This window comes from Melospiza melodia, chromosome 17 (genome assembly GCF_035770615.1).
Source record: "Melospiza melodia melodia isolate bMelMel2 chromosome 17, bMelMel2.pri, whole genome shotgun sequence".
NCBI lineage: Eukaryota > Metazoa > Chordata > Aves > Passeriformes > Passerellidae > Melospiza > Melospiza melodia.
The window spans coordinates 16,828,679-16,972,857 of record NC_086210.1 but is presented as its reverse complement, the minus strand read 5'-3'; the positions used below and the strand labels follow the sequence as shown (position 1 = coordinate 16,972,857).

The following is a 144,179-nucleotide window of genomic DNA, read 5'->3' as shown; positions in this document are numbered from 1 at the left end:
AGGGAATCACTCAGCATGCGTGCATGTTCCTGCTTAGGAGCTGGACGTGTTGCCTGGCAGGAGAAAATGACAGGGAGACAGTCTGCAGCTGCTCCAGGTCCTGCACAGACACATCCCCTGTGGGCACCCCCTGCTCCACGCTCTATCCATTGCCAAGATCAAGAGATGAATGCCCTGCTTAGCTGGGGCTGTGCATTAGTTCTGGCAGCACCACTCTCCCCTTCCCGTCGTGCTGGGTCAGGAGAGGAGCAGGAGGCTCTCGTGGCACTGGCAGCTGTGTCCCTGCTGCCAAAGGCTGGGCTGAAGTGCACCCTGATCCCCAGCATCTCAACTGCCCGGGCACATGCCATGGGGCAGGCCAGGCTCCCCTGCTTCACTGGGGCTCTGGGGGGCCCGGCAGTGTTTCCTGGATGTGCCCCAGTGCCACAGCTCACCTGGGACACTTGGATTCAGGGCAGCACTGAGGGCAAAGTTCCTCACTCAGGCACACTTGCTTGGGTGCTGAGATCCACATGGCAATGTCCCTGGGCTCCCCCTCAGCATGCTCAAGGGCATCAAGGAGCTCTCGTGCCCCTCTTGGCCTTTCAGGCTCTGCACCTGTAGCCCATGCTTGCAGCAGATGATTCAGGTGACAGGAGACTGGCACATGTGACAACACAAACAAAACACCAGGTCTACCCCAGCTGCCGGAGCGAGGTAGACCTGGTGTCCCCGCCAGCACCCGCCACCAGGCGGCAAGGCCGACAACAGCCACCCTGGAGCCGGGGTAGACCTAGTGTCCCCTGCAGCTAGGGTAGGACTGGTGTTTTGTGAGGAGGTTCAGCCCATCATCTTGACAGCAGAAGCCAGAGCACAGAAGGGCAGTATTGTTTCTTCTCTATAAAATTCTTTCTCTGGCCTGCCAAGGATCATTCAGCAGGTCAGACAGAGGCAGTCTGGCTGCCCTCAGGGTGGTGTTATGTTTTTATACTAAAGACTGCGTGTACAATACTTTCAATTACTTTCCAAGACCTATCACCCATGTTAGACTGTGAGCTTCTACTCTAAACCAATCCAAAAGTGCCACCATAACAGCAGAAGTTGGAGGCCAAGAAGAAGAAGGAGGAGGAAGATTGGACACACCCAGATTCCTCCACCTTGCTTCTCCATCCCCCATTCTGAAAACCCCAAAAATCTATTTTTTCACCCCATTGACAAATTATTATTTTACTTAGAATTTCGTAGCTTTCAGATCCTCATAGAAGGTTGGTTTTTTTTTTTTTTCATGGGTCATAACCAAAGTCACAGTGTCTTGAGCTCTGTGCCACAGTCTCTGAGCCCCCCGGGCAGGGCCTGGAGCCCTCCAGGGCAGCCAGGGGAATTTCCTGGGTTCTGACACTTACCAGGAACTCTTTGTGGTGATTTGCATCCCTTGTCAATAACCCAAAGGAAAATAATTTAAATGATGCCTTCACTTACGCCAGGGATCTTTCCTCGAGTCCCTAAAGGTCTAAAGTTAAGGTTCCCCCTGAAAATTCCTCCGTGCTGGCAGGAGATCTGTGGATTCATTGAAGCTCTAGGCTGATCTTCTGGATGGCTCTCCAGTTTACTGCCACAAAATCTCTTTTTGTGACTTGGCCTTGCACTGACTGCCGCCATAGACCTGATGCAAGACAGAATCATCCACGGCAATGACCCCACAGGGATGGTCAGAGTCTGGACACAGAGCCCAAAACCCTTTCTCCAACTGTCTCCAGGCAGCAGCATGTTCCCAGCCATGAGGCTGAAGTGATGACAATGAAAGACAGAGCAAGTACTGTCACAGGCACCTTTGCAGAAAAATCCTTTCCTTAGTATAGTTTTAATATAAATATTTTATATTAATATAACATAAACATATTAAAACTATATTAAAAGAATAAAATAAATATAAATAATAAATAATATAAATAATATATAGATAATATAATAAATATATAATATTAAATAATATAAAAATATAAAAATTATATAATACATATATTTAAATAATATAAGTATATTATATTAATATAATACAGGTATATTATATTAAAACTATACTAAAAGAATGGAAGAAAGGATTTCATCAGAAGGCTAGCTAAGAATAAAAAAGGAATAGAAGGATAACAAAAGCTTGTGTCTCGGACAGAGAGTCTAAGCCTGCTGGCTGTTATTGGCCATTAATTAGAAACAACCACATATATCATAAAATAATAAATCAAGCCTTCTGAAACAGGGAGTCAGATCCTCATCTCTTCCCTCATCCGCAGACCCCTGTGAACACCGTCACAGGGTTCTACCTCCTTCCTTCAGGTGATGCACAGAGCCCTCTTCTGTGTCTGGGAGCCAGTCCAGAACCTTTCCCAGTCCCACATGCAATCCCAGCAATTCGTGTCCAGGTGGTATTTACAGAACCACTGCCCATTGCACGAGGGCAGTGTTTTGGAAAACTAAAAGCCAAGGACCAAGACCACAAGTTAATAAAAGAAGTCGTTAGTACAGTTCAAGATAAGCGTCTTTAGCTTTCAGTTGCATACAAGCACAGTTATGGATGAAAGCAACAGCAGCTCTGATCATATAGGAAAGGGGTGAAAGTAATTTTCCCACTGAAATTCAGAAAGTTGTCTAAGATAATGCAGTTGATTTTGAAAAGAAGTTTCAACCCCAGTAGACTATAGTAAATTTCACCTCTGATCCTGATTCTAACGTAGCCATTGTCTTTGTGCTTACCATACATAATGCCACTGTTTACGTTATCCACTCCATCATTGCATTAAGATTAAATCATGAAAAATCAGCGCTCTACCCTTCAGAACATAGAGCGTGTGAAACCCTGGAATATTTCCACTCTGCCCCAGCAGATCTCTCCCAAAGCTGTTGCTCCGTTTCCTCCATGCACGCACAGCCCAGCTCGTGCTGGCAGAGGAAAGGTGACAACAGCCCAGAGCTGCAGGGAACCAACGCCATGTGCTGGCAGGGTCTGTCCCTACATGCTGTGGCCCCAGGCTGCAGCTCAGTCCCTGTGGCCTTGGGCATTTTCCTCCTCCCTGCTTTCACTTCTCCCTGATTTCCACTCTAAAGCAGAGGGCAGCAGCTGAGCATGTGGGGACATGGATAGGCTGGAGGGGAAAATCTCTCCTTGCTGATTCTGAAACCAGGAACTGCATCAAAGATGTGGGGTGAGATTTGGGGGAAACAGGGCTGGGACTTCATGCCTCACTCAGTCCTGACCCCAAGGGATCTGCTGGGCGGGCTTTATCCTCCCAGAATGGAAGCAAGGGCTCACTTTGTGCTTTTTGCCCCCACCAGGCTCCAGCATCACCCACACTGCACTAAACAGGGTGAGTTGAGGCACAGCCTTGGTGCCAAAGCAGAGAGCAGGGCCCTGGGGACAGGATGTGCCTGTCAGGGTCTGTGTTGGTGACTTGGGCTGGGGAGTCCCACAGGGCCCCCAAAACTCCCATCAAAGCCTTTGCAGATATAAACATTTAATAGATATTTTTTCATCAAACCATTTTGTAATTTATTCTCTCAGGATCTTTTGCAAATTTATTAGCTATAAAAATGTTACATACTGAAATTTGAAATTTAAAATTTTGGGTGTCTTCAAGCGGGAAAGAATTCCTCGAGCCCAGGTCCTTCTTCTCTCCCTCATCCTTGAAGGCAGTCAAAGAACAGCATTTTCTTGGTCCATTCTAAGAGGAAAGGCCCTGTGTCATTAGTGGAACAAGACTTAACCTCAGGGGAGGAAAATTCATCTTTCTGAAGGTCAATCTGTCTCTACAGGCAAGCTGACCAAAAAGTCCTTTGCCTTTTGTCAGAATGGGCAGAACTTCCTTGGGAGCAGCTTTTATGTCCCAGTCACGTGGAACACCTTTGATGCTGAGGTGATAACTGGATATGGTCAAGTTCCTCTTCTCTCCCTTGTTGTAGAAGGGAGTGAAAGAGCAGCAACTTCTTGGTCCTTTTTAAGAGGAAAGCTCTGTGTCATTAGAGGGACAAGACCTCAGCTCAAGGCAGAAAAAAATGATTGTCCCAGTGACACCAGGAAGGACAGTGGAGGCAAATGTCACAGGTTCTGTGAGGATGATAAACCTCTTTAGTTCATTCAATGATTTCCCTAATGAAACAAAATGTTGTTGTATTTCTTGATTTCCAATTTGTTCCTTAGATCCAGGGAAAGCTGCAACAGAATGTGGTTTCCCAAACACCAACTCATACAGGCTCACTTTCAGACTAGTTTGAGGTTGTGTTTTAATTTGTAACAATGCTAATAGTAACACCTGTGGCCATTTCCTGACAGTTTCCTGACATATTTTAGCAAATTGGCTCTTTAAATTTGATTCATTCACTCAAATTTTTTGTTAGACTGAGGTCTCAACAGAGATACAAATTGGGATATAAATCCCAATTAATACCCAACTGTTTACTCAGCTTTCAGATATAAAGCTGAGTACCCTGTAAGATGGCATCCCTAAAGGCACCCCAAACCTGGGCATGATTTCTTTGAGAGGTATCTTGGTTACTTCCCCAGCCTTGCTGGTGTGGCAGGGGAAAGCTGCCAGATCAGAATCTGGCAGATATCAGAAAAGATATCCACTAATACCAGGAGATGCCTGTATCCTTGCTGGCGTGGTAGCTCAAAAATCAATTTACCAGTAACCTCTGGGAGTGTTTTCTCTTTTAGCGATATCTGAAGGTGGCCTTTTTAAGTTAAAAGCATTATTTTCAAGACATATTAGGCATTTTTCTGTAACAGACTTGACAATTTTTGTCATAAGAGCGCTGGGTGTTTGAGTCCACAGACTACTCGCCATATCACCAAAATTCTAGTGGGTTTGCTGGTGTTTCAGCTTGAGAATTTGCAACACCAGTTGTGGTGGGACTCTGGCTGGATTGTTGGGAGTTACCAGCCATTCTGCTCTTTATTCTGGGCTTTTAGATAAGCAGCTAATTTTAAATCTGCTTGACTCTATCCAGGGCTATGTTCTGGGAGAGAAATGGCTTTCTCAGGTATTAACAGCAGGTTGTGCAACCTCTTGAGCAGCTTTATCTGCACATCTGTTCCCTGCATGAATTTGGGAATCCCCTGTTGGTGTTGTTCTTTGTAGAGTAGTGCAGCCACTTCTCTGGGCAGCTGAATAGCATGTAGGAGGAACAATATTTATTTTTTAATATTTAATTGGAAATCCAACTACACACCCGTAATCCCAGTGCTATTAATCAATTTTGGAAATTTTCTCCACAAAAGTGGCTCCAGATGAAGCTGTGGCCAGGTTTCAGTTGCAAATGGAGAATGTGGTTTTTTTGTTTTTCTTCTTTCCTCCATCCAAGTCAAGATGGAGGCAGCCTATGCTACAAGACAGCAGAACAATGATTTTTCTTTAAATATGATCTTGGCCTGGTACAACAATTCCTGATACTGTTAGCGTTCAGGAACACATAATCACAGAATGATTATATGCAGGTGCTTTTATTAAAGACCTCTGGGTGTCAGGGGACAAAAACCCAAATCTGACTCTGACATGCCTTGGGACAAAATGTGGTTTATATTCTATCATTATATAACTTACATATCAGTTATTAAACTTACATTGTTCTATTGTGTACATTGATATAATCCAGGCATGGATTCCTCGTGGATCCCTCAAACGTATAACATAGTTTCTCATGGTTCTTTAAACAATAATTACATCGAGTCACACCTAACAATTATATAATTTATCATACACTGACTACACAGGTGCAGTTTGACATCATCTAGCAAATACAAGGTCTAACATTTCCCAGGGCCTACCTTTAACATTTTCCCAGGGCCTACCAAGCCTAACTCCCTTTCGAGCTCCCTGAATTTTGTGATTTTAAAATCTTTTACTATCAATACCTCCCGGGGACCACCTCTAGTATTTCCTAGGGAACTCAAACCCCTGATAGTTCTTGGGGACTTGAACTCCAGACAGGGGAAACTCTGACTCCCCAAGGTCAGGAACTCAAACTTCTTCCTGATAACCTAACCCAGGGACTCAACCCCCCCTTAGCTCTTGGAGTCTCTGCTGGTCAGAGTGACCCCAAGATAGGTTAGAAAGTCTCTTTTCCCAGCCTGGTGGTCAAAGAAGGAGTCAGAGCTCTTCAGTTCTTATTCTTAAGGTTGTTTATTGTTTCTTATCCATAAAATTCTTTCTCCTGGCCTGCCGCAGTCTGCTCAGAAAGACATAAGCACACTGACACCCTCAGTGTGGTGTTATCTTTTATACTAAAAACTACATGTACAGTATTTACCATAACTTCCCAATACCTATAACCTATGTTAGACAATGAGTTTCTACTCTAAACCAATCTAAAATTGCCAACATCACCCAGAAGATGGAGGCCAGGAAGAAGAGGAAAAAAGGACAAGGCACGCCCAAATTCCTCCATCTTGGGACCGTGAGCCCCATCTTAAAAACCTCAGAAATCTATTTTTCACCCTGTGATGAATTCATTATCATTCTACTTAAAATTTCTTGACTTGTAATTCTTCCTATAAAGGTTGGTAATTTTTTCCACGGGTCAAGATCAAAGACATGGGGGTCTTGAGCTCTGTGCCAAGGTCTCTGAGCCTTGGGGATTTGCATCCCTTGTCAATAACCAGAAGAAAAATAATTTAAATGATGCCTTCATTTACACCAGGGATCTTGCCTCGAGTCCCTGAAGGTCTAAAGTTGAGGTTCTCCGTGAAAATTCCTGAGTGCTGGCTGGAGATCTGTGGATTCATTGAAGCTCTAGGCTGATCTTCTGGCTGGCTCTCCTATTTACTGCCACAAAATCTCCAAAATGTTGGAACAAGACTCCTTAACACTGATTTGGTTTAAAAAGGCATAATTTATTCAGGCCTGAGCTCACACAAAGGATACTCCTAACCATTCATGCACACATGATTTTGCAAATAAGCAATGTACATATTACAACTTAGCCATTACCATAAAGCCCAGATTCAGTCCTTGTTTTGCCTATTCCTACGTTCTTGAGCCAGATGTCTTCTTCTTCTCTTCCAACTGTTCTTGCTGGGAAAGCAGTTTTTGTGTGCCTTGTTTCTCAGTTCACAGGCACAGTAAAAACTAAATTAATTCCTTTGCTGTCACATAGCATGGAAGCCTCTCTCCAGCTTCCTTCCCAGAGCACTCGTGCTCCTGCAGAACCACCCTGATAATGGACCTCAGTTTGTTGGACATGGCGGCTGTCACCTTGGCGTGGCCAACACTCACCTGGACGGGCTCCTGGCAGGTGTCCAGGGTGATGTAGCAGCACACAGTGCTCCCGGTGGTGGTGAAGGACGTCCTCATCTGGGACAGGTGGCTGTAGGTGTCCTCCAAGCTGCCCAGGTGAGCTTTGAGCAGGGACAGCTCCAGGCCCAGCTCCATGGCAAAGGGGTTTTAGTCCAGGGGGTTGGAGAAGAAGATGGCCATGGTGAAGGTGGTGGCCTCATAGACCAGGACTGCACAACAGCTCCGGAACAGGGGGCTGGAGAACTGGCAGGTGTCAGAGGAGCCTGGGGGCACAGAGGGGCTGGGGGGGACGGAGCTGTGCCCACTGTAGAACTAGGTCCTGGGGAGGAGAAACGGGGCTGTGTCATCAGGGGAGCATGGTGAGACCACCAGTGCCACAGACATTTTTTAATGAAAAACCCTTTCTTTAGGATTTTTCCTCTTGAGAAGCTGAGAGGCCTCAGGAACAAAATATAAGCAACGATTATCTGCAGCTGTGGAATGCAAAAGGTGGATCTGTGATTGGTCTCTTGTGGTTGGTACTAATTAATGGCCAGTCACAGTCAGCTGGCTCGGACTCTCTTTCCAAGACAGAAGCTTTTGTTACCATTCCTTTCTTTTTCTATTCTTAGCTAGCCTTCTGATGAAATCTTTTCTTTTATTCTTTTAGTATAGTTTTAATATAACATATATCATGAAATAATAAATCAAGCCTTCTGAAACATGGAGTCAGATCCTCATCTCTTTCCTCATCCTGAGACACCTGTAAACACGGTCACACACCAGGAGATCATCGCGGAGCAAGTGGCGGGTGGTGGAACCAGCAGGAGGCAGTCTCACCAGCACTGGGAGCACTGGGAGGTCATGGGGGCATGACTGGGAGGTGATGGGAGGACTGGGAGGTGATGGGAGCACTGGTGGGAGGCACTGAGAGCACTGGGAGGTGCTGGGGGCAATGCTGGGAGGTGATGGGAGCACTGGGAGGTGATGGGGGCATTGCTGGGAGGTGCTGGGGGCACTGGGCGGTGCTGGGAGCACTGGGAAGTGCTGGGGGCATTGCTGGGAGGTGCTGGGGGCACTGCTGGGAGGTGCTGGGGGCACTGCTGGGAGGTGCTGGGAGCACTGCTGGGAGGTGCTGGGAGCACTGGGGGTCAAGTAGGAGATGGACCAAGCCCTAGGATATGCTCCCGTTGTGGGTTGATGACTCCACACTCTGGTGGTGTTTGCAGGGGTCTCAGGATGAGGGAAGAGATGAGAATCTTGACTTTATGTTTCAGAAGGCTGATTTATTATTTTATGATATATATTATATTAAAAGAAAATTATATATTAAGAGTTCCTAAAAGAATAGAAGAAAAGATTTAATCAGAAAGCTAGCAAAGAATAGGATAGAATGATAATAAAATCTTGTGACTGATTAGAGAGTCTGAGACAGCTGATTAGCTATTAATTAAAAACAACTACATGAGGCAAATCAAAGATACACTTGTTGCATTCTACAGCAGCAAATAATTATTTTATTATATATATTATATTAAAAGAAAATGATATATGAAAACTTACTAAAAGCATAAAAGAAAAGATTTCATCAGAAAGCTAGCAAAGAATAGAAAATGATAGAATGATAATAAAATCTTGTGACTGACTAGAGAATCCAAGATAGCTGGACTGTGATTAGCTATTAATTAAAAACAAGGACATGAGACCAAAGATGGACTTGTTGCATTCTACAGCAGCAAATTTATTATTTTATTATATACATTATATTAAAAGAAAATGATATATTAAGAGTTACTAAAAGAAAAAAAGAAAATGTTTCATCAGAAAGCTAGCGAAGCATAGAATAGAATTATAAAATCTTGTGACGAGAGAGTCTGAGACAGCTGGACTGTGATTAGTTATTAAATAAAAACAACTACCTGGGACCAATGAAAGATGCACTTGTTGCATTCTACAGCAGTAAATAATTATTGTTTACATTTTGTTTTTGAAGTCTCTCAACTTCTCAAGAGAAAAAGTCTTAATGAAAAGATTTTTCATAAAATATGTCTGCGACACCACCCTGTCCTGGTTTGGAACGGGAGGAAAATTCAGGGAAGTGATGCAAAGCTCTTTGTGTAACTGACGGGCTGCTAAACCACTGAGAAGCTGGGCACAACTCTGTGAAACACACATGTTAAAAACCAAAAACCCCAAAACTCTCTCTTTCCTTTCCAATCAACAAAAAAGCAGCAAGCCCCAACCTCAACCCCCTTCTCAGCCAAACCAAGCCAAACAGCGTCACTGTGATATTTTATGGAAAGTCCCCTCACTGGGATTTCTTCTCCTGGGAAGCTGGGAAGCTTCAGCTTCTCCCTGTTTTGCTGCTTTGGAATGTGATTTGGAGAATTGTTTACCCAGCCTGTGAATTGGTTTTAATTAATGACCAATCCCAGTCCAGCTGTGTCGGGACTCTGGTCAGTCACGGGTTTTATTATTCATTCTTTTCCAGCCTTCTGATGTATCCTTTCTCTTTCTTCAGTATAGTTTTAGTATATCATTCATTTTAATATAATATTGAGGGAACCCAGGAAATTCCTCTGGCTGCCCTGGAGGGCTCCAGCCCCTGCCTGGGGGGCTCAGAGCCCAAGACCCCTGTGTCTTTGACTTAGCCTTTGGAAAAAACAATTACCAACCTTTATAGGAAGAATTAGAAGACAAGAAAGTTTAGGTAGAATAATAGTTAGTTTGTCACTGAGTAAAAAATAGTTTTTTGAGATTTTTAGAATGGGAGCTTGAAGTCCCAAGATAGAATACTTTAAGCCCCTTCCTTCCTTCCTTCCTTCCTTCCTTCCTTCCTTCCTTCCTTCCTTCCTTCCTTCCTTCCTTCCTTCCTTCCTTCCTTCCTTCCTTCCTTCCTTCCTTCCTTCCTTCCTTCCTTCCTTCCTTCCTTCCTTCCTTCCTTCCTTCCTTCCTTCCTTCCTTCCTTCCTTCCTTCCTTCCTTCCTTCCTTCCTTCCTCCCTTCCTCCCTTCCTCCCTTCCTCCCCTCCCTCCCCTCCCTTCCCTTCCCTTCTTCTTCCATTTTTTAAGTGATGCTAGCATTTTAAGATTAGTTTAGAGGAAAAACTGACTGTCTAACATAGATGATAAGTATTGAGAAGTTCTTGTAAAGAGTGTACACATAGTTTTTAGTAGAAAAAGATAAAACCACCCCAAGGACAGGCAGTGTGCCTCAACCCAACCTGCCAGACAGACCTCAGCGAGTCAAAAAAAGAATTTTATAGATTAAAAAAAAACAATAAAGAACCTTAAGAACAAGAATAGAAGAGTTCTTACTCCTTCTTCAACTGCTGAGCTGGGAAAAGAGACTTTCTAAAACATCTCGGGGGCACTGTGACCAGCAGAGATTCTGAGATAATAGAATGTCATAAAATAATAAATCAGCCTTGTGAGAACTTGGAGTCAAATTCAGCATAATGTTAACCCTTCCAGTGCCTCAATCTTCCCTCAAATAGGAAAAAAACCTCCAAAATACCAACATGTAAAAGAACAGCAAAAAGATATCAAAGTCGGTGTAGAAAAAGTTAAGTCCCAAATAACAAAGAAAAATAAATGCCTTATTTCTTAGAGCTGAAATCCTCTTATAAGCTATAAAGAGAAGATTCTTTTTCCTTATAGTACATAAAACTATAAAGAGATAAAAGTGATCAAATTGATATCAAACAAAAGCCTCCATACTAAATAAACAAATGCTAGAATAGCTGTAATCCCATAAAAAGTTAAACAGGAAAAAAGAGCAGACCTTTGCTTCCAAAGAAAAGAAAATCTCTATTCCCAAAAATAAATATAGACAGTAAAGAGAACTTTTGCCTTTAAACAACTCATCTTTAAAACAATACCCCATAAATCAACATAACCCATCAACAAGCTACAAAAAATGCTTATAACAATAGGAAAAATTTCATCATAGCAACATTCCCCAAAGAACTGCTGCTCGTACCAAAATAAGAACCACAAAAAACCTGTTTCCTTTCCTCTTATGAAAAAGTCTCCACAACCTTAACAAAAAATACTACTTTCCCTCAATAAACTGAAGAAAAACTACTTTAAAAGTCATAAACTAACTAAAAATCTTAAATATAATTTTTTACATTATCAGTGAGGAAGAAAAGTTGTGAGAAGAGGAAAAGTGTTCTAAAAGATTTGTTTTCATTCTTTCTTACTACTTTTTTGCTTTTAATTACCTCTAATAAAATTTTCTTTATACCCTCCTAAAGTTTTAAACCTGCCTTACATTTCTCCTAATCCTACTTCACAACAAAAAGTAAGTGTATCAGTAATCAGCTGACACCAAACCTACCACATTCTTGAGTACATCAGCCAAAAATCTTCAAATTAGAAAAATCTTTAGTTAGCAAACCTAAACCACAACACAACACCCAATTTCAAACTAAAACCACCCCACACACCCTGCACCCCAGGGGCTCTCCTGCACCTTCCCCTCACCTGGGGTTCTCCAGGGTGACATTCCGGGTGCTGTTGGATATCTGGATCTCCACGGTCCTCTCCAGGAAATTCCACATCTTGGCACGCAATTGGCTGCTCCAGGGGGACAGAATCTACTCCTCCAGTCTGGGCTTTCCTCAGCTCTGGGATTTTCTCCCTGGAGACAGAATTTTCTCAGCTCTGGAGTCTCCTTGAATCCATGATCTTCTCATTCCAAGGTCCCCTCCTCAGCTCCAGAGTTTCTTTGTTTCAGAATCTTCTTCTTGGATCCAGGATCTTTTCCTCAGCTCTGGGGTGTCTCCTTGGATTCAGAATCTTCTCAGCTCTGGAATCTTGTTCCTGTCTCTGGAAATTTCCTGGATCCGCAATCTCTTCAGATCCGGAATCCCCTCAGATTCGGTGTCTCTTTGGATCCAGGGTCTCCTCAGCACTAAAATCTTCTCAGCTCTGGGGTTTCCTCAGTCCCGGGCCCTCCTCAGCTCTGGGGTCTCCTTGGATTCAGAATCTTCTCAGCTCTGGAATCTTGTTCCTGTCTCTGGAAATTTCTTCGATCCACAATCTCTTTGCATCTGGAATTTTCTCAGATTAGGTGTCTCTTTGGCTCCAGGGTCTCCTCAGCACTGAAATCTTCTCCTCGGATCTGGGGTCTCCTTAGATTCAGAATCTTCTCAGCTCTGGAATCTTGTTCTTGTCTCTGGAAATTTATTGGATCTGGAATCCTCTCAGATTGGGTGTCTCTTTGGCTCCAGGGTCTCCTCAGCACTGAAATCTTCTCCTCAGCTGTGGTGTTTCCTCAGTCCCGGGCTTTCCTCAGCACTCCTTGGATCCAGAATCTCCACCTTGGTCTCCTTGGATCCAGGGAGACCCTGGATCCTGCATCTCCACCCCAGCCCCCAAATTTCCCTGTGGTCTCCCCCTCTGAGCACCTTCTGGGTCTCCACTGGTGCTGGGAATGTCCCGGGGCAGGCAAATCCCTCCCCTGGCCAGAAAAATCCTAAATTACAACTTCCTGGTGGTTAAACAGAACCAACTTCCTGGTGGTGAATCCGGGGCAAAATCCCCCAGGGCCTGGCACCTTTAGCTGGGGTAATTGGTTTAACTGGCTGAATTGTCTAATTGATTTCTCTAATTTATGTAATTTAATCCAGTCTATCTAACTCAGCTGGTTTAAATGTGTCACTGACATCTTTTCATAAAAATCCTTTCTTTAGGATTTTTCTCCCTTCTGAGAAGCTGTGGCGTCAGCAACAAAATGTAAACAATGGTTATCTGCTGCTGTGGAATGCAACAGGTGGATCCGTGATTGGTCTCATGTGGATGTTTGGATTTACTGACCACTCACAGCAGAGCTGGGTCTGTCTCTGCTGAGACACAGATCTTTGTTATTCATTCCTTTTCTATTCTTAGCTTAGCTAGCATTCTGAGAACTTTCTCTCTATTTCTTTTTAGTATAGTTATAATGTAATATATATCATAAAAGAATAAATCAAGCCTTCTGAACATGAGGTCAACATTCTCGTCTCTCTCTTCACCCTGAAAAACCCTTGCAAGCCCTGTAACAAATCTGCCATTCCTGACAAGTCTGGCTGGCCTTGGCTACTGAGGCTCTCATCTGCTTTCCAAACCTTGGAGCTCTGTGCTCTCCTTCCTATGGAAAAGAACTGTCCTTCTAATCCAGTTGCCCATGGCCACAATTGGGATTTCACTTCCAGCATTCCCTGTTGTGACAGACTGGAGGAGATTGTTGGCTCGAAACATTTTGTCTGTGGGGGAGGAAGGAGCAGGTCCAGCCTTGCCCTGCCCTGTAAGCCCAGCCTTGCCCTGCCCTGTGACCCCAATCCCCCCAGAGCCTCTATCCCAGCCCAGCAGTGGCTGCCAGTCCCTGGCACAGCACAGGCAATGCTCCACAGCCACCTCTGCAGCCCCAGCCCAGCTCCTGAGGGACCAAATGAGCCCAAGTCCCACCTGGGGGAAGGGCCCAGGAAGACCAAGGGGTATTTAAGGCTGACCACAAGGCAAGCACACATCTTGACCCTACCTCCTCTTGGAATTTCTATCTGAACACTGCTGGAATCCAGGAGCTGGTAGCTGTGTGTGTGCTTCTCTGTATTTTTTAAGCCAACAAACCCAAGAGAAGGCACAGTTCCATCAAATGCAAAAGTCATCCCTCTGCTGGATATTAAATCCACTTTCCACAGCAGACAGCCTCAGAGCAATGGAAAACACCTTCTGTGCCCAGCACAGATCCCAAGGTCCCCCCAAACCCTCCCTGCCCCAATTCTGCCCAGCTTTACTCTTTGCACACACGAGTCACATGCTGAAGTCAGGAGCTCCCTCCATGCCCAGAGGGAGGAAAAGAGAGAAAGGGGATGAAGAGCTCTCCTGTGCAGAGCCAAGGTCCAAGTGTTCTGGGATGTCCCAAAACCATATGTCCACCATCCCCCAGAGATTTCCGTACAGTAACAGTTTTAGACAAAGACAAAAGGCAATTCTGTGAGATATAAAAACAATTAAGATGTTGACTAATATGATATTTATTTGAGCTTCAGAAAGATTGGGCAATTCCCTGAAGCTCAAAGCATGAAACCAGTCAGCTGAAGGGCACTTGAATGATCAGAAAGCATTGGGAGGAGTGTTAAGGGTTTTTTGCAGGACAATGGACATATGCAACATGTGCACAATCCAGCCTTCATAGAAACTGAGTAAGGTCACTATGCCCTCGAAGGACATCAAAGAAGAAGAACATGCTCAGCAGCAGATGGTTCTGGATGCAAAGGCACACAAGAAAACTGCAGCGAGATGCATGAAGAAGAAAGACTAACTAAAATTAACTGAAATGTCCAAATGCATGCGTAAAAAGGATTTAACCAATCATGTATTAGCTTGAGGTGTGAACAATAGAGAACAGTATAAAAGTGGCTTGCTTTTTGTAATAAATTGGCTTCACTTGATCATATTGATCATGGCGTGATGTTCCATTAATGATCCTCCGCACCTAGGGACCAGAAATGCATGCAAGCCTCCACCCTAAGAGACATTATGAATTCAAAAAACATGACCATTAACTGCTTTATACCAACACAGAGTAATGGCAACCAAAATGCACTCAGACCCGGGTTTTTTCGACTCTCTCTCAAACCCCACATGTTGGGTACCAAATTTTGTCCTGGTTTAGGGCAAATTTGGGAGAAAACCTCCAAAGGGGCCCCTCCAAAAGCAAACCCAAACAGTCCCTCCCCCCAACTGGGTCAGGAAGGATTCCCTGGAGAGAAGTGGAAAGAACCTGTTTATTTAACAGGCAAAGCACCCCCAGCACACAAAATGAACAATACCAGGTGACACCACTCTTTCACCACTCTGAAAAACACGACAAATTCAGAAAGTCTCTCTTGGGGGTGGTCGCTCTGTTATCAGTCCCTCCGGTGCTGGGGCAGCTGCTGCAGCCACAAGGTGCAAACTCTCGGTGTTCCCAGGTCCCCGTCCGGAGCAGATTTGAGTGGTTCCAAAAAAGGGAAAGGAGAAACAGTCCGGGGAAAAATTCGGACTGCTTAGCTAAACTAAATAATGAGCAGAAGCAAAAAGCAGAAGCAAGAGCAAAGCAAAAAGCCAAACAAAAAGGAAAAGCAGCATCATTTACTGCCCTGTTTGTCCCACCAGCCGTGGGGAAGCAGCTGATAACAAAACCAAAACAAAACTTCACTCTTCAGAGCCAGCCTTGAAGGCACAGAACATAATATCCAGCATAAACAGAACAGACAGCTGGGGATTCAAGCGTCCTAATGTCACCCTAGGACAGCACAGTTATTCCAAACTGCCCCCCAGCAGCCCCCTCCTCACCCATGCCATCTGCTGGGCTGTGCCAGCTTCAGGAGATCCCTCCAGGGCCTGCATTATCTCTGTGAAAAATGCATATTGTATGACTGGCTTTTCACAAATATTAACATGAATATTATATGTGTTGTGTTAGAAAGTTATGTTGTACTAATTTTCTTACGTAGTGTCTTAAATCTAGTTTTATGGTATAACATAATGTTAAAATAGAAACCATGTTATGTGAGATACATTTTTAAAGAGAGAACTCGCTGCGAGATGGCAGCCAAAGGACACCTAAATCTTTCAGAGAAAGAGAATTTATTGCTCCCTTATCAGAACAAACGAAATTCTTCCTGCCTGCTCAGCCATGAAGGCGCTGTCAGGATTCAGAGGGAGAAGCTGACACTGACCAGACAGAATCCTGTGTTTGAATGGAATTTATGCATCATGTATGAGGTGTATGAATATGCAACAGGTTATTGTTTTTAAGGGTTAATCCTCTGTTAACCTGTGTCCTTTTTTGGGCTTATTTTGCCCAGAAAAAGGTACTTGGACATCCATAACTCTTTGTTCTTATTGTCTCGTATTGTCCTAAAACTTAATTGTCCAAATTTTTATTACCCTAATTATATTACTCTTTTTATAACAATTTAATTACTATTAAACTTTGAGAATTTTAAAAACAAGTGATTGGTGTTTTTCACACAGTGCCCAACACACAATATCCCACGTACCGATGTTTCTTGGGGAGCCATTTACAACACGGGGGGGTTACAGGACGTGAAAAACACCAATGACTTGTTTTTTAAAATTTTAAAAGTAATAAAATGGTTATAAAAATAGCAATATAATTAGAGTAATAATAATTTGGGTAATTTGGATTAATATTTGCGAAAAGCCAATCATAAAATACGCATTTTTCCCTCGGGAGGACTGGGCTCCCCCAGTTATTCCCTGCACAGGCGGGACCCCCCCTTCCCCTCAGAGCTCTCCCGCGCTGAGGGGCCGCTGCCGCTTCCCGCCCTTCGCGCCCGCCCCCAGCGGCCGCCGGGAGCTGGGGCCGCCCCGCCCGCCCTTTTATCGGAGCCATGGAGAAGGAAAACCGCTTTAAATTGTTCATGCCGCCGCGCCTGAGCGCTGGGCAGGTGTCTGCGGGTAGATCCCAGGTGAGCGCTCGGCCGCGGGGCCGCTGAGGGCGGCCCATACCACACCCCCCCCCCCGCCGCCCCCTCGGGCTGTGCTGCTCTGGAGGCCGCGGCTGAGAAGGGGACGGGGGAAAGCGCAAGGGCCCTTCCCTGGGGACACGGGGACAGTGCTGGGCCCGGGGAGTGCCCTGGCACAGCCCCGAGCTGGAGCACATACACACTTGCCCCTTGCCCCGGGCTGGAGCACACACACACCTGCCCCTTGCCCTGGCACAGCCCCGAGCTGGAGCACACACACACCTGCCCCTTGCCCCGGGCTGGAGCACACACACACCTGCCCCTTGCCCCGGGCTGGAGCACACACACACCTGCCCCTTGCCCTGGCACAGCCCCGAGCTGGAGCACACACACACCTGCCCCTTGCCCCGGGCTGGAGCACACACACACCTGCCCCTTGCCCTGGCACAGCCCCGAGCTGGAGCACATACACACTTGCCCCTTGCCCCGGGCTGGAGCACACACACACCTGCCCCTTGCCCTGGCACAGCCCCGAGCTGGAGCACACACACACCTGCCCCTTGCCCCAGCAGAGCTGGAGCACACACACACCTGCCCCTTGCCTCGGGCTGGAGCACACACACACCTGCCCCTTGCCCTGGCACAGCCCCGAGCTGGAGCACACACACACCTGCCCCTTGCCCCAGCAGAGCTGGAGCACACACACACCTGCCCCTGCGTGGGCCGGGACGGCTCCTGCACTGGACTAATTTCTGTGCATATGCCTAGAGTGGCGTATGCACAGACATCTTCGGTTTGAATTTCAAAGACTTTTGTTGTTGTTTTCTGTCAGAACTGAAGGGAATCATCTTCTCGAGCATCCGCTCTGTGCTGTAAGTCCGTGTTTGATGTGGGTAATTCAGCCCCGAGGGCGAGCAGGGTTCTATCGCCAGCCGGGGTCTGTGTACAAATCACCAATGGGATGGAACTGCTGAGGAACTGCCTTGAGCTGTTTTATTTTCCAGCATCAGTCTCATTACATGGTTATGACAATGGGAAGATGCCAGCAGCTCACATCCCAGGCAGCAGACAAGGAACTTAATGTTACGACTTACTTTAAAAGTTTTTTGACCAATCACATAAAGCAAAAGCAGATTGATAGTAGTTCTAACCAACCACTATAAGCACACGTACCTTTGGTTAAAACAATGCTTGCTTATTTTGAATAAAATACCTGCTTGTAAGCCCTAAAACACAATGCACAGAGCTCTATTATAAAGCTTAGAACTTCCTAATATCTCGCTAGATAAACTTTTCTGTAACTTAGGGTGTTATTAGTTATTCTAGCCAAGCGTTAATACACAGACCATTGTTCTATTTGTCCTTACTTTTCTACTTTTTACGTAATTTTTCTGCTGACCAATCTCATGGCTGCTGCCTGGCTCTAATCACAGTTCTGCTGTCTCTGAGGCTGCCTTTTGCAGCTTTCCCAAACCCCTCTGATTTTATGGATTCCCACAGCTCCACTCAGATGCTCGCACTGGTGTTGGTGTCTTGGTCTCAAGATCAGGTGTGCAGTGAAAATGTTCTGTCCCCACACTGAATTATGGGAATTCAACAAGTTATTTTTTCATGTTGAAGCTCCTTATGAAATATGTTGAGATTCAAATGGGATATTCTGAGAGCAGATGAGTTAGCTGTTTACAGGATGAACTTCTGTGACTTCAAAACCTTGTAAAAGGCTATTTTCATGCTGAAACATAATCAGATATGGTTTAAAAGTGCCCTTGGAAGTAAAGCAAAAAAGAAATATCAACTACTGGTCTTCAAAAAAGTAATTTGTCTCCTTGAGTCCTTTGCTATGCAGCTGTGCCCACACAGGCATGAGCTGCTGAGTTCCCTGCATTGAAAGCTCCCCTTTGGCCACAGTCTGTAAATCAAACTGCAGGACACCAACAGTTTGATCAACCACTGGGAAGTAAGAAGTGAGTTTCAAAGCCATTACCAATACCTTGGGCTTTGAAAATTGTAGGCAGCTGTTTTATTAATGACAAATTCTATTTTCACATCAACTGTAGGGATTTTTTTCCTGGATTTTATAATTATTTCTTTGCAAATCTACCCATAAGAAACTAATTTTTAAATTTGTGCAGGGTTTTAAGAGATGCGCAGATGATGACTTTAAGCTGCCATTGGATGTGTCGAGCCGTGGCGAAATCACTGATTCAGGTACGATTGGAATATTTGCTATGCACCTTCTTTAGATTTTTATATATTGTCAAGTTTTAGTTTTCATGAGCAGTCTCACAGTTTCCTACCTGTAACTGTTAAGTACAGTTTCACTGTTACTTTTTTTAGAAATACATTGATCAAAATCTCTTCATGTTTCAGATACACTTCCACAAGTTTCAAGTGAAACTTTGCTCTGAAATAGATGAAGAGGTCAGATAAGTATCAACTCTGCACATCTCATTCCTTGGGGTCTTTTGAATTTGTTCCCAAACAGTGCCTAAAGCATTATTCAGTAGATATTTCAGGGCTAAAGGAAGTAGTCAAAAGGGAATAATGTTTTCTGTCTCCTGTTTAAAGCTGAATCACTTCCAGAAGATGTTTGGGATTTAGTGAACATGCTTGGAAACAAATCTTTAAAAATTAGGGTGATTGCAATATTGTTGTTGTTTTTTCTTTATTTTAAGTGCCTGTGTAGTCTAAGAGCTTTAATTAGAATAAGATTTAAACACCTAAGTATCCTTGTGGAACTGCTTCTGAATATTCTGTTGAGGGGAGAAGGGTTGAAGTCAGAGTATTCTTTGGAAAACTGAAGTAGATTATCCCAATTGCCTTGTCTGGCTTTATTTTTTCTGTAAAACAATGAATTCAGTGGTTTCCTCAAGCACTGGATTCTTTTCACAGTGTCTTTACCAGCAGATCTCTGCTTTAGCACAACTCAGTACAGCTAATTTTTTTTGCAATAGCTTCTGCACTTTGCAGCTACAAAACACTGTTTGCTACCACAAAATAAAACACATTTCTTGTGCTCTCCCTGCTGATTTTCATATCCCTGACAACTTTTGAGACTTTTTTAATCCTAAGCTATTAAAGTATGATCAGGACTGTAACAAAACTGTGCTGAAGCCAGAACAAGGATGGTGTTTGGGGCTGTTGTAAGTGAACCAAAGGGCCCTTGGGGCTTGTGTGTTGCTCTCCCTGCCTTGACCACTGGCCCAGCACTACTTGTAGGGCACTTTCAAGGTGTCCTAAGGGCACAAGGGTGGTGCTTTTCCTTCCTGCTCTGTGTGTGAGCAGAGAACTGTTGGGACACTTGGATATTTATAAATCCCTGGGTCCAGATGGGATCCACGTCAGGGTGATGAGGGAGCTGGCAGATGAGCTTGCCAAGCCTCTCTCCATCATGTATCAGGAGTTGTGGCTCACTGTGAGGTTCCAGATGATTGGACACTGGCCAGTGTGACACCCATGTACAAAAAAGGTAGGAAGGAGGATCCTGGTAATTCCAGGCCAGTCAGCCTGGCCTCAGTAGCAGGTGAGATAATGGAGCAGTTCACACTGAGTGCTATCACACAGCACTCCCAGCATTGCCAGGCTATCAGACCCAGCCAGCAGGGCTTTACCAAGGGTGGGTCATGGCTGACCAACCTGGGCTCCTTCTGTGAGCAGGTGACCGCCTGGTGCATGCAGGAAAGGCTGTGGGTGTTGTGTGTCTGGGCTCCAGCAAGGCCTTTGGCACTCTCTCCCACAGCACACTCCTGGAGAAGCTGCAGCCACAGCTGGGACAGGAGCACTCTGTGCTGGGCTCAGAACTGGCTGCATGGCCAGGCCAGAGAGTGGTGGTGAATGGTGCCGCATCCAGCTGGCAGCCAGGCAACAGTGCTGTCCCTCAGGGCTGTACTGGGACCAGTTCTGTTTCATATTTTTATAGACGACATGGATGAGGGCATCGAGTCCTTCATCAGTAAATTTGCAGAGGACACTAAGCTGGGAGCTTGTGTTGATCTATTGGAAGGAAGGAGGGCTCTGCAGAGAGACTTAGATCAGTGGGATGGATGGGCAGAGTCCAGCAGCATGAAGTTTAATCAGTCCAAGTGCTGAGTTCCATATTTGGGCCACAAAAATCCCCTACAACGTTCCAAGCTGGGGACAGTGTGGCTGGACAGTGCTCAGGCAGAAAGGGCCCTGGGGGTGCTGGTGACAGCCGGTTGAACATGAGCCAGCAGTGTGCCCTGGTGACCAAGAAGGCCAATGGCATCCTGGCCTGGATCAGGAATGGTGTGGCCAGCAGGAGCAGGGAGCTCATTCTGCCCCTGTACTGGGCACTGCCGAGGCTGCACCTTGAGTGCTGTGTCCAGCTCTGGGCCCTCAGCTTAGGAAGGACGTTGAGATGCTGGAGCACATCCAGAGGAGGGCAGCAAGGCTGGTGAGGGGTTTGGAACACAAGCCCTGTGAGGAATGTTTGAAGGAGCTGGGGCTGTTTAGCCTGGAGAAGAGGAGGCTCAGGTGGGGTCGGTCTCTTCCACAGGACAGCACTGACAGAACCAGAGGACACAGTCTCAAGCTACATCAGGGGAGGGATAGGTTGGATATTAGGAAAAAAAATTTCACCAAAAGAATAATAAAGCACTGGAATGCTCTTCCCAGGGAGGTGGTAGAATCACCATCTCTGGATGTGTTTAAAAAAAGACTGGACATGGCACTAGGTGCTATAGTTGAGGTGTTAGGGCATAGGTTGGACTCGATGATCTGAGAGGTCTCTTCCAGCCTCATTGTTCTGTGATTCTGTGATTCTGTGATTCTGTGTGTGTTCATGGCAATATCACAGGTACTCCTGGGCAAAGTCTCTGAAGCTGCCTTTACTTAACTCAGCAGTGTCTGTCAGAAGGAGAGAACAGAAATGGGGTGAAGAACCTGCTAGAAGGAATTTTGGCTTCACTGATAATTCTGGCAAAACTTTTATTGATTTTGGTGGACTGCAGTTATCCATGTCTTTAAGCCCATCTATTTGGTGATGTCTGAAGGGGGTTTGGGATATTTCATTGTATTTGTTTCTCCTATGTGCTCTGTATTGGCTTTTGATACATACACAGAGGATGCAGAAAGATTTAAACTTGGGCTCCTGATCATATCTAAGGTTATATCACCATCTGTGGAAAAAATGTTACTCTTGTGATGTTTCTAAGAGATAAATATGTTAACTACAACAGTCTTAATTAGATAGTATTTGAGATTAAATTGTGGAACCTGTTTTAATAGAATCCAGAAACAATGAATGAATTGTTCTCAAAACTCTACAAAGAGGCTGAGAAGATCAAGCAGTGGAAACTGACCATGGAATCAGAACTAAACCAGAAAGAAAGAAAACTCCAAGAGAATAGAATGATTATTGAAGCACAGAATAAAGCCATTCAAGAACTGCAGGCCAGTATTGTATAGTGTACATTGAATAGATGAAGTTCAGTGCTTCCTGATTCAGTCTGACACTATTATTGATACAGTTAAATATTAAAGACTGTTGCAGTTTGGTTTGTGTCTTGAGAAAATGATTATTTTGAGAAGTTGCAGGCAACTGTCCTGTGTGAGGGTGGGTATAAAGAATATACCTGTAAGTGTCTCATTTGCTGGTAAATTATTGTTCATTAATTATTGCATCTTTCATGCAAAAGATGACTCAGCATGTAATACCAGATAAAACAGACTTCTGTCTACTGATGCCCCAAATTACTTTTTCATGAGGAATTTGAGAAGTCAAAGTGCATTTCTAATAGATTTTTCAATAACAGTGTCTTTTTGCATTTGTACCCTATGAAATCAGTTTGAAAATGAAAAACTTCATTGGAAACTGGAAGATGAGATATGTGAAAATAAAGATCTCTTGAAAGAGTAAGTAATAGAACCAAGGATATATTTTTGTGGTGGAAATAATCAGTTTCCATGTGGGCAGTTTTATGTAGCTGTTAAATTTTGAAGGTCATTTCCATTGTTGCTCCTTAGGTACACAAAGCACTGTGCACTCCTGTGCAAACATGATATTTTTCCCTCCCTTAGAGCTGCTGCTTTGAGGCATCTGTGTAATCTGCTCAAGGAAACCTTCACTCGCTTCACAGAGAAGACCAGCAAATGTAAATGCTTTTTTAGTTTTTATTTATCAGAGTAAAAGTGCTTATAGCTTGCTCTAAATTCACAAACAGAAGAAAGAAGAAGAAATTTCTTGTGCTGTTCAGAGAAGTTCTCCAGCTGAGATCGACTGGATGTGGCTCTCAGAATGAGAAGTGAATTTTAAGTGGCTCACAAAATTGGAAGTGAAGCCCCAGGTCTAACAGACTTGTGGTTTGTAATGCTGAATGCAGAGGGCTTTTGAAGGCTGTGAGATTGTTTGCTGCAAGGTTGCCAGCCTGGGAGCTCTTTGGGTGCCCAAACAGTGCTCCAGGTTTGAGGCAGTGCCCACAGCCCCGACTGGCACTGGAGCCACTGTAGGGCAGGGCAGGGCTCCCCAAGGCTGCCCAGCCCATTGAAGCTTTGCAGTCCCAGCCACACTCTGGGAATATATTCAGACATGAGAAGTGACACTTCATGCCTGTTTTTAGGCAGTAGAATCTACTCTGAATTCCCAGCACTCTGGAACAAATTTCCAGAGCTGACATTTCCTGTTTTCAGCCATCACACATTTGTGGGGAAAAAGGGTCTGAACCCCAAGGTGTAATGAGTAACTGGAATTCTTCTCATTAAATTGAACAAGCCAAGACAGCTAGATAACTTAATGAAGTTTAAAGCCTTGAGGTTTTAAAATATGTTCTTGATTGGAAATCCTACTTTATACGCAATTTAGAATCGTTATTATAATAATTATAATTTTACTAACTTGATCCTGGATACTTAAGTGTCTGTTTCTTTTTAGCCTTAATTCTAGAAACACTTGTATATAGTTGTACTGGTTTTTTTTGATAGCTGTTTCTTTTACTGTTCTCTTTTTAATTGTTTTCTTAGGAAAAATAGTATCAATTACAAAAGTGAAAGGAAAGAAGGAAAATATTGACATGGAGTGTTGCAATTTTATAATGACAGCTCTGTGGTTATAGGTATCTGCTGATAGAAAGAAATTCAGTGCTAAACCCTAAATTACAGTTTATAAATACTAACAGGTTTGATACAATATTATTCAACAGCATTGATACTATAATAATTAATATGCTCCCATAAACTGATCAAGAATTACACTTGTCACAGAAAAAAATATCTTAGGAAGGAAATTTAAAAGCTGAGCTTGCTTAAAGTTTCAATGAAATACACATTTTCCCTAGATTCTGTAACTTTTGCACAATGTTTCATAATGACTTATTTAATAAGAATGGAGCTGATAATTCCTTTTTTAATTCATTATGCTGATTAAATACAATGACTTGGACAGCTGGCATTCTTGTTCAAAAGAAAAACTTTCTCATATGTTCTTGCTTTGATAGATGAACAGGAAAAGGAAGCAACAATATAATTGTATGAGGAACTTCACAGCAACATAGAAGTAAGTTACCAAGCTCGATGAAAGGAATGTGAGTTATGTGAGCTGAGCTGAGTTCCATGTTTATGTTGGGATACTGTTTGTATCCATCCTGTGTGGGTATCATGTCATGTGTGATGCAGGAAGTTGGGTTTTCAATCCCTTTTCAAGAATTATTTTTGTGTTCTATCAAACACATTCAATGGAGAAGGTGCAGCAGTGTGTGGGATGTAGATCCCTGTGATCTGGGTGATGGTGTGCTTAGTGCTGGGTCACTGCCATAGCTTCTGGCTTCTCTTTGGGCTCTGTTTCACCTCCCTGCTGGTTCCTCAGAATGGCTGAGGTGGGCAGCAGCCCCTGGAGAAGTTCCAGGGTTTCCAGTATTGAACTTCAAATATTAAATTTTGTTTTTAGAGAATGACAGTGGCATTTGAAGAGCTTCGTGTGCAAGCAGAGAACAACAGATTGGAAATGAGTTTCAAATGTGAGAATTCTGTTTATTGAGTTTATGCAGCTGGCTCAGTTGCTCAGTTTAGTACTTCATAGCTTGTGTTACACATGCAGTGTCAGAGCAACAGGATGTGAAGTGCTGGAACGGTGAGCAGCTCACACTGAGACACTGGGACCCTTCTTTAATTCATGCTGCCTTTGGTCACTGCCTGGCCCTTTCTGTTGCTGTTCCACTGGGCCAAATCTGGAACTTTATTTTTCAAACAGTCACTCAAAATTGAAGTTTTGTCTGTGAAGTACAGTCTAGAGATCAATACTTATTTCCCATAGTTTGTTTAATTAAATGATAATGCACTAGTGTATAGCTACAGAAACTTTAGCTAAATGCTCTCTCTCTGTATGTATAGCCTGCGATGTTCCTGTTTCATTTTCACATGCTCTTTTCTGTTTGTATTTTGATTATAAAATCAAACATTGCCTCAACAATTACTCTTGGGAAACAAATGGTACAGCTGTACAATTCCAAGCAATCTTAAACTGGAAGTTGTATTGAACTTGGAGTATATTTCAGCTAGAATGTTAACTATGGATGTTACTGTATCTCCAAAGTAAAAGAAGAAGCAGAAAAAGTGGACATGTTTGAAAAAGAATGCAAACTGGAAGTCAGTCAAAAGGAAAAGCAGGTTTGCTCATTTTACATCCAATATGTAGAGCTTTATTTGGGACTAAAGGGGCAATGCAAGAGCCAAGAAGTCTTTCTGGGTTTAGTGATGTTTCAATACCTTTAGTCTACTGGAATTCATGGTTTGATTTTGAATTGAGAACTTTTTGTTTAGAGTAATGTGACTTGATCAATATTTAGCTAAGATTATATCTAGCAAATATTTTCTATCTGTCTGTCTATCTATATCTATCTATCTATCTATCTATCTATCTATCTATCTATCTATCTATCTATCTATCTATCTATCTAATTAACTTGAATGACAGCAAAATGTCTGCTTATCATACCTGGGTACAAATGAAAATTAATATCTGTCCCTTTTCCAGACTTCATGATGATATTTCTTGCATTTTTCTAGATTTCAGCTCTTACCATACAGAGAGATGAAAAAGATGATGTCATAAAAGACATAAGGCTCAGCTGCAGATGTCACAAAATAAGATTGCTGACTTAATGGAAGCAAAATGTAAGAATTCTGCCTACTGTGTTTAAATGTAATTGTTTATAGAATTTAAATGTAATTGTTTATGATTGTTTATTTATTATATGTAATTGTTTATAGAAGCACAGGAAACAGGGCCCTGATAGTCTTATTCTGTTGCTGGTTGGCAGCAGAATTTTGGGCCCTTGAAGGCCTTATTTTTGTTTGGAACAGGAGCTGCTCATGTGGGAGCAGGACTGGCAGGACAGTTTTTAGGGTGAGTCAAGCAGTGAGAGCTTTTGAAAATTGCAAGGGGAAAATGTGTTGCTTCAGTTTTGCAAATTTAGTCAGGCAGATGTCACTGAGGAAACTTACTTTTCAGAACTTGACTTTCAGTATTTTTAAGCCATCTGTATTCAAATTTTATGTATTATTTTGTAGTATTTGATGTCAGTACTGTTGGTCTTTGTTAAATTCTTTAAATGTATGTACTTTTCCATTTTTGTCAGCATTTTTTAGTAAATATTCTATTTTTAAAATATAAACATCTTTTTTTGTTTAGTACATAAGGAAGAAATGTTAAAGGAATCCCAGGGCAGTAACGAACATTTGAGGGCAGAGCTGGAAGAGGCTAAAATTTCATTGCAAAAGGCAGAGGTACCCCTTGCTTATAGTTTTACAGTAGAAATAGACTAGATGAGTATTTGCATAAATAATTATGGATACTTTAGACATGAAACAGCTGTAGCTGTTTGTTGCAAAACATGTTTAGAAATGATATCATGTCTTGAAGGTTACTCAAAAGAACTTGGAAACTGAATTCCATACTACAGTGAAAACATTAATTCAGGTTACTGGAGAAAAGGAAGAGCAGGAGGAAGAATGTAAAAAACTGAAGGCTTTGCTTGCAGCCCTGACAGAGGAGTTTGAGACTTCTGTTGCCAATTTGAAAAGCTTGCTGCAAGAAGAGCAAAATAGGTAAATTAAAGAGTTTAAATTCCAAGAGTGATCTTACAGGTTGCAGTCTATGACAAAACCAAGAATAATTGGAAATGAAGCTGAAATTTGGAGGGTTTTTTCCGACAGTAGTCTAAATGCAGAGTATTTAATGTATTTTTTTTTTTGTTTGTGATAGTTGATGCTGTATAAAAAGTAAATATATGCCCCCTCCAACTTTCATAATTCTGTCTTTAAGAAATACAGATTTCTGTAGGTATATATTTGTTTACTTTTATGTCTGCTGTTCTGAGGTTGTAAAAGTGAAATTTGATATGTGTTGCAGGCAGATATCTCATCTGCCTGTTGAAAGGTAAATGTTCTTAAAGTGCTTGTGGTAAGACTTTGTCTTATTGCCCTGTAAGTTTCAAATGCAGTGCTTTGTACTCCATATTTGGGATTTTTAATTTACCATTTTCTTAGATTAAAGAAATGTGAAGATAATTCAAAGCTGCTTACCTTGGAGCTCCAGAATAAATCTGCTGAACTGGGTAAGGCTTGTACAAAGGCAGAAAATGAGCTAGGCAGTAATAAAAATGTTTTCTGCTGTTGTCTGGAAATGGACTGACTGTCTCTAGCAGTTGGAGAAATGATTTTACAGTACCTGTACCTGTCAGGAATGCCTGGATTTATTTTTACTCAGCTGAACCCTTTTCTTTGGGGCTCATTGGTGCTGGCAGCAGCCACAGGGCAGTGCTGTGCACAGCTCCAATAGTCAGACCATTCATGCATGAATTCCTCTGGAGGTAATTTTGGTTTGCAGCTCAGAGCAGCAGCACTGCAGGTGCCAGGAGTGACTTCTGCAGCAGAGATAAAACCCTCCCATGGAGGTTTCTGTGACCCTCCCCATGCTGGAAGTGGAATGATGCTGGCAGGGTTTGTCTTTAAATATCATCAATTTGACATCCTGTGGTTTCTAGGGATGTGCTCCTTAGTCCCCAGAGTAAGAGCTCTGCCTTGCTGTTGAGAACTTGCAAAAAATACCAGAATTGTGGATGTGCACATAGAAACCATCTGGAAGTTAGTAACAACTGGTTTCCCTTCTCAGCATATCCATCTGATACCTTCAGCAGTTCAGATTTTTTTTCTGGAACAATGCAGGTGCATCAATACTTGGAGAATACTCTGGTCTTGGAGTCCATGGTTTATTTGAAGTTATAATTGTGGACAACATAATAGGCTCTAAATTTTATTTAAGATGAATATTTAGTTTCTCTTCAGATATAGATTTGCGAATGTCTGAATCATTTTTTCAAGTCTACATTTAGATTAAGTCATAAATTAGCTTTTCAGTTTCTTAACTTAATCCAACAAGTTTTGAGAACTGGGTATTGCAAAAGGGGAAATGTTTTATACTGCCTGCTAAATATGAAAAATTATTCCTGTTCCATTAATTTTACATTCCATGTGCTGTAGAAGAGATGCCTAAAATAAAATGTGATAAAGAGTCGCAACTTGAAGAGCTGTCAGAAACTCTGGTAAATATTCATTTTATTAATCTCATGGCATTTGCTCTTCATATGAATTTCCTCTTGCTTTGTATCTTAAATGCCATAAATAAACTCCACCTAGTCAACCTTAACATTTCTACTAAACTTTCTCACACACAATTTCAGTGTTTTCTTTGAAGAACTTCTTTATTGCCTCTGTTTTTTCTTGTCTCCTGTGCTTTTGGTTTTTCTTGTCTCCCATGTTTTGGTTTTCCTTCTCAAGGTTTTTGGTTATTTCCTTCTTTGTTCATGCCCATTCAAATGCCATTCCCTCTGGATATAAATGCCACTCCCTCTGTGAACCCTGCTGTGCTGTGACACAGGCCCATTTTCTGTCACAGAAATCTAAGGTATATGAAATACACTCTTAACAGAGGTTTATTTTCATTATGATTTTATATTTACAAGCCTAACAAGAATCCATATCAACTAAAGTTAAGAGAGTGTGAAATCAGGTGTGCATTTTACTGTGTCTGCTTGTTGTTATAGTCTGTGCATTGAGTGTTCTGAACTGAGTTTCACTCATTTTCTAAAATGGGCAAATTGGAGGACTTTTACTGAAGAAGAATCTTGAGGCTACTGTAGAAAAATATGCAGAGAGAGAAAAATGTGGAGAGAGAAATGAAAATGCTCTCCAAATGAGAGAGGTCTGAAGCAAGGCGATAGTAACACGTTTTTAGAAATAGTGAAGTTACATACCATGACTTGGGTACAAGTTTATACATAAGAAACAGCACCCAGAGCAGGGTCCCACCCTAATTTTGCAGCCCAGGTAATGAAACTCACAGCAGAGGACAGACATGAACAGCACTGGTGTCGCAGTTCACCATCTCACACCACTTCCAGATCCCAGCAGAGATTGGAAAGATCCAATCTGGATAATCCATGACATGGATGTTGTTTGGTTCTTCTGAAAGCCTTGTGCTCTTAGCTCATGTCTGATAACCTCCAGCAGTTGGAGTTTGCACATGGATACTCAGAACTCTTCCTTTTCATTTTGCAGAAAGAATTCCATGGTTTGAAAGCACAGCTGACAAGTACAGCTGAGAAGGAACAAGAATGTTTAAAGCAGCTTGTGACTCTGAAAACAGATCTTGAACAAGAGGGATATGACCATTTTGAAAATATAATATTGAATTAGTTTTGGTGTAATATAGAAGTTGCTTTAATCCACAGTGAAATGAACTATGATTGTTTTCTAATGAAAGTTTTGAACCATATATGTGACATTAATTATATACTTACATTTCTAAATTCCACTTTCTCTATTTGTATGTATTCTATGGCATATGTAGTTGTTCCATATCTCTCTGACTTATTTAACAAGAAGAGAAAGTTTCTGAATTCATTCTTAATCTTGCTTTGAACTACATCACCTTCACTAACCATTATATTTATATAAAAGTTGACTCTGATTCTCTTTCCTTCTTCTGTCACCTTTTTACATCTCTCTGACTCTGCTGCAAAGCTTATATTTGTAGATAAAGGCCTGGACTTCTTTCAGCATGGAATAACACTTGATAATGGGTATGTTTAATTTAAAAGGAAATTTCAAAATGCATCTTCTTATTCCTCTTGGCCATTTGTTTGAAATTAGGTTAAAGAATGAACAGCTAACAGTGTATCTCAGTAAGCTTTCACTAGAGAAAGAACAAACAGCACAAGAGAAAAATGCTGTGACTGCAGAACTCCAGAAGCTGCAAGAACAACAAGAGGCAAGTTGTAAACTTCCAGCTTTCTTCAAAGGACAATACTCAATTTGACAAATTACTCAGTTTTACAAATTAGACGATGAGCTGCAACATGATTTGGGTCTGTAGAGTACCTGAGCTATTTTTTGTGTTTGAGTTGGAAAGGAAGAGTATTTACACTTCTGAACAAGGCAGGTCAGTGTGCTTTGGATGTCTTTGAGTTAAGAAGTCACTTTGAATTTTATTTCTTTGCTGACATATGGGTCTTTATTTAGGATAGTAAGAAAAAAGAAGAAAACACAAAGCAGTTAGTTGAAATCCTAGAAGAGGCAAATAGCCAGCTAAGGCAAGCAAAAACAAATATTAATAACTTATATTGTTAAAGGAAGTAGAAGTATACTCAAATAGTTGTGTTCAAATGCTGCTTTCTGGGATTTTTTTATTAATGTTTTTGTAGATTACATAGCTAAACAGAAACTATTCAGAATTGCTGTCGGCCAAATAGAAATTTTCTCAGATTAGAAATACCAATTGCTGCAGGAACAATGTTTGCCATCATTTTGTATTCCATAGTAGGAGCTGTCTTGTTTTGCATTAGACATCTCAGGTGTGAAGGAAATTCAAATGGAAGCTGAAGGTTATGGATGAAATGTGACAAGGCAAAACTGGATCAGAGTTACTCTCTGTATCTCCAGTTCAATAGACAGGCAGCTCCCATGTTTCACAGCTGCATTGCAATAGTCCAGGTCAGGATGTATTTTCCTTGGGTTCCTGGAACATCTTTTCCTACTTAAAAGAAGTATGGACAGTTCACATATTGACTTACTGGGCATGTGGCTGCATTTTAAGAACATTTTCATTGAGCAGCTTATGAAGTTCCCATCAACATTAGCAGCTCTTTTTAGAAAATAAAATATGGGTTTGTTAGAAGTACTGAAAATAAGTTAAAGACATTAAGTAAATATTTACTAATGCTTGGTAATTTGGCACTTAGAAATGAACTGGAGTCTTTGAAGGAGAAAATGGCAAAGACGGGTGAAGAGATGAAAAGTACACTGGATGAAAGAGAAGAAAATGTATGTCATGTGTCATGAAAATATCTTACAGAACCTGTAGGACAGCATTCAATGTAAAATCTTTGTTGGGGTTTTTTCTGCAAGTCTCTGCCTGGGGGATGTGATCTCTGCCAGAGGTTTCTTCTTTCCCAGCTGCTGCCAGCTGTGCCATGGTGTGTCCACATGTGAGCCCTGGTATTTCAAAAGACAAGCACAGTCACTGGGATGTTCACTCTAAAAGAGTGAAACATCTTAAAGATTTGTTTGTTTTCAGACAAACAGAGAACCTGCTTTTCTGTTTTTTCATATGCCCACTCAGTGATGAATGGGCTCTGGATTAGCTTTTTATATGTAGTGTGAGTTTTAGCTTAAATAGATTCAAACATTTTTACTTTCTTTCTATTGGTTCAAAGCAACCTGGGGTTTTTAGCTTTAGAATGGATTTCAAAATTTCATTGTAAAAGTCAAAGATTTACAATTGCAATTTCAGGTTAAGAGTATTGAAAATGAAATTTCAAGAAAGGAAAACCCATTGAAGATTCTAGAAAATAACTGGGAAAATTCATTTTTTCATGGATGTAGGGAACTTCATACAAATGCATTTTTTAAATTGTGAAGATCCTTGTTTTTTGGGGTTTTTTTTCTTCTTCCTTCTTAACTCTATAACCACTAAGGAACTGGTTCACTGCTATAAATTAACATCTTGTGGTACTTTATGGCTAAAACTCTGATTATTCTAAGATGTCAGCTGGTGTTTCAGTCCCATTGGAACAAACCAGACTGGTGCAAGTGCAGGTTTGAGAACATTTTCAGGAATTGCTCACATAGGGAGTAATTTGTAGAACTTACTAATTCATGTCTGAAATACCTCTTTCAGATGAATAATTTAAAGAAACAGGTGGAAAATAAAACCAAATGCATTGAAGAGTTGCAGCAGGAGGTGTGTAGAGATTTTAATTTCACAAATACATAAACACATCATACTTTGGGTTGCCTTTTCAGCAGGTTTGTGTCTGCTGTGATGTCTTTAGATACACCTATGTAATTTAAAAATTCTCCTTTCTTATCCTAACCCTGAGCAAATTAGGGAGTCATCTTAGGGATCACTTGATTTGTTAAATGAGCCTTAATTTGAAAAAAACAATTGCAAAGATAATATCTGTAATAAACATCTACTCTTTTTCATTTAGTGCATAGTGTTACTTATGTACTTGTATGAGTATCTCAGTTACCACTAGGATAAAAAAATTCTGCACTGGCACAAACTGTAGTAACTTCACTGTAAAAATAAATAACTGGTATTTTTGGTCATGACATCTTCACACCTTCTGCCAGCAGCATCTTACTTTTAATTCCCATTCTGCACCTCCTTTGTTATTCCCTGCTGCTGCTCAGGAGGAGCCTTTCTTAAGGTCATGAAGAAACAGTAATTATCACAGAAATTAGCTGAACATTCATTTGTTTTAAGAATTATTCTGGAACCTGAGCTGCACAACAGAGAGTTATTTGCCTGATGAAAGCTGGAATTTCTTGATGCAGTTAAACCATTACATAATTCTATTAACTTATTAAGGTACAGTGTTTGTTTTGTTTTATTTCAACAGAATAAGGTGCTGAAAAAGAAAATGACTGCAGAAAGCAAGAAAAGCAATACTTATGAAGGGAATGTAGGTTTAAATAACATCATGTAGAAGATGAGGTGAGTGTTTTTAACTTCCAGTGTAAATAATGATAATACTTGTTAAATACATTCTGAACTGGTTTTTGGATCTGGAATACAGACTTTGCAGGAATGAGCTCATAGTTTTTAGAAGATGCTTCCATTTGTAATCATTGGGTGCTGACTATTGGACATTTAAGAGATGGATTCACATTGCAATTATTGATGTTTCAAATCTGTTCCTTTTTTTTCTTTTGTTGATAGCGGACTGAACAGGGCTCAGCAACCTCATTGTAACAGAAAAGCATTTAAAAGAAATATATATATATATAAATATATTACTCTTTTTAGGCTGTTCTTTAAATGTGTTCTGCAGTGGCAATCCCTCTGATGGGAATATTGTGTCCAGCTTTGGGTACTGCACTTGAAGAAAAGTGGACTTTTTTGAGGATATTCATATGATAAACTTAAAAGGGAAAAACTGTAATCAAAATGCACTGCTGGGAGGAAAATGTACCATAAAACCTGTGAAAATCTGATACAGATTTACAAGACAGAGAATACAATCTCCATCTGTATTTGGTTTTTTTCCAAGGCATTCACAGCATTTAGGGTGACTGCTTAGGGCAGTCTTCCCCACTCTGCTGTTGTCATTGTTCCTTTGAGTATTTTCTAACTCACTTCAGGCAAAAGTTCAACTCTTTATTAAAAAAAAAGCTGAACTTTAAATAGGAAACACTTGAATCATATACCTGAAAAGTAACAGTGTTTGTGCTCAAAAATAAGATGTAAGAAAAAATCATTAACATAGTAATTCCTAAACAAATAACAGCAGCAATTCCGCTTTCTCCAAAGGTGAATAAATTGCAGTTAGAGATGGAAAATATGAACAAGCAACATAAGGAAGAAGTTGACATCTATCAAAAAGACATAGAAACAAGAAAAGTAAATGAAAATAAACTTCGTGAAGAGGTGAGAGGTGTTAATTTTTATGCAATTTATTTTTTTAATTTAAAATGTTTTTATGAAGCTTTATTGGCAGGATCCTTGCTCATATTTCAGTCTTATCAACATAATTGGAACTTGTTGTGAATCCTTGTGAGCAAAGCTTTAGTACATTAGATGCTGAAGTTGAAGTATTTGAATGTGTCTTTGAAAATAAGAACTCCATTAAAACTTCTTTCTTTCAAGATGTAGTTCAAAGAAATTCCACCTTTGGTATAAAGTCAGCACAGTTAAATTAGATTGTAACTTCTCCCACATTAGGATTTTTCTGCCCACACTTTTTTTATGGCAATGCTAAGAAATGTTAGGGCAGAGTGCTTGAAATGGCATTTTGGTTTGCAGTGAGCTTGCCTGCCATGGCTGTACCTTTGATCTTGCCCATTTTAACAATCTGCAGAAAAGATGAGGGATTTGAAAGGATCTTAAAAGCAAATGAAGCCCAAGTGGGACTGCAAACTTTGCACCCACAGGGGGAAGAAGAAATTAAGCTTTAAAAGAACTGTATTGTTATGTTGATGAATGAAATGCAATTTATTACTGACAGGTAGAAAAGATGAGGTTGCTTTGTGATGAAACTGCAATGATACAGAGAGAAACTGATGCCAGATGTCAGCACAAGATAACTGAGACGATGGCACTGATGGAAAAGCACAAGGTCAGAGATTTTCCTGCTTGCTGTGGTTTGCAATGTGTGATACCATGTCAATACCATGTTTATAACTTGTGACACCACTTTAATGACCTTTCAAAAGCAGAAACAGGCCTGAGTCTGGGAAAAGGAAGCTGAACATATGCTGGACTTTGCATCATCTAAAATCACATTCATTTGAAGATTATGAACACATTCCTATGGGCAGATAAATTCCATTCATCTAAACTTCTGGGATTTTTAGATTTTTTTCAGTTCAGGCTTCCTTTGATACCATGTGAATGCAATATTTTTCAGTATCAGTTTGGTTCTTTCTCTGAGATTACTTAGTGACTGTCAGCAGTTTAGCCTGACACATTTTAGTTTACCTTTCTATTCCTCTATTTTGCAACATCTTTAGCAGATACATTAATAAAGATTGCCCAGCTGGCTCTTAGTGCTGAGCACATATTGCTGCACAGAAATAAAGCACTCTCTGCCAGTCCACAAAATAATACTTGAATTGAGCATTTCCTGTTTTACAGTTTCTGCAGAAGCATCAATGAACCTTTTCTTTATGAATCTTAAGAGCCTGGTTTGAAAATTGATGTGTTAAGACTGGATAACTCTATAATTGTAACATTTAGTCACATGTTTTAAGTTTGTTGTTAGTTTGGTTTTTTTACCACAGAATTAATATGATAAAATGGTTGAAGAAAAAGATGCAGAGTTAAAAGTATATGAAATGAAACAGCAAAAGCAGTTCTCATCAGAATGAGCCCTGGTAAGGAGCACTTTCCAATGGTCAGTAATTCAGTGAAGGGGCTGATGTCCTTGTGTAGGGGTTTTATACTGGCTAATTGCAGGCACACAAAAAAAACATTCACTCATTTTTCTCTGCTGTAGTTGAGCAGAGGAGGGGAAAGAAAAATTCGAGTTGAGATAAAGATTAGGAGAAAAACACTTTGAGGGTAAAGCAGATTCAAACTTAAATAGTATAAAAAATTTATTACTAATAGAATTAAAAGTGAGTAATGAGAATTAAAATAGTATAAAAATTTTATTACTAATAGAATTGAAAGTGAGTAATGAGAATTAAAATAAACCTTTAAAACACCTTTTTTTCCCAATCCCTCCCTCTTGCCCACCCACAGCACAGAGAGACAAAAGATGTGATCTTCAGTCAGTTTGTGACTTCTCAAAATCTTTTTTCAGTTTGCTTAGAGAGTTCCTTTTCCTGCTGTGCTCTGGGGTCTTTCCCACCAGAGACCGTTCTCTGGGAACTTTTCCAGTGTGGTTTGAATTTTTACCAGTAGCAGTCCCACCCAACCTGCTGCAACAGATCTTATTCTGGGCACTAAAAACTCAAAATGTTTCTAAAAGTAAATTGGAGTAGCAGAGTGCTTGTGTCTGCTCTTCCAGATAGTGTGTCATGTTCTGATTCCCCACTTTGAATAGGAAACTTTTGTTTTAAATATTTCGATTGTGCCCCCTCACCCCTCTTCTCCCAAGGGTTTTAAGGTATTACCTTGAACACTTCTGATCAAGTACCTGTTTCTTAAAGTGCTTCAGTCTTTGTTAAACAAGCTAAAGCAAAGCTTCAAGTATAGGGCTGAAAAGCAAATAGAATTATCTTGTGTATCTAATGAGTGTCCCTGTTAATTACTGTCTCACCTGGGACTGTTTTCCTTTTTCTGGGCTGTGCATAGTTAACCCTGTCCTTTATTTAATTGTTTTTTAGGAAAATGAGCTGTCATGTTTGAAAAGGGAACTGTCCTCCCTTAAGGAACAACTGAGAGCAGAAATGGAAGAAAAGGTGGAGTTTTTATTCCCTGAGCAGTGGGGGTGAGAGGTGTGGCCTGGGCTTGTGCTGTGGGAGGAGTTGGGTAAGAAATGAAACTGAACAGGAAAACAGTGACTTTGGAATGCTGGGGTTGTGCTAAATCTGGTCATCTATTTGTGTGAACTTTGTAACAGTCTGTGATTATAGACTGTGCTCTGTAATTACACCAAGAAGATTTTTAACAACTGAATTCAAATCAATATTTACTTGCTGTCACAAAACTCTTTTGTAGGAGAATCTTGTAAAAGAGCACTCTGGCAGTATGATTCCTGAAAGTGAAAAGAAGCACAAGGTAACTTTAACTTTTTAATTGCTTTTAGAATTTGGTAGCGTTATATGTGTAGAATCAATTGAAGTGCCATGAGAATTTATTTGCATTCAACAAAAGACATTGGAATGCTTTTGACTTAAAATTTTAAATTATAGAAAGTAAAAATTTATGTTCCTGGGATTCCTAAACCTTGTTTAGATCTATACAGTGAATCTATTCATGTAAAAAATAGAAGGTCTCCAAATTATATTCCTAACATTAAAAAAAATAAAAATAATAATTAAAAATGCCTCCTTCAGTACAGGAAGCTTCTTGGGCAGTCCAACACTGATATTTTATAACTCCTAACCGTGAATATTTCTTGTTGCATTTTTCTGCCTGTATTTCTTACTTCTCTGTAGATGATTTTTTCCCTCCCTGGGATAAGAAGGGATTTTAAAGGGTCACACCATTCCATGGAGATATTAGCCAGCAGTTTCTGGAAAGGCTCCCAGTGTGTAATTTTTCTTGCTCAGTTGTTGATTTTTTTCTGTCTCTAGAATTGTTTTACTTAGTCTTAAAAGTGTCCATTTGTAAAGGCACTTTTCCTCTATGGAAGAGAAAAAAGCTGATATAGCTGTAAAAATGGTCAAAGTATCAAAGTAGTCCTGACTGCAGAGCTCACCCTTCTTCCCTGCCAGGAGTTCACTTGTGGTTTTCATATTGGAACAATGGAATCCAGCACCATTTTGATGTTATCTGTCTAAAAAAGGACTGCACTGGACCATTCAATGCTTCTCAGTTTCACTTCTAGTGAAAAGACTATTTTAAATAACACCAATCTTGATGTAGCTATCAATCTTTCTCTGAAAGCCTTTTCCTGTAGTTTTGTTTGTTCCCATTTTCTTTGATGTTTGATAGAGTCCAATGCAGTGGCTACAGTTCAGAATAGCCTGAATTTCTGCAGATAAGCATGGAGAACTTAAATACAATGTACCATGAAACTCAGCTCTTCCATAGCTTACCCTTCATTCTCCTCATTTGGCAACAAAAATAATATAAAATATTATATTTCCACCCCTACCCACTTTGTTTGGGTTTTTGCTCCATGTTTGGATGGAAAGATCAGAGTTCCACCATTTCTGTCAGGTGAATTCTTGGACACTCAGACTGTAAACTGGGTCCTGAGTTTGGCTTTAGATTCCACATTTAGCCCATAAAATATAATCTAGAAATAGAAACATTTTCTTTCCCAGACATGTGTTATAAAGACTCCTCCAGTGGATAAAATGCAGAGTGGAAGAAGCACAAACCTGCCTGCAGGGCAGAGCAGCAGGAAAAAGCAGAAAGTGCTTGTGCAGCTGACACTCAGTCAGACAGCTCTGAGCACACTGACCTCCTGGTAAGAGCCAGAGAACAAATCATGTGCTGAGCAGCTCTTTGTGCTCACTGCTGGGGCTGAGAATGGAAATAAAGAGTTTGGGCTCCCACATTCCAGCAAATATTTATCTGTATATTTTTAATTTATTGGTTCTTCCTGGAATTGTCATTGTATGTACATAATTAACATTCTTTTTATTGAACTTTATGCCTCATAATGACATCTTAACTTTTTTTTTCATAGTTTAATATCCTTAGGGGGAAAGAAAAAGTATTTTTAATATAGTGTGCCTAAGTAACTTTTAATTTAACTTTTAACTTTTCATTCATTAGAGCATAGTCTCGGAAGAAGAAACGTTTAAAAAATTGTACAGAGATTATCCACAAGCTTCACAATTACACTCCACAGCACCAAAAAAGGTATGTTAGCCTTTCCTAAGATTAAACCAAGCAGTTAATCAGATTGTTTAAAGAAACTAAAGGATGGCTTTATTTTCCTTCCTAGAGCCCAGCTCCATGCAGTGTGAAATCTCCAGGCTCTGCTCTGAAACTCAAAACCATGAGGAGAATGTGCGAGGCGGGCTGGGCTACGCTCTCCAAAATGGACAGGAAAAGGAAAATTAAAGATGCTGTAAAGCTCTTTGCTTAAAATGCAGAAATGCCCAGTGCCCTGACATTGCTTGCAGGGTTGTTTTTCTCTCAGAGTTAGTGCTTTGTTGCATTTTTCTGTTATACTCAGTGTGTTTAATACTTCAAAATGTTGTAACAAAAACTGGCCAATTTTAAATTTTGAAATAAACAGAACTACATAGAAAGTTGTTTCAAAGCTGTTTCTGGCATTAGAAATTCTGGTTTTAAAGAACTTCTGTTCTTTTAAATTTGCTCTATTTTTCTTAACACATAAATACTTAGTGGAAGAAATGTAGCTGTTAAATGAATGTTCTTTTACCTGAAGTCCTCTTGCTTTTTCCTGCATTTTAATGGCTGTTAGACCTGTCTTTTTAGACTATTTTGTTTTCTGTATGTTAAAATGGTTTCGAAACTTCCAAAATTTCAGTAGAATTTTTTGTATTTAAAAACATTTCAGCTTCACAAGGAGTAAAATATGCATGTTATAAGATTGTGTAAACAATGTTAGGATGCCATTAAATTGTTCATCTGAAATATCAAGTATGGGACTATTTGTTGTTGCTTTAAATATTTGAACACAGACAGAAATCACCCACCAGCCTTCCTAGGGACCAGCAGAAGTGCAAGGATAGATTAGAACACCTATTTCAGTATTAATCCTTGATTAGTCTTTGTCAGGATCTCTGGCTGGTCAGAGTGACCCTGAGAAAAGTTCCAAAGTCTCTTTTCCCAGCCTGGTGCTTGAAGAAGGAGTCAGGGCTCTTCATTTCTCAGTCTCAAGGATGTTTATTTTATCTTATCTATAAAAAATATTCTCCTGCTTTGCCGAGGTCCCTCCAGCAGGACAGTTCCAGGCACTCTGCCTCCCCCCGGGGCAGTGTTATGTCTTTAAACTAAAAACTACATATACAATGTTTACAATTACTTACCTATCACCTATGTTAGACAGTGAGCTTCTACTCTAAACCAATCAGTAAGTGCCAACATCCCAGCAGAAGATGGAGGCCAAGAAGAAGAAGAAGGAGAAAGCTGGACACACCCAGTTCCCTCCATCTTGCCTCCTGAACCCCCATACCAAAACCCCTAAAATCTACTTTTCCATCCCGTAATAACTTCACTAACTAAAGTGTTGTGGCTTGCTGATCTTCATACCAGATTGGTAATTTGCTCCATGGGTCATAATCAAAACCACAGGTGCATTTTGTGCCCCGTGCCAGGGTCTCTGAGCCCCCTGGCATGGGTCTTGGCTGCTCCGGACAGCCAGAGGGATGTCCTGGGTCCTGACAAATCTTGGTTTCACAACCATGACAAACCCTGCTTCAGAGCCTAGACATAACAAGAAAACTACAAGTACATCTTAATCCCCGAGCCCTGAGCCCCCTGCCCATCACTGGGGGCTCTGAGGGTTTCTCCCCCTGCCCCACTATAGGATTGATGGGGGTGGCACGGTCAGGATGGACGGAGATGAGAGATCACTGCAGCCAGGTCATGGAACTTGGGGTTTATTGCAAAGGGCCTGGGTGAAGGGCCCTGCTGGGATTTGGGGTTTATTGCACAGGGCCTGGGTGCAGGGCCCTGCTGGGATTTGGGGTTTATTGCAAAGGGCCTGGGTGCAGGGCCCTGCTGGGATTTGGGGTTTATTGCAAAGGGCCTGGGTGCAGGGCCCTGCTGGGATTTGGGGTTTATTGCAGAGGGCCTGGGTGCAGGGCCCTGCTGGGATTTGGGGTTTATTGCAGAGGGCCTGGGTGCAGGGCCCTGCTGGGATTTGGGGTTTATTGCACAGGGCCTGGGTGCAGGGCCCTGCTGGGATTTGGGGTTTATTGCACAGGGCCTGGGTGCAGGGCCCTGCTGGGATTGGGGTTTATTGCAGAGGGCCTGGGTGCAGGGCCCTGCTGGGATTTGGGGTTTATTGCAGAGGGCCTGGGTGCAGGGCCCTGCTGGGATTTGGGGTTTATTGCAGAGGGCCTGGGTGCAGGGACCTGCTGGGATTTGGGGTTTATTGCAGAGGGCTTGGGTGCAGGGCCCTGCTGGGATTTGGGGTTTATTGCAGAGGGCTTGGGTGCAGGGCCCTGCTGGGATTTGGGGTTTATTGCACAGGGCCTGGGTGCAGGGCCCTGCTGGGATTTGGGGTTTATTGCAGAGGGCCTGGGTGCAGGGCCCTGCTGGGATTTGGGGTTTATTGCAGAGGGCCTGGGTGCAGGGCCCTGCTGGGATTTGGGGTTTATTGCACAGGGCCTGGGTGCAGGGACCTGCTGGGATTTGGGGTTTATTGCAGAGGGCTTGGGTGCAGGGCCCTGCTGGGATTTGGGGTTTATTGCAGAGGGCTTGGGTGCAGGGCCCTGCTGGGATTTGGGGTTTATTGCACAGGGCCTGGGTGCAGGGCCCTGCTTGGAGCTGCAGCCACAGCTCAGAGCAGGCCCAAGAGAAGAGAGGGGTAGAGAGGATGACAGGGTAAGAGAGTAAAAGCATAAGAGAGTAAAAGGGGTAAGAGCATCAAAGGCAAGAGCTAAGAGACAAGAGGTAAGAGCAAGAGTAAGAGAGGTAAGAGCTAAGAGAGCAAAGTTCCCGTTACAATACAATAAATCTTCTTTTGTGTTGAATATTCTGATTCTCACTTAACCAATCTAGTACAATATACAAATCCTATAGCGTTTCCATACCGCCTGTAAGAATCACTGCATTACCATCCTGTGCTACATTTTAAACCCTAAAAACTCCTCTTTGGACCCCTTCAGTAGGGGCTGCTCTGACCCTGGGACCTGCCTGCAGGCAGAAGGAATTGTTTCATCAAAAGGGGATTACTTTCAGCGGCCACACCGTTGTTTTCCCGTTGTTCAGTAACTAAGGCATCTCAAAGCTTGCTTTCATTTCAATCTCGCTTATAGTTTCCATATTCTCAAAATCTTTTGCCAGACAATCATGTTTGTAAGGCTTTCCTGTTTCATCTCCCCCAACACCCCAAAGCCGGCGCTGCTGCGGCCGTGGGACAGAGGGGGTGCGAAAGGGGGATCCGGCCTTGGAGCGGGAGGAAGGGGAGGGAGAGGGGAAGGGGAGGAGCAGGAACAGGAGCAGCACGGAGGGAGCGGCCCGAGGAGGAGCAGCAGCTGGGGAAGGAGCATTGCGGGGTTCCACGGCGAGCCCGCAGCTCGGCTGGGCCCGGCAGCATCGCATTGCCCCGCGTCCCGCAGGTGAGCGCCGAGGGGAAGCGGCAGCTCCGGGAGGGTTTTTGGGGGGGAGAGGGGGATTTTGCTGGGGTTTGGACCTTGCCGATTCCGGAGTTGTGAAAAGTGTATATTATATGGCTCTATGCAGATATTTACTGTGGGAATCCATAAAATCAGAGGGGTTTGGGAAAGCTGCAAGAGACAGCAGAACTGTGATTGGAGCTAAAGCAGCAGCCATGAGATTGGTCAGCAGAAAAATTATTTAAACTGTAGAAAAAGCAAAGGCAAATAGAACATTGGCCTGTGTATTAATGCTTGTCTGAATAGCTCTCTAAGCTTCAGAAAGTTTATCTAGCAAGATATTAGGAAGGTTAAAGCTTAAGAATGGAGCTCTGTGTGTTGTGTTTTAAGGCTTACAAGCAGGTATTGTATTCGAAATGAGCAAGCATTGTTTTAACCAAAGGTACGTGTGCTTATGGTGTGCAAAAAACGCCAATCACTTGTTTTTAAAATTTTAAAAGTTTATAAGTAATAAAATGGTTCTTAAAATAGTAAGACATTTAGAGTAATAATAATTTAGACAATTTCAATTAGGACAATACGAGACAAGAAATACAAAGAGTTACGGATGTCCGGGTACCTTTTTCTGGGCAGCATGAGCCCGAAAAAGGACCCCGCTAACAGAGGATTAAGGATTAACCCTTAAAAACAATAGCCCGTTGCATATTCATACACCTCATACATGATGCATAAATTCCTTTCAAACACAGGATTCTGTCTGGTCATGGTCAACTTCTTCCTTCTAATCCTAACAGCCCCTTCGAGGCAGGAAGAAGTTCGTTTCTTCTGATAAGAGAGCAAAAAATTCTCTTTCTTGGAAAAATTTAGGTGTCCTGTGGCTGCTATCTTGCTGCAAGTCCTTTCTTTAAAAAAGTATCCGACATAGCGTTGTTTCTATTTTAACAATTTTTATAACCTAAAACTATATTTAACATGGTACTTAAGAGAATTAATACAGCATTACTTTCTAACACAACACATATAATATTCATTTTAATATTTGCGAAAAACCAATCATAAAATGCATGCATTTTTCACATTTACCATATGTATTTTGATGTATTGATTAATAGTGCTGTATTAACATTTTAATAATAAATGTAGTCTTGTAATTAAAAGGTAACTCTTTTAGTTAAAATAAGAATTATGTTAGTGGGGTTTTTTTAAAGAAATGAATGAGGCACTCGCACCAGATAGCAGCCACAGGACACCTAAATCTTTCAGAGAAAAGAATTTATTGCTCTCTTACCAGAAGAAATGAACTTCTTCCTGCCTCTAAGGCACTGTTAGGATTAGAAGGAAGAAGCTGACACTGACCAGCCAGAATCCTGCCTCAAAGGGGCTGTTAGGATTAGAAGGAGAAAGTTGATGGTGACCAGACAGAATCCTGTGTTTGAATGGAATTTATGCATCATGTATGAGGTGTATGAATATGCAACGCGCTATTGTTTTTAAGGGTTAATCCTCTGTTAGCGGGGTCCTTTTCTGGGTTTGTGCTGCCCAGAAAAAGGTACCCGGATGTCCATAACTCTTTCTGTTTGTTGTCTCGTATTGTCCTAATTCAAATTGTCCAAATTATTATTACTCAAGTTGTATTACTATTTTTATAATAATTTTATTACTATTAAACTTTTAAAATTTTAAAAAGAAGTGATTGGCTTTTTTCACAGGAGTTGAGTCCCAAATATGTTTCGGTGTCGCTGAGAGAGGTGTTTTTAATTCATTTGATGAGGGGATATTTTGGATCTCTTAGGAGTGCAAAGGGGAGCAGGGGAAGCACTGAGTGCCTGGAGTGGAGGGATGCTGGAGAAAGGGGACCCTGGAACACCTGATGTAAAATTTCAATAGCCAATCCAAATTTTACTTCTATACCTTTTATTTTAAAGCAAGCAAGCAGCGCTGGGTGGCCAGAGAGTCACTGCTCCCCTCACAGCACACACAGTTTGGTAAAGTATACATACTGTTTTTAAGCCTACAAAGCATTTTCCAATGTGCTTGGTTAGTCCAAATTAGCAAATATCAATAAGCTGGGAGCACCAATTTCATAATCTTTCCAGGTGGTCATTGATTTCTATCCTTGTTGTGGTTGTCTGGAGGGAGGTCTTAGACTGATGTCTGCTACATGATTTTGTCAAGTGCATCAAGTTTTTTATTATACATAAGATTTTAATTGCTTTTTTGCAATATCTCTTAGCTTTACCCCGACTTCCTCTATTTTATTCTAAGCATCAGTCATCTTGCTACCTCATCTCTTTTGCTCTACTATACTTCTTTGATTTTGATGCTTTATTTGGCTATTTGGTCATAAAGTTTCAGAAGTTTTCTTTGTGTCTCTTTTGGACACAGCGGATAGAAGGATTTGCTGATTCCATTGCCAATTGACATGAATCACAAAAACAATTTTGACAGAATCAGGGGAGGATGAGCTCTGAGACCTCCAAAACCCCCTCAGCATGCCTGAGCAAGACCTGGGAGAGGGGGAATACCCAGGACCCCCCGGAGCAGAGCTCTGAGAAGGGGGACCCACATAACCTCAAAGTCAGGACACTGGAAATGGGCAACTCCTAGAAGAGTGTTTTTGGAATTCCTGGTTTTTGAAGGTATTTCTGGCCACCAGACACCCAGTGACTTCTCGAGATGGACTTGGCCAGTGGGACCTTCAAAGCCAATGTCCTGGTTTAGGGCAGTTTTGGGAGAAAAACCTCTAAAGGTGTTTCCTGTAGAAGACCAAAGTCAAGTGGCCCCTCCTCCAACTGATTCTGAAAAAGTATTTCCTTTGAGAGAAGTGGAAAAAACTGTTTATTTAACAGGCAAAGCACTCACCAACCCCAAAAATTAACAGTATTAAGCAATAAAACTGCTTGCTGCTCCAAAAGAGATGACAAACTCACAAAGTCCCTCCGTGGGCTGTAGCTTGGCTTGCTCAGTCTCTTATCAGTCACTTATCAGTCTCTTATCAGTCTCTTATGAGTCTCTCTGGTGCTGGAAATGCCATTGCCCAGCCCCGGTGGGGCACAGGTGTGAGCACCTGGTGCTCTTCTGGGTGTTCAGTGCAGAGCAGGTTTAGACAGGTCCAAAGAAAAGGAAAACCAAAAACCACAGTCCAGGGAACTTCTCTTCCTCTGCTAGCTAAAACTAACTAAAAGCAGAGGAGGGCTCTGTCCCGCTGTCTGTCCGTCCACAGACAACAGAGGAGCCGGAATGTGGAGGAGTGAGAGAGGTTCTGAAAACAAACTCCATGCTTCTTCTTCCGCCATCTTTGTTCTCAGAACCAGCCTTAAAGGTGCAAAGCTTATTTCAGACAAATGGGGATATGAGCATCATAAATTTGCCCATTATCCCTGGGATCCACAAAAGACCCTTGGGCTGTGTAAGCAGGACCCAGGAGAGGGGGAATTCCCAGGACCCATGGGCCCCCCAGCAGCTCTGAGAATAGGGACCGCATAACCCCAAAGTGAGGACACTGGAAACAGGGAACTCCTGGGAGAGGTTTTTGGACTCCTTGATTTTGGAGATATTTCTGGCCACCCGGTGACTTCTAGAGATGGACTTGATCAGTGGGACCTTCGAAGGCAATGCACTCACATCTTGTTTTTTCTGCAAACCAGGATTTCCCATTCCCAAACCTTATCTGGATAGAGAAGAAGGCTGCGAGGAAGCTGAAGATGCCCCAGGACACCCAGGCAGGTGAGGAGGAAGTTGCTGCCCCTTTCCCCCTCTCTTCTGCTCCATCTCCCAGCCCAGCACGGCCCCTGGCTGCAGGACTGATGCTGCTGATGCTGTCCAGCCAGGGATGCACTGGGGGGATCTCCTTCCCCTTCCCTGTGGCACAGATACAAATATCATCCTCTCCTTGTCTTTCCTCCCCCAGAGCAGGAGCTGAGGATGGAGACCAGGGAGGGCAAATCCCCATGGCAGAACATCGTGGCAGAGGCCACTTTGAGTGGCTACAGGGCACTGGAGTGCAATGGGGAGGAAAAGCCCCGGAGATCCCACAGGAGGAGGGGCTGCAAACCCAGCCCAGGATGCTCTGAGGAGGAAAGACCCAGTCTGTGCCAGGAAGGCAGGCGGAGCTCTGGCCAGAACTCTGAGGTGGTGGTCTATGAGCAGCTTGATGATGGCAAGAAGCCCCACCAGTACTTGGAATGTGGGAAGAGTTTCCTCACGAGCTACCACCTGATCATCCACCAGAGGATACACACTGGGGAACGGCCCTATGAGTGTGGGGAATGTGGGAAGAGCTTCAGGTTCAGCTCCCACCTGATCATCCACCAGAGGATCCACACCAATGAACGGCCCCACAAGTGTGGGGAATGTGGGAAAGGCTTCAGGAGGAGCTCCAGCCTGAAACTCCACCAGATGATCCACACTGGGATACGACCCTTTGTGTGTGGAGAATGTGGGAAGGGCTTCCGTGACAGCTCTTGCCTGATCATCCACCAGACAGTGCAAACTGGGGAGTGCCCCTACACGTGCTCAGTGTGTGGGAAGAGCTTCATCAAGAACTCCAGCCTGATTCTGCACCAGAGGATCCACACTGGGGAGAGGCCCTACAAGTGCAGGGAATGTGGGAAAAGCTTTAGGCAGAGCTGCCATCTGAATGCCCACCAGAGGATCCACACCGGGGAGAGGCCCTATAAGTGCAGGGAATGTGGGAAAAGCTTCAGGAGAAGCAGTGGGCTGATTCTGCACCAGAGGATCCACTCCAGGGAGAGGCCTTACAAGTGTGGAGAATGTGGGAAGAGCTTCAGCCAGAACTCCAGCCTGATTGCCCACCAGAGGATCTGCAGTGGGGACAGGCCATATGAGTGTTCTGAGTGTGGGGAGAGGTTTTTCAGAGCCAATACTGTCTCCTCAAGCATCAACAGATTCACACAGAATAGAGGCCCTTCTGCTGCCCTGACTGCAGGAAGGGCTTTAAGAAAAACTCCACCTTTGTCACCCACCAGCAGATCCACACTGGGGAGAGGCCCTGACAGTGTCCTAAGTGTGGGAAGAGCTTCTCCCAGAACTCTGCTGTGACCCAACACCAAGGGAGGCAGCAGTAAGGGATGCCCTACAAGTGCCCTGTGTGCAGGAAGAGTGTCGCCTTGATTTTTTAAGATTTTCTAAGCCTTCTGATGTTTACATTCTTGTAGCAAACTTTCTCACACACTTTCTGTAAATAACTTATTGTTTTGCATTCTTTTTTAGAAGAAGAAAAATTTGATGGACTGTTGGTTTGTCCAGTGTCATTGGAGAGGTGGCAATTTCACCCTCCAATCCACTGTCACTTTTAGAAAACTATAAATGTTGGAGTCAGAAAATAAACTTCCCTTTTTTCCCCCTTGAGAGCAGCAGTGTGTGCGCTCGTGTTGTTTTGTGTCCTACAGTGACAGGAAGAGCTTTGAGCGCTGCTTCAACTCCATCCCCCATTGGGGACCCCCACTGGATGGTCCACAGTGACCCTTGCTGGGCAGAGACTTGGTCATCCATGGTCCTGGTGATCCGTGTTGGGAAGACACCTGGCTGGTGGTCTCCACATCTTCCTGGCTTCCCTTGGGCACTTGGACACAGCCATAGAAAAATCCATTGGGATGCAAACTGACATCAGAATTTCATAGGGGACAGCACATTTTTTTTACTTTTGACACCAAAAAGTCTGACCTTTGGCATCCAATCCTTGCTTTGGGTGGCATCCAGGAATTCCAAATGGTGTTGGAGGTCTTTTCCAACCTGAATCATTCCATGATTCTAATTCTCTCTGGCCCACCAGCATCTTCCACAGCCAAAAGGTGATGGACTAGGGCAAAAAAAACAGGATTTTGGAGACAATGGAGTGGAAATCCCTCTTAAAACAGGTCATTTCTACCCACCCAAGCACATGGATCCTCAGCCAGCATGGACACGTAAATGCTTTTATTTTGGCCTTTATTTTCTCTCATTTTTCTTTGCCCTTCACCCAGCATTGGGGTAAATATAAAGACATTTAAATATCACACGGGTGGTGACATTGTGGTACATGGGTGGGGACATGTTAGGGATGGGGACAGGGACATGGGTGGGAACATGGCTGTGGATGGCGATATTGGGCATGGGGGGGTGTCACAGATAGAGATGGCGACATGGGGCTCTATGGCCATGGATGAGGACATGGGGGACATGGCCATGGATGGTGACACAAGTGGCCTAGGGGACAAGTCCATGGGTTGACATGTCCATGCCATGGGGTGTCCCATGGCCAAGGACAACACATCCCCACCACCACCATGATACTGTCCCTTTCATGCTACCATTTATTCCCTGCTCTTCCCCTGGCTGTGACACCCGCCTTGTGGGATGTCCCCATGTCCTGGTGACCCGTGTCACTCAGGCCACTCCCACCAGTGGCTCCAGCAGCAGCCAGAGCCCATCCTTGGCATGCAGGATCAGCTCGGGCTGGCGGCACAGGGGTGACCTCACGTTGTCCCTCCGCAGCACCAGCTGGGACGGTGTCAATGCCACTACCACCTTCATCTCAGCCATGGCAAAGCTCTGCCTGATGCAGTTCCTGCCACCACGTTCCCACTGTCACTGTCATCCCACTGTGAACCCAGCCAGGGACAGGGCTGGCACTTGGGGACACTCCTGTCCCCACTCCAGCACATACCTGGGGCCAGCAGAGAAGGAGATGAAGGATGGCAGGAAGGACTGTCCCTTGCTGTTCTCCAGACAACCTCAGAGGATTGAACACCTGGGGTGACACCGACACAGTCACACTGAGGGGACACAGCTGTCACCACTGTGGTGGCAGGGACACATGGAGGCCTTGAGAACAGTTAATAACAAGTCAATAACAGGATGAGAAAAACAAGTGTTAGTCTCAACAAGAAAACCACAGGTATCGGCAACAAAGAGGGGTTGGTGTGTAATCTGCAACCAATGATGAGCTCGGGTTTTGTAATATGTATAAGCTTAATTAACACCACTATAAAAGAGTGTAAGCTAGATCAATAAATCGGAGTTCGATGCTGATCAATTAGGATGGGTCGACTCCCTTCGCTTCCTCAAATGGTGACACCCGATGGTGATACGGCAATGCACCATGGAGAAGTGAAGATACGGCAATGCACCACGGAGGAGTGAAGACACAGCTCAGGTCCTGAGAAGCAGCCGGGACGGCAGAAAATGCGGAGAACAGAAAAAAAAAAAGCGGATAAAAAAGAAGCTGAGACGCGTCGTGCCTCGGGTGTCGTACAGGCGAGCCCGACTGATACGTGCTGCATGGACCTTGAAGAGGCTGCAACAGCGCTGACGATTTTAGGTATGAAAAGGCAAGCAGCATATGATTTATTTACTGCCTTTTTACAAAAAAGGCAGGTTAAGGGGATAGATTTGCAAACGGATTTACCAGGGCTTTTGGCTTATGGCTATGATAGGGGAGTTTCTATTAACCCCCATACAGTTCACGAGTTAACGGAGTGGCATAAATTCGGTGATTTATTATGGGAGGCTACTTTAGAGGGTGATAAAACTGCCTAGAAGTTAGGTAAATTATGGCATGTCGTTCGCAATGAATTACTGCAGTTTCAGGCTGAGAAAGAGGCTGCCCAGCAGGCTACCGCTGCTCATGGGTGTAATAAAGATTATGATCAGGACAGGGGATACGATCAGGATAGGGGATTACCATTAGCCCCTGCAATGAGGACGGTCTCATTACCTGCTTCGCCACCCTCTTCTGCTTTAAGCCAGGCTACACAGAGCGCTTCTGAGGCTTCCACACCCCCTGAACAACATGAACTATGGCCAAGACCACCCGATAATCTCCCGAAAATCAATGAGCCGATCCCTGGGGCGGAAAATGACCTAGCGGGGGCTATTGCAAGGGAGCGGAGGTTGGCCTGGGCTGCACTTGCCAGAGACACTTTGAAAAAGGGGGATGGGGAGCTTATCAGCGCTGCTACCCAGCTGGCTTGTCCTGTTATATTCAATCCGCAAGAAGGAGGGGGCATGCAGGCTACTATGACAGCCATTGACTGGAAATTGCTGTCTCAGCTGAGGTCTACTGTTAGTTTGGAGTGAAAAGTGAGCCAGCCAAACAGATGTTAGATTATATTTTTGATGCCAATCTTCTTTTGGTGAATGATTGTCATGAGATAGCTAAATTGATCTTTACTCAGCCTCAGCAATTGTTATTCAATGCTCATTGGCAAGGGCTTGTAAATGAATGCGTAGCACAGTTAGGGCTAGGCTTACAAGAACAGGCAAAGACCTCTCAAAATCAGGTGTTAGCTGCTCTTGGACCTCTTCAAACGTCAGCAACACTGCCTTCAACGCCTAGTTGGTGCCAGAGCCGCAGTGACCACGCACCAACAGAAGTCGTCGCTGCAGCATCAGCACCCTCTCGTGTCTCCAACCTGACACCACAGGGAGCCTCGGCTTGGAACCGGCAGCCGCCGTAGAAGTTATGCTGATGACCTGCACCCACGGAAGATCCCGACAGGGATTCACGGACCTATTGTTTTACAGGGTCACAAGGTGGGTGCTTTGCTTTTCGGAAGATCATCTGCATTGGGATTATTTGTTTTGCCTGGCATCATTGAAGTGGACTATATGTTATGGTGCATACTCTTTTCCCACCACTCCAAATTAACAAAGGACTGAGAATTGCTCAGCTGGTGCCACTTGAGCCAAATGACTAAGGGATTACAGACTATGAAAGGACAAGAGAGGGGGGAAAATGGTTTTGAATCCACTGGAGGACTTACTTTACTGGCTTTGAACCTTTCCGAGAGACCCAAGAAAAGGGTGGAAATGGAATTTCAAGGACAGAAAGGATCATTTTCAGGCTTGTTGGACACTGGAGTAGATTCCAGCAGTATTAGCCCTAGCCGTTCGCCTCCTCTCTGGGTTCGCATGAATGAAAAACAGCTAACAGCTTTCCTTTTCAGTAGTCCAATTACCACCTACCGTGCAATGCCTGATAAGGCAGGACATTATGGCTCAGTTGGGGGTGGTTTTAACCCTTTGGAGTAAAAGCCATTGCTTGGACTGTGGCTGAGGAACCTTGTGACATATACTGTAGAGATATTAGATGTGCTTTTAATGTATTAGATGTGCTTTTAATGCTTCTGCTTATTTTACCTTGTATTTTTAATTATATTCAAAATATGGCCAGTAGAATGATAGAAAAAACCTGGCAGACTAACCTCCTTGCGCAAAAAAGAAAAACGGGGAATTTGTTGGAGAATTTTGCTCAGACATGGCTTGAAGGAAAAAAGGCCATGAACATATACAGCTGGCTAAAAAATAAAAGGCAGCTGTGAGCAGCAAGTTCTCAGGCTTTTCCCTTAACAACAGTAAACACCATGTCCTTGAGGAAGTGATGAGAAAAAACATGGTAGAAAACATGGAGGCCTTGAGAACAGTTAATAACAAGTCAATAACAGGATGAGAAAAACAAGTATTAGTCTCAACAAGAAAACCACAGGTATCGGCAACAAAGAGGGGTTGGTGTGTAATCTGCAACCTATGATGAGCTCGGGTTTTGTAATATGTATAAGCTTAATTAACACCACTATAAAACAGTGTAAGCTAGATCAATAAATCGGAGTTTGATGCTGATCAATTAGGATGTAGTCGACTCCCTTTGCTTTCTCAAGGGACACCTCATAGGGTGGCCCTACCTCAGGCTTGGGCCAGAGGTCTGGGCTGTGGTGGGTCCTGTAGATGCTCATCAGGCAGATGACCCCTGGTGGGATGGGAATGGCCACTTTAGGGACAGCAGATGAGGGTTGGTGGTGACACTGGGGACACCCTGTCATACCCTTGGGGATGACATGGCCATCACGCTGGGGGATGTCCTTGGTGCAGCGCCGGGACACAGCAGTGACAGGATTGGCGTTTTTTACATCCTGTGACCTCCCTGTCCATGGGATGTTGTGTCAGGCACTGCGTGAAAAACGCCAATCACTTGTTTTTCAAAATTTTAGAAGTTTAATAGTAATAAAATGGTTATAAAAATAGCAATATTACTAGAGTGATAAAAATTTGGACAATTAGGATTTAGGACAATATGAGACAATAAAAACAAAGAGTTACAGACGGTCCGGGTACCTTTTTCTGGTACCCATTCAGCACCACAGCCACAAACAAAGGCACTGCACAGTTTTTTCCACCAAGATGCTTGAGCTTTACAACAGCAATTTCAGCTGTCAAACACAGAGGTTTGTAATATTGTTAGCATCTGTGCTGTCAAGGTCACGCTGCACCATTGCAGATGAGAGTGAACCCTCATGGACTGTGTGCTTTGCAAATCTGGCAAATTGATGTCACACACATCCCTGATTTTGGCCGTTTAAAACACACCCACGTCTCAATTGGCACCTTTTCCTCAGCAATATGGGCTACAGTACACACAGAGGAAAGGGGACTGGGTGCCATGGTACACTGGCAATCAGCTTTTGCAGCCTTGGGCATTCCTCAAACCATCAAAACTGATAAAGGGCCTGCTACACTTCCCAGAAAACCAGGCAATTTCTACAGCTCTGGGGTGTATCACACCAAGCCAGCATCCCTCATTTACCAGCTGGACAAGCAATAGTGGAAAGAGCACATGGTGCCTGAAAAGGTATAGTTAATAAACAAAAGGGAGGTATGTGGTGAGGGCCCACAGAGTAGAATAGCTAAAGTTCTATGCACATTAAATCACTTAACAGTATTAGGAAAATCCCTGAACCCAGTTATGCTAAATCACTCCTTATCAATGCAATCGTGTGATGTTCAGCTGCCCAAATCCAAGGGAATGGCACGAGACCTCCTTACCAATACATGGGGGGGCTCCCTGGGATCTCATTACCTGGGCTTGGGGACATTCATGTGTTCCAACAGACAGTGGGACACATTGGGTACCTGCCAGATGCATCCAGCCTGCACTGCATCCTGACAGCACCTCCTGATAAACCCTCAGCAGACACAGAGCCGTGTGATCAGTGATTGGTGACAACCTCATGGAAATCTGGGACTGCAGTTCACATAAAGATTCATCTGTTTACAAATTATTCCCCTGTTTACAAACTGTTTTCCTTGTCTACAGATTGTTTCCTAGTTTTTGTGTTTGTTTTTCTTTCTTTAATAAGGGTTGAATGATTCTTGTTCTTACAGACTGTTTTATTTTCTTCAAGGCTTAAATGGTTTGTTGTTTTTACAAATAAGTTGCAATCTGTAACCTATAAGCCTAATGCCTGGGGCATATTTACCTGAGCTCTCCCCTAGCAGTTCCTGGACATAAATGCTGCAGCTATAATGCAAATCAAAATTTATAGAAAAGAAAGGGTGAGATGTTGGTGTCACCTTGCCAGCCCCTGGGCTCAGTGACAAGAGCTTTAGCCAATTTGATCTCTCATAAGCCTGCAGACATCTCAGTGGCCCAGGACCCAAAGGGGTGTGGAGTTCAAACCAATGACAGCATCCAGACCAGGCCTCTCAAATGCTCTATATAAAGGAGGGAGTGGAAAACAAAACCCTCTCTTGCCACACAAACATCAGGGTGAGTGGTGTCTGTCTCCTGTGCCCCTCACCCTCCACATGTCACCTAACACAGAGGCAGATCCAGCTCTGGATCACCTCCATGCAGGTGAATCCTGGTGTGTGATCCATGCTGGAATCTCATGGATCCTCTCATTCTGCAGAAACAGGCAGAGAAACCAATTGCTTGATCACAGGTACAGAGGGGAATCTGTGCGGGATTCCAGAAGGGATATAGGGCAGGATTCCAGACCAGGGCATGATTCCAGATCAGGATCAGGTAGAATTCTAAAGTGTATCTGGGCTGGATTCCAGAGCAGGATCAGGTGGGATGGATGGGGCAGCATTGGAGTGGGATTCCAGAACAGGATTGAGGGGATTCCAAAACAGATCAGGTGGTGTTGATAGAGCAGGACTGGGGTACAAGGGATGCAGTAGGATCTGATGGGATCCTTGCTCTCTGTGGGCTCTTCAGCCAGATCCAACCCATGGCGACAGAGACAGGGTGACACCAACTCTTACTCTCATCACCAGCTGAATGATCCATGGTGCAGGTCCAACCCCTTCCCTCTCCCTGCAGAAAGCCACAAATTGCTGGCAGAGTTCATCCTGCTGTTCCCACTCATCACACAGCAGCCCTTCCCAACAGACTGACTTCCTGTTTTCCCATGTTTTGAACACAAGAATTACAGTTGTTCAAAATGTTTTATTTCTCATGTATAAATACCCTGGTTTGGGCAATAAATCTCAGTCCCATCCTCCAGTGCCCAGCACTTCCTCTCAGGGAATGAGGAATAGAAAAGGGGACATTGGGAACTGGGATAAAGACACTGGGGATGGGGACACTGGGAAAGGACTGGGGACACCAGGAACTTGGAGTGAGCACAGCAGGAGTGAGATGAGGACGTGACACCCATGCCCAGATCCATTCCTTGGGATTGATTTTCCACCCTGTGCCCCATGTCCAGGAGCAGACATGGGGACCAGGGATCATGGGGACATGGTGGATACAGGGGATACACACACATCCAGGGAATGGGCAGACCTGGGGGACACAGTGGGGACATGGGGGACACAGGGAGTTGGGATCCTGAGGATGTGGGGAGAAGAGATTCACAGGACACTGTGACTGGGGACACCAGGAGTTGGCTGGTGACACAAACACCGGGAATGAGGACACTGGGGCTGATTCCCCTTTATTCCCTGCCAGATGCAGCCCCCTTCTCGCTGCCCATCCCGGGGCCCTCGGGCTGCCCAGTGCTGCCTCCTCCAAGGAGCAGGCGGCTGTAGGTGCCGCGGCGTTCCCGCAGCTCCACTGGTGTTCCCGTCTCCATCACGGCCCCGCGCTCCAGCAGCACCAGGCGATCGGCCCCGTCCAGCACCCGCGGCTGGTGGGACACGACCAGCACGGTCTTGGCCAGCCCAGTGCGCACCCAGCGCTGTGCCTGCGGCCAGAGAATGCTCTCATCCCAACCCATCCAGCTCAGAGAACACTCATCCCAACCCATCCAGCTCATCCCAACCCATCCAGCTCAGAGAACGCTCATCCCAAACCATCCAGCTCAGAGAACTGCCATCCCAAACCATCAAGCTCAGAGAACTCCCATCCCAACCCATCCAGCTCAGAGAACCCTCATCTCAACCCATCCAGCTAGAACACTCATCCCAACCCATCCAGCTCAGAGAACGCTCATCCCAACCCATCCAATCAGAGAACGCTCATCCCAACCCATCCAATCAGAGAACCCTCATGCCAACCCATCCAACTCAGTCCTACCCTGTCCCACCTGATCCCACCCAGTCCCGACCAACCAATCCCACCCCACTCTCAGTCCCACCCTAATCCTATCATCCTGTTCTTACCATCTCCCTGTTCTCCATCCCATCCCCATGCCCACTATGCCATCCTGCCCACACTATCCCCATTCCCACTGTCCCATCCCATCCTACCACTCCAACCCTTCTCATTGCACTCCATCTCTGTCCTCATCCCAGCATTCCCATCCCCTTCATTCCCACCCCATCCCACCCCACCCTATCGTATCTCCTTGTCTTCATCCTTTGATTCTACTTTCCTGCCATCCTACACCCCTGGTCTCTATCCCATCCTACTATCCTGTCCTATTTCTCCACCTTGTTGACCCACACCACCCCATCCAATCCCTGTCTTCATCACATCATTCCCACTCCATGCCAATCATTATCCCTTATTGCCACTACCTCATCCCACCATCCCATTCCAGCCATCCCAGCCATCCCATCATACCCCATTTTCACCAACTGCACCCCTATCCACACCAACCCCCTCCATCCCACCCCACTCACCGCTCCATCATCTCCATCATCCAGCGCCTCGTCGAGGATGAGCACGGCTGGACGCCGGAGCAGAGCCCGGGCCAGGGCCACACGGCGCCGCTCCCCCGCCGCCAGCGGCCCCCCGCGCTCCCCCACCTCTGTGGGAGCGACCACAGGGGATCAGTGGGGTGCAGCCCTGGAGTTCTCCCCTCTTCTCCCACCCCCCACACTCCGCCACCTCTGCGGGGGGACCCTGGGATCAGTGGGGTGCAGCCCTGGAGTTCTCCCCTCTTCTCCCACCCCCCACACTCCCCCACCTCTGTGGGAGCGACCACAGGGGATCAGTGGGGTGCAGCCCTGGAGTTCTCCCCTCTTGTCCCACCCCCCACACTCCCCCACCTCTGCGGGGGGACCCTGGTGTCGCCTTCTGATGCAAGGCGAGGTGACCTGGTTCTGAGGAAACGGCACGGCGACCCAAACTCTCCAGGGTCACTCGGGCCAAGAACACACACGGACACCAGTATGGTGGACGGTTCAAGACCTTTATTGTCCCGTTTCGTCGGGTTTTATACCGGGAAAGTTTTTTCCCTACGTCAGGGGGCTTTACTTTACTGTAATTGGTTAGTAAGGAGTAGAAAGTTACTAATGTTAGGGGGGACTACATTCTTGGGTGATCCCTTATCACTAGAAGTTAGGGGGAGAGGAGCTCTACTGCTTTCCGTAACATCGCGAGATTTTCCGAACGCCTGACCCTATCTACTACATCTCCCCCCCCTTTTTTACAAATGAACGAAGTAGTCATATACATAGGTACTGAGCTGAGGCATAGGGTTGTCGACAGAGAAAGGGGTTCGGTGAACCTGAGTAGAAAATCTTGTGACTGGCAGTGTTCTCCGGTCGAATTCACAGCAGTGAATTGCCGGCCTATGAACAGGATGTTGGCCCGTTCTAGGCGGGTCTGAATGAATGAGATCAGCTTGTTCAGCAGGCATGGTCCGAAGGTGACAGCTAAAAGTAGCATTGCCAATGGACCTGTTAGGGTAGAAAGTAGGGTGGTTAGCCATGTTGATCGATTGAACCAGGACTCGAACCAACCCTGTTGGGCTTCCCTGTCTCTCTGTCTCTGAGCCAGTTTGTTTCGGAGTTCTGCCATGGAGTCTCTCACGACTCCCGTGTGGTCTGCATAGAAGCAACACTCCTCTTTCAAGGCGGCACACAGGCCCCCTTGTTGCATGAACAGGAGGTCTAGTCCTCGCCTGTTCTGCAAGACCACTTCTGAGAGTGAGGAGACTGACTTCTCTAAAAAGGAGATGGATTTCTCGATCCTCTGTGGGTCCTCGTCAATTGTTGTCTGCAGCTGTGACAGTCCTTGGTGCTGGGTCGCTACGGCTGAGACACCCGTGGCTGTTCCTGCTGCTCCTGGGCCCAGCAGCATTGCGACAGCTACACCTGTTGCTATTTCTCTTTTGTGGAGCCGGCTGGGCTCCTCAAAATGGCGATACACCTCTTCATCTGCGCGGCACAGGGCCCTAGGAACAATCAGAACTTGGACACAACAGTCGTTAGAGTCATTGAATTTGGCAAGGAACACACAGGGACTCACTCCAGATCGCTGGCAAACCCACATCCCAGGTGCGGATGGGACTACCCACTTACTGTTTTTCCCGTTGGGTTTGACTACTTTGGTGCAGACGTTGCTTTTCTGCCTAGCTAGGGTTGCATTGCCAAAGCATCTGCCTCTGCCTGTGACTTGACTCAGGGTGATTCCTTTGCGGGGGGTGTCCCATCTACATTGGTTGGGTGCATCTGCTGTGGGGTAACTGAAGGGAGTGTTTAAAGCGACTCCTTTGTAAAAGGGAGATTCGACGTTGTAACAGAGCCAGCAGGATTTGGTTAGGTAAGGGTTGGATTCGTTCAGGGATAGGAAGGTAGCTTCTAACATACGAAGGATTGGATCTAAATCTGACTCGGCTAAATGGTCTACCTGAAAGGACATGTGTATGGAGTGTGGGGAATTGGGGTCTACCTTTGGCCGTCCTGGAAACAGGTCGGTGATGCAGAGCACGAAGGATGGGGTGTTCGGTGTGGTGATTTCTGTGAGCACCTTGTCACTACTAAGGTGTTGCGTGACCCACTTGAACGGCTGATGGGGGTAGTGGTCTGGGCTGACTTGCCCTCTGGCAACAAGCCCCAACAGCAAGATCACACAGAAACACCATTGATGCCTGGGTCTCACCCGTGCGGGTCTCTCGGGTGCTGCCTGACGGCTTGGTGGTCTGTCGCTTTCGTCTGGAACCGGGATGTACGCTTCACGAGGACATCCCACGAGCAGGTCCTGTAAACAGAAACTCGCAACTCTCGTCAGTCTTATTCTGCTCGCTATGGAGGTCCGGCTTAATTGGCTTAAGTGGACACCACCTGATTTGCCGTCCCTTTTGACAGCTGCGTACCCCCTCCCCGTGAGCATCGGCCTCCGGCCCCGTTCCCATTCGCCTAGCTCGTTTCTAATTACCACCTGTGGGCCCCCTGCTCCTGTTTCTGCTCCCAGGCCTTCTGATCCTCCCTTTCTCATCTGCTCCAGTCGCTCCAGCTGCCTCTGGCCCTCCTGGTACAGCTCCTCAGTCCTCAATGCCCGCTCCTCTGCATTCTGCTCCGTCTGTTTCACAATGCCCTGCTGGGCTCTCATCAGCTCCTGCTTCCTCTGGCGCTCCAGCTCCTCCTGGACCTCCATGTCCTTCTCTCGCTCTATTTCCATCATCTTGTTCAGGCGCCTCTCTTCCTCCGTCAGTTCCTCGAGGATCGTCTGCTTCTCCAGGACTTGCCTGTCCCAGATCATGTCGGACTTGGCACTGAGGAACAGCGCATTCAGTTCCCACACATCTTCCTCCTCTTCCGGCTTCATCCTTGTCGCTCGCTGCGGCAGCTTCTGCTTCCCCTGCTGCAGCTCTTCATCCACGTCTCTCCCGTGGTCCCTCTCGTCCTCCAGCTCTGCCTTTGCTTCTTCCAACATTAGGGCTGCTGCTGATGTTGACACTCCTGGTCCCTTTTTTGTGTGAAGCGTTAAAGCCACCGACTGAGTGCTTTTCCACGCCCGGGACTGCCCTCCCACTCCGTTCACTGGAGGGACTTCTTTGAATTGCCAGTGTCCGGGCCAATGTGCTTGGGGAAAAATCGTGCAGTCTGATCCCGTGTCTGCCCAGAACTGAAACCCTATGACGTAGGGATGCTGACTGCCGTAAAGGCGGCATGTCCCCCACACCATCAGGGGCTCCTTCCCTATTCTCATGGCCAAGGCCACCCAGGGATCCCACGCTGGGGCGTCCCCTGCTGTTCCCGTGACTCCGGCGCGGCTTGTGGCAGTGGGGGGTGCGAAAGCATTACTGGTGGTGTTGTGCAATTCTGGCACTGCGTTGTATGTGGGGATGTAAAATTGACTGCTCCCTGTGGGGGCATGGGGTACGAGGGCCCCCTGCCCCACTGGGGGTCGCTGTAGCTGGGCCGCTGCACATTCCAGGTGGGAGGGGGCTGAACACGGCCCGGCCACCCCCTCCCTCCCCCGTTTCCCTGGAGCCTGGATCTGCATTCCTCAGCTAAATGTCCCATCTTCCCACATGCCCAGCACGGTCCCCTAAGTTCTCCTTCTCGTGGTGGAGCAGCTGCTGATAGGCGCCTTGGCTGGGGACAGTTTGCTGCCACGTGGCCTGCCTGGCCACACTCAAGGCATGCCATCGCACTGGTTATTGCGGTGTGAACTGCTGCTTGGATGGGAGCAAGGTGTTCCTCCTTTTCCACGTGTCTGATCATGTCGGCTATGTTAGCCCCAGGTGGCAGTGATCTTAAAATGTCCTTGGTGGCTGAATTGCATTGCTGGCGTAGGCAGTCTGCCAGCACGGGACCCTTCGCCTCTGAGGGTAATGAGGAGGAATCTAATGCTGCCTGCAGCCTGTCCACAAACTGAGTGAAGCTCTCACTCTCACCCTGTTTTATGGTGGACCACGGGGCAGGTTTAGCCACTACTTTGGAAGCAGAACTAATGGCCTCTCGGGCAGCCCGGGTGGTTGTCATAACTTCATGGGCCCTTAATCCCTCAGCCTGGGCCTGGGGGCTGATCATAGTGGGGTCTTTACCCATCAATCTCTGTATACTAGAGCCGTGTAGTGGATGATCAGGTCCCGTTATCTGGGCTAGCTCCTTTGTGCATTGATCCTCCCACTCTTGTTCAAAAACAATCATTCCTGCCCCATCGAAAATCATCCTACACGTCTGTTTGATGTCAAAGGGAAGCATGTCATGCCCCCCAAAAACCCCGTCTATGAGTGTGTTAACCATGGCAGAATTAATTCCCTTGTCTGCAATCGCTTTAACAATTGCCTGCACATCTTTCGGATTGACCGGTGAATAGGTCCTTTGGTTTCCGCCTGCCCCCCCCACACGGACAGGGAACACTAGCTTAGCTGAAGGGGTGTACTCGGCGCAGGCTATCTTTATTTTTCGCCAGTCTGTAAGCGGGGTCAGGTCTTTCTCCGATGACCCCTTCACCCATGCGGGAGCGCTGTGACTGGAGACTTTATATGCTGCTGTTCTCCCTTTGTTAAGGCTAGTATCCGAACCGGAGCTCCCCAACTCCCTCTCGGACTCGTCCCGGCTCGGGTTTGAGTCGGAGTCAGATGTGGATTGGCCGAGCACTTCCGCGCTGCTCTGCCTTTTTCTCGGGCTCCGCCCCCCCCCCCACCTGCGGAGGGCGGACTGTTCCCTCCCCCTGGGGTCCCCCCGCCTCCTGCTGGGGGAGGTCCTTGCCTTATGTGGGTTTAATTTGGATAGAGCGCTCTGATTGGTCTCACCCTCCACCGCGGGGAACGCCCCCCCTCCCCGCTCTCCCGCGCATGCGATGTTAGGCGCGCTGACTCCATTTCCGCCCTTTTCCCCCTCTTCTCTTCCGCCCTGACCATGCGGTCGGTCGCCATTTTCGAGCCCATACGGCGGCGGAGAGATCGTATCGATCCGGGCGGTTTCTGACCGTCCCGCCGCTTCCCGCGCCTCCTCCGCCAGCCCCCCCCAAAAACACTGCGCCCGTTGCTCTGCCTCCTGCGTCGGGTCGGCAATCGGCGGGGGGGAGATGGGTAGAGGGGCCGCGGTTTTGTTGAGGGGCTCCGGGGGGGGACTGGGATCCGGCGGGCTCCACGGGGGGGTTGGGGGGTCTCCCGGGGGTTCTGGGCTGGGGTTCGGGGGGAGGTGGGACGTGCCTAGCCCCCGCACATCCCCGTCTGCAATCTGATCACTTTCCGGGGTGGTCTGTGTCGCTGCCCCCACCCCTAGCTGCGGAGTAGCTATTAAGCAGCTTCTGGCAGCTTTCCAGGTTTCTTGCTCTTCTCGAGCTTTTTGCAGAGCCCGGATGACTCTGCCCCACGATTTTAGGGCTTTCCCCGAGCCCGAAGACATGGTATCCTCGGCCAGGGTTTTCGTACAATTATCCCACACCTCCGGGTGTAAAATATCCCCGGGGCTCTCTATAGCCCCCAGCTTAATCAATCTCGACAATGCGAGAGTCGTATCTTTAAGCTTACAATCAGTTCCCCATCGTGTGCACACTTCACTTACGACCTTTGTTATAGCTTCCATGATTCGAGGGCGTCCCCTCCGCTGCACAAGGCCAGCTGTGCAGCCGCCGTTCTCTGTCCAGGCGATACCCGTTCCCCGGGCACTGGTTCGATCCCGGGTTTCCGGCACCACTTGTCGCCTTCTGATGCAAGGCGAGGTGACCTGGTTCTGAGGAAACGGCACGGCGACCCAAACTCTCCAGGGTCACTCGGGCCAAGAACACACACGGACACCAGTATGGTGGACGGTTCAAGACCTTTATTGTCCCGTTTCGTCGGGTTTTATACCGGGAAAGTTTTTTCCCTACGTCAGGGGGCTTTACTTTACTGTAATTGGTTAGTAAGGAGTAGAAAGTTACTAATGTTAGGGGGGACTACATTCTTGGGTGATCCCTTATCACTAGAAGTTAGGGGGAGAGGAGCTCTACTGCTTTCCGTAACATCGCGAGATTTTCCGAACGCCTGACCCTATCTACTACACCCTGGGATCAGTGGGATCCCAGCACGAGAGGTTCCCCCCCTTTCCCCTACCCCCCACACTCCCTCACCAGTGTGTGAGCAATCCCATGGGATCAGTGGGATCTGACCTGCGTGAGCAATCCCATGGGATCAGTGGGATGTGACCTCAGGGATCCCCCGCACACCCCACCATGTGCCACCCACTCCGCTCTCCCATCGCTGCCAGAGGATCCTGAGATCAGGGGGATGTGCCCCAGGGGTGCCCGATCCATCCCCCTAGCTCTCACCAGTGTCCCAGCCCTGCTCCAGCCCCTGGATGAACTCCATGGCTCCAGCAGCAATGGCAGCCTCCCGCAGCTCTGACTCTTTGCAGTGCTCCAGCCCCAGCAGGATGTTCTCACGGATCGTTCCAGAAAACAGGACGGGATCCTGCTCCACCAGCACCACCTGCCCCAGCCCCAAGCCCTATGATGCTGTCTTGGCTCCTGGTGTCCCCACCCCTGTTCCATGACCCCATGCCACCTTGGTGTCCCCATAGTGTCCATCCCTGATCCCATTCTCCCCATCTGTGTCCCCAGTGTCCCCACCCCTGACTTCCCACTTTTCCCATCCCCATTCCTTTCATCCCCATCCCATTTCCCAATGTTCCTATCCCATTTCTTGTTGTCCCCACCCTATTCCTGATGTCCCCATCCTCTTCCCAGTATCCCCATTTCTGCTCCCATGATCCTGTGGTCCCAGTTCCATTTCATTGTTTATTGCAGACATCTTCTATGGAAAATCCTTTCCTTAGGATTTTTCCTCCTGAGAAGCTGAGAGGCCTCAGGAACAAAATGTAAACATTGATTATCTGCTACTGTGGAATGCAACGGGTGCATCTGTGATGGGCCCATGTTGGATGTTTGTAATTAATGGCAAATCACAACCCAGCTGGCGCAGACAGAGAGCCAAGCCACAAGCCTTTGTTATCATTCTTTCCTATTCTATTCTTAGCTAGCCTTCTGATGAAATCCTTTCTTCTGTTCCTTTAGTATACTTTTAATGTAATATATATATCAGAAAATAATAAATCAAGCCTTCTGAAGCATGGAGTCAAATCCTTGTCTCTTCCCTCATCCAAAAACCCCTGTGAACACCATCACAATTGTCCCCTGACCCCTGTCCCCATTTTCCCCATTCCATGCCCAGTGTTCCCAGTGTCTCTGCTGTCCCACCTTGCGGTGCAGGTACTGGTGTTCATACTCTGGCAGCGGGATCCCATCCAGCAGCACCATCTGCTGCCAGGATCCCGCAGGCACCCCAGCAGCGCCACGGCCGTGCTCTTCCCGCTGCCATTGGGCCCCGCCAGCGCCGTCACCTCCCCGGAGTGCACCTCAAAGCTCACGTCCTGTGGGATGGGGACAGGTGTGAGAGTCTGTCTGAAATATTCCTCATCTGCCTCACCATCATCATTGGGGGACCACTGAAGAGTCCCCACTGTCTAAAATCTCTGGTTCTGAAGGAGAAAGTCACATGCCAACAAGGCCCCGAGACCTGAGAGCATTGTTAAGCTGTTGTCCACAGGTGTATTTACTATATGCTACACTGAGCCCAATGAGAAGAAGAAGGGGGCACCTTGCCTTTTTGCAACAGTAGCCTTGGAAGCTGTCCCCTCTTTGCCTGGCTGGACTTCTCCTGAGTTTTGGGTGGTCCCCCACAAAAGACCCTTCACTCTTCTTACAACTGCCGTGACAGACGGACTGAGATGTAAGAAGCCTCTCCATCAAAGACCAAGACATGAAACCCCCATGTGTAAAGGCCCCCCACACTCTTTCCAAGGACTGGGACTGAGACCCTCAACCTGGGAGAGGTGTGTGGGGCAGGCAAGCTAACCAAAGCAAGATGGATGTTGCAGGTGTGAGCAGTGGACCATGAAAACAATGGCTCACGCCCACTGCTGAACATGGACTGTGTGTACCCCTTTTCCAAACATTATTCTTTCCTCCCCGAAGATACAATAAACTACCTTTGACTCAGTTGCAAAATCCATTCCCCTTCCCCCATCGCAAAAGAGTATAATTGGGGTCCAGATGGACTGCAACCCTGAGATCTCCCCGATGTAACAGGCGGATCCTCGACTGGACTGGACCAAAGGATTTCGTCTCTGCATTTGGTAGCTATATCCCCCTCCTTCTCTCTCTCTTTTCTCTCTCTATCTTTTTCTCTCCCTTAATCTCTCTGTTGGATTTTGTTGTGGTCATTCAATAAAGCTGCATTTGTTTTATTACTGCAAACTCCCTGTGCCATGTTGGTTTTTTTGCACCCTGAGATCAATCCATGAACTATCAAGAAACCCGTTCGTAGGGATGGATTGTGACAGCAGGTGATGCCAAAATTCCCACCCCTGGGAAACCCCACCTCCCCCCAGACCCACCTTCAGCACAGGGTGCTCTGGATTTCCAGGATATGTGAAGGAGACCTTCTGAAAAGTGAAATGGCCCTGAAGCTCGGGGGGCTCCCGCGTCCCCCCGACATTCCCTGCGGGTTTCCGATCCAGGTATTCCCAGATCCTCTGTCCAGCAGCTGCGTTGGTCAGGAATTCATTGAAGCTGTAGAACAGCACCTGGGGAGAAGGAAGGGGGTGGCACCAGGATGGACAGAAGCACAGTCGGATGGACAAACACGTGCATTCCATGGGATCACCTGGGTATGGCTACCAACTCTGTCCTGGTACAGCAGGAAGGTGACGAGGACCCCAGGAGTGATGGATCCGTCACGGAGCTGCTGGTGGCTCCAGCACCATGACCCGGATGGACAGTTTGATCACCTGTAGGTGGGACAGGGATATTGCCGCCCCCAACCCACTCCTGGTGTCCTCATTCCATCTGCCCTCATTCCAACCCACTCCTGGTGTCCCCATTCCATCTGCCCCCAATCCACTCCTGGTGTCCCCATTCCATCTGCCCCCAACCCACTCTTGGTGTCCTCATTCTGCCTGTCCCCATCCCACTCCTTTGTGTCTTTATCTCTGTTCCTGGTGGCCTCATCTCTGTTCCTGGTGTCCTCATTCCAGTTCTGGTGTCCCCATCTCACTCCTGATGTCCCTATTCCTGATCCTGATGTGTCACAGACATATTTTCTGAAAAATCTTTTCACCAGGATTTTTCTCCTGAGAAGCTGAGAGGCCTCAGAAACGAAATGTAAACAATAATGATCTGCTGCTGTGGAATGAAGCAGGTGCATCTTTGATTGGTCTCATGTGGTTGTTTTTACTTGATGACCAATCACAGGTCCAGCTGTGTCAGACTCTCTGGTGAGTCACAAGATTTTATTATTCATTCCTTTCTAGCTTTATAATGTCTCCTTTCTCTTTCTTTAGTATATGATTTTCTTTTCATATAATATATATCATAAAATAATTTTGTCTCTTTTCTCATCCTGGGGACCTGCAAACACCACCACACTGATGTTCCCAACCTTTATCCCAGTGTCCCCATCCTGTTTCTAATGTCACCATCCCCATTCCTGCCATGCCTGTTCCTGAACTCAATGTCCCTGTTCTGTTGTCCCCATTCCCGGTGTCCCCATTGTACTCTGAGTGCCCCCATTTCAGCTGCTGGTTTCCCATTCCTGGTCCCAGTGTCCCCATTCCCAGTGTCCCCATTCCCAGTGTCCCTGTTCTGTTGTCCCCATTCCTGGTGTCCCCATTGTACTCTGAGTGCCCCCATCTCAGCCGCTGGTTTCCCATTCCTGGTCCCAGTGTTCTCATTCCCAGTGTCCTCATCCCTGATCCTGGCATCCCCATTCTCTGCTGTTCTGATTCCCAGTCCCCCCTGACCCTGTAGACAAAGACGACGATTGCCAGCTCCAGTTCTATCTGCTCCTTCAGCCTCAGCTTGTTGGAAAAGAAATGAAATTTAGCAAAATGTTTAATTATAATGAGTTGTGTGAACTGGTTTGTTAAAAAGTAGTTTTGTAGCCATTGAAAGTGTGTTGGGTTTTGTGTGTAACCTAGCAGGTAGTCTTAGGGATTTAATAAATAATTAAACTAGTGCAGGAAAGTAAGAATGCTAACCTGTCTGGAGGCAGCATACAATGCTCTTAAAATAAGATAAGCAGAAGATTAATGATCTTGTTTGTGAACCAAGGAATGTATCACAAGGGGTGTGTGACTAGGCAAGGGGAACGGGGAACTGTTTCTTGGAGGCTAGGCAAGGGGAACGGGGAACTGTTTCTTGGAGACTTTGTTGTGAATCGCATGTATAAGAGGGAAGCACCCATACGTGAATTTGGGGGCTCGGGTTTTTGGGACGTGAGTCCCCCAGCTCCCCAGGCCCTTAATAAAGCACCCACAAAACTTATCCGAGTTTTGTGTCATTTATCAATTGGGCAACAGTTTTCTGGCGACCGCGGCAGGATTCCGAAGGTTGCTGGGGGGGTTCGCGTCCCAATCCACTCCAAGCCGGCACCGAGCACTTCTCGGGGAGACATCGGTCGTGCCCGACCCCCCCGCGCCTGTTGGACAACTGCCAAGGTAAGCCCAAAGGTGCTTTATATTGGAAAAAGGTGATAATTGGATTTGGATTTGGTGGTTGGTAGAAAAGCCTAGGCTCCGGCCATAAGACGTCTAAGGACGCAGGACCGGAACTCGCCTCCTGTTTGTTTTAGGGAAGGACGGCGAGAAGGTATATTGGTTTAAGGTATATTGGTTTATTGGGATTAATAGTGGAATTAAAGGTTGTAATATGATGTCTTTTAAAACTTTTAAAACCTTAGTGCAAGCCAATGGTAAAATACCTGGAAATACACCATTAGGTTGTATATTGAAACGGTGGAAAAGTGAGGGGTATTATCAAGAATTGGATAAAAGCAAAGTGATAGATTATTGTAATCATTGGTGGCCTGAATATGAGATTGGGGAAGCGGGATGGCCGGTGAATGGTACACTGGAATTGGGGATAATGGAATCTTTGATGCAATTTTTAAGGAGAAATGAGAAATGGGATGAAATACCATATTTGGATTTGTTTTTCGTTTTGTACCAGAAAGAGGAATGGCAAAAGGACTGTGGTATTTTGGTTTTAGAAGTGAATGATGAGAGGGAGTGTGTGGGATGTAAAGAAAGAAAGGAGCGTAATTTGTATCCTTCAGTCGAGGAAGATTTGTCTTATTGTACAGCACCTCCGAGGGTTCCGGTTGCTCCTAATGTGCCCCCTGCTCCCCCTGCGGATATAGCTATAAAAACAGGATCTAGAGAGAGTGATAGTGATGGTGGTGATGGTGAAAAGAATGAGAGTGTTAAAAGAACTCCGTTAGCAGGGCGGACTCGCAAGGGAAGGAAGGGGCAGAAGGGGCCACAGTTAATTGCACGGTTAAGGGAAGCTGTGGGACCACAGGGAGAAAGGATACTTATAAAGGTGCCTTTCTCCCCCGGGGATTTGGTAATATGGAAGCAATCAGCGGGGAGTTATCGGGAGGATCCTGAAAGGGTGGCAAGGGTGGTTAAAATGGTAATAAAGATTCAGAATCCAGACTGGAATGATTTACAGGTATTATTAGATACTATAATGGATTCCACGGAAAAGGAAATGGTTATTAGAGCCACTAGAGAAAAGGCTTATGAGGAAATTCGGTTGAGACAACTAAATGAGACAGTTGATGAATTGGTACCAAGTGAGGAACCTAAGTGGGACACAAACTCTACGGGAGGAATAAGGGCTGTAAAACGATATCAGGAATTGTTGGTGGAAGGAATTAGGACAGGAATACCTAAGACTATGAACTGGTCTAAGTTGTATTCGGTCAAGCAGGACAAGAATGAGTCTCCGTCTGCCTTTTTAGAACGATTAAAAGACATGGCTCGGAAGTTTACTAATTTAGATGTAGAGGATCAATCAGGAAAACTTCAATTGGCATTGTTGTTTATGAGGCAATCACAAGAGGATATTAGGAAAAAGTTACAAAAGCTGGAAGGAGAGGATACTAGGAGTTTGGATAAAATGCTGGAGGTAGCGTGGAAGGTATACAACAACAGGGAAAAAGAAACTGCAAAAAGACAACAAGCTAGTATTCTGGCTGTAATGCAACAGACAGGAGCAGGAGGAAGACCCATTAGGGGTCGAGGTTGGGGAGGAGCTAATCGCAGACAGAGGGGGATGGCAAGAGGTCGGGAAGGATTTGGGTTTGCACCTAACATGGGGAGGTTGGATCCAAACCAGTGTGCGTTTTGCCGACAATTGGGACACTGGAAAAATGAATGCCTGGTTAGAGGAGGTATGGGCATGGGAAACATGGGATTAAGGACAGGTCCAATGGAGAACGCTCCTGTGGGAGGACTTACGGGAGGATCAGCAGAGGCCGCTCAAGCACTAGTTTTGGGAAACTATCAGAATCAAAGCTGACTAGAAAAGGATTTGAGGGTAGTTTTAGAAATAGATGGAAAGGATCAAGAATTTATGGTAGACACTGGAGCTACGTATTCTGTACTCAATAGACGATTGGGACCTTTGAGTGACACAACGGTACAGGTGGTGGGGGCAACAGGGAAGCTAGAGGAACAACCATTTTTACAACCTTTAAATCTTAGGTTTTGGGGGAAGGAATTAGATCACCAATTTTTGTATATGCCAAACTGCCCCACACCCCTTCTTGGTAGAGACCTGTTGTCCCAACTTAATGTGAAAATAATATTTGAAGGGGGAAGGGTGAAATTGGAAATACCTGAGGAACAAATAGCAGGCATTTTTGTGATCAAGGAAGTGGATGCCTCTCCTATTCCAGAAGAAATTGAGCAGGCTGTAGTGCCCTGGGTATGGGAGTCAGGGGTCCTCGGAAAATCTAAAGCTGCGCAGCCAGTAAAGGTGGAACTAAAGGAAGGGGCCCGACCAGTGAGGATAAAGCAATACCCCTTGAAGCTTGAAGCAAGGAGGGGAGTAGCCCCGTTAATTAAACAATATTTGGTTCAAGGAATATTACAGGAATGTGAATCGGAGTATAATACTCCAATTTTTCCAGTAAAGAAACCTAATGGTAAGTACCGTTTGGTACAGGACTTAAGGGCTATTAATGAAATAGTGAAAGACATACATCCAGTTGTTGCTAATCCTTATACCTTGTTAACATCTGTATCGGAGGAGTTTAAATGGTTCTCAGTGATTGACCTTAAAGATGCCTTCTTCTGCATCCCACTGGCAGTAGAGAGTAGGAAATATTTTGCCTTCGAGTTGGAGAGTCCTGATTTTGGGAGAAAGAAGCAGCTTACGTGGACCAGAATCTCACAGGGATTTAAAAACTCCCCTACTATTTTTGGAAACCAACGGGCCAAGGAGGTGGAGGAATGGAAGATAACCCAGGTAACAATATCCCCATCCTTGTATGTAGTCCTGCAGTACGTGGACGATATCTTTCTGGCTACTAAGGAAAGGGAAATGTGTGTGGAATTAACAATTAAATTACTCAACATGCTTGGCCAAGCAGGGTATTGGGTTTCTAAGGAAAAAGCTCAATTGGTCAAAAATAGCGTTATTTACCTCGGTTGTGAGATCACACAAGGGCAGAGACGTTTGGGAGTAAACCGAATAGAGGCAATATGTGCTATTCCTTTGCCTCGTAACCATCAGGAATTGAGATCTTTTCTAGGAATGGTGGGATGGTGTCGACTGTGGATCATGAATTTCGGTCTCCTAGCCAAGCCACTGTATGAGGCCTTGAAGCAGCATCGATTGGAGTGGATGACACAGCAAAAGAAGGCCTTCCAGGAATTGAAGCAGGCACTAAAGGAGGCCCCAGCCCTAGGACTCCCTGACCTGACCAAGGAATTCCAGTTGTACGTGAATGAGAGGCAAAAACTGGCATTGGGGGTCCTCACCCAGAAGGTGGGATCCTGGAAGAGGCCAGTGGGATACTTCTCTAAACAACTGGATTCGGTAAGTTCCGGGTGGCCCTCATGTTTACGAGCCGTGGCAGCAACAATAATTCTTACTCAAGAGGCCTGGAAATTGACTTTGGGGGCAAAAATGAAAGTGTTTGTTCCCCATATGGTCATGGCCGTTTTGGAGCAAAAGGGGGGTCACTGGCTATCATCCAGTCGAATGTTGCAATACCAGGCCATCCTGAGAGAACAGGATGATATTGAAATAAGGACTACTAATCATGTTAATCCAGCAGAGTTTTTATGCAGTGACCAGGAGGCTGGGGGACTGGTGCACGATTGCGTAGAGGTAATTGAACAAGTGTATGCCAGCAGACCTGACCTAAAGGATGAACCATTGGAAGAACCTGAATGGGAACTATACACTGATGGATCCAGTTTTGTCGAGAATGGGACTCGCTATGCCGGGTATGCAGTGGTAACATTGGATCAGGTAACAGAGGCAAAGGCTTTGTTACCTGGAACTTTGGCCCAGAAGGCAGAGGTGATTGGACTCACCAGAGCCCTGTATTTGAGTAAGGACAAAAGGGTTAATATCTGGACAGATTCTAAATATGCCTTTGGTGTGGTTCATGTACATGGGGCATTATGGAAGGAAAGGGGGCTTTTGAATTCACAGGGAACCAACATCAAGCACCGGGAAGAAGTGTTACAGCTACTGGATGCGGTACACAGTCCCAAAGCAGTTGCAGTAATACATGTTAGAGGACATCAGACTGCGGAAGGAGACGTTTACAGAGGAAATCGATTTGCTGATGTTACAGCACGGCAAGTGGCACGGGAAGTATGGACTCAAATGGCATTGGTATAAGAACAAATCCGGCTACCCCATACCTGAATCAGGAGCCCAAATATTCAATAGAAGATGGAAAACTAATAAACTTCCTAGGGGCACAGAGGAATCAACTTGGGTGGTACGTTACACAAATGGGACAAATAGTGGTACCTACCCGCATAATTAAATTTATTTTGGAATCAGAACATAATAAATGTCATTGGGGGGCAGAAGTATTGGTAAAATTTTTGAAGAATGAGATAATCTCTAATCAGATGTTAACAATGGCAAAAAGAGTTAATGCAATGTGCCCGGTATGTTTGAAAAATAATCCAGTAGTTAGGAGACAAATACAAATGGGAAAGTTGCAAGTCGGGCCACAACCAGGAGATTACTGGCAAGTTGATTTTTCTGAATTGCCTAGGGCACAGGGATACAGATACTTGTTAGTGTACGTATGTACGTTCTCAGGGTGGCCGGAAGCTTTTCCATGCAGAACTAATCAGGCTAAGGAGGTGGTAAAAACCTTGTTAAAAGAAATAATACCAAGATTTGGAGTACCTTTAGGATTGTCATCAGATAGGGGTCCGCATTTTATAGCCGGGGTAGTGCAGGAATTAGCACGACTGTTAGATATAACCTGGAATTTGCATACCCCCTGGAGACCTCAGTCTAGTGGGCAGGTGGAAAGGATGAATCAAACCCTGAAATGACAAATCAAAAAGATTTGCCAGGAAGCTAAACTGCACTGGCCTCAAGCTTTGCCTTTGGCCCTACTCAGGATTCAAATGAAACCAAGGGGAAAGGTAGGCCTAAGTCCATATGAGATATTATATGGCAAACCATATCATGCAACTGTATTAAAAGGGGAGGTACATGTGAGTGGGGACCAGGCGATTGCAGAGTATGTTATGTCACTTAATAAGATCTTGAATTCTTTAAGAAATACATTACAGTGGAATAGACCGCTCACGCTGGAGAATTCTGTCCACGACATCCAGCCTGGGGACCAGGTGTACGTCAAGAAGTGGATCACGGATCCGCTACAGGAATCATGGAGCGGACCCCACCAGGTGATGATGACGACCTACACGGCGGTGAAGGTCCAGGGGATGGATGCTTGGATCCATTACACCAGGGTAAAGAAGGCACCGTTCCAGTGGGAAACCCAGATAGTGTCTCCAACACGGATGATCTTCCGTGCAAAGTCGCCTTCTTAATTATATTACTGCTAGTGATCATGAGACTAGTACCCGTTCAAGGGTCTACTCTAGTACAGGTTGAAGAAACAAAGGTTACAGTCATGGAAGGGATGGATGTTCAACTAACTTGTGTTATCTTTGACAGCCAGAGAGTTGAGGCCGGTGAAGTTATTGCAATATGGCAACAGGGGGCTGAAAGAAGCCGAGGCAAGATAGGAGTCGGTTGGGATCAGGATAAACAACAAGGAAACACGGTACTGAATCTTACCAAGGTAACCACAAACAATACGGGAGAATATACATGTTTGGTCAAAATACGGGATAGTTTTCATTACAAAAGAGTGAGTATGAGGGTTTTGCCATGGACAGGGGATCGTGCTGAAAACATAAAGGTTAATCCAGTATCAATGGCAGTGGACATGTGGGATGGGCCACCTCTCAGAATAAATTGTTCCTTCCTAGTAAGATCAAGATATCAAAGGAACCTTTGGGTCAAATGGTGGAAGCAAAATAGGGACTGACCTGGGACAGAATAGAGGACGGGACCAGTTGGTGGGGGAAGGAAGGCAAAAGTTGTGGGTGGTCGAGTGTCACTAATCCTAGAATAAGAAATGCATGGTGGAGGCATGACAGAATGATGTTATCCTTACAGAGACACGGTAGAAGGAGTAGATGGGAGGTTAATGATACAATAGAACGAAATACTGAGCAGGAAAACTTAGTGGTAGGATTAATCAGAGATTTTGGGATCATGCAGAATGTGACTAAAGTAACAGCTTGCCTGCCATTACCACAGGCTGCAGGTGAACCAATTCCCTGGGGAATAATACCGGTAACCAAAATGCCTGAAACATTCAAGAATGTTTCATGGTCCTGCCAGTCAGTTCCCAAACCAGTAGATGTATGGAGGGATTTGTGTATGACCATTCGGGCTATGACTAGAGAGGAATGTGAAAAGAAATCCAATCATTATGGTTGGATTCAAAATACCAGGAGGTGTTTAATTGCAACCCCAATAGATGAGCCATGCAATACAGTACGAATAAGAACGAAATCCCAACGAAATGAGATGAGTTGTCAGAATGTCACACAGAATTTTGACACCTGGAATAGTTGGAAGACTGTCGGTGGAAGGGAACCAGGACATCAATTTGATCATCACAGGCTCAATTTTATTGATCAGTACGGCGGGTTAAATACAGTTAATAATGAGCTTCATACATATTGCAAAAGTTGAGCTCAGGATTGGTCAGCTTACATATCAGCACCTACGCCTACTTCTACATTCCTATGGTTCTACTTTTGATACTTTCTACATATTCCTAGGATATATTCAGGACTAATCTCAACTCCCTATCCTCATGTTGCAGCAAGGTCACTGCTGACTCTTCCTTTCAGCTTGCTGACTGCTGACTTTTCTCCTTCAGCTTAACCAGTGGCATTATGTCAGTGTGGCCTTTCTCAGCTAACCAATTATTAATAATACTCTCCACAGAAGACATTATGGGGACCTAGTGTTTTGGAACACTATAATTACCTTGGGGAAGTACAATGGTGCATCCAATGGTCAGGAGTAAAGAATCAGTCACATTATAGGGCCCTTATCACGTCTACATCTTCCTGAGAGTTCAGACTGCAGAAAGAGGATTGGAATTGTACTGAAGTTTTTACATGTGATACACCGGAAGACCGAATCGGATTGGTACCGGTGAAAATGGCATTAAAGTGGGGATGCGAGTGTAGGGGGTATGATCACACGGTTAGCAGAGAGTCCATGGATGGACCTATAGATTGCAGATATACTACTGTGCACAGCCCTGGAAATCTAGTCTGGGTGTTGGGACATGGACAGTGGACCACACATTTACCTCTAGATGGATCAGTAACACAAATCACCCTAGGGGTTCCCACATTGTGTCCATACTGGAAACAGAATAGATTGATCCAAAGGAAAGGACTCAGAAAGAGGGAAGAATCCCTAGAGGAGCAGTGGCATGAACCTGGCTCAGGAGTGCAATTTGGATGGATATTAGAGTCATTATTCCCTCCGGTAGCGACATATCGAAACAGGGAAATGCTCAGCAATTTGTTAGGACAGACAGAAAGGTTGGCAGCAGCTACTAAGAAGGGATTTAAAGATCTAAATTTGCAATTGCAAGCTACATCAAGAATGACCCTACAAAATAGAATGGCATTGGATTTGCTACTGTTAAAAGAGCATGGAGTTTGTGGTTACCTGAGTAGGAGAATAGATCATTGCTGTGTACACATTCCAAATGTTACACTTGAAGTTGAGAAAGATATTTCTCAACTGGCAGAAGTGGAAACAAAAACCAAGGAAATTGAAAAGGAAGCACAGCATAATTGGATAGGAGCAGTATTTGATTCTTTGGGGCTTCACCTGTCTGGCTGGATTGCGTCTGCTATACAGTATGTACTAATGCTTTTAGTATTTTTAGTGACTATATAGATTGTATATAGATGCCTCTTAGATGTGATCGAAAAGGAAAAGAGGCGATCTCTCCGGTTGCTGAAGGCGATGACCCGCGGGCGGCAGAATGAAGAACACTCCCCACCTCGTTATGAAGATGTTACTGTCAATACTGTTGATTGAGCATCCTTGCAGCAGGACTGAAGGATGCTCAAAAGGGGGGAAATGTTGGAAAAGAAATGAAATTTAGCAAAATGTTTAATTATAGTGAGTTGTGTGAACTGGTTTGTTAAAAAGTAGTTTTGTAGCCATTGAAAGTGTGTTGGGTTTTGTGTGTAACCTAGCAGGTAGTCTTAGGGATTTAATAAATAATTAAACTAGTGCAGGAAAGTAAGAATGCTAACCTGTCTGGAGGCAGCATACAATGCTCTTAGAATAAGATAAGCAGAAGATTAATGATCTTGTTTGTGAACCAAGGAATGTATCACAAGGGGTCTGTGACTAGGTAAGGGGAACGGGGAACTGTTTCTTGGAGGCTAGGCAAGGGGAACGGGGAACTGTTTCTTGGAGACTTTGTTGTGAATCGCATGTATAAGAGGGAAGCACCCATACGTGAATTTGGGGGCTCGGGTTTTTGGGACGTGAGTCCCCCAGCTCCCCGGGCCCTTAATAAAGCACCCACAAAACTTATCCGAGTTTTGTGTCATTTATCAATCAGGCAACAAGCTCCTTGGCCAGGTTACATCTGTGCTGCTCCTCCTCCTCTGCCGAAAAGGTTCGGATGGTCTTGATGGCAGCAATAGATTCCTGCACCCCTGCGGCTGTGCGGGCGGATGCTTCCAGCATGGATCGCTGAAGTGCCTGTGGCAGCAACAGGGGATCTCCAACTTTCCCAGGTGACCTTCCTGGCCCACCATCCGCATCCCATCCCACCACACCCACTGCATCCTGTCGTGGGTTGACAGCCTTTATCCCAATATCGTGTGTTGTGTCTGGCAGCTGTGCCTTTTCTCTCTTCCCCCCCCCCCCGGCCGTCTTGCTGCGGCGGGGCGGGGAAGAGAGGTGGGGAGTGTTTGACCAGGCCTTTTTGCTTTTGGCCTTTTGCTGCTTGGCTTGGCTAGCCGCTTTGCTTGCTTGCTTTCTGCTTTTTGCGCTGTTTTTTTTTTCCTTTTCTTTTGTTCCCTCTTTCTTACCCTCCCCTGAAGATACTGGACCAGTTCCGGACCTGACCTGAGACGTCCAGGACACCTGGAGCTTGCAAGAGAAGCTTGACGCCCTCACCATACACAGTCTGTTTCTTTCCTTTTCTTGTGTTGGGGAGTGTTCTTTTGTTACTTGTAAATAAATAGGTTTTGTTTTCCACTTTGCTCCTCCGAGAAATTCCTTCCCGAACCCGGTGTTGGGGGAGGGGTGGTTGGAGGTTTGTTTTGTTTTGGGGGGCTCCCTTTTGGAGATTTCCCCTAATTTGTCCTAAACCAGGACAATATACTTTTTGGTGCATTGGCCGGGAAACGGAGGCCAAAAAAAAAAAACAGTGGAAAAAAACCCTATAACAATAATATTTTGGTTTTGGCTATTTTGGTGGGCATATTGGTGATTCATAATGTCATTTGGAGTGGAATCATGCCGGTATTTCTGGTCCCTAGGGGTTTTTGAAGTTTTAATACTTTTGTGGTCCCTGGGGTTATTTCCTTACCCAAAAATAGCTCTGATGTTGTCCCTAATAAGCAGCTTTTGTAAGCGGGGGGCACTAACCAGAATAGTCATTGTGCTGGTCTTATGTGTGATGATGTGTCGGATAAAAATGCTGGACTTTTTTTCAGGAATGTATGGATTGCTGTTATGGTTGTTTACTCAGTTTGTTTGGGGAGAAGAAGGGGAAGGGGCTTTTCAGCCTTTGTCCTCCTTCTTGTCATCCAAATTGTTGACATCTCTATTAGAAAATACTGAATTTCCCCTGAGTTTGAAAGAACCATCTTTCTGGCATTTAATTTATTAAGCCTTTTCTATACTGTCTGGAGTGTGTATAAAATGAAGACTGAGATTTCTAGAGGGGTTAGAGACACTCCTGACTTAGGAGTAAAACAAAGCAGGAAAAATCTTGACTGGAGTGGGAAATGGGAGGACATGGGCCAGACTTTAAAGGAATTTTCCGATCCTATAGATTGGGACTTTCCATCTGATCAAATTCAGGATCCAGTCGAGGTGGCAAAGTATTTGAGGGAGAAGTGCCACGGTAATACTAAGGAGGAAAGGGTTACTGCAGTGAGCTGGGCCTTGGCGTTTGTTTACCGTACTCTGCTAGATAGTGTGGAGCAGCAGATAGCAGAAAGGGAACAGGGAGATAAGTTAGTTACTATCCCAGTGACCCAGGCTGCAGCTAACATCCCAGGCTCCAGGCTAGCAGCTGAATCAGACAATAGGCCCCAACCCATGGCTGTTGCAGCTAATACAAGAGGTGGAAAGTGTAAAGGCAAGACTGATCGAAAGGTGGAGGATGATGATGATGATGCAGGAGAAGGACCCTCACCAAAATCAGAGGCCACATCAAGGGGCACAGAATCTGGAGCTAATATTGACTCCTTTTCTCTGAAGGACCTCAGAGGCCTAAGAAAGGATTACAGACGACAACCTGACGAATCTATAATTAGTTGGTTAGTCCGCCTTTGGGATGCTGCAGGGGAGGTTACGATTTTGGATGGTACTGAAGCGAGGCATTTGGGATCCCTGTCACATGATCCTGTCATTGATCAAGGTATGATGAGAGGGGCTAACCCTCACAGCCTCTGGGAACGGGTCTTAAGAAGCGTAGCAGAACGATACCTGTGTACGGATGATCTCTATATGCAGCAGACACGGTGGAAGACCATAGAACAGGGGATCCAACGCCTGAGAGAGATGGCGGTGGCAGAGCTCATTTTCTCAGATGATACAACAACTAGGAATCCGGACCTGGTACCATGCACACCTATAATGTGGAGGAAACTTGTGCGACTTGGGCCACCTGAATACGCTTCTGCCCTAGCAATAATGAAGTGGGATGATACATATGAGACTGTGCTCGATATGGCAAAGAAGCTTCGAGCGTATGTAGATGCTGTGCATGGCCCAACTCATGCCAGAATTGCAGCAGTGGAAACCCGACTGCAGAAACTAGAGGACAAAATAGAGGAGAATCATAAGAAACTCCGGGAAGAGATTAAGGAGGACCTTATTCAAATCTCAGCTGTACAAATTAGAGGCCCTGGTGTCCAACGCTGGCGCTCCTTTGATGGGGAGAGAAGGTACATCCCACGGGCTGAGTTATGGGCTTTTCTGCGTGACTCTGGAGAAGACATGAGGAGATGGGACAGAAAACCCACCGCTGCTTTGGCACAACGGGTGCATGATTTGAAGAAAAGAGAAAGTATCACCAAAAGGATAGCAGCTCCGGTCGCTTGTAGCCGAGATGTTAAGTATGCTGATGACGATGACATGTCCGATCCCCTTGAAGGAACTTCTAAGGCATATGCCCAAGGAAAGAAGGACAATCTGGCTTAGAGGGGCCCTGCCTCCAGCCAGGAAGAGGCACGGGAGAACCGGGTTTTCTGGAAGGTGTGGATCAGATGGCCTGGCACATCAGAGCCACAAGACTATGAAGCATTGGTTGACACTGAATCACAGTGTACCTTAATGCCATCGGAACACGTGGGGACAGAACCTGTTTCCATTGCTGGAGTGACAGGGGGATCACAACAGTTGACTTTGTTGGAAGCTGAGGTGAGCTTGACTGGGAAGGAGTGGCAGGAACATCCGATTGTGACTGGTCCAGAGGCTCCGTGTATTTTGGGCATAGACTTCCTCCGGAATGGCTATTACAAAGATCCTAAGGGATTCAGGTGGGCTTTTGGAATAGCTGCAGTGGAGATAGAGGGTATTAAACAATTGAATACCTTGTCTGGACTATCAGAGAACCCATCTGCAGTAGGACTCTTGAAGGTAGAGGAACAATGAGTGCCAATTGCCACCTCAACAGTGCACCGCAGGCAGTACCGGACGAATCGAGATGCCGTGATCCCCATCCACAAAATGATCCGAGAGCTGGAGAGCCAAGGGGTGGTCAGTAAAACCCACTCACCCTTCAACAGCCCTATCTGGCCCGTGCGAAAATCTGACGGAGAATGGAGATTGACTGTGGACTATCGTGCCTTGAATGAAGTGACTCCACCACTGAGTGCGGCTGTACCGGACATACTGGAACTGCAGTACGAGCTGGAGTCCAAGGCAGCAAAGTGGTATGCGACCATCGATATTGCTAACGCGTTTTTCTCCATCCCTCTGGCAGCAGAATGCAGGCCCCAGTTTGCTTTTACATGGAGGGGAGTGCAGTATACCTGGAACCGACTGCCCCAGGGGTGGAAACACAGTCCTACCATCTGTCATGGACTGATCCAGGCTGCACTAGAAGAGGGTGAGGCTCCAGAACATTTACAATATATTGATGATATCATTGTTTGGGGGAACACGGCAATAGAAGTGTTCGAGAAAGGAGAGAAGATAATTCATATTCTCTTGGAAGCCGGATTTGCCATTAAGAAGAGCAAAGTCAAGGGACCTGCCCGAGAAATTCAGTTTTTGGGAGTGAAGTGGCAAGATGGACGGCGTCAGATTCCTGCAGATGTTATTAACAAAATCACTGCTATGTCCCCACCAACTGATAAGAAGGAAACACAAGCTTTCTTAGGTGCTATAGGTTTCTGGAGGATGCACATCCCTGAGTATAGTCAGATTGTGAGACCCCTTTATCTGGTTACCCGCAAGAAGAACAACTTCCATTGGGGCCCTGAGCAGCAGCAAGCTTTCATCCAGATCAAGCAGGAGATCGCTCATGCTGTAGCCCTTGGTCCAGTCAGGATGGGACCAGATGTGAAGAACGTGCTCTACTCTGCAGCCGGGAGCCATGGTCTGTCCTGGAGCCTTTGGCAGAAGGTGCCTGGCGAGACCCGAGGCCGACCATTGGGATTTTGGAGTCGGAGCTACAGGGGTCTGAAGATAACTATACTCCAACAGAAAAGGAAATCTTGGCCGCCTATGAAGGAGTCCAAGCCGCCTCAGAGGTGATTGGTACAGAGGCACAACTCCTTCTGGCACCCCGACGACCGGTGCTGGGATGGATGTTCAGAGGAAAGGTTCCCTCTACCCACCATGCCACCAATGCTACTTGGAGTAAGTGGATTGCCCTCATTACGCAGTGCGCTCGAATTGGGAAGTTAAATTGCCCTGGGATCCTGGAAATAATTACAAATTGGCCCGAAGGTGAAAGCTTTAGTGTCGCGGATGAGGAACAAGAGCCAGTGACCCGGGTTGAGGAAGCTCCGCCATACAATCAGTTACCAGCAGAAGAAACGCGTTACGCTCTATTCACCGATGGTTCTTGTCGCGTCATAGGGATGAAACGGAGGTGGAAAGCAGCTGTATGGAGTCCCACTCGACGGGTTGCAGAGGCTACTGAAGGAGAAGGCGAATCCAGTCAATTTGCCGAAATCAAAGCTATTCAACTGGCCCTAGGTATTGCAGAGAGAGAGAAGTGGCCAAGGCTCTATTTGTATACCGATTCTTGGATGGTAGCCAACGCTCTATGGGGATGGCTGAAGAGATGGAAAGAGGCGAACTGGCAGTGAAGAGGAAAACCAATTTGGGCTGCGGAAGAGTGGAAAGATATCGCTACTCGGTTAGAGAAGTTACCTGTGAAGGTTCGCCATGTAGATGCCCATGTCCCCAGAAGTAGAGCTAATGAAGAGCAGCAAAACAACCAGCAAGTACATCAGGCTGCAAAGATAGGGGAGTTGAAGATAGATCTCGACTGGGAGCATAAGGGAGAGTTATTCTTAGCACGATGGGCCCATGATGCCTCAGGCCACCAGGGTAGAGATGCCACCTATAAGTGGGCACGAGACCGAGGGGTGGATCTAACCATGAACAGTATCTCTCAGGTTATTCGTGACTGTGAGACGTGCGCTGCCATTAAGCAGGCCAAGCGGGTGAAGCCCCTCTGGTATGGGGGGCGGTGGTCTAAGTACAAATACGGGGAGGCCTGGCAGATTGATTACATCACACTGCCTCAAACCCGCCAGGGCAAGCGCTATGTACTGACCATGGTAGAAGCCACCACGGGATGGTTGGAAACCTACCCTGTGTCTCATGCCACAGCCCGTAACACTATCTTGGGCCTTGAAAAGCAGGTCCTTTGGAGGCACGGTACTCCCGAGAGAATTGAGTCGGATAATGGGACTCATTTTAAAAACAATCTTATTAATACTTGGGCTAGGGAACATGGCATCGAGTGGATATACCATATCCCCTATCATGCACCAGCTGCAGGGAAGGTGGAAAGGTATAATGGATTGTTAAAAACCACCTTAAAAGCATTGGGTGGGGGGTCTTTAAAAAACTGGGAGCAGCATTTAGCAAAGGCTACCTGGTTAGTTAACACTCGAGGTTCCACCAACCGAGCGGGTCCTGCTCAGTCTGAGCACCTTAATATAGTAGATGGGGATAAAGCCCCAGTGGCCCATGTCAGAGGTTTGTTGGGAAAGACAGTATGGATCAACCCTGCCTCGAGTACAGACAAACCCATCCGTGGGATTGTCTTTGCTCAAGGACCAGGTTATACATGGTGGATAATGCAGAAAGATGGAACAACACGGTGTGTACCTCAGGGAGACCTGATTGTGGGATGAGACTCATATATGAATGTCATTGTTTGTTGAATGTGAGACAGAAGGAAACTGTAAGTGTCAAAGGTCTGAGCAAGTAAGATGAGAGGAATGCGTAAGTGTCAAAGGTGTGAGTAAGTGAAATGAAAGTTTTATTGTATATTCACGATATGGGATAAGGGGTGGAGTGTCGTGGGTTGACAGCCTTTATCCCAATATCGTGTGTTGTGTCTGGCAGCTGTGCCTTTTCTCTCTTCCCCCCCCCCCCGGCCGTCTTGCTGCGGCGGGGCGGGGAAGAGAGGGGGGGAGTGTTTGACCAGGCCTTTTTGCTTTTGGCCTTTTGCTGCTTGGCTTGGCTAGCCGCTTTGCTTGCTTGCTTTCTGCTTTTTGCGCTGTTTTTTTTTTTCCTTTTCTTTTGTTCCCTCTTTCTTACCCTCCCCTGAAGATACTGGACCGGTTCCGGACCTGACCTGAGACGTCCAGGACACCTGGAGCTTGCAAGAGAAGCTTGACGCCCTCACCATACACAGTCTGTTTCTTTCCTTTTCTTGTGTTGGGGAGTGTTCTTTTGTTACTTGTAAATAAATAGGTTTTGTTTTCCACTTTGCTCCTCCGAGAAATTCCTTCCCGAACCCGGTGTTGGGGGAGGGGTGGTTGGAGGTTTGTTTTGTTTTGGGGGGCTCCCTTTTGGAGATTTCCCCTAATTTGTCCTAAACCAGGACAATCCCCACTATTGCATTCCCGCTATCCCACACCCTTCTCTCTCACCCTCACCATTCCCATCCATTCTCTTATCCCACCATCCCCATCCCCACTGTCTCATCCCATACCCACCATCCCACCTTATCTCATCCTTCTCATCCACACCAGTCCCATCTCGACCATTTTGTTCATCCTCATGTCAGCACTTCCACCATCTCACTCCCCTGGTCTTTATCCCCTTTCATCCCACCATTTATCGTCCTCCTTTCCATTCTCCATCCCATCCCCATCATCCCATTCCCCTTGTCTTCATCCCCTTTCATCCCACCATTTCCACCTCCATCATCCTCCTTTCCATTCTCCATCCCATCCCATCCCATCCCATCCCATCCCCACCATCCCATTCCCCTAGCCTCCATCCCAGCTCCACTATTCCCACCTTTCTTCAGTCCCCTCCCACTCTTTCCCTCCTACTCCTGACCTGTTTGCGGGTGCTCTGGATGCAGCGGGTGGTGATTCCAAGGGGCACCTCCAGCAGTGCCAGCAGTGCCAGCCCCGGTGCCCCACCATGAACCCCCCCACCACCAGGGCCATCATAAGGCTCCGCAGTAAATGAGCCTTGCTTGGTCCTATCCTATGCAAGCTGTTACAGTTCCAGAGCTCAGTCCCCAAGGGGACTGGGTGCTAGAAGCCAGCTCGCTCTCAGACTAAGGCTGCAGGACAGCCTTAGCAAGCAGGGAATATTCAGCTCTTAGTGATTAGGCAGCTCTTATGATTTCAAGCTCTTTTGCTTGCTAGGTAGCTTTTCCCTTGGCCTAAGGCTCCAGCAGACGGTAGAGAGAGGAGAAGCAGAAGACGCTGGCTGTAGTATGTAGACGAGTATGGCTTTATTGGAGGGTCCGTGAAGGGTCTCAGATCTTCTTCTTCCAAGTTAGTAGGGGTACAGTATGCTACTTTTATACCCTTGGCCCGGATCCAATCCTGACCAATGGCAAAGGTGTTAGAGTGACCATAAGTGACCAACAGTAGGGTTAACAACATATTGCCTTACATGGCTATAGGGATAAGGTACAAGGCGGATGTCCCTGGAGACAGGAAACTTCTTTGCCGCTGTGTCAGCATTCTATTCTCCAAGGGGCCCTGGCTAAACCTGAGGGGTTTACTACACTGCAGCTGCTGGTTGGCTCCACTCGGTGCTGCCCTGCACACCCGTGGCACTTCCGTGGAAAACTGAGCCAGGAGCTCAGCTGTAGGGTGGGAAAAGAGGTTGGGATAGTGGTGGGTGAGACCATGATCCTATCCTGGATGATCCCATTTGGGATGGGAATGATGTAATGGGGAGCAGTGGGATGGGATGATGGGAATGGCTGTGGAGATGGTCAGGGTGGAATGGGGCGGGACAGGGGAAATGGGATGGTGGGAAAGGAAATGGTGGGATGGGGTGATGGGATGGTGGGAGGCAGCTGGGGATACGCAACAGGGTGGAGGCACGGGAGTGAGAATAATGGGAACAGAACAGTGGCTAGAATGGGAAAGTGGGATGGGGACAGGATGGAACACTGGAGTAGAATGAAGCCAGGAAGATGGCAAAGGATGGAATTGGATGGGATGGTGGGAATGGGAATGATGGGGATGGAGTCGTGGGATGGGATAACAGACAGATGGGATGGGATGGGATGGGATGGGATGGGATGGGATGGGATGGGATGGGATGGGATGGGATGGGATGGGATGGGATGGGATGGGATGGAATCAATGGGATGGGATGGTGGCAGTGGGGTGGGATGGGATGGGATGGGATGGGATGGGATGGGATGGGATGGGATGGGATGGGATGGAATCAATGGGATGGGATGGTGGCAGTGGAATGGGATCAATGGGATGGGATCAATGGGATGGGATCAATGGGATGGGATATGATGGATGGGATGGGATGGGATGGGATGGGATGGGATGGGATGGGATGGGATGGGATGGGATGGGATGGGATGGGATGGGATGGGACGGGGGTGACAGACTAGCTGGGATGGGATGGAACAGGTGGGATGGGTCGGGGGGGATGGGGCTGGGCCGTACCCCGTTACCTGCTGGTGTTCCCTGGAAGAAGTCCAGGTCTTGGTGCACCAGGTGGGAAAAAAGCCGCAGGCTCAGGCTCTGACGGAGACGCGCCATCAACAGCATGAAGAGAGACCCCCGGCAGCCAGAAAACAGCACACTGTGGGGACACAGGGACACGGTGACATCGGGGACGTTGGGGACATGGGGACAGGCCCTGGGAATGCTCCAACCCACCTTGTGGCTCCAGCAGCCGCCGCCATCCTGACAGCTCCAGCGGTGACTCCGTCCCCACTCCCGATGGCATCCAGCACCTTCCCGGTGGTGTACGGCCCCGCCATCTCCCCTGGGTGTCACCGAGGCTGCATCACCACGGGTGAGACCACTGACACAGGGGGACCCTGATTTGTGGGGGGCAGGATCCAGTCTGGGGAGCAGGGATCTAATTTTGGAAAGGCGGGACACGATTTGGGCAGGAGACAATTTAGAGAAGTCAGGACCCAGTTTGGGGGGTTTCGTGAAAAATTTAGGGATTTTACACCCAATTTAAAGTGTCAGTACCAATTTTGGGGGGGTTCAGCACACAATTTTATGGATCAGAACCTAAACATAGGAGATCAGGACCTAAAGATCCCAGGTCTTAGAGGTCAACATCCATATTTGGGCATCAGACCATTAGTTTGATGGTCAGCACCCAATTTTGGGGGACCAACAGTCAAGTTTGCAGGGTCAAAACACAATTTGGAAAGTGAGCACCCCATTTTTGCAGGGTCAGCACCCAACTGAAGGGGTCAACTCACAATTTCGGAGGGCCACCACTCTATTTTAGGGTGGTCATCGCCTATTTAGGAGCTCAACACTCAATTTTCAGGTGGCAGCATCCAATTTGGTGGGGTATCCCAGATTGGGGGGTTCCCAATTTGGGGCTGCAGAGCCCAAATCGGGGGTGTCAATGCCTGTCACCACATGTCAACGTCCTAAGGTGACGTTAGGATGTTTGTATCCCCATCTGTGTGTTCTGTTTATGCTGGATATCATGTTCTGTGCCTTCAAGACTGGCTCTGAAGAGTGAAAGTTTTGCTTTGGTTTTGCTATCAGCCGCTCCCCCACGGCTGGCGGGACACAGACACGGGGCTGTACATGGTGCTGCTTTTGCTTTTTGCTTGGCGTTTTGCTTTTCTCTTGCTTCTGCTTTGCTCCTGCTTTGCTCTTGCTTTTGTTTCCCCTCATTATTTAGTTTAGCTAAGCAGTCCAAATTTTTCCCTGGACTGTTTCTCCTTTACCTTTTTTTGGACCTACTTGAGCCTGCTCCGGACCGGGACCTGAGAACACCGAGAGTTTGCACTTTGTGGCTGCAGCAGCTGCCCCAGGACCAGAGGGACTGAGAACAGAGTGACCACGCCCAAGAGAGACTTTCTGAATTTGTCATCTTTTTCAGAGTGATGAAAGAGTGTTGTCATCTGGTATTGTTCATTTTGTGTGCTTTGCCTGTTAAATAAACAGGTTCTTTCCACTTCTCTCTGAGGAATCTTTCCTGAACTGGTTTGGGGACGGGCTGTGTGGGTTTGCTTTCTGGAGGGGCCCCTTTTGGAGGTTTTCTCCCAGATTTGCCCTAAACCAAGACAGTCACCCACCAACGACAGCCAGCATGAGGCAGAGGACAGCAGCTCCAAGGACGTTCCTCTGCTCCCAGGTCAGTGCCAGAGCGCGCCGGACGCTGCTGGGAGCCTTGGGGATGCCTCCGGGGGTCTCGGGGATGCTGCCGGGGGCTGGGGGTGCGGCCCAGGCCAGCACGGCCAGGGCGGCAGTGGCGTGGGTGACCCCGAGCCAGGCGGGCGCTGTGGCCGCCAACAGCCGCGGGCCGGCCCCGAGCGGCCCCAGGAGGCTCCGGAAGGTTCCGAACACCGCGGGGGTGGCGGCGGCCGTGACGGCGGCCGCGGTGGCTCCGGAAGGACGGCGAGGGGCTGGCAGCCGGGTGGCCGCGGCCAGGATGGGCAAGCGCAGGGCAGCCTCGAGCCACACGCCCAGCACGCCCAGCGGCGCCAGCAGCAGCACCAGCGGCACCAGTAACACCAGTGCCAGGGCGTCAGCTACCAGCAGCACACTGGGCAGGAGAGCGGCGGGTGGCAGCGCCATGGTGGGACCAGTACGGACAGTGCTCTCTGTGGGGTTCCCGGGGAATGAGCAACAGCCTGTGGAGACACCAGTTAAAACCAGTTAGGCCTGGGGCGCTCCCCTGTGCACACCAGTGCTCTCAGTCTAGACTACAGTGCTCTCAGTCTGGCCCCCTGAGCTCACCAGTCCACACCAGTGCTCCCAGTTCAGCCTGGGGCGCTCCTGAGTCCAGCCTGGGGCACTCCCCTGTCCACACCAGTGCTCTCAGTCTAGACTACAGTGCTACCAGTCTGGCCCCCTGAGCTCAGCAGTCCACACCAGTGCTCCCAGTTCAGACCCCTGAGCTCAGCGGTCCACACCAGTGCTCCAAATTCAGCCTGGGGCACTCTCCAGTCCACACCAGTGGTCCCAGTCCAGCTCGGGGCACTTGCCACTCCACACCAGTGCTCCCAGTTCAGCCTGGCGCACTCTCCAGTCCAGACAAGGCACTCACCAGCCCACACCAGTGCTCCCAGTTCAACATGGGGCACTTCCTAGTCCAGCCTGGGGCACTCTCTAGTCCATATCAATGTTTCCAGTCCAGCTAAGGGCACTCACCAGTCCCCAGCAGTGCTCCTAGTCGAGCCTGGGGCTCTCCACAGTCCAGACAAGGCACTCCCCAGTCCACACCAGTGCTCCCAGTCTAGACTACGGTGCTCCCAGTTCAGCCCTCTCAGCTCCCCAGTCCACATCAATGTCTCCAGTCCAGCTTGGGGCACTCACCAGTCCACACCAGCGCTCCCAGTTCAGCTCCCAAAAACTCCGTTAAGGTACCGCTTTTGAGCCCCCGCCCATCCCGCTCTGCCCCGCCCTCTCCCCGCCATCCCCGCCCAGACCCCGCCTCCTCCCGCCCAGACCCCGCCCCCTCCAGGCACCGCCTCCTTCGCCTCTCAACCCGCTCCAGCCCCCTCTGCCTGGCAACCGATGATGTCACCTTCTCTTTGACCAATCACAGGCGTTATTTCAGGCGTGGGCGTGTCAGGCGAGGATTCCCGCGCGCGCGTTCCGGGAAACGGCGGCGGCTGCCGGGAAGGGAGTGGGGCAGCATCGGGAGCACACCGGGACCGTCCGAGGGCGACACGGTCCGGACCGGGACACGCTGCGAGCAGCACCGGGGCCCGCACGGGCCCCCGGGACTGCCCGGAACCACCGGCGAGAAGAACCGGGAGCAGGACCGGGAGCCAGCAGGACAGACCGAGACCCACCGGACACAGCAGAACCCACCGGTCCCCGTGTCCCCGATACTGTCTCCCCCCATTCGCCGGTTCCTGGCCCTGCTGAGGCCCGAGCGCGGGCGATGTACTCTGGTGGGAAGCTGATGTCGGCTTCTGCTCTCGGTACGGGGGGACCCCGACCGGGGGGGCAGGACCCCTTTGAGGGGCTTTGGGATCCGATTTGTGGGTTTGGACATAACAGGACCCCTTTGAGGGGCTTTGGGATCCGATTTGTGGGTTTGGACATAACAGGACCCCTTTGAGGGGCTTTGGGATCCGATTTGTGGGTTTGGACATAACAGGACCCCTTTGAGGGGCTTTGGGATCCGATTTGTGGGTTTGGACATAACAGGACCCCTTTGAGGGGCTTTGGGATCCGATTTGTGGGTTTGGACATAACAGGACCCCTTTGAGGGGCTTTGGGATCCGATTTGTGGGTTTGGACATAACAGGACCCCTTTGAGGGGCTTTGGGATCTGATTTGTGGGCTTGGACATAACAGGACCCCTTTGAGGGCTTTGGGATCCGATTTGGACATAACAGGACCCCTTTGAGATGCTTTGGGATCTGATTTGGAGGCTTTTTGGACATAACTGGAGGGGGACGGGATGCCGTGGGGGGTTGCAAGGCAAATTTGAGGGGTCAGGACCCAATTTGGGGGAGGCAGAATCTGATTTGAGCGAGGTCAGAAACCAATTTGAGGGGTCAGGACCCAATTTAGAGGTTTTGAGCACCCGGTTTGGGGAATCAGGATCCAATTTTGGGACTCGACACGCAATTTTGGGAATGGTCAGGATCGATTTGAGGGGATTTGGGATCCAATGTGGAGGGTTTGGACATAACAGGACCCCTTTGAGGGGATTTGGGATCCGATTTGTGGGTTTGGACATGACTGGGGAGGGGGTTAGGGTTAGGACCTGATGGGGGGTTGCAAGGCCAATTTGAGGGGTCAGGACCCAATTTAGAGGTTTTGAGCACCCAGTTTGGGAAATCAGGATCTGATTTTGGGGTTCAACACACAATTTTGGCAGTGGTCAGGATACAATTTCCAGTCCTCTTCCCTCAATTCAGGGGTCACCACCCATCGTGGTGATGCTGATGCTGTGTCCCCACCGGTGAGGTGGCCGCCCCCTACTTCACGGGCCATGTCACCGACCGGGTGGCACAGGAGGAGGACGCCTCAGGCGCTGTGTGGCCCCTGGGGCTGGGTAGGTGGGTGACACCGGGTGAAATAAACAGGGCAGGAGACTTTTTCTCCTTTTTAATGCCTTTATTAAAAGTGATCAGCTCAAGGTTGGGAAGCTCGATGGGTCCGAAACTGCTCCCAGGGTGACTCGGAGGAGGAGAAAAGTGCAGCTTTGTCCACTAAAGGGCAGAGCTGGGGGTCCCACCTGTGACGGTGTTCACAGGGGTTCTTGGATGAGGGAAGAGATGAGGATCTGACTCCATGTTTCAGAAGACTTGATTTTTTTATTTTATCATATATATTACATTAAAACTATACTAAAAGAATAGAAGACAAGGTTTCATCAGAAGGCTAGCTAAGAATAGAATAGGAAAGAATGATAACAAGGGTTTGTGGCTAGGACAGAGTCTGAGCCAGCTGACTGTGATTGGCCATTAATTAGAAACAACCACATGAGACCAATCACAGATGCACCTGTTGCATCCCACAGCAGCAGATAATCAATGATTACATTTTGTTCCTGAGGCCTCTAAGCTTCTCAGGAGAAAAAATCCTGAGGAAAGGATTTTTCATGAAAAGATGTCTGCGACACTTCACCTTGGCAGCAACTGGTATAACTGGTTCACTCTGCAACCCTTTTTTGCCCAAAAAATTGGCAGATTTTTTTTATTTATAACACCCCTGACCCCTCTGTCCATCCCTGCTGAGCCATCACAGAGCTGGGCTGTGACAGCCTGGCAGCTGAGGTCTTTGCTCAGGGTGAGAGGCAACAAAGGTTCTCAGCATCTCTGCAGGCTCGGTACTTTGTTCCTCACCTCCAGACATCACTCTGATCTCTTAATTCTGTATTGGCTCGTTGTTTTGGGGGTTTTTTCGGTAAGTTTGGTGGGGTTGCTTCCCATGGCATGCTGGTCCCGAGGTTATTTTGCATTTTCTCTGATGCCCCCCCCCCATATCCAGTCCTCTCACTGTTTGGAGAGAAGGGCCATCAATTTAGCCTCAGGCAGGGCCCTCCTGATACAAAAGGAGTGATTAACTAAAACGACTGGTGATTACAATAACAAACAGGTAGAACTTCACTGTGACTGTGTTCACAGGGGTTCTTGGATTGGGGAAGAGAGGAACATCTGACTCCCTCTTTCAGAAGGCTTGATTTATTATTTTATGATATATATTACATTAAAACTATACTAAAAGAACAGAAGAAAGGATTTCATCACAAGGCTAGCTAAGAATAGAATAGGAAAGAATGATAACAAAGGTTTGTGGCTAGGACAGAGTCTGAGCCAGCTGACTGTGATTGGCCATTAATTAGAAACAACCACATGAGACCAATCACAGATCCACCTGTTGCATTCCACAGCAGTAAATAATGTCAATGTTTACATTTTGTTCCTGAGGCCTCTCAGCCTCTCACGAGGAAAAATCCTAAGGAAAGGATTTTTCAGGAGAGATGTCTGTGACAGCCTGACTGCCTGTTCTGACAAAAGCCTGTGCTCTAAGAAACTGCTGCAGCCCAAGACAGAGATAAAGGGGGGGCCCTTGAACTCTGAAACAGAGAGAGAGGCTGCTGTGGAAAGCAGGGTCAAAATGACCCCAGGAATTCTTTCTGATAAAGAAAAATTCACAGGAAATGGAACAGGAAATCAGTAGAATGAATATGTATGAACCTGTTGTGAAATTGCATGCAGATGTATTTGAGAGGGAGCTATGTGACTGTGTTCTCAGGGGTCCAAGGATGAGGGAAGAGATGAAAATCTGACTCCATGTCTCAGGAGGCTTGATTTATTATTTTATGACATATATTATATTAAAACTGAGCAGCCCAGCTTCTGTCCAGGGATTATTTACCCTGAGCAGCCCAATTTCTGTCCTGGGATTATTGATCCTGAGCTACCCAGCTCCTGTCCAGGATTATTGATCCTGAGCAGCCCAATTTCTGTCCTGGGATTATTGATCCTGAGCTACCCAGCTCCTGTCCAGGATTATTGATCCTGAGCAGCCCAATTCCTGTTCAGGGATTATTGATCCTGAGCTACCCAGCTCCTGTCCAGGATTATTGATCCTGAGCAGCCCAAGTTCTGTCCAGGGATTATTGGTCTTGAGCAGCCCAACTCCTCTTCAGGGATTATTGATTCTGGGCTACCCAGTTTCTGTCCAGGGATTATTTCTCCTGAGCAGCCCAGCTTCTGTCCAGGGATTATTGATCCCTTACATGTAGGGTTCCTGCACACCCCAACACTCCTCAGGTGATTTAGCACCACAGTAGCCCCCGGATGCAGAGACATTTCTCCATCACACTTAAAAGAAAAGTTCAGGTGGGTTTTCCAATGAGCAATGTGGATTTCCCTGGAGTTCAGCAGCCAGGATCACATACCCCAGAACCAGAGCTTCTGTATCCCTATGGAAAGGTGATGGCACAGGGAATATCTGCTCTGCTGCTCACAAACAGCTGCAGCTGCTTTGGGTGCCTGAACATCTGCAGTGACAACTGCACCCAGCTGTTCCTGCTGCAGGGAGCGCTTTTGGGAAAACATGGGCAGGATTGAGATGCTGTTCCCAGGTGCCTTCTAGAGCAGTATCAATAATCTTTCTGGAAGGAATGAGCTCCTGAGATTTGTTTTGCATTCTTTTATAGAAGAAAAGAAATTTATTAAACTTTTGGTTTGTCCAGTGTCATTGGAGAGGTGGCACTTTCAGCCTCCAATCCATGGTCACTTTTAAAAACCTATAAATGTTACAGTCAGAAAATAAACTTCCTTTTCCTTCACGTTCAGAATCCCTGAAAAGAACTGCTGCACCTCACCTGCACATGGGTGCTGGGGCCCAGCTCCTGAGGGCAGCATCATCTCCCTGCTCACCTGTGACACAGGTACCAGCTGGGGAGTGAAAGAGCTGGGGCTGGGTGATCCCAGCGACAAAATAAAGCTATGCCTGCTTTTAATGTACGAATTGGTGTTAAAAAGTGTGAAAAACGCTAATCACGTGTTTTTAAAATTTCAAAAAGTTGAATGATAATAAAATGGTTATAAAAATAGCAATATAATTAGAGTAATAATAATGTGGACAATTTGGATTAGGACAATAAGAGACAATAGAAGCAAAGAGTTATGCACTCCGGGTACCTTTTTCTGGGCAAAATAAGCCTGATAAAGGACACACGTTAACAAGGGATTAACCCTTAAAAAACAATAACCTGTTGCATATTCACACACCTCATACATGATGCATAAATTCCATTCAAACACAGGATTCTGTCTGGTCAATGTCAGCTTCTTCCTTTGAATCCTGACAGCTTCTACCCGAGTGAGGCGGGAAGAAGTTCGTTTCTTCTGATAAGGGAGCAATAAATTCTCTTTCTCTGAAAGATTTAGGTGTCCTGTGGCTGCTGACTGGTGTGAGTCCTTTCTTAAAAAAAAAAAAAAAAGCATCTTACATAGCATAGTTTCTATTTTAACATTTTGTTACAACCTACAACTAGATTTAACACACTACTTAAGAAAACTAATACAGCATCACTTTCTGACGTAACACATAAAGTATTCGTTTTAATATCTGCCAGAAGCCAATCAGAAACCGCGCGTTATTCAAAATGCCCATTGCGTTGGGTGGAAGACGCTGATTGGTGCCGGGGCAGGCGGAGGCGGCTGCGGGCGGGTCCCGTTGCCAGCCCGGCCCTGCCCGTTCCGGCCGCGTGTCCCTGGCAGCGGAGCGGCGGCGGCGGTAGCGGGTGCGTGGTGCGGGCCGGGCCCGGGGCTGGTGCAGGGTCGGGCGGGTCCGCGGTGCCCGAGCGGGGCTGGTGCAGGGCCGGGCAGATCCGCGGTGCCCGAGCGGGGCCGGACATGGCCGGGCAGATCCGCGGTGCCCGAGCGGGGCCGAGCATGGCTGGGCAGATCCGCGGTGCCCGAACGGGGCTGGGGGAGCCGGGCAGATCCGCGGTGCCCGAGCGGGGCCGGACATGGCCGGGCAGATCCGCGGTGCCCGAGCGGGGCCGAGCATGGCTGGGCAGATCCGCGGTGCCCGAACGGGGCTGGGGGGGCCGGGCAGATCCGCGGTGCCCGAGCGGGGCCGGTGCAGGGCCGGGCAGATCCGCGGTGCCCGAGCGGGGCCGAGCATGGCTGGGCAGATCCGCGGTGCCCGAACGGGGCTGGGGGGGCCGGGCAGATCCGCGGGGCCCGAGCGAGGCTGGTGCAGGGCCGGGCAGATCCGCGGTGCCCGAGCGGGGCCGAGCATGGCCGGGCAGATCCGCGGTGCCTGAGCGGGGCTGGGGGGGCTGGGCCGATCCGCGGTGCCCCGAGCGGTCGCTGCCCCGAGTGCGGTCCCCGAAGGGCGCTGAGGCCCAGGGCTCCGGGTCGGGCCCGGCGAGGCGGCTGAGGGCGATGGCGGCGGCGCCGAGCCGGGGCCGCGGGAAGAGCCGGGCCGGGGCGGCTCTGCCCGGGGTGGGTTTTGCTGCCAACAGCGGCACCGGCTCCAGCGCCGGGCCAAGGGCTGCTGTGGCGGGGCCCGGCTGCAGCCACAGAGAGCGGCCCTGGGCGCTGGAAACGGCGGGTCCGGGCTGGGAGGGCCCCAGCAGCAGCAGGAGGAGGCGGTGGCCGGGCCCGGGATGAGCGCTGGCATGTATTATCTGAGCGGCTCTGATGTCTTTCACGCTTTAGCTCTAGAATTACTCTGAGGCCCGGCCAGCCCCCGATCCCTCTGGCAGTGCAGCTTTTCCCACTGCTGGCGTCGAGTGCTCAGGCCAGGCTGGGACCACTTTGAGGCAAGGGCTCTGAGGCAGAGGGGGAATTTTCCAGAGGAGAAATCCATTTGGATTGAGGTGAAATGTGCATCTGTGAGTTCAGTCTGCAGCTTGCTGTTTAGTCTGACTGCCTTCATCTTCTTCCTCTGAATCCTTCACAGCTGAGTGAGGCAGGAAAAAGTTCGTTTCTCCTGATAAGACAGCAATAAATTCTCTTTGGAAGATTTAGCTGTCCTGTGGCTATCTCAGTGCAAGTCCTTTCTTTTAAAGAAAGGTATTCTACATAGCAGAGTTTCTATCTTACCATTGTTGTAACCGAAAACCATAGTTAACACACAATTTAAGAACATTAATACAGCATAACTTTTTAAAATAACACAGGTAATATTCATTTGAATATTTGTAAAAAGCCAATCATAAAATACGCATTTTTTGCAGAAGTTTTTCCCTGTGGTCTGGTCACAGCTGTGCTGAGGAACAGGAAGACCCACGGCCACATGAGGGAGACCCGTGGAAAAGCCTTGGTGCCTCAAGGGGATCCTGACCAGTGGAGTGGAGAGCTGCAGGTGAGAGAAAAAGATGAAAATTCAACATCTCTCAGAGCCCTTGGGCATGGACACACCAGGCACGGGCTGTTCACTCCTTTTCCCTCTGCTGGCGTCGAGTGCTCAGGCCAGGCTGGGACCACTTTGAGGCAAGGGCTCTGAGGCAGAGGGGGAATTTTCCAGAGGAGAAATCCATTTGGACTGAGGTGAAATGTGCATCTGTGAGTTCAGTCTGCAGCTTGCTGTTTAGTCTGACTGCCTGTTCTCACCAAAGCCTGTGCTCTAAGAAACTGCTTCAGCCAAGGACAGAGATAAGGGAGTCCTTTGAACTCTAAAACAGAGAGAGAGGCTGCTGTGGAAAGCAGGGTCAAAATAAGCCCGAAAAGGGACACAGGTTAACAGAGGATTAACCCTTAAAAACAACAGCCTGTTGCATATTTATACATCTCATACATGATGCATAAATTCCTTTCAAACGCAGAATTCTGTGTGGTCGGTGTCAGCTTCTTCCTCTGAATCCTGATGGCTGAGTAAGGCGGGAAGAAGTTCATTTCTCCTGATAATGGGGCAATAAATTCTCTTTCTCTCTAAGGTTTAGGTGTCCTGTGGCTGCTATCTCAGTGCAAGTCCTTTCTTTAAGAAAATAGTATTCTACATAGCAGAGTTTCTATTTTGCTGCTTTGTTACAACCTAAAACTATATTTAACACACTATTTAGGAAAATTAATGCAGCATAACTTTATAACACACCACACAGAAGATATTCATGTGAATATTTGCCAGAAGCCAATTCAAAAATACACATCTTTAATGAAAGTTTTTTCCCATGGTTTGGTCACAGCAGTGCTGAGGAACAGGGAACAGCCAAATGAGGGAGACCCGTAGAGAAGCCTTGGTGCCCAGAGGGGATCCTGACCAGCAGCCTGGAGAGCTGCAGGTGAGAGAAAGAGATGAAAATTCAACATCTCCCAGAGCCCTTGGGCACGGACACACCGGGCACGGGCTGCAGCCGCAGAGCTGGGGAAGCACCAACCCTGGGTTCCCATGGAGGAGGAGGAGGCGGTGGCCAGGCCCGGGATGAGCGCTGGCATGTATTATCTGAGCGGAGCTGATGTCTCTCACGCTTTAGCTCTAGAATTACTCTGAGGCCCGGCCAGCCCCCGATCCCTCTGGCAGTGCAGCTTTTCCCTCTGCTGGCGTCGAGTGCTCAGGCCAGGCTGGGACCACTTTGAGGCAAGGGCTCTGAGGCAGAGGGGGAATTTTCCAGAGGAGAAATCCATTTGGACTGAGGTGAAATGTGCATCTGTGAGTTCAGTCTGCAGCTTGCTGTTTAGTCTGACTGTGACTGTGTTCACAGGGGTCCAAGGATGAGGGAAGAGACAAGGATCTGACTCCATGTTTCAGAAGGCTTGATTTATTATTTTATGACATATATTATATTAAAACTATACTAAAAGAAAGGAAGAAAGGATTTCATCAGAAGGTTAGCTAAGAATAGCAAAAGAAGGAATGATAACAAAGGTTTGTGGCTCGGACTCTCTGTCCGAGCCAGCTGACTGTCATTGGCCATTAATTAGAAACATCCACATGAGACCAATCAGAGATCCACCTCTTGTGTTCAACAGCCGCAGATAATCAATGTTTACAGTTTGTTCCTGAGGCCTCTCAGCTTCTCAGGAGGAAAAATCCTAAGTAAAGAATTTTCCATAAAAGATGTCTGTGACACTTATGCATAGTAAACTTTTTTCCCAAAGAAGTTTCCATATTCCAAGACCTGTTTAGCATGGGTCCTCCTCAGTTCCATGTTTTTAGGGCATGTGTATTCCTTGGTTGTGGTTTTGGTCCTTTCTTATCATCTTCAGTTTTGGCCACTGCCCACACTGCCTTCAGAGGATGAGTGCTGATAGCTGGCACATCTGTACCAGGTGTCTTCATCCCATGTTCATTGGATGTTATCCCATCCAAGCAGGCACTGTAACACAAGCACACTTATATCAACTACATCACTATTATGTCTAAGCTTATAATTAACAACAGAAATAAAAACTGTATCTTAATAACAAAGTTATTTTAACAGCACCCATATAAAATCCATGTTAACATTTGCACAAAGCCAATATTGCAATCTGTATCTATAGCAGGCCAAGGGCCGGGCGCCCCTTGGCGGCTCCGGCCTGGCAGAATTTTGGGGGTCCCGGTGTTTGGTGCCGGCAGAGCACCAGCGCTGGGCCGGGGGTGCGGGGGACCCTCCCTGGGGGGGGAGTCGGGCTGCCCGGGGCAGGCGCTGCAGCATCAGCCCAGAGCCATGGGGGGATGGCCTGGGCCCGGCAGGCTGGGGGCTGGCACAGCGGAGAGGGGGCTCCGGAGCTGGGGGAGCCTCTGCAGCCTGCGGTGTTGGACACCCCGATAAGGGGGGGCCCAGGAGCCCGGAGATGGTCTCACCATGGACAAGGGACACCCATGGTGTGAAGAATGCATGTTTTATGATTGGCTCTTTGCAAATATTAAAATGAATATTATGTTTTGTGTTAGAATGTTATGCTGTATTGATTTTTTAATTGATTTTTTAAGTGTGTTAAATATAGTTTAGGTTATAACATAATGTTAAAATAGAAACTGTGTATGTGAGGTATTTTTTAAAGAAAGGAATGAGGTACTCGCAGCAAGATGGCAGCCACAGGACACCTAAATCTTTCAGAGAAAGAGAATTTATTGCTCTCTTATCAGAGGAAACTAACTGCTTCCTGCCTCCCTCAGGCTTGAAGATGCCATCAGGATTCAGAGGAAGAAGCTGACACTGACCAGACAGAATCCTGTGTTTGAATGGAATTTCTGCATCATGTATGAGGTGTGTGAATATGCAACAGGTTATTGTTTTTAAGAGTTAATCCTCGGTTAATGTGTGTCCTTTTATGGGCTTATGCTGCCCAGAAAAGGGTACCTGGACGTCTGCTACTCTTTGCTTTTGTTGTCTCATATTGTCCTAAATCCTAATTGTCCAAATTACTAATGCTCTAATTATATTACTGTTTTTATAACCATTTTATTACTATTAAACTTTTAAAATTTTAAAAACAAGTGATTGGTGTTTTTCACCCTTGGGTACCCTGGGTGCTGAAACGGGAACCCTGCACAGGCAGCACCCCTGGGCCCCTCTGACTCACCTGGGGAGCCCAGGGAAGGAACCTCTGGGGTTGCCCCAGCAGCCCAGAGAGAGGGGACACCAATACACACTGGGGCTGCAGGAGCCCAGACAGGAGAGAGCCCCTGAACTGCAAAGTAGGGAGACCAGAGAGGGGAACTCCTTGGTGGGTGTTTTTTTGCTGAATTTTGGTGGTTTGGGTTTTTTTGAGGGTGGCTGAATCCTGGTGGTCTGGAGGTTTTTATGGACATCAGACACCTGGTGAATTCTAGAGATGGACTCAGGCAGGAGGAACAGCCAGTCCCCAAAATCCCACTCTTGGCATCCCTCATCCCCCTCTGCATCCTCCCTCTAACATCTTTAAGCCTCTGGGAAGAGCCCAAAGGGATGGAAGTGCCTAAAACGCTGCTGAAGTGCCTGAGCTGCTCCCAGCTGTGGATGTTCCTGTCCACAAGCCTCTCCTGGTCAGTGCCACGGGGGGCTGGGAAGGAGTTTAGGGGATCCTGAGAGGATTGGAAGGGGTTTTGGTGGCTCTTGGCTCCATTTGTGGAGCTGGGAAGGGGTTAAGGGGGCTCTGGAGGGGTCTGTGAGAGAGTTTTGGGAGTTTGGGAAGGGCTGTGTGGCTTGGAGAGAACTTGGGTGGGTCTTGGCAGAGGTGGGAAAGAGTTTTGATGGATCTTGGGGCCATTTCTATTGCACAGAATGGTTCGGGGTGTGGGGGACAGCAGGGATCTGGGGGGTGGTTTGATGGAGCTGGAGTGGCTGTGGGGCTGGGAGGGGGTTTTAGGGCAGCCGTGACCCCCAGAGCTGCCCCCAGACCCTGCGCACAAGGTGCTGCTGGGGGACAGGGGCTCTGTGGAGGGGTTTGTGTTCCTGGCACTGTGGGAGTGAGGGGGAATCCCCAGGGGTCGTGTGTGACCCCCCCCATGCCGGTGTCACCCCCTTGTCCCTCTCCACAGGGCTGCCCCAGCTCTGCTGCCCCAGAGAGAATTTGGGGAGGGGGCAGAGGGGGTGAGCAGCCCCTGCTGGGGGATGGCCCCAGCCCAGCCCCTTTGTTCAGCACCGAGCTGGGCTGGGGCTGCAGGAGGAAGAGGCCGATGGGAAGCAGATCCTGCAGCTGGGACAGGGCTTGGGGTCAGGGCAAGGTCCTGCCCTGCAGACCTGGCTCAGGTGTGACCCTGCCCCAGCAAGGGAGCGGGACATTCCCATCCCCACGGATCAGGGCTGGGAGCAGCACTTGGAGCTCAGATGTGGAAATACTGGGAGCGACTGGGAGCTCACTGAGAGGGTGAATTATCCCCCCTGCCCTTCTCAGGCCACCCTGCCAGCTGAGAAATGCTCCTTGGGCCTTGGCCTTGGCCAACAGCCCCTGGGCTCAGCTCCTCTGCAGCTCAGTACAAACACTGTCTGCCCCAGGCACTGCTGCTGCCCAACCAGCTGGTTCCTGTAGGAGCAGCCCTGGGAACTGTTTTTGTTCCCTCAGTGGCACAACATCCCTGTTCTCACCCTGCCAAAGAAAGCTGTTGGTGCCAAGTGCGGCCAGGATGAACCATTGCTGGGACTGAAGCCCCTCTCTTGGGGCCCTGCAAACAGCGCTCCAAAAGGAGCCCTTGGAGCTCTCCTGGGTCAGCAACTCCCTCTGAGTGGGGCCTCTCCCAGCTGGGAACTCTCCCGTTTGCTGCACTCGGGATCCTGAACAACAATGGAGCTTGGGCCGATCCCCCCACTCCTCCAGGCTCAGCCCTTTGCCCTTTGCTGGGGAGATGCCAAAGGGTCCACAGTGAGCATTGCCTGCCCTCAGGGGAATTGCTCACAGGTGCCGTGCACTGACTCTTTGTGTCTGTGTGCACACAGGAGTGCCTGTGCTGGGGAAATGTGGCAGAAATGCTGCTCTCTGAGGGCTTGGAGTGCCTTGGATAGCTGAGTCAGTCAGGCCTGTAGGTAAGGTTAAATCACAAGCTGTAAGTGAAGTTAAATGCTGCTAAGAGTAGTTCTTAGTTACTAAGTTGTTACCTTTATTATAAGTTATAAGCTAAGTTAAATATTGTAAAGTGTTTTTCCTCTGTAAATTGCAAAGTCATAGTTTAAGTTAGGTTAAATGCTGTTACACTCTGCTCTTTTGCTAAATTGTGAACTTGAAGGTATCAGTTAACATTAAGGTACAAGTTAAGTTTGAGCTCTTAGGCTGTATTCCTTTTATCCTTGCCCTCACTGTCTTTGTGTCACACACACAGGGACAGTTCTCAGTTCATTTCTGGTTTGATTACCTGGACTCTGTTTGGTTTTGTTGTTGCTTTGTTTCCCTGGTGTGCCTGAAGTGTCCAGTCAGGAGCAGAGTGACTCTTGCCAAGGAACTCTGTGCTGCTGTCCCTTAATATTCAATATGGTTTTTGCTGATCCCTTGCTGGGGATTTTTCAGCGCTCTCAGCCCCTTGTTTGTAACAGGGTGAAGGAGCCCTGGCCCAGGCTCTGGCCCTGGGGGACACGGGGACGCTGCCGGGGGGTCCCTGTCCCCCTGTGCCACCCCCAGGGCCCCGGCCCCCCGTCCCCGTGTCAGGCTCTGGGGTCGATCTCGTGGAAGATCCTCTGGGGGAGGCTGCGGGGCCGGGGGACCCGGGGGGACAGGGGACCCCGCTGTGCACGAGCAGGGTTGGACTGCTCTGGGGGGAGCTGTGAGGGGGGCCGGGGCAGAGTGACCTCCCCAGTGCCCTCACACAGCCCCCGTGATGTCACACAGCTCCTCAGATGTCACACTGCCCCTGTGATATCACACAGCCCCTGTGATATCAACAGCCCCTGTGATGTCACACAGCCCCTGTGATGTCACACAGCACCCTTGTGATGTCACACAGACCATGTGATGTCACACAGCCATCTCTGTGATGTCACACTGCACCTGTGATGTCACACAGCCCTGTGATGTCACACTGTCCCCATGATGTCGCACAGCCATATCTGTCATGTCACACAGCCTCCTGCTATGTCACAGAGCCAACTCTATGTCACCTTGTGATGTCATACAACAGTGCTGTGACATCACAGAAGACCAATGACACAAAGTCACCCTGTGATGTCACAATCTGTTCTCTGATGTCACAGCCTGCTCTATGATGTAACACAGCCACTGGGTGATGTCACAACCCACTCTCTGATGCCACAGAGCCACCCTCTATGATGGCAGACTCTGCTCTATAGCCTCATATCCTGCTCTGTGATGTCACAGCCAGCTCTGTGATGTCACAACCCCCTCAGTGATGTCACAAAACCCTCAAGAACTCAGTTCTATTGAAACACTGAAGTTTCTTGGACTTAAATAGATCCCTGTGAGGGACACAACTGAGAAAGTTTCCCCAGGTTCCAGCTGGAGCAGAACCCTGCAGGCAGTGATGACAGGTGGGGACAAACAAGGCAAAGGTGTCTCTGGTGCTGAGGAATGCAAAGGGCCAAGGCCTGAGCCCCAGCCCCTGGCCAGGCAGATCCTGTCCCTCCCTCCTTGCTCAGGGCTCTTCCCGGGAGGGGCAGTGGCATGTGGGGATGGGCAATGCCAGGGGCAGGAGCATTGGGTGGCCCCTGCCAGGCTGCTGAGCAGGCACAAGGAGGCAATGAGGCCCCAGGCCTGCAAGGGTCACTTGTCTCCTCCTGGCCCCAGGGCCAGCAGCCATGGCCAAAGTGCTGCCCAAGTTGGCTCTGGCAGGGCTGTCTTGCAGCTGCTGCCCATCCCTGTGCCCTGTGCAGCCCAGGCTGTCCCACAGTGTCCCTGCCCTGCGCCTCTGTCCCTGCAGGCTGTCGGCATCCCCCGGCTGCCCCACCTGGCTGGGCCCTTCCTTTGCTGACTGCTTGCCTGGCCACTGCATGGTGTTTGGATTGATTGATCAATTAGATCAAAGCTGTATTGGACTGTCTGAAAGGGGATGAGTTTCTTAATAAGTACAGTATGATATGATATAATGTAGTAGAATAAAGCGATGGATCAGCCTTCTGCAATCATGGAGTCAATGCTAATTATTACCTGGCTGGGAGCCTGCAACAGCAGGCAAATACTGCAGTACTGATAAACAGAGGTACAGCCAGGGGAGGGAGGCAGGTGGAAAAGGCTTTGTGCTGTCCCTGCTCTGAGGGGATCCTCAGCATGGCTCTGAAGATCTGCACATAGGAGAAAACAATGAACACAAAACAACCAAATACCAAAGACTAAGCACGATGAGCCCAAGTTCCCTGAGGCTGGAGTGTGAGCAGGAGAGCTTGGGGATCTGAGGGATTTCACAAAAGAACTGGCCCAGGGCATTGCCATGACATAGGGGTAGGGAAAATGTATTGGCCGTGTGCATGAGAGCATTGAGAAAGGCACTGGCCCAGGCAGCTGCTGCCATGTGGACACAAGCTCTGCTGCCCAGGGGGCAGAGGGTCCTGTGGTGCAGGGCTTGGCAGATGGACACAGAGCTGTTGGACCATATGAGGGTCAGAAATGAAAGCTCTGCTGTGATAAAGAACAAAAAGAAAAAGAGCTGAGCAGCACATCCTGAGTAGGAGATGATCCTGGTGTCCCAGAGGGAATTGTGCATGGCTTTGGGGACAGTGGTGCAGATGGAGCCCAGGTCGCTGAGGGCCAGGTTGAGCAGGAAGAAGAACATGGGCGTGTGCAGGTGGTGGCCACAGGCTACGGCACTGATGATGAGGCCGTTGCCCAGGAGGGCAGCCAGGGAGATGCCCAGCAAGAGGCAGAAGTGCAGGAGCTGCAGCTGCCGCCTGTCTGCCAATGCCAGCAGGAGGAAGTGGCTGATGGAGCTGCTGTTGGACATTTGCTGTGGCTGCACTTGGGCACCTGTTCATGGAGAAAGGGACAGTGAAGGGTTAGAGGAGATACCGGTAACCAAAATCAAAGCAATTTCCCATACACCCTCCTTTGTAACACACAGAGACATGCTCTTGTGTTGAAGAGTTCTGATGTTTTCTTTTTAAGCTCTTTCCATGTACTTCCTGGTATTCTTGGATATCAGAAACCCTCAGCATTTCTGCTGCCCTCTGGTAGAACAGAGTGATTTCCCTGAGGCAAGATAATGAGTGGAGACTGGGGGCAGATGATCTGTCACTTCATTCTGTTTGCAGTTCCTCTGGGCTTTCACTTTTCTCAGGTGGAGGATATTCACAGTCCCACGTTTCTCTTAAAAACCCCCAGGCACTGCTGAGAGCAGATGGATTCATCACAGCCCAGCTCCACATTTGTAGCCAAGGACTCACATTGCTCATTTCACCAACCCAGCAGCATTTTCAGTGTCACAAACCTCTGCCTTTCCCCATGGATCTTATCACTGAGAGATGCTCTAGGACAGGTTTGCATGCTGGGTTGAAGCTCCCAGCCTGGACTAAAATCTCAGAGGGACTTCCAAGTGTCCTTATGATGGCATTGGATGAGGGAGATGCAGCTCCTTCCCTGGCTGCCCTGACAGCGTTGCCCAGAGCTGGGCACTGGGGACAGCGTCACCCTGAGCCAGCTGTGCCCCCTCCAGAGCCCCCAGTGCTGGGCAGCTGCTCCCAGCCCTGTGCTCTGCAGAGGGAACTGGGCCTGGGGCTGCAGAGCTGCTCCACGGCTCTGCTGCAGCTCTGCCTGCACAGGAGGGGCTGCACGCCTTGGAGCCCCGGCCCTGAGGGCAGAGGCTTGGCTGGGGCACAGGAGGGAGGGGGCTTGTTCAGAGGGAGGGGCTGCACTGGAGGGGATCCTGTGGACATCTCTAAACTCTCCCTGCCACAGCATTGCTGGGTTTTGTTTTCTCTCATTGCCTGATCTTCTCTCTGCTTGCTGGAGATTTTCCTCCTGCAGGGGTTTCCCTGTGCCTCATCTCTCCCTGCCAGCCCTCACAGACCCCAAATCTCTGTGCACTCTCCCTGGCCCTACAGAACCCTGCCTGTTTGCAGGGCACTGCCTGGGGGCAGGTTCTGTTTGCAGCTTGGAGGAAGAACAGCTCAGACTCAGCCTGATGACTCCAGCAAGGGTGATGCTGCTGCTGACCATAGGCAGAGTGGCTGAAGGCACATCAGGGATCTCCTGTGAACCTATTGATCACTAAAAGGAACAGTTCAGATGTCTCAGGCACTTGTCAAAATTCATAATTGTCCTTTAATATTTATCCCCCCCTCCATGTCATTCTCCAGTATTAGGAATCTGAAGACAAAGTCTTAGGAAATGTCCTCATTTTTATCAAAATCCTTGTCTTGGAAATATTCTGTGACTGATCAGAAGCCAACAGCATATCAGAGCTTCATGAGCATTTCACCTCCCCTGCACCAGAAATACTCAGAGATGTACTCAGAGAGTCTGTAGACATTGGGATGTTGCAGCTTTAGGAGATAACTGCAGGAGCTGCAGCTGCATTGTCCTGCAGCCAGAGGTTCCTGTGCCAAGGCTGGCAGTGATTCTGCCCCAGGCACTTCTCAGCCCCTTCCCAGCCCTGCCTGATTGAAGCTCTCTGTGCCTCTGTGCTGTGCCTGGGGTGGCTGCAGGCAGTGCCCCAGCCCTGCTGGGCTGTGCACAGGAGGAGCTGCTCCTGGGCAGAGCTGTCTCTCTGCAGTGCTGCCCTTGCCAGGAGCTGCCTCTGGGCCAGGAGCCCGGCCCAGCTCAGCAGCACAGACACAGCACAAGGACTTTAATGAGCCTCTGGGGCTTTGTGCTGAGGCCCTGAACATCAGTCCCTGAGAGGGAGCTGAAGAAACTTCTCCAGAACTCCAAGTCAAAATCCAACTCCAAAGTTTCTTGAACTTTTAATGGGTCCCACCAAGGTTCATGACTGAGGAAGTGTCCCCAGGCCCCAGGCAGAGCAGAGAACTGGAGGCACTGATGACAGGTGGGGACAAAGAGAAGCCAAGTCTTGCTGCCCAGGGGCACAGCAGGGTCTGTGCCACCAAGGGCTGTGAGGAGACACCTTGTCCTGAGGCACGGGGGCCTCCTGGCACAGCCCCATCCAGGCTGGGCACTGTCAGCCCCTTGTCCTGCCCTCAGCATCCCCCCCTAGCTCACATCCCAGTGGCCTCAAGGATCTGCTGGAAGGAGTCCCTGGGGAGCCTTGCTCAGCAATGGCGCTGGGGGCTCCTGAATGCTCCCTGCAGGGACTGCAGGTTTTTCAAAGGACTTTGGCTTTTGCTTTGGCCTTGCAGTCTCTGAGAGCTTTGTGCAATCATAGCCTCCAATTTTCTGCTGTAATTAGTCCCTGGAGAGGCTTTGTCAGTAACAACCCTCAGTGGAGCTCATTAATGCTTCAAGGTACTTCAGTTATTTTAAGGTACTTGGTGTTTCCCTTTTGATAGAGACTCCATGAGAGTTTTGTGCAATCATGGCCTCAGTTATCTGCTTTAATGAGTCCCTTGAGAGCTTTGTATTGACACTCAGTGGAACTCATTAATACTTTGAGGTAATAATGGTTTTTAAGGTGCTTTGGAATTTCCTTTCCTCAATGAGGCTTGTGAGAGGTTTTTGTGCCATCTGGCCTCCAATTCTCTCCTCCAAGGAGTCATGAGGACCATGTTTGGGGAGGGACCTCAGTGGGACTCATTCATGCTTTGAGACACTCTGGGGTTTTCTTCTGTCTTTGACTCCTGGAAAGGTTTGTGCAATCTCCTCTCAGACCTTGAGATTCAAGGGCTCAGCTCCAAATGCACCATGGGGCTCATTAGAATCAAGCAAGTCCTGACAAACCATGGTTTTGCCTTGATTTCGCTCTACTGAAGTGCAGTTCACTAGGAAGTTTTTTTTCTATTGTTATGGAGAAATATTTCAAAGAGCTTCTAATAAATCCACATTCCTGTTTTAAGGGTGTATGGTTCTATTTAGAGAAGAAATGATAGCAGCCTTCTGTGACTGATATTGACCCAGGGACTTTCCTAAGGAGCTCTGGCCTGCTCTGAGAAGCTGTGTCTTGAGATCTGACACAGTGTGGAGAGCCTTGCTCCACATTTCCAAACCCCATCCTGTCTCTTCTCACTCACCTGGCATCAGCTTAGCTTGGAGAACTGGCTGCTCTCAGGCAAAGAGGGTTTTTTTTCTTTTCTTTTAGCACTCTAAAACTCCTAAGCTCCCTGTTGAAAACAGACACCCTCCTCAAGTGTGTGCCAAGCCCAAGCTGCCACCAAGACCCCTCCAGACCTGCCCTGGGCCAGCTGTGAGGATGTGTGGAGGCCCAGAGGCCTAGCATCAGAATCTCAATCCCCCAGACATGGAGGACTGGTTCTAGATAAGAGAAATAGGCTTTCAGGTTAGGGTGAGATGCTTTCTTCTCATATTGATCTTTGCAGACACATGCTGATTTATGTTACGTTAGGTTACCCCATTGGCCCATTGGCCTAATTACCCTAGTTCAACTTCTATTGCCCACGTTTGTTTGGCCCTAAAATGTTCTCTCTCTGTCCCTCCATTGGCCCTAGTTTGCTGTATTCCTCCACCCTTGTTTCCTATTGGCTGACCTCAGCTCTGACCCCTCCTCTGCACCATCTTCCCCCATATCCATTGGACCCTGACCCTCAGCTCCACCCTCACTACCCCATATAAGGCCCTGTTCCCTCAGTCTACACCCTGCCTTCGTCCCTGGGGCCTGTTCAGCTGTGTAGCCTGTTTGTGTACCAATAAACCCAGTTTGCTGGAGATCATATGAAGACTCATCCTGCTCATTCTGTCAGCTTTCTAAGGTAGCAGTGAGGTTTGTGCTTATGAGTGCTGGACGCTCCAAGGGCCTCAGTAGGGCCATGATGCTACACATGGCGTCTGAAGAGGAACCAGATTCCTTGAGGTCCTTGTGTCTCCAGCAGTGATCCTGCCAGCCAGACGTCACTGGAAGCTGTACCCCTTTGGGTCAGCCACAACACTGAAGTGAGTTTTATCTAATCTCGCTAAAGAAGAAGTTGACAATCCCCTCAACATCTATGGGACCTGCTTCTCTGACAGCCCCACTTTGGCTGGAGATTGTGCCTGTGAGACTGAGAGTGAGTGACTGAGTGGCAAAGAGCTCCCAGGGGTTTGGGCTTCTGATTTTCTGTTCCTGTGGGTGGGCATTCCCTCTTCCACTAGGGGCAGCTATGGGAAATACTCATTCCCAAGCTGAGAAGGATGTTTTTGTTAAGTTTTGGAGAGTTTTAAATTTAGAGGGGAGTTAATTTTCTGAAGGGAGTTTAAAAGGTATTGTTCATGGTTATTTGAGGAGCTTCCTGATATCTCTGTTGATTCTATCTATCAGTTATCATTTTGGGATGCTGTTGGGGATAAGCTTTATATTTTACAAATACAAGGGGTTTTAAAAGTTGAGAAATTTTATCTGTTGTTTCATTCAATTTATAGGATCATTTAATGGATTCATGGTTCCAAACCTTTGCCCCGGTTTATTCAAACCACCCTTCACATTCCCGAACCCAGGTTCCCTGAGAACAGGATGGGAGATGGAGCCCGCCTTTCGGCACAGACAAGCCATCTGCTGTCTGCCATCTCCCCTCCTTTTCTATCCTCTCCTCAGGGTGGTAGTGGCCATGCTGCCTTGAGATATTCCCTCACCCACATTCCTTCATTCCCTAGTTCTAATCCTCCTTCCTATAAATCACAAGATGGCAATACTCCTGTTAGAGAGGCCGCCATTTTTGATTCCCTCCCACCTTCATCCCCATTTCCCGCCTTTGCTCCAGGTGCCTCCTCTGTGTCGGGTCTCACCTTAATGTTGAATTCCACTGCCACATTAGTCCCTCCCCTATCAGCAGAAAGGTTCTCCCTAATGCGGGCTGCACCTCTCCACTTCCAGGCCCCTTGTCCAGTCCAGCCTCTTCCAGTTCCCACATCACTGGAACCGGACATGGGACCAACTAGAAGGAAGCCATTTTGGCTACCAAAGGCCTTCAACACCAGGCATTGCCGATCGGCAGAAAAGCCTGCGCCTCTGCCAGCAGACCTGCCTCCTCCACAGAGGAAAAGAGTGATAGCTTATCTGAGAGTGAGGATGAGCCCAAGGATTCTTGGCAGAGGATGCGGAGAAAAGCTGCAAAGGAGGGGGACTGGGAGGTGGTATCCAAGATTCAGGTGGCACCTGTGCAGTATAAGCTGGGGCCAAAACCTAAATGGGAATCCATAGGGAATAGATTGCCATTTAGGTTTTGGCTCCTGGGAATCCATAGGGAATAGATTCCCATTTAGGTTTTGGCCCCTGGGAATCCATAGGGAATAGATTCCCATTTAGGTTTTGGCCCCTGCTTATACTGCACAGGTGCGACCTGAATCTTGGATTCCCTACCTCCATAGGGAAATGAAGGACTTAGTAAAGCTGCCAAGGATTATGGGAGGGGTTCTCCCTATTTTAACAATTTGCTGGACGTGCCATTTACTACCCACACAATGGTGCCACAAAATTTAAAATGGTGTATGAAAATTATATTGTCATCTGATGAACTTTATTTTCTGGAAAAGAGTTTGGATAAATAAAGTTCATGAGTTACCAAAAGGTTATGTTGAGGAAGAAGGGCGACAACGCCTCACAATGGACCACATTACCAGGGAAGGAGACTATACTAGACTGCAGTATCAGGCTGAAGTCATGCCCCAGTCAATACTGGAAGATCTCAAAGGCGCTGCACGGTCCACCCTCCCCCAAACACCTGATGCTTCTACACCCCACACTGACTTCACTTACATTCACCAGGGCTCGGATGAGAACTATGTCAAGATCATAAAGCACCTTATGAAAGCCCTGGAAAAACAGGTAGATGATCAAAAGGTCCAGGATTATCTTATTAGCAAATTAGCTTTCTGTAATGCCAGTATTGACTGCAGAAAGGTTCTTCACAGCCTCCCCCTTGACCCTGAGCCAACCATTGCTCAGATGGTTGATGCTTGCATTTGCCAGGCGATCTCAGACTGTGACTCCAGCCTAGCCAAGGCCACCAGCCAGGGTGCAATTGAAATGCTGGTTGCAGCAAATGTGCTTCCCCACAATACAGAATGTAAAAAGGCAGTGGAAACTGTTATAACTGCAGGAAAACTGGACATGTAGCAAAAGACTATAAATACAAGAATACTGTTCTGGTTTTTTACCCAGCCCTCAGTCCCACAGCCATTACCCAAGCTGTTCTTGAAGCCAACAGCACTACCAGCCCTCAGGAAACTCCCAGCAGAGCATGAAACGATGCCAAATATGAAGTTATTCTGTCTCACCCTTCCATTGGTGAGAGATGTCCTAGGTTACAATATAAAGATGTATTCTATTCCCATCCTCAAGAGCTGTTGAAACAGGAGGGGCATTGTTTTATTCCTTATTTCCTGTTAATAGGCCCATCAATGCCTTTCTGCATGACTCAGAGATAATGCCCTCCAGGAGCCATTTCCCTTTAATGGACCACCTCATGACTCATAGAACGATATCAGCCCATTATGAGATGCTCCACCTAGGGGGGAAGAGCTAAGCATGCCCCCCTGGATATTATCTGGGCTTTGGGACAAAACAAGCTGCCTTTCCACCGGATTCCCCAGAGCAACAGCTGCCATTTCCACTGGATTTTCAGAGGTAGGCTACACCCTACTACAGGATCGCTGCTCCAGCATAACCACATCTGCCACTCCAGGAGGACTGCAGCCACCATTCCAACTGGACTGCTACCAACACCCTGACCAACAGAGTGACAGGTTATATTCTGACTTTATCGGTGTTTTTTATTTTGTATTATTGCATTATTTTTTTTCCTAATAAATTGTATTTCTGACTTTGAGTCTCTCTCTGGTTTTATTTTCAAATCAGAGCAAATGGAAAAGCCTGAGTGGGTTTCCTGAAAAACAAACCCACCTCAGAAACCACCTGCTCAGTCCAGGCTGCCTGGAATGATGTCACCCTTCTAAAAGGGACAGTGTGAGCATAAATGATCTCTGGGAGCAGAATTCTCTGAGTCTTGCAGCTGAATTCTGTGTCCCTGTCCTTTGCCTGGATCTGTGTTGCAGATGAAGCTACTGGTGCCATCCTCACCTTTAACCTCTCTCTTGAATGCAAACAGATGTTCCCAGGTGTATTAAGCACGATTTTTCCAAGTTGCTACAAAACTTTTGTGTTCCTCATGGAACGAAGGGGCCATTTTGACACTGAGGAGGTGACGTGGAAGCAAGGAGTCAGTTGTGACCCATGGAACCAAGGGGCCATGGTGACACAGCAGGGCCACGTGGATCCAGTGGTCCATTGATACACTGTGGATCCAAGGAGACAATGGAGACACCCCCAGAACCTGATGGAACCAAAGAGTCCATGGTGACCCAGCAGGGCTGCATGGAGCCAATGGTCCATGGTGGCACTGCCCATCCAAGAAGGCCATTGTGACCATGAAGAACTTCATGACACCAAATATCCATGGTGACACAGCTGGGCATCATGGGAATCAAGGAACGGCTGTTTGCGGTATGGAAACTCATGGAACCAGGAGCCGTTGTGGCACTGCAGAACCAACAGAGCTGCTGGACCTTGTCCCCTGGCCCTGCAGAGCTCCTTGGGAGGCACAGCAGGAGCAGCACCCTGGGAGGCTCAGGAATGCCCCTCTGGGATCCATGGCACACACTCCCAGGGGCGGGAATTCCAGTTCCCAGGCAGGAAAACATGTTCCTGCCCTGGAAGGCCAAGCTCCTAAGAAGGAGAAAAAGGCCAAGTGGAGCAAGAACTTACAGTGACATTTCACTGCCAGCCTTCATAGCTTCACCCGTGGTTGTTGTAGCTCCTGGACTGGGAAATAAATCAGGGCAGGATCTTTGGTGGGAGCTGCCCATGGTCAAGAGAGACACTGAGAGAGAAACAGAGCAGGCAAAGAAAGGAAGGAGAGAAAGAAGGGCACAAACACAATCAGCTGCGGAGGTGGCACTCTGAAAAACAAACTGGAACTGACAAAAAATGAATGGGACAGAAGTCAGTAATTCTGAAAGTTTTATTTACTATCAAAATACAGGCCACACATCCAGCCCCACACAATCTCAATCCCACACCCTCAAATTTGGATGCTACTTCTCCCAATCTCCTTCCAACCCCATCTCACCCTGGACATTGTGGAATCAAGTAGATTTGTCATGGACTGAGTTTTTCTTAGGTGGGAATAAGGCATTTTGACATGGATTGGTCAATTTTGGGGTAAAATGGAGGTGTTTTCAATGGGATTGAATTGTTTTGAGGTGACAGACCAATCTATCTGGAATTCTGGAGTGCAAAGATATGGAGAACACTTGCTGAAATCCCCCAAGAACCCACAAATCCTACAGAACAAGTGTTCACAAACCATAAATTCCACCTCAAATACCTGTTAAATGCTGGGACTTTAGACATCCTTGATCAATTACTTTCATTTTAGTCCTATTTTAAGTGGTTTTAAGTGATAAAGACAAATCAGAAGAAAATTAGGACCAAAAGGATAACCAGCCAGGTGTCCTCCTAACATGGATCACTGGGAATGTGGGTCACCAGTGTTCTGAACAATGTGGGTCCTCCCATGGGGATGAAGCTGCACCAGTGCACAAAGCTCCTCCTGCAGTTGGAGCACACACAGGGCTTCCCTTACCGGTGCCTGCGTTGGTGTCGGGTCAAGGTAGAGCTGTGTGAGAAGCTCTTCCCACACTGGGGACACTCGTAGGGCCTCTCCCCGCTGTGGATGCGCTGGTGGTTGATGAGGTGGGAGTTACGTCGGAATCCCTTCCCGCAGTCAGGGCAGCGGAAGGGCCTCTCCTCAGTGTGAATCCGCTCATGCAGGATGAGATTGGAGCTGATCCGAAATCTCTTCCCACACTGGGGACATTTGTAGGGCCTCTCCCCAGTGTGGATGCGTTGGTGCCTGATGAGTTCTGAGCTGCAGCTGAAGCCCTTCCCACATTCCTCACACTCGTAGGGCCATTGCCCGGTGTGGATCATCTGGTGGCGGATCAGGGTGCTGCTCCGGCTGAAGCTCTTCCCACACTCCAAGCACTTGTAGGGCTTCTCCCCATCGTGAAGCTGCTCATGCACCACCAGCTCTGAGCCCTGGCTGAAGCTCTGTCCACCTTCCTGGCCCAGGGTGGGTCTTTCCTCCTCAGAGCACCCTGGGCTGGGTTTGGAGCCCCTCCTCCTGAGGGATCTCTGTGACTTTTCCTCTCTGTTGGATTCTTGTGCCATGGAGCTGCTCAAAACAGCCTCTTCCATGAGGTTCTGCTGTGGGGATTTTTCCTTCCAGGTCTCCATCCGCAGCTCCTGCTCTGGGGGAGGAAGGACAAAGAGAGGAGGAGATGTGCCTGTGTACCAGAGGGAAGGGGAAGGAGATCTCCCCAGTGCTTCCCCGGCAGGACGGCATGGGCAGTGGGGTTGTCCTGCAGCCGGGGGCTCTGTTAGGCTGAGAGATGGAGCAGGAGAGAGGGGGAACAGGACAGGGACACTGACTTCCTCCTCACCCGCCTGGGTATCCAGGGGCATTGTCTCAGCAGGTGTCTGCTAAGGAAGGCAGGAGCCTCCCTTGAAGTGGAAAACGTAAACAACCTCCCTCCGAACTGTTATAATTTTGAAATTATGGGGCTCTAAGGCAACAGATATGGGAATGGGAATAACAGTTATTTAGCAGGAAAATTAACGCAATAGTAATAATATAAACGCAATAATACGAAGAAAAAATATTGACAGATTTAGAATACGACCTGACACCTTATGGGTTACGGTGGCGGTGGCAGTCCCAATAAACGGTGGCTGTATTCCTCCTGCAGTGACAGGTGTGGCTCTGTTGAAGCAGGGATCCTGTAGGAGGGTGGAGTTTTCCTCTGAAGATCCAGTGGTGGTGGTGTTGGGCCTGGTCTTCCTCCGGGAATCCAGTGGAAAAGGCTGACTCTGGTCTTCCAGCCCTCTGATTATATCCAGGTAGGAATGCTTGGCTCCTCCCTCTGGGCGGAGCTTCTCACAATGGGATGATGGAATTTTATCAGTCATGCAGTGGCACTCAATGGCCCATTAACAGAAGATATCTCCTGGGAGGGAGGATGGGTTGTGGAAGAGATAAAGAAAACTGCCCAATTCACAGAAGGTAACTGCCCCATCAGATAGGAATAGAATACACGCCCCATGTCCAACCTAAGACAGCTGGGAAATGCTTTGCAGTATTCTGTGTCTTTGTGTCTATGTTCATGTGTATTTTACACTCAAAGTCCCCCAAATTTCCAAGAGGTTTTCCCTGGGGTGTTGTCTTGTCCCTGTGTCCCTCTGCACCTCCCTGTGTCACTCTGTCACTGTCACCTCCACACATCTCTGAGCCCACTGGCACCTCCCAGGTTTGCACTGAATCCCTCCCTCCTGCCCTCCAGCACCAGCAATGCCCATGGCAGGGAGCTCAGAGCAGGAGCAGCCAGGCCAGGGCTAAAGCCAGGATCAGGAGTGCCTGGCAGAGGCAGGAGGAATCCCCCATTCCAGGCGGTGCAAGGGGGGTACCCGTGTCCCCTCCCAGCTCCAGGGCTACAGACCAGGGGGGAGATGCCTCAGCTGCCTCAGCTGAATAGCTTCCCTCAGCCCTTGGCCTGGGAAGTCTCTGGCTGGAGCACAACCTCTAGAGGAGAATTCCCACAAGGAAGAGAAAAGACAGGAATTGTTTCTTCCCTTTCTCTCATCACTGCCCCTTGTGCTGATTTTCTTGTCATCTCTTGGCAAAACCAACAAAAACGCGTCTGGAATGAGGTGTTTCCCAGGGTCAGTTCCTAAACAGGGCCAAAGGAAGGTTTTCTGCCGGGGAAAAAGTGACAAATGTGGGATTTGTTCAGACAGTTGAAAACATGACAGTTTCTAAGCACTGGAATCCAGAGACTATAAAAGCCAGAGTTTGCAGTTGTAATGGTCCATTGTCCTCCCTCTTCCCACTGCTGATTTGTCCCATCCCAACTCCAGAGGAGCAGATTATGGAAAGAAGACCTGCAAGGACTGTTGGAGGCCTAATCCCAGAGACTGGAAGAGAGAGGGAAATCAGGAAAAGATTTCCAGTTGTTTTCTTACCATATTGACCACAAATAGCTGTGTAGTCCATGGGCAATATCCAGATGAGGAGGCACGTTCCTGGTTTTTAATGCCAAATTGCAGTACTTTGGAACATCTTTCTGGATGAGAACAAACGACAGGCCAATAATTGACCCACTTCAGTTCCCAAATCAGAAATCATTCAACTTCTACCAAGATGTGTTTCTCTGCAGGTGTCCCAGATTGCAAGGCAAGATGGATTTTATTTGCCATCTGTATGGCAGTTTTCCTTATCTCTTCCACAACCACTCCTCCCTCCTGGGGGGACATCTGGTGATAACAGGCTATTGAATGTCACTGCATGGCTGATAAGAACTACACCATCCCATTGGGAGATGCTCCACCCAGAGGGAAGAGCCAAGCATTCTAGCCAGATAGAACCTGGAGATTCTGGAATAGCAGCACAGCTTCTCCCCTGGATTTCCCAGAGGAACAGCAGCTGCCTCTTCTTCCACTGGATCCTCAGAGAAAGACTACACCCTTTTCTACAGGAGCCCCTGCTCTAACAGAACCACACCTGCCACTCCTGGAGGACTGCAGCCACATTTCCAATTGGATTGCTACCAACACCCTGACCAACAGTGTCGCAGGCATTTTTTCATGGAAATCCTTTCTTTGGGATTTGATCATCTTCTGGGAAGCTGAAGCCCCAGAAGAAGAATGTAAACAATTGTTATCGGCTGGTGTGGAATGCAACAGGTGCAGCGGTGATTGGTCTTCTGTGAGTGTTTGGATTTGCTGACCACTCACAGGAGAGTTTGTCCTTGCTTTCTGCTGGACACAGAACTTTGTTATTCTTCTTTCCTATTCTATTCTTAGCTTAGCAGCCTCTGCAACTTCTCTCTTTACTCTTTTTAGTATAGTTATAATGTATTATATATCATATATCAATAAATCCAGCCTTCTGGTCATGAACCAAGATTCTCGTCCACTTCTCTCACCCTGAAGACCTCATCAGGTCGCTGTAATAAACAGAGTGTCAGGTTGTGTTGTGACTCTGCCGTAGTTGTTTTAGTTTACTGCATTGTTTATTTTATCCTTTTATTTTCTTCCCTATGAAATAACTGTTATTTCCTGCTCCCATATTTTTTGCCTGAGAGCCCCTTAGTTTAAAATTTATAGCAATTTGGAGGCAGGGAGGTTTACATACTCCATTTCATGGGAGGCTCCTGCCTTCCTTAGTAGACTCCTGTCTTTCCAAACTAAGACAGCAGGACTGAAGGCGCTTTGATTCCTTTTGTCCCAAGTTTCTGCTGAGGTTCATGACTTCAGATGAACTGGAATGGTTCCAACAGCAGAAAAGCAGCCACAATGAGCAGGATCAAATCCCCAGGTCACCATTAAATGCACTCGATCCACGCCTTGCACAGCCAGCAGCAATTCCTGCCTCTGTCCCCAGCTCTGGCTCAGCCTGAGGGGCATCACTCTGGTGTGTGCAGGGCTGGCTCCTGCAGGACACAGCGCTGGGAGCTGCTCTATGTCCCACAGCTTCGGCATCTCAGGCGCTGCTCCACAGCTGCGGGGCTGTGCCACCACTGTTCCATGGCTGTAGCTCTTGTGCCACTACCATTCCATGGCTGTAGTTCCTGTGCCACCACTGTTCCATGGCTGTAGCTCCTGTGCCACCACTGTTCCATGGCTGTAGCTCCTGTGCCACCACCGTTCCATGGCTGTAGCTCTCGTGCCACCACCGTTCCATGGCTGTAGCTCCTGTGCCACCACTATTGCATGGCTGTAGCACCAGTGCCACCACTGTTCCATGGCTGTAGTTCCTGTGCCACCACTGTTCCATGGCTGTAGCTCCTGTGCCACCACTGTTCCGCCGTTTCCATGCTCACTCCACTCCTGCTCAAAAGCTGTGCTGTGCTGTTTCAGCACGGTTCCTCAGCTCCTGCACCACTGCTCCACTGCTGCTCCAACACTGCTCATCTACCACTGTTCCACTGCTCCTTCTCTGCTCCTTCCCTGCACTCCTGCTGTTCCACAGCTGCTGCTTCTGTTCTGGTGCTGCTGCCACAGCTGCAGAGTCACAGAGAGGGGAACGTTTGGGCAGCAACCGCTGTGGTGTCAGAGACTGGGACAACGGGACTGCCACAGCTGTGCTGTCACAGAGAGGGTAATGTTGGGGTAGCTGCTGCTGTGGTGTCATAAAAAGGAACACTGGGTCTGCCAGTGCAGTGTTGTCATAGAGAGGAGAACACTGGGGCTTCCACTGCTGTAGTGTCACAGAGAGGGGAATGTTGGGGCTGCCATCCTTGTGGGCTCAAAGACAGGGTAATCTTGGGGCTGCCACCGCTGTGGTGCCACAGAGAAGTCAATGTTGGGAATGCCAATGCAGTGGGATCACAGAGAGGGGAATGTTGGGGGAGTCACTGCTGTGGTGTCACAGACAGGCGAGTATTTGGCACTGCCAACTCTGTCGTGTCACAGAGAGGAAAATGCTGGGGTTGCAATTGCTTTGGTGTCATTAACAGGGGGACATTGGTATTGCCACTGCTGTCATGTCACCGAGAGGGGAACACTGAGGGTTCCACCATTGGGGTGTCACTGACAGGGAAACACTGGGGCTGCAAATGTTGAGGAGTCACAGACAGGGGAATGTTGGAACTGCCACTGTGTTGCTGCCATAGAGAGCAGAACTTTGGCTGGCCACCTCTGCAGTGTCATAGAGAGGAGAACTTTGGGGCTGCCAACACTGTGGTATCACAGACAGGGGAAGGTTGGGGCAGCCACTGGTGTGGTGTCAGAGAGAGAGGGACCTGGGGCTTCCACAGCTGCAGTGTCACAAAGAGGGGAAAGTTGGGGCATTCACTAGGTCTCCACCAAGGCTAACAGTGAAAGCAGGGTTCTGGGGCAGGCAGCAGGGAGAGCAGATGCTGTGCTGGGTGAGCGAGGGAAGAGGATGAGTGCAGAAGGCACAGCCCACTAGGAGGCCACCAGGCAGAGCCGTGGAGCCTCCCCAGGTGAGGGTGACCTGCCCAGGGAGTGCCCTGCTGCCCCCAGGACTGTGCTGCCACCCTTGGCCGAGGTGTTTGCCCAGCAGGATGTCCCCTGGTCACCCGGGGCCGTGCCGCTGCCCCGGGTGAGAGGGCGCTGTCAGCTGAGTGTGCCATCCCCGAGCTCAGTGCTGGAGGCGCCCCGAGCAGCCTGGCTGTGTTAAATGAGCACCCTGCAGCCCCTCTGTGCCCTGCCATGGCTGCCAAGGCACCTGAAAGCACTGGCTGCTGTGCTGCTGTGCCCTCTGCTGCCCCTTGTTCTGCCCTGCTGGCAGAAACTGCTGAAACTGGCCAAGAGCAGCGCGGGTTGTCAATGGAGTGCAGTGCTGCTGCTGATCCAGAGGGTGGAGAGAGGTCATGCTGCAGAGCCACATTGAACAGGTGTTCTGCTCTGCAACTCTGCTGTGCCCTGCTGCCACAGCTGGAACCCCAGAAGCAGCACTTGCTAGCAGCAGGGAGGCTCTTTGCCCCTGCGGCCGCTGCAAGGCACCCAGCTGCCACCACTGTGAGATGCCTTGCTCCTGCAGGACAGTGCCTGGCCATGGAGCGGGGTTTGCTGCCTCTCCACCAGGCCTGCCATACCAGCTGAGATCTCAGAAGCAGTGCCCGGCCCCTGTGAGATTCCAGCTCCTCTGTGCCATGCGGCTGCCCCTGTAGCCATCTCTGCCTGCGGTGGAACCACCTCTCTGTGCTTTGCTGTGACTGAAAGCGCCCCTACAGCTGTGCCCAGCCATGGCGAGACAGTGCCGGGCCCCGGCGGGAGAGCACCCTGCCACTGTAAGGGGGTTCCTGGCTGTGGAGCCATTCCTGGCTGCTATGGAGCTGCCCCTGCCTGTTGCCAAGCTGTACCTGGCTGTGAGACTCCCAGCTGCTGTGGAACACCTGGCTACCATCAAGCCGTATCTGTTGCTCCATGTCCTGCTGTCAACTGCTGTGAAAAGGTGTCGGCCGAGTGGTTCACACGGGGGAGGTCACCAGGGGCGTTCCCCGGGCCTGTGCCCCACCTGGGCTGGCACCCAGCAGCCAGCTTAGAACTGGTGCAAACCAGGGGAATCCGACTGTTTAATTGAAACAAAACATCACAAAGGCCTGAGGTGGGTGTTGATGCAATGTGATTTCTGCCCAGTGCTCTGAATGACAAAGTGAAGAAATTCAATGAAATGCAGGCAAGTGGCAGGAGCGACTATGACTCTCCTAAGGCAGTTTTTGAGAGTATAGTTACAAACCGGGCATTGCTGCAGAGATTGCACCTCCTCGTGGTCCTGCTGGATACCCTATGTAATGTAACCCAGTCAATCTCTGTCCCAGCACAGAGGCAGTGGGGATGGCAAGTTCAACATCCTCCTGTTGAAATTTCATCCTCCTGAAACAAATTTACAGTAAGAGCTGTGTGGCTTTTTGCCCAAAACCTGGCTCCAGAGTATTAGGATTTAATTCCAACATCACACTGCAACATCAGAGTTTGAAAGTGGGCAAAAGATTGCTACGTCCTTGGGGGTCCACTATCATTCTTATTCTACCTCTCCTAAAATTGTGGCAAATTTACTATCCAGATCCATAAAATGGGGAACCACTTTAAAACCAAACCTCTAAATGTGACTAGGTAGCCTTGGTGTCCCAGGGTTTTAAAGTGGACAATTTGTCTCAATTTTGTAAGGGAAATTTGATGTCTTTATTTTCTAAAAAGCAGGTAGACCTCTTGTCTAAAAACTGGGTAGACCTAATGCCGAAAAGTTCACCATCAGAACCCCCCATTTTGGCCGACCACAGATTGGCTACGCTGGTGAACTTGGGGTTTTATAGATCAGAGTTTTTAGTGAATAACTTTGAATGTGTTCATTTTCCCACAAGCTGGGAGGGTTTGAGCAGGCTGCCTGAGGTCTATGAACAGCTTGCACCACGGCCAAGTGTGGGACTGAAGACCTGCCTTCTGAGGAACTGTGAATCGTTTGTGCTTGACAACGGGAAGAGAAACAGCAATTGGGAGATGGAGGGCACACCAGAAACATCATCTGCTGAGCAAGAGAACAACACCCAGCCAGTGACATCCCCAGCTCAGACAGAGAACTGCAGGGAACAGACACTGGAAGACATCCTTACTGTGACTGTTCCTGATAAAAAATCCACCTTGTCCTTGCTGTGGTACCCGGGTACCAGGTGAACTGTGTGTTGGGCTTAATTGAACATCTGAGGGTAACCCATGGAAAAATGAGGGTTTGCTTTCAGTGTGCTCAATGTGAAAAAGAGTAGAGTAATTATCATAGTATTGTTTCTCACTTTCCTAAATGCAGGGGAACAGCAGAAATGGCTCCAGGCAGGGAGTGGATATGTGAGGAATGCAGCATGGACTTCAAGATGAAAATTATTCTGGGACAACACAAAAGATTGGCACATTTATTGATTAGAAATCAGGAAAGGGTTGCTTTCCCACCCAAAAGAGACTTCCAACCAAGGAGCCCACAAAAGATGCTTGACTAAAGAGAAGGAAGAACTACTGATAAGATTGGAGGCTCAGTTTGAGGGGAACAAGAACATCAATAAACTCATTGCAGGACACACATCACAAGCAAAACAGCTAAACAAAGCAAGGACAAAAGGAGATTGCTGCCCAAGAAACCAGCTGAGGATGTAGATAAAGAAACAGGGATGAGTCATCAAACCAGGAGATCACATGAGGGCCTGAGAACGGACTTGGACAAAGATCTTGGGAGCAGTCAGATGCTTGGGAGAGCAGCTGCTGGAAGGAAAACAGATCCCAAGATGAGTCACCACCCTGATAAGGATAACAACAGCTGGGAAACAGCAAGTGACAGAGGGAGGGGCAGCTGCAGGCCCATTATCTCAGAACCCTCAGTGAATGGTATCAGCTGGGACAATTAACAGGCATTCAAGCACGTCCTAGATGGCCAGGAGATGCAATCAACAGTCAATCAATCAGCACAGGAGTGCTTCTGATGCTTTGAATCAATCAGCCAGATAAGAATAGCAACCAGAGATAAGGGAAAAATGGGGACCCAGGAAAAAGGAACAACAGGACCTTTTCAAAAATGGATGAAAAGAAGCGCAGTTAAGAAAGGTAATTTTCTTTTAGTCCAGGACCTGTTCCATCTAGGTAGGGGAAAACTTGCTAAAATTATCCTGAATGACACTGTTTGTCCTGTGAAATCGTACCCAACAAACATTTTTCAGTTTTAAAAGCCATATGAGAACACTTGATAGCCTTGGAAACTTCCAAACTAATGGGAAAGCTGACAATGGTGCTTTCAGAGAATTAATTACAGCAAAAGAAATTGAGAAAAATGTGGAGGAGATGATCAAAAACTCAGCTCCCAGTTTGGGATAACTCTAAGAGACATCAAGAAGATGGACCCAGAGAACTCCTGGACCACGGAGATCTTCAGCTTATGGTTAACATCAGGAAAAATCCCAGACATGGTGAAGGGTTGCAGGACTGTTTTGCTTCCTAAGTCAACCAAACTGGAGTGGCTAAAGGAAATTAACAACTGGAGACCCATGCAGATCCGATCTTGCTAAGACTGTTCTCCAGCATTTTAACAGCCACACTGACCAAGGCTTGCCCCCTCAACCCAAGGCCAAGAGGCTTTATAAGAGCAGTGGGATGCTCTGAAAACCTGAAACTCCTGCAAATCATAATTTGGTTGACAGAAGGAGAACACAAACCCCTGGGTGTTGTATTTGTGGACATCACCAAGGCTTTTGACACTGTAAGCCAGCAGCACTATCTACATGCCCTACAGGAAAGGGAAGCAGATCCCCACATCATCAATTTGGTGAGCAAATTGATGTGTGAGCATTAATTTGTGTGAGCAAATCCATGTGCCTGCTCCCATGTTTTTGCCTGAGAGCCCTGATGCCGAATTTTGCCCCAAACAGGCAGAGTGACTGCCTAATCAGACTCAACTTAAGTCAATTAAGCAGGAGGTATTTTATTTGCGACGCGTCGGAGAAATCACAAAATGGATTTCTGAGTTCACATAGCAAAAGCAAGCCTTATATACAATTTTGGGTATAGGATTACATCAGATCAGGTACATAATCATGCATATTCATATGGGGCGTGGTGTAGGCGGAGCGTGGGCGGAGCGCAGGTGGAGACATCTCTTTTGGGGAATTTTCAGGTGGTCGTTCCTGTTGCCTTCATCATAGACGGGGTCTTTCCGATGAGTCTTCCTCTTTAAACTTTTGAACTCATTTCCTAATTTGGTCAATTCCCGGTGTGTTTGGCTTAGATCCCGTGGTTTGGCAAAACCCTTAGGATCGTTTCGACATTGCTGGCTCTAAACCTGCTTAGTCCATTAGTTTCTCCCATACCTATCTCTTCCCCTGTCATGATGCTCTACCCCTTATCTAATTTGTTACTCTGTTTTCCTAGTGCTGTGCTTTCTCCGTGTGTTCTAGTGCTAGGCCCTGCTTTACAGGCCTCACATTCCATGTTTTAACCCATTACTTCCAGAAGGCTATCTGCTTTAGGGCTTCATTTCCCCCCTTTTTCTTGTAACTTACGAATTCTTTCGTCAAGTTGTAATCCTATAGGGTGCCACTAGGGGTCCCCATCACCGATTCGGGGTCGAGTTAAAGCCTTGATAATCATCCTGGTGTGAACCACTTCTTTCTGTATCAAACTCAACAAACATTTGTAAAAACACCAAACTAACAGAATCACAATTCCAAACATTAACACATATTGAATTAATGACGACAGCCAACCCGAGATATTCAACCCCCATGAGTTAAACAATCCCTCAATCCAATTGTGTTCAGACTCATCTCTCTGAATTCCTGCCTCTTGTTGCACGCATCGCAACTCAGAGATATCCTTTTCAACTTCTTTGGTGACATTTGGAATATGGATGCAGCAATGGTCAATTCTGCCACTTAGGTAACCACAAACTCCATGCTCTTTTAACAACAGCAGGTCCAAAGTCATCCTATTCTGCACTGTCATTTTTGAGGTAGCCTGCAATTGTAGGTTAAAATCTTTAAATCCTTTCTTAGTTGCTGCAGCCAACCGTTCAGTCTGGCCCAAAAGGTTATACAGCATTTCCCTGTTTCGATAGGAAGCTATTGGTGCAAACAACGATTCTAATGCCCAGCCAAGTTTAACTCCAGTACTAGGGGCATGCCATCTGTCTATGTCTTCCCTTTTCTTCATTACTCTGGTCTTCCCTTGTTTTACTGGAATATTATCTGGCCTATATAGAGATTCTTTCTTCCAGAAAGGACAGAGTGTAGGGATCCCCAGAGTAATTTGAGTCACTGGTCCATCTAACGGCAGATGGGTTGTCCACTGGCCATGTCCTAGTACCCAGACCAATTTCCCTGGACTTCGGATAGTCGTAGTCATACAAGATACCTTTTGGACAGGAGTTTGGAAAGTCTTCTCAGCTATTGTATGGTTCAGCTTACGGCACTCACATCCCCATTTCACTAAAACTCTCACTGGGGCTATACTAATTTGGTCTTCTGGAGTATCACAAGTGATCAGCTTCGAACAGTTCCAATACTCCCTACCTTCCCTTAGTTCTTGCCATTCTCTCCTAGAAGTTTGGAAATTGCTTACTTCAAAGGAAGTGGCGTTTTTACTCCCGGTCCACTGCACGCACCACTCTACCTCCCCTAAATAGGTATAGTGTTCTAATAAACTCTGTCCCCCAACAGTTTCCCAATTATCCCACAAGGAAGCGGTTGAAGTTGAATTCTGACATACCCATTCCTGTTCTGTCACCTTCACATCTATCTCCTTGTGTTGTACGTCATAACACCATCCATAGTTATTTAACCCTCCATATAATCCTGGCTTTGGTTCGAATCTCCCTTCATTCGCTCTACACTGCCACACATCTGAAGGCTTCGGTACAGTGGACCATTCTTTCATGGTCTTCTTCTTAAGTTTCTCCCTGATTTGCGGGTAACATGTCTGAGTTAGATTTTGAATAATAGGCGGATCTGGGATTGGAATAATCCCCCATGGAATGGGTTCTCCTGCAGCTTGTGGCAAGGGGAGACAGGCTGTAATCTTGGTTACATTCTGCATTTTCCCAAAATCTCTCACCAATCCTACTATCAAATTTTCTTGTTCCTCCGTTCGATTGAACTGTAGCTCTCGTCTCACTCGACTAGACCACACCCTTAATCCATAGCTTCCCTCAAGTCCGCACATCAGCAAACAAAGATATGTTCCCTCGCTTTGTTTCGATGTCCCGACATCTAACCATACTCTGCCTTGTCCTTTGCTCCCCCACCAATAACCCGAATCAATGAATCTCCAATTTCTATTTTCCTTTTTCCACCATTTCACCTGATGTTCTCCTGTACAAGTTGGTTTAAATGTGAACTCACAGTTCATTTTTCCCCGATGACCTGCCCATTTATCCCGCACCTGTTTATACGGGACTACTTCGATAGACTCTGAATCTTGTCTATTTCCAAATCTCCAAGGAACAACCCTTAGTTTAACCATTCCCTGTTTCTGCTCCTGACCAATTGTCACGTTGCACCAATATCTTCCCATGTCTGATTGGCTTACCTTTTTCAGACATAAGGTAGAGTTTCCATGCTGTTCATCCTCATTCCAATAAGTCACCACTTTACCTTCGGCGGCATTTCCTCCCCAGGTAACCCTGATTTTCTCAGCTCTTTTGCTCTGGTTATTCATAACAATACAAGTAAGGTTAATATCCATATCCTGCATCACCCCAACCACGGGTCTTTCAGGGGTAACAATCACATCAGCAGCACATGAGGTCAATGGTTTGCCCATAGTTAACAACAGAATTAGGAGGAAAATGGTTTTCCCCGTGTAATCATTCGAGTTGCAGACACCCTTTGTGCCTCTCATTGTTTGATGTGAATTCGTTCTACCCGTAAAATAACCTTTTTTTTTTTTTTTTTTTTTTTTTTTTTTTTTTTGTTTTTTTTTTTTTTTTGTTTAGTGTCTAAATCTCTAAGGATCTAATTTGGTAACCAGCGGTGTACCTTAATACAATTTGTTCGGAAGCTTCAAACAACTCCCTAGCTTCTTTGTAGCTACACTCATAACATTGGAGGTCTAGTATCACAACCTCTGCAAAGAAATCCAGTTAGTCCCACACAATGTGCTTGGCAAAGTTGGGTTTCATCAGGGTCACATCTATCTTAATGTGGCTAAACTGCCGCCGCTGGGAGCGGGGATCTCGTAACGTAACGCCCGGCAGAGGCTCTAAGGGAATGACGAAAGCTCGTTCCCTTAGTTCCCTCTCCGAGTCCTCTTTATCATCATCTAGCCCTTTCCGCTTGACCTTCACTCCGGCGTGGGCGTGGTGCATCCGCGGATCACGAGCCAACCGGGAATCCAGGGACGTCGACTCCGAACCACGGTGGAGGTAGTCAGCAGCACTTGGAAAGGTCCTTCCTACTTTTCTTGTAGGGGTTTTTCCTAAAAGATTCTTAACATACACCCAATCACCGGGGTTAGACGGATGCAATTTACAATCAGGTTGCTTAGGTTGGTGCTCGATCATCACAGTAGCATTCTTATCAAACTGTTTCCCCACCGCAATTACATAATCGTAAATGTATTGATTACCGATCTGGTCTATGACATCCCCATTTACAGCTTGCATAGCATAAGGTCTACCATATAGAATTTCAAAAGGACCTAATTTTCCCTTCGATCTTGGCTTGACTCTCAGTCTCAGCAGAGCAATAGGCAAAGCTTGATACCACTGCAAATTAGTCTCTTGGCATATTTTAGCAATTTGTTGTTTGATAAGATGATTCATCTTTTCCACTTGCCCACTGGCCTGTGGACGGTAGGGTGTGTGCAATTGCCATTTGATTTGTAATGCTTTGCTTATTGCTCTCACTACTTTGCACAGAAATGTGTACCTCTATCCGAAGAAATGCTCTTCGGTACCCCAAACCGTGGAATAATTTCATTCAACAGTACTCTAGTTACCTCTCTTTCCTTATTTGTCCTACAGGGGAATGCTTCAGGCCACCCAGAAAATGTGTCAGTTAATACCAACAAGTACCGAAACCCCCCTTTTCGGTATTAACAAGTACTGAAACCCCCCCCTTTTCTTGGGAGTTCAGAAAAATCAATTTGCCATACCTCACCTGGGAATTTACCTCAGCTTATGGCTCCTTGGTGTACTTTGGTTCCTGTATTCGGGTTGTTCTTCAGACACCGTTCACACTGGGACGTAACGTGTTTTATAGTAGTAAATAATTTTGGTCCTGCTATTCTGGTCTGCAAATATTGGTAAAGCGAATCTAGGCCCCAATGGGCCTTCTCATGTTCTGCCTTCACAAACTGCCACATCACGTTTCCTGGTATCACTAACTGTCCTGTTTCTAATTGACCCCAACCATTTTCTAGTAGTTTGCCCTTATTCCTTTGAATCCATCTATGATCTGATTCTTGGTAATCTGGCTGGATATTGATATCCAGCTCCCCTGGTATTAGGGCCGCTATTTCCGCTTCCCTATTTCTTGTGGCCGCCAATTTAGCTTCTGTATCTGCCTTCCTATTCCCTATTTCTGGAATAGTATTGCCTTTCAAATGCCCCTTGCAATGCATTATGGCCACCTGTGTTGGGAGTTGGACCGCCTCCAGCAGTCGCAGAACCTCTTCTGCATGTTTGACTGTTTTCCTTGTGTAGTCAACAGTCCTCTTTCTTTCCAGATGGCTCCATGAGCATGTACAACAGAAAAGGCATATTTAGAGTCTGTCCATATATTCTTTGAGATCTGGGCGACTGGAGTAGACGGCTTCAATTGCTTCCAGGCAGTCATGTTCGATGGGTTCTGCTGGGGCTCTTCCTTCTAAGAATGAAGCTGGGTTCACAATATTAATTACCTGAATGGTTATATCATCTGATTCAGCCAGGATGGCCTGGTATTTTAAGAATCTGGAAGGCGACAACCAATGGTTGCCTTTCTGTTCCAGCACAGCTGACACAGTGTAGGATACTAATACAGTCACCTTTTGGCCCAGCGTAAGCTTCCTGGCCTCTTCTATGTTAATTATCACCTTTACTTACTTCATCCAATCGCTTGGAGAAGTAGACCACAGCTCTCTTGTGTGGTCCCAGCTGCTGTGCTAGTACTCCTAGGGCCATCCCTTGCCGCTCATGGGAAAATAGCCAGAATGGTTTCGACACATCTGGGAGACCTAAGGCTGGTGCTCTCATCAGCTCCCGCTTCAGCCTCTTAAAGGCCCCTTCCGCCTCGGGAGTCCAAACTAGGACATTCTTGGTTTCCTTTAGCAAATCATACAATGGTTTAGCGAGTATCCCATACTGGTAGATCCATAGCCGACACCAACCTGTCATCCCCAGAAAGGCGCGCAGGTCTCTCACCGTCTCTGGTTTGGGCATCTGGCAGATGGCCTCTTTCCTGGCTGCTCCCAGGGATCGCTGTCCTCTGGAGATTTCGTATCCCAGGTACACCACTTCCTTTTGCACCAGTTGTGCTTTCTGTTGAGAGACTCGATATCCACTTAAACCCAGGAAATTCAACAAGGAAATAGTCCATTCAATGCATTCTTCCTCCGTCACTGTCGCTATTAGAAGGTCGTCTACGTACTGCAGGAGGGCGCCATCTCCCGGTGGCCCTTCCCATTGTTCTAATTCTTTGGCTAACTGATTCCCAAAGATTGTGGGCGAGTTAGACCGGCCTTGGGGCAACCGTGTCCAGGTAAGTTGGGTCTTTCTCCCCCTATCTACTGATTCCCACTCAAAGGCAAAAACCCTTTGACTCTCGGGGGCTAAGGGAAGGCAGAAGAATGCGTCTTTCAAATCTAATACGGTGAACCAAGCCAGGCTATCCTTTAGCCTAGTTAAAAGTGTATATGGATTAGCAATCACCAGGTGTAATGTCTTGGTTATTTCGTTTACTGTCCTCAGATCCTGAACGAGCCTATATGTTCCATTAGGTTTCTTTACTGGCAGGATTGGTGTATTAAAATCCGATTCGCATTCTATCAATAATCCCAGTTCTAAAACCTTTTGATTATGGGCTCAATCCCCTCCTTTCTCCTATCTTCAGAGGGTATTGTTTTCTTACCACTGATTCTGCCCCAATTTTAAGTTCAACAACAATCGGTGCTGCTTATTTGATTTCAGGGGGGGGATTGTGAAAGGGGCTAGCGGTGGGCCTGTTAGCTAAAGGAGTGAGAAGTAAGAAGAAGAAACTGATAAGGAGCTTTCCCCAAGGCCTTGGCAGCTTTCCCAGAAGCCTTGGCAGCACGCCAGGTAACTCCCATGGCATCCGAACTTTCTTCACCAAGTTCCCCATCAGAGCCCCCTTCTACTTCAGCCCCCCCCCCCCGTTAGGTATCAGCCTTGACTTTTTGTCTGCATTTTACTCCGTTTCTCTCTCTATTCTCTATTCCTTTAAAACTCCAAAGAGCGAGTTCTAGGTTACTGCTAAATTAACAGCTGTTTTAGCTCAGACTAATGGGTAAGTCTCGCTCGGGATTTGCTTGAAATTGTAATAATTGTGATTCTCAGGTAAAGGTTCCACACAACTGATTGTTAGGCTTAGAGCTGTAATCAGTTGTTCCTCGTTTACTTGAAATTCCAATTTGTCCTTATTGAATTTTATTATGGTTCTTAAGTTCTCCAATAGGTTTCTTCTCAATAAGGGCTTTGGTGAATTTGGTAAATATAAGAACTGATGAATTTCATCTGTTTCCTAATACTGTATTTAATGGGTTTCAGAAAGTAAGGCTTTTCTGGTTGGCCTGTTGCTCCCACAAATTGTATAAATCCATCACTTTTAGGTACCAATTCCTGATTTAAAGCCGAAAAAGTTGCTCCCGTATTAATCAAAAGTACTGTTTAAACTGTGCTTTATCCCACTGAGTTAATTGATCTACTATAAATAACAAATATTTCCACCGACCTACTTTAAACAAATCTACAAAATCAACCTGGATCTTTTGAAATAGCCGCTAGGCTGTTTTGCATTCTCCAGAGGGAGGGCTCTTAAGCACTTTCTTATTTACCTTTTAACAGGTGAGACACCCCTGGGTAATTTGCTTTTTTTTTTTTTTTTTTTTTTTTTTTTTTTTTTTTTTTTTTGTGAGGTCATGATTTCAATCTCTCTCTTTCTTAAGGTTGCTTTTTGTTTCTTTATTAGCCAAATTATTTCTCTGACTTTAATATCCCTTCCCCCTCTGGTGTTCCTTTATATGAACTATCCCCTCATATATTAACCCCTTCCTTTGAGTGTTTATAAGTCTCCTTTCCTTCTAAATTTCTCTAAAAGTATGTACTACACTAAAAGCATGTTTGGAGTCTGTATAAATAGTCCCCCTTTTTGCCCTTTTAAAATCCACAAGCTTGCGCTGACCAGGAGGGACTAAAGGGATTAGACTCCTTCACTCTAAACTTTTCTACTTCACCTGAAAGCCAACCCATGTCATCAATTTCTAGATCATCTTCTTTAGGTAAAGAATAGATTTCAAGTTTTCCTTCACAGGGTTTTATCTGTAAATTTAGGGCTACTATTAGATCTCTGCCTAGCATATTCTCCTCGGCTTCTGGTACCAACAATAAGTCATTTACTCCAAATTTGTTATTTGTTTCAATTTTCACCCCTTTTATTATAGGAACAGGGAAAGCTTCTCCTGTAATTCCGACTACTGAAACTTGCTCACAACTCACTTCACATCCCTGGGGTAATTTTGTCACTGTTGACCGAGAAACTCCTGTATTTACTAAAAATACAAATTCTTCACTCTGAGGACCTACTTTTAGCTTTATTATCAAGGGCTCTTCTAGGTGTAATTCGATCTTTTTCGTTAGACAAAACCCTTGCCCTTTCTGACTCTCCTGAGAAGTTTTCTCATCTTGCTGTTTCTTTTTGCAATTTCTTTGCAGGTGCCCCTTTTTATGACAATAAAAGCAGGTAGGTTCCACACCCTTCTTTTTCTCATTTCCACTACATGCATCACAGCAACGTTCCTTGGGCTTTGGACCCTTCTTATCCCTTTCCAGGGCTAGTACTAGGGGATCCTGAGGGGCTACGTTAATTTCACATTCTTTTTGCCACTCAGGTTTATTCCTTAGGGTGAAGAACATGTCTGCGTACATTATTTCATCCCATTTATTGAGCCGGCGGAGGAGGAGTATTAGTTGCAAAATAGTGTTATAATTAGTTGTTCCCTCTGGTGGCCATTTTTCTCCGTCATCAAGACGGTACAGGGGCCACCATTGTGTACAATACTTTAAAAGTGTCTTTTTACTTATGTTTCCCCCTGGAATCCCTCCCAGGTCCTTCCAGTGTCTTAGGATACATCCTAAAGGGGTTTTCATATTTATATCTTTACTCTGTTGGCTTCCCATGGCTATTCTCTGTATTCGTGCTCTTTTCCACAAGTACCATATGCCAATATACCTTAACACTTCATTCACACAATTTCCATTCGCTTCGTCCAGGAAATGTGGATCGGGACTCCATTCTCGTTTTGCAGCGATGCTGCGTCTCACTCACTCCACACACACACCCGTACGGTGAGAGGTTCCTACCTTATGGTCTTATGTCAGAACAGGCTGTTTTACCGGGTTTGGTCACAAGAGGTCGCCGATAGACCGTGAAATACCGGGTTCCCAAGTTCATGCACATACATTTCCAATCTGTTTACATAGAAAGTAATAAAAGCGTCCCCTATAAGATTTTACAACGGACATATAGAACAGACGCAAAAGGATCACCGGCTGACAGACCTCTCAAAAAGCAATCTTAGTTTTCAACCCTTAATCCACAGTATTATAACATTAAATACAATATTGAAAACAGTTACTCACACAGTAAAAAAAACAGACCAAAGATACCAAGATAAACAAATACTCCTTCCAGCAGGACTTTAACCTGCGTTTTCTCTTTTCCTTGCTTTATTTTTTTTTCTTTTCTTTTTTTTTTTTTTTTTTTTTTTTTTTTTAACCGAAGCTGGGATTTTTAACCCCAGCAAAACCAATGCTAGCCAACCAATGCTAGCTAACCAATACTAGCAAAACCAATGCTAGCAAACCAATGCTAGCAAACCAATGCTAGCAAACCAATGCTAGCAAACCTGGGATTCTTTACTGGGGCGTCCCCCAGCTTTCCCTTCCGGCGGTCACGTCTGACCCCCGTTTCCCAATAAAAGCGCTTTATTCTAAAACCAATAAAGAATTTAAATACCTCTGAATTGGAGCAGGAGATGCAGGGTACTCTTCGTCCACCGAGAGCACTGGTCCGGGGCGGGGAGTCTCTTCTGACAAACGTTAGTCAGGGGCGCCCGAGGGTCCCGACCCCGGACCCGGCTCGGGGAGGACCCCTCAAGTCCTGGATCTCCTGTCTGGTGCCATACCTCCTGCCTGGCTCGCCAGAAATGATGCCGAATTTTGCCCCAAACAGGCAGAGTGACTGCCTAATCAGACTCAACTTAAGTCAATTAAGCAGGAGGTATTTTATTTGCGACGCGTCGGAGAAATCACAAAATGGATTTCTGAGTTCACATAGCAAAAGCAAGCCTTATATACAATTTTGGGTATAGGATTACATCAGATCAGGTACATAATCATGCATATTCATATGGGGCGTGGTGTAGGCGGAGCGTGGGCGGAGCGCAGGTGGAGACATCTCTTTTGGGGAATTTTCAGGTGGTCGTTCCTGTTGCCTTCATCATAGACGGGGTCTTTCCGATGAGTCTTCCTCTTTAAACTTTTGAACTCATTTCCTAATTTGGTCAATTCCTGGTGTGTTTGGCTTAGATCCCGTGGTTTGGCAAAACCCTTAGGATCGTTTCGACATTGCTGGCTCTAAACCTGCTTAGTCCATTAGTTTCTCCCATACCTATCTCTTCCCCTGTCATGATGCTCTACCCCTTATCTAATTTGTTACTCTGTTTTCCTAGTGCTGTGCTTTCTCCGTGTGTTCTAGTGCTAGGCCCTGCTTTACAGGCCTCACATTCCATGTTTTAACCCATTACTTCCAGAAGGCTATCTGCTTTAGGGCTTCAGCCCCCTTAATATAAAATTTATAGTAATTTAGAGGGGTGGGGAGGGTTTACATTCTCCATTTCAGGGGAGGTTCCTGCCTTCCTTAGCAGACGCCTGTCTTTCCAAACCAAGACAGATTTTGGCACCCAACATGAGGTTCGAGGGCACAGAAACAAAAAAGGGAATAACAGTTCTTGAGTAATCTAATTTTTGTGTGTGGCTATAGAAACCTCATTAAGTGACACCATGTGGTCCAGCTTGCCCTGGTTTGGGTGGCACGTGATCATGGCTGTATTTCTCCCATTTGTAAGCCCTCATCTAAACATGGGTCCTATAACCAAGGCTTCTGTGTCTGTTATCTGGATTGTTTTATGGGTGAATAAGGTGAGGAATTAATGGATTTTTAACTTCCTCTGGAAAGCAGGCACATGGATTCATAGCTATCACACACTAACTCTATGTTTTTGGGTTACTTTATTAATGGCACCTGCTGTAAGGAAATGACACTGGGCGAAATCTTCTCCCAACCCTTTAGCCACTTCTTTGGGTCCTCCCCACCAGTTTTTGAAGGGTTCAGTTCCACTCTGAATATGAATTATATCATACAGTGGCTAGTGTTGCTGATAAGCCTGCTCTATTTAGCATTTAGAGAGAAGGGGTGACTTACCTGGATAACCACCCTGACACCTACCCCAGAACCTAACATGCCACCAGAGTCTAGGGATGCTGCTGCCCCAGAGCCTGACCCTGCCCCACAGCCCACCCCAGATACAAACCACCCAGATTGGGTGGGGGGTCTGGTGAAGGAGATGCATGAGATGGGCCAGATGCTGAAGGAATACACTTCCCCAGCTGGTGAGGAAACCTCTCCCTGCCTTGAAGAGGGAAAGTCTAATAGTGCAGCAGTGGAACCCACAGATGTTACAACTGTCCAGGTTTCCAGCTGAATTGCAAAGGCAGACACAGCCAGCAGCAGTTGCCCCTGTAGAAACAAGGAGATCTAAGATGAAAGCAGAGCACCCAGATAGGGGAGGGCGCTCACAACCCACAGGGGAGCCAGAGGTTGCAATCATCACCGAGCCCCTGACGTATGAAAGTCTCCGTAATCTGCACAAAGACATTGTACGACGGAGATGTGAGACTTATACAACCTGGCTACTTCATGTCTGGGACCTTATGGGTACAGGCATGCAGCTGGATAGTGGTGAGGCAAGGAATTTGGGATCCTTGACCCAGGACTCAGGTATCAATCAGGTTTTTGTAAGGGAGCCAGGGTCCCTTTCCCTCTGTGAGTGGCTTTTATGAAGTGTCAGAGAGAGGTTTTTTCACAGAGAAAGAATGCAGGAGCAGCACCATAGAATGTGCTGGAAGACTCTTAAAGGAAGGGATCCAACAGCTGAGAGAAGTGGCAGTATTGGAGGTGCTCTTTGGGAGGGATGGACAGCATGATAATGACCCCAACAAAGCCAGGTGCACAGGGAGAATGTTGTGGAGCCTGGCAAATCTGGGGCCATCTCAATACACCACCTTTATTGCAACAATTAATGCCGACACCAACTGAGACACAGTGGATTCTGTGGCCAACAATCTTAGGAACTATGGAAGTATGATCAATGGACTGATGCAGGCTCATGTCTCTGCTGTGATTAAGGACCTCAAAGAAGAGATGAGTGAGGTGGTGAGGGAAGAGGTGAGGAGGACCAGTTCCCACATGGCACCAGTACAATTCACAGGCGCCAGAGTCAGAGCCCAATGTTCCCCAGCTAGAGAGGGGGGTGGTACACCCCACGGGCTGACCTGTGGTTTTTTCTGCATGACCATGGGGAAGACATGGGAAGGTGGGATGGAACACCCACTTCTGTCCTGGCAGCACTGGTGCATCAGCTCAAGGAGGGAAACACAAATCAAGGGAACTCCAGTAACGTGAAGGTAGCCTCAACCTCCCATGACCGAGCTGCTGAGTATGATCTGTCAGATCCCCTGGAAGGTACCTCTACCATGTATACCCAGGGTTAGAGGGGCCCTGCCTCCAGCGAGCCCGGGCTGGCTTATGGGAAACCTGCGGGGCTGCGCCGGGAGTGGGGAACGGCCAAGGCGTGGGTCCTGCCCGCGGCTAACCCTGGTGAGCCGCTGCTCAGTGGTTCAGGATCTACTCACTGCAGCACGGAGCAGGCCAAAGAGAAGGAGGAGGCTCCTCTATTGTTAGGTTCCAAAGGCAAAGGTTTATCCCAAGGGAAGGATTCAGCCTGAAAGAGTCGGCAGCACTTCTGTGCAGGGGATTTTATCAGGGTACATACAACTCAGGGGGTGGATACAAACGACTGAGCAATAAGGAATCTGCAGGGGAGGAGCGAGGGCATTCCATCAGTTGCTTGGGACTAATTAGGACAGATGAGAGGAGAGGGTAGGTCACATGGGCCAGTGGGGCTTCCAGCAATAGGGGAATTCCAAAGGGGTGGTGCAGTCAGGGGTTGGTGCAAGGCAAAAGTGACAGGGAAGGTTCAGGAATAAAGAGCTGGATTATCTTGAGAGGCAGGGAAGGAGCTGGAACAAAGGGAAATGGCATGAGGGACAGCTTTGAGGGAAGGCAAAACCTACGGGTAAACCAACTTGGGGAAAATACGGGGTACATGAAAACAAACCATTCTACGATAACTGATAAATAAACACAAACCGGAACACTCCAGGGAAATGGGCACAGCACCAAGCCCGTCTGAGTCGGAGAAGTGTTCGAAGAACATTGAGCAGTCACCCAAGCTTTTAGACACTCCATCAAAAGTCAAGGGTTTTGACCTCTAGGTTTACATGGGTATATACTCCTGAGTAGGACTTTAGGCAGTGTTTTCAGAAACTTGTTGTATGTCCGATCATACCCCAATTCCTTGTAGATTGTGTGGAACGTGGAATCCTTTTGTTTTCACTGCTTGTTAGGACGACCAAAAAGAATACTGGTGCTGGGTGACTCAGAGACAGCCCATGCATGTTAAGTGTAGTATGCAGGGGATAAAGAGAAGGAAAGGAGAAGTACTAATACATCCTGCTAAGACTGGAAATTTAGATAGCATGAAGAATGAATAACACAAGAAGTAAAGATGGTATTAAAAAGAGTCCACTAGAATGTAATTTAGCAGATGAGAAAGATTTGGGAGGAATCCCAGAGGGTAATTTTTTGTGTAAGGTCACCTGATGAAATACTCTTACCCAATGGTAGGCTTAGTATCAATTAGAAAGTGGTGAAATGTGACCCCCTAATGGAACGTTATGATCCATTGTTACAGTTGATGTTATTTTTATGACAAGAAGAAAAATGAGATCCGGTGATATATGCAGACATGGCTTTTACCCTGAGGAATAAATCTGAGTGGCACAAAAAATTGTGGCTTTGATTTGGCCCCACAGGACTTGTAGTCCTAACTTTGGAAAGAGATAAGAGGCAGAAAAGAAAGAGATGTCATTCAGCATTCAGCATAGGGCAGAGATGTTTGAACATGGCTGAAATGCCCCAGGAAGATTGTGTTCTAGGTGTCCAAGATTTACAGCCGAGTTAGCCCAGGCCAGCTCGGGTACACTCCCCCTCAGGCAACCACTCTGCCCCCTGAATGAAAGCCAAGTGGCAGTGAGGAGGAGATGAATGATCCAGGTGAGGGGACAATTTCAGAGAGTCCCAGTGACAAGCAACACACGGAATAAAACCAAGAAATCTTTGCCTTTAGTCACCCCCTTAAGGCAAGACTTGAGTCCCCCAGGAGAAGCCATGTGGGTGAACATCTGCTTTTCTACTAGTGCCCTGAACAGTTGGTGGGAAAAAGTTAAAATGGATAGAGAAAACCCTAGCAAAGTAGCAAAAAGATTGGAGTTCATAGTCAAGAGTCAAGAGCCGGGCTGAGGTGATACTGATTTCATGTTGACAGAGCTAACCAAAGCAGCAAAAGAGTTGGCGATCGAGGCAGCCAGAGCACGTGTGCAGGGACAAATTGCTAGTGGAGCCTTACAAGGTACAGTGGACAAGCTGTGTACTATCGTAAGCCCTTTGTGGGACGCGAACGATGCCGGCTGCTGTGCAATGTTCACCAGATACCAGGAACGACCGAGACTGGCAGTTCTTACCCTAGCAGGTTACCGGTTAAAATACGGCTAAAGAATAATAAAGAAGTTGAATTTTTAACTAAATGTGGAGACACATTTTCACTCTTGAATCAAGCACTGATACCCAAAAGTGAAAACTATCTGCAAGCAATAGGAGCCAGAAAAGGCATTCTTCCTGCAACCACTTCAATGTAAAATCAAGAAGAAAATGGGAATACATCAGTTTCTTTATTTACCAAACTCACTCCAATCTGTCCTAGGCATGGATTTGCTTGAAAATTTAGAAGCAAGAGTTCCGTTTAGAGAAAGAAAACTGACATGGAAGGTACCTGAAGACAAATGAGCAGTTTTAGCAGTAGGACTGACAATTGACACGAGACCAACCAACAAGAAGAGCTATTTAGAGCAAGTATTGAATCAGGTATACCCCAGAGTATGGGATACTGATAGCCCAGGAAAATCAAAACGAGCAGACCCTGTGAAAATTGAGCTACACACAAGAGTTGAGCCAGTAGTCAGAAAGCAATACCCTTGAAGATTAGAAGCTAGGAAAGAAATAGAACCAACAATCAATAAATTCCTGACATCAGGATTATTGGAAGAATGGAAGTCAAAATTGAATACTGCTAGATTAGCAATAAAGAAACCTAGTGGAACTTAGAGACTAGTGCCAGATTTCCAGGCAATTAATGGTTTATACCTTACTAGCTTACCAGCTAAGCTTGGAGATGATTTTATTTGGTGCGGGGAAGGTCCATGGGCAGGTGCTGTGGAGAGCCGTTCCCTCTTGGTCTGAGAGACCAGCTCTCCCAGGCCACCTTGCTCCCAGGCCCGGAGGGTGTAAGGTGCACTCGACCGGCAGCCGAAGGAGGGCTCTTGACACCGTGTCTGATGCAACAGGGTTTATTGAAGGTAGGTCAGAGGGTGCAGGTTGGGTGAGGGTGAGAAGGGGGACAGGAAGAGGAAGGAGCACAAGCACTGTAAGATGACACATAAGGCACCTGCAAGCTGCTGGGGAAACCTCAAGTGTGCTCAGTGAGCCATGTGTGCCCTCAGCATTGGGACAGCCACCTTTCCCTCCATGAGCCTCACATCCCAGGGTCAGCAAATCAAGAGGCACCAGGCATGCTGGAGGTGACTCAGAGCGGGTGCAGTGGGCCATGGTGGCCAGGGGCCAGAAGCAGGCAGAAAGCCATTGGGGCTTGGAAAAGGCTCTGCTCTGCTTACAGCGTGGGCTGAGAGCTGGGAGAGCTCCGTTTCCCCCTTGCGATGTTGGAGACAGGGCCTTTCACCCTCCTGATAGGGCTGCCCCTGGCTGCAGGCAGCCAGAGGAGTACGACGACACAAGGCCGAGAGCAGCAAAGCAAAGAGCCAGCCGTGCACAGCACAGGGAGGTGGCCCAGTGCAAAGCCAGCGTGGCACCCTGAAGGTGCCCGCTGCACTCTCATGTGTCCCTGCCTTGGGAAGGACAGGAATGCCCGTGGTCCAAGAGGGCCTTTCTGTGGCCCCTGTGGGCTCAAAGCTGCTGCTCTTCTGGCTCAATGGGGCCTAAAGCCACAGAGCTCGGCCTCCCCCGCAGCAACAGGAACAAGACTTGGATATCAGACACTGGAGCTCAATGCCTAAGGCTGAGGGGCACGGGGCCTCCAGTCTGGAGCCCAGGGAGGCCACATGCCCAGCCCCACAACAGCTGGCCTCACAGCCCTGAAAGGCCAGGACCAGGGTTCCAGGCCTGATTCCAGGGGGTCCCTCCAACCGGCCACAAACCTGGAAGCGCCAGAGCAGCCGGCTGTCAGGATCAAGGCGGCTGCCAGGGGGCTGCTTATGGCCTCTGTCAGCCAATTGCTCAGGGCTTAGCGCGCCTCAGCCCCTCAGGGTCTCCCCCAGCCTGGCCAAGCTTGCCGGCAGCAGCGCCGCAGCCCCACAGCAGCTCCAGAGGAGCCCCATCCAGAGGCACCTGGGAGCCCTCAGCAAGGCAGCCAGCAGCGCATGGGCAGGAGGACACGGATGGCCCTTCCTCCCCGGCACAGGGCTTGTGGCCATTGCCAGGCACCGCTCTGGCAGGGATCCCCGCAGCTCCGGCCCCTGCCCAGCCGCTCTGTGGGCAGCACAAAGGCTTCAGCAGAACCACCAAAGGCCAAGGGGCTTCTGGCCATTTTCCCTGCGACACTGCACGCCTGGACAGCTGGCTGAGCACAAGCACCTATTTCCCCCTCTCCCCCTATGCCCTACAGACCCTGTGCAGGAAAAGAAAGATCCTGGCACTCTGTGTATTGGAAGATATTCTATTCTATTCTACGATATTCTATACTCAACCAAAACGAAAATACAAACAGAAAAATCTTGAAGAAGAAACAGAAAATCCCTGCTGGCTTAAATGGCCCCAGCAGACAGAGTCTTTCAGATCATCTCTCTGCGGAGCTCCAGCAGAACAGCATGGCAGTGCTGCACAGACGAGGCCGTTTCCTCCATGCACTGCGGAATCGATCTCGCAGCTTACGCCATGGGGAGTAGGGAGCTCTCTGTAGGGTCTGGAGAACTAAACAAAATTCAACTGCAGCATCTCTGATTGCAGGACTGCTGTCACATGCCATTTCTTCAAGAGCTGCAAGAGAGCGGAAAAGAGGCAAGGTCGGATCGCGCATGTGCAGGGAGCCGAGGAGAGCCCCTGCCAGCGCTATCCCGGCCGACTCTTGCCATGGCCCACAGGGAGAAGGGAGCAAGAGACACTGCTCTCTAATATTATCAGCTGCTTGTTCTCGTTTTTTATGCTATAGACAATATAGCACGAACCAATTTATCTAAGTTCTCTATTAATCCAATTGCTGCTGAAACGGTCCCATCTCCCAATCTGAAAGGTATCCAAAAAATCACTAGCAATGCATTCTATGATTAGCTGACATAACCATAGCAAAACCAGCAAATCAATTGTTTCTCCTTCTCTTCTCTTTTACTCTCCACCATTAGTTAAAGCCAAGTGTGCAAACATACATATCCATGGATGACACCTTAAACCATGTTTACTGCACTCCTAATGTTTTACTTGTCCCTGAGCTCTTTTAACAACAGGTGTTATCAATCTCAGTTTCTAAAATTGCAGTTTTGTAATCTGTTCTAATAATGTTGCGGGTGGGTGATCCTGGAGGAGATCTTCGATCTTTTTAGGCTGTTCCCACCGATTCAGAAAGTTTTTTTATTTTTTTTCCACTGGCGTTCTTCTGCCTCCGAGCTCAAGGGAATTGCGATCCGCAGCCACTCCTGGATGCTTAGTTCATTCTTTCTAAATCAGGGTTAATATAAATCCACTTAAATCCCACCATATTACCACATTCTTGGAATTTCATGTTCCAACAATATTTTAGCCACTGTTTGAACTGTAGCCCAAGCTGCTAGAAATGCTTCAACTCACTGAGTTAATTGATCTATCATAACCAACAAATATTTTAACCAACTCTACAAAATCAACCTGGATCTTTTCAAATAGCCTGTAGGCTGTTTTTGGTTTTTTTGGTTTTTTTTTTTTTTTTTTTTTTTTTGTCCTCCAGAGGGAGGGCTCTGTAACACTTTCTTTTTTACCCTTTGACAGGTAAGACACCCCTGGGTAATTTGCTTTCAATTTCAAATATCCTTATACACCCACAAAGTTTTAAAAAGTGATCACAAAAGGCTCTTGTTCCCCAGTGTGTCCGTCTGTGCTAGTTATCTAAGATCTAATGTGCCACTGGTTTTGGCATCATAATCCTACCATCAGGAGAAACTCACTTTCCCTCCTTAAATGTTGCTCGTAATTTCCTTATAGCTGCCAATTCTGCTAGCAGAAGGGAAAGTGTCTCCTGCTGAATTTCTTTTTTTTTTTTTTTAAGGTCATTATTTCAGTATCTCCCTTTCTTAAGGTCGCTCTTTGTGCTTTTTCATCAGACAAATTATTTCTCTGACTCTAATATCCCTCCCTCTCTGGTGTTCCTTTACATGAACTACTATTATTTTCTTTAAGCCTTTTAAAGCTTCACATATCTGAATTATCAATTCCCCGTGTATTAACCCTTTCCCTTGAGTGTTTATAAGTCCCCTGTCTTTCCAAATTTTTCTAAAAGTATGTACTGCACTAAAAGCATATTTGGAGTCTGTATAAATAGTCCCTTCTTGCCTTTTTAGTATTAATAATGTACAGAATAATGCATAAAATTCACAGGCTTGTGCTGACCAGGAGGGACTAAGGGGACCAGACTCCTTTATCCTAAACTTTTTCCCACTTCACTTGAATGCCAACCTGTGTCATTAATTTCCAGATTATCTTCTTCAGTTAAAGAATAAATTTTAAGTTTTCCTTCACAGGGTTTTATCTGTAAATTTAAGGCTATTATTAGATCTCTGCCTAAAAAATTATTCTCAGCCTCCAGTATCAACAATAAATCATTTACTCCAAATTTGTCATTGTTTCAATTTGCAATCCTTTTGTTACAGGAACAGGGAAAGCCTCTCCCGTAATTCCGATTACTGAAACTCGCTCATGACTTTTCTCACATCCCAGGGGTAATTTTGTCACCGTCGACCGAGAAACTCCTGTATTGACTAAAAATACGACTTCTTCACTTTGAGGACTAACTTTGAGCTTTATTATCAAGGCCTCTTCTGGTTGTATTTCGGTCCTCTTCATTAAACAAAACTCTTGACCTCTCTGATTCTCCTGAGAAGTTTTCTCATCTTGCTGTTTCTGTCTGCAATTTTTTTGCAGGTGCCCCTTTTTATGACAATAAAAAAGGGTGAGTCCCGCACCCTTCACAGTGGGGCAAGAATTTTTTTAAGTGTCTTTTCTTGGGGTGAGAAAAATGCACAGGTCTTGTGTTCCTAAAATAGATCGTGACATCCACTGCTTGTTTTTCCCTGAGAATTTTTCTGTATTCAAAGCTGCCTGCATTTCTTGAACTGCTGCCACCAAAATTCTGGCATCTGCTTACTGCTTTTTCTCATTTCTCTTTACAAACACCCTTTGTGCTTCTCTCAGTAACTCCTGAAGTCCCCTATCCTGCCAATCTTCTAATTTTTCCAGCTTTTTCCTGATGTCACTGCAAGATCTGGTCACAAACTGAATTTTTAACAGAACCTGCCCTACTGCAGTATCAGTATCTATACCTGAATATAATTGCAAGTCTCTTTTTAATCTTTTTAACCATTCTGCCAGGGACTCATATTTTTTTCTGATGCTCACTCAAAGCTTTTCCTATATTATGTTCCTTAGGCACTGCCCTCTGAATTTCTTGATTTTCTTCCCTTCAGGATTCCCATTCATCCCAAAACTGTATTATCATCCCCAGTGGGCTGTCCTGAGGAACACTACCCCCTGAGAACCCCCCTCATGGCTCCCAGATACCTCAAACCACTGTGAATTTTTCCTACAATCTGCAGCCCCTGGGTCAAGGAACTTACTCTTTCCCTGACCCATTCCTGGCGGCAACAAACTAAGAAATCCCCGGTACCAGGAGAGTCTTAGTTTCCCACACTCACCCTGTGGCTGAACTCCTCACTTATTACTCTGTCACACTGCCTTTTCAGTCTACCTGATCCACTCCTATCTCTCCCTCTGCAATCTACTTGTTCCACTCCTCTCTCCCTCTTTCTCAATCTATTAGCCCCGTCCTCTCACCATTTAATCACATACTAAATTGCCTGCTACCAATCCCTCCAAGGAAATTGAACCTATTCATTCACTCTCTTTCTCAGTCTCCCTACTGAGTCAACCCCTCCTGCCCAAGGACCTTCCCACAGGTGCCTGGACCAGGGATCCCCTCCTTCCCCCTGGGTCAAACCCACCCGGAGTCCCCACTCGTTCACTTTTCTTTCACTTCACTCCTTTCCTGGCCGGTCTCCTCGCGGAGATCTCGTAAACTGGGAGGTCCCGCTCACTTTGGGGGTCCGGGACTGCCCAGGCCCTGCCTCAGACACTCCACACACACTCACACATGCATACAGCCGCCCCCCGACCCAAAACCTCGTGATACTCACAGCCTCCTTTTCTCACAAGGGTCTTCGTGCACAAAGCAGTTTTCTATGGGTACTCCCTCTCCTATATGCTGGCACTTGGATGGGAGCCTCTCTTGCACGCTCTTAAAAACTAATTTGCTTATGCGTTATTTTAATGAAAATTCTCTTTTCCCAAGGGAGAGTGGTCTAGCCTTGGGACCACTTAAAAGTCTGGTGGGAGCTCCTTCCCAGAAGCTATCCATCTCCCCGGAGTTGAGAGAGTCCCGGGTATCGGTACCAAAATTGTTATGTTTGCCCAATTATCCCATAAAAAAACCCCAAACAATATTTAAGGTAGCAGCAATTTTAATTGAATAGTTTAGAAAATATATAAATAAGGGATAATTTGGTTCCAATAATAGCGCATAAGCAAAAACAACCGCGGGGTACGGGGGGCAGAGTTCAATGACCCTTGCCACTTCACGTAGGAGCTTGCCAAGTGAAAGTCACCCCTTATATGCCATGTCTCAATGCCATCTCCTCCTATTTTCGGTTCATCACTTTTCTATCTCCACCCTCATTACCACCCTTATCACACGTGCGCCACCACTCGGTTTGGTGGTTGCACAAGTCTTTGGGGGTCGTCACTGATGAAGGCCCTGTAGTCTTCTTCATTGTCCTTTAATTCACCTTTGGGTTACACATGCACACCAAGCCAGTACAATGCAAGCCAAGACTAACGTATCACTGCACCTACATATCAAAACAATAAATCCCTTATAATTAGCATTTGTTGGGACTGAACCAGGTTTTGCTTCCCTTTTTGCTCATTTTTAGCAACTGTATCTTCAGCTTCTTTCCTGTGGTCATCGAGAACATCTGCTGGGAAGGGGGGTGGGTGGAGCCCCTCCTCTCCCTCACTTCTTTGGCATTACAACTTTTAACTGTTTTATTGTTTTCAAATATTAATTACTGTATCAATATTGATTACTGTTTCAATTTTTATCAGCCTGAATCATACCTATTTAACACAGAGACAAGAAAATCTCCCATTGTTCCTGACAGACTGAAGCAACTGCCAATTCCAGATCATTCCATGCATATAGGAAAAGAGGCTTTTGCATTAAAGTAGAAAAGAGTTATCGAAAAGGAGAGCAGGATCAAACAACAAAGTTATTTGGACTCATGCTTCTTGTGTCTGTTAAAAAGGCCAAGAAAATGCTCTCCTTGCTCTTCTGACACAGCTCTCTCTGTTCATGATGTGAGACAGTGAGTGCTGATGTGCAGGAGCTGATGCAAGGGACAGGGACGAGGATGCAGCAGGCACAGTGCCAAGCTGACAGAGGGATGATCTCTGGCAGAGGCACTGAAGGAGAAGAGTTTGCAGGCAGGACAGAACATGGCCCTTTGTTTCACCTCTTCTGTCAGTGCTGCTAAGAATGTAGCCCGGAGCAAGCTGGGAACACCAGAGCCTGGAGCCCTTTCCAGGCAGGACTGCATCAGACACAAACCAGCAGGGGACTGAGGAGCCCCTGGGGTGGCAGTGAGCAACCTCGGGCTCTGCTCACTGCTGCTGGCATTTTCTATTGACCCATCTCCAAGGACTTCTGCTGTGCTCTGTGTTCCTAAGGGTTTCCCCCCTTGGTTTTTTTTGGTTGTCTCCTGCACCTTTTTTTCTCCAAATTTTCCTACCCTGGCAGCAGCAGCCCCTGTCCAGAACTGGCTCTAAAATATCAGCAAAGCAGCTAGGAACAACAATGGGTGGAATCCTGCGGCTCAGGAATTCCTATGCCAGAGCCCTGCCTGTGCCTGTGTCTTATGTCAGGACCTCCTTCTCTGTGCAAAACCTAGGGATTAGTGGAGTTTTTTTGCCACAGAGCTCCTGAGAGGCAAATGTTGTGCTAGGTTTCTCAGGAGTGTATCCGTTAAGTTCCTTGCTGGCAAACAGAAAGTAAGGCCAGGGTAGCAGAGCAGTGGGAGCTGGTCACTCTCTGCAAAGGGCTGCTGTATGATGTGGGAACACCACGTTCCAGGAGGGGCGAGCAGGGTCAATGTGCTCAAGGTGCTGCCAATAAGGTTTGGGTTCAGTTACAGAGCAGTCAGGAGCGGTGAGCACTGCAAGATCCAGCTGCAGTCCCCATCCATGTCCCTTTCAGTGCTGGCTTTAGGGTGTCTGCAGCCTGGATCCAGAGCGCCCTGGGGGCTCCTGAGGCTGCCTTTGCACTCAGGGTGAGGATGCCCAGGAGCCTCTAAGGCCGGCAGTGGGGAGCAGGGCTGGGGCTTGTGGCCTGGCAGGTGTGGCTCTGGGGGCTGTGACATGCCAGGGCATGGGTCACTGTCACTGCCCTCGGCAGCCCTGGCTAGGGCTGTGATGCTCCAGGGACAATGGCAAGAGTGGGGAACTGGCTAGGTTAGGGTTTGCCTGAGCCAGAACATCTAGGCCAAATGCCCAGCAGTAGAGACCCCTGGAGGGCCGAGTGAAGGAAGCAGAGGAGGCTCTTCTGCGGTATAAAGTGCAGCAAATTCATCAGGAGAGGCGGGGAAAAGGTTCAGAGGACAGAACTCCCAAAGGGAACAGATGCTGAAAGAACGCCCAACACTCCTCTGCACGGGTTTTTAAAATCTTTCAAAATACGGGGTGGACACCATATAGTAACCAATTAGCGACTCTTGGGGTGCGGTTTTGAGGGCTACAACAAATCAGAACAAGGGGAAGAGAGAGCACTGGGATAGGGATTGGATCTTAGGGTGAGGGACAGGGAACTTTCTGGAACAAAGGGTAGGGTTTGGGCTGATGGATGGGACAAAGGGGCCGGGTTGTCTTGACAGACGGGAAAAATCTGGTGAGGAGGGAGGGGATTCCTTGAGGGACACTTGGGTAGGAGGGTGTAACATAGGGGAGAGACTAACTGTAATAACTCGGGGAACACTTGAACATACCACTATATAACAGAACATTTGGCTCAATAAACTAACCCAGTGCAACACAGAAATTCAGGCTTTCGGCAGCTGAGAGGTGGCACTATTAGAACCCGCAGCAGCTGGTGAAAGCCATCTCTGTCCTTCAGGTTCTTGCTGTGTGGGAAGGTGCTGCGAGTTGTGGTGGCTGCACTCCCCCTTTTCTGGGAGGATGATCTGTACCAGGGGAGGGCAGAAAGCTGCCGTGGTGAGCAGAACATGCTCAGAGCATTACAGTTCAGAGAATGGCACTGCCCCTGAAGGGAAAAAGCTTGAAAGCATAGAATTCTGTGCAGATCCATTGCACAAATTTTCTCTTCTAGAATATGCCCATTTTTGTATGCTGTAGATGAATACTCTGGGCTTTATAGAATACATGGGGTTTTTTTCTTAAGGTTTTTGGGAGAACTCTCAAGTTAATTTCTGTTTGTATTTTACATCCAGATTTACATGCATACAGGTTTTATTTAATTATAATTTTTCTTTAGTAAATACTAGGGGAAAAAATACCTAAGCATTTTTTAATCCTTTGGGATGTTGTGATTAATATTCTAAGAAAGAAAACCTTGTTGAACAAGTGTGAAAACACAGAGAGAGAGAAAATAGCATAGACGTCTTTTAGAACAGGGAATGTAATAAGGACTGCAGAACTGAGTAATTCCTCCAAGGGCAGAATTAGCAAGATATACCACCAAGAATACCTGCCAAGATACTTCCTTAAATCAAGGGAAATGTGATCTGCAACCATACGAAGCACAGCCAAAGCAAATGAAAACCTTTGGAAAAGAGAGAATTTTGCCAGTGACATCCGTCTGTCTGGATAACTGAGGGATGCCCATCAATATTGCACTATATTCCTCAATATTTGCAATGTCTTTTCTCCCAATTTCTGTGAAATGAATAAGCTGCAGTTGTTTACCATTAGCTTAAGCTCTTAGGGGCATTACCAAGCACCATGTATGTTTTTCTGTAGCTGAGCAGGACTTGAGTTTCCCAAATCTTCTACAAAGCAGAAGGGAATCACACAGTTACTTGTGCTAATGTTAATGAAGGGTTTCATGAAAGCAGGTGAATGAGAGCATTGCATTGTAAAACTTCCACATGCAAGAAAACAGGAGTCCACTTAGAATAAAACATACAAGGCTAGCATAACATCAGAACAGGATAAAATGAAATTGCTAGACAGGAACTGATGCATCAGAAATTAGGTGTATCATTTCTGATACATCTGCGTGCATTTGCAAGCTAAAACAGAAAAGGAAGGGCAGAGATTATAAGGAACTAAGATTTTAAAATTGCACTGTGCAGAAGAGACACACAAACCACCAGTGTGGACACAGCTGGGAGATTCAGCTTGGAGATGGATTAGAGTGGAATCCATTCACTGAAGGTCTCTGGTGCACATGAGTGCAAAGCCTGAGGAAAAAAGGAGAAAAGTTTAATTTCTGAAAGCTATTTAGATTCCTGGAAGCATTGTCTAGAGATCTAAAAATCTAAAGCCTCAGAGAATCTGAACCTAAAACATCCCCAAATGGATTGATAAGGTATGGCTGTGCACATCTCTGCTGTTTTCAGTCAATGAAATTGACAGTGAGGGTCTGGAAATTAGGAATGCCCACCCAGATTTTATCTCCATTACTTTAAGAACACCTTAATAAGGCGCTTCCAGAACTAAACACTGACATTCTCACCCTGCTCTATTTACTTTACATTTGAATACAGGCTGGTAGAAGGAGAAATTGGTCTGTAATTTCTCCCCAAATGACCTGTTGCACTTTCAGGGTAGGAGTAGATGTAGATTCAGCTAATCACTCTCTCTGTCCATGAATATTCCACTAGTGAACTGACATAAAGAACATCCTTGTTCTCTTTTGTACCTTCCTAAATGGTGCCCAATGAACAGGACACTTGCATAAATCTCACAGAAAATCACCAAAATTGCTGAAATTGACACTGAATTCCATGATAAA

General features: G+C 47.0%; 1 protein-coding gene, 1 long non-coding RNA gene, 2 other non-coding genes and 1 pseudogene across 7 annotated transcripts; 3 read left to right on the top strand and 2 right to left on the bottom strand.

The window, feature by feature from the left end:
- Positions 1-54,319: 54,319 nt before the first annotated feature.
- LOC134426023 (antigen peptide transporter 2-like) lies at positions 54,320-86,142 on the bottom strand (annotated as a pseudogene).
- A 432-nt stretch (positions 86,143-86,574) lies between these two features.
- On the top strand, positions 86,575-96,158 carry LOC134426018 (uncharacterized). Of its 4 annotated transcripts, none has more exons than XR_010029830.1 (4): positions 86,575-86,734; positions 92,974-93,101; positions 93,922-94,017; positions 95,838-96,158. It is a non-coding gene; the product is annotated as an uncharacterized LOC134426018 (long non-coding RNA). The 4 variants fall into 4 exon arrangements; XR_010029829.1 differs by having other exon boundaries at positions 86,584-86,734; positions 93,925-94,017; XR_010029831.1 differs by lacking the exon at positions 86,575-86,734 and adding an exon at positions 91,460-91,527 and having other exon boundaries at positions 93,925-94,017.
- On the top strand, positions 92,393-92,475 carry LOC134426090 (small nucleolar RNA SNORD45). The gene has a single exon (XR_010029867.1). It is a non-coding gene; the product is annotated as a small nucleolar RNA SNORD45 (small nucleolar RNA).
- On the top strand, positions 94,150-94,232 carry LOC134426083 (small nucleolar RNA SNORD45). Its single transcript, XR_010029861.1, has one exon. It is a non-coding gene; the product is annotated as a small nucleolar RNA SNORD45 (small nucleolar RNA).
- A 30,127-nt stretch (positions 96,159-126,285) lies between the features above and the next one.
- LOC134426017 (uncharacterized protein K02A2.6-like) lies at positions 126,286-128,887 on the bottom strand. The gene is made up of 2 exons (XM_063171016.1): positions 128,405-128,887; positions 126,286-127,857 (listed from the first exon to the last, which is right to left on the bottom strand). Exon 2 carries the CDS (start codon positions 127,564-127,566, stop codon positions 126,547-126,549), a length of 1,020 nt encoding a protein of 339 aa, XP_063027086.1. The 5' UTR covers positions 127,567-127,857; positions 128,405-128,887; the 3' UTR covers positions 126,286-126,546.
- Positions 128,888-144,179: the final 15,292 nt, after the last annotated feature.

Coding starts and splice junctions, on each gene's coding strand:
- LOC134426017 (XM_063171016.1), bottom strand. CDS start 127,566: ATGGGAAGCCAACAGAGTAAAGATATAAATATGAAAACCCCTTTAGGA.